The 144,179-nt window shown below is 39.1% G+C and overlaps 1 protein-coding gene across 4 annotated transcripts; it reads left to right on the plus strand.

Moving 5' to 3' along the window:
* The first annotated feature begins 19,159 nt into the window (after positions 1–19,159).
* LOC102546663 (tyrosine-protein phosphatase non-receptor type substrate 1-like) lies at positions 19,160–102,336 on the plus strand. 4 transcript variants are annotated; one of them, XM_087640135.1, is made up of 6 exons: positions 19,228–19,345; positions 79,243–79,350; positions 85,138–85,494; positions 86,850–87,206; positions 101,041–101,154; positions 102,172–102,336. In XM_087640135.1, coding segments are annotated over exons 3-6 (822 nt in total). In that variant the 5' UTR covers positions 19,228–19,345; positions 79,243–79,350; positions 85,138–85,145; the 3' UTR covers positions 102,174–102,336. The 4 variants fall into 4 exon arrangements, 3 of the variants coding, with proteins under 3 accessions (XP_087496252.1, XP_087496247.1, XP_087496261.1); XM_087640126.1 differs by lacking the exon at positions 79,243–79,350 and having other exon boundaries at positions 19,160–19,345; XM_087640121.1 differs by lacking the exon at positions 79,243–79,350 and having other exon boundaries at positions 19,201–19,345; positions 101,041–101,105.
* The last annotated feature ends 41,843 nt before the right edge of the window (positions 102,337–144,179 follow it).

Consider the following 144,179-nt stretch of genomic DNA (forward strand, 5'->3'; position numbering starts at 1 on the left):
AAGAACAGAACCACATGATCATTTCATTAGATGCTGAGAAAGCATTTGACAAAATTCAACACCCCTTCATGATAAAAGTCCTGGAAAGAATAGGAATTCAAGGCCCATACCTAAACATAGTAAAAGCCATATACAGCAAACCAGTGGCTAACATTAAACTAAATGGAGAGAAACTTGAAGCAATCCCACTAAAATCAGGGACTAGACAAGGCTGCCCACTCTCTCCCTACTTATTCAATATAGTTCTTGAAGTTCTAGCCAGAGCAATCAGACAACAAAAGGAGATCAAAGGGATACAGATCGGAAAAGAAGAGTTCAAAATATCACTATTTGCAGATGACAGGATAGTATATTTAAGTGATCCCAAAAGTTCCACCAGAGAACTACTAAAGCTGATAAACAACTTCAGCAAAGTGGCTGGGTATAAAATTAACTCAAATAAATCAGTTGCCTTCCTCTATACAAAAGAGAAACAAGCCGAGAAAGAAATTAGGGAAACGACACCCTTCATAATAGACCCAAATAATATAAAGTACCTCGGTGTGACTTTAACCAAGCAAGTAAAAGATCTGTACAATAAGAACTTCAAGACACTGAGGAAAGAAATTGAAGAAGACCTCAGAAGATGGAAAGATCTCCCATGCTCATGGATTGGCAGGATTAATATGGTAAAAATGGCCATTTTACCAAAAGCAATCTACAGATTCAATGCCATCCCCATCAAAATACCAATCCAATTCTTCAAAGAGTTAGACAGAACAATTTGCAAATTCATCTGGAATAACAAAAAACCCAGGATAGCTAAAGCTATCCTCAACAATAAAAGGACTTCAGGGGGAATCACTATCCCTGAACTCAAGCAGTATTACAGAGCAATAGTGATAAAAACTGCATGGTATTGGTACAGAGACAGACAGATAGACCAATGGAATAGAATTGAAGACCCAGAAATGAACCCACACACCTATGGTCACTTGATTTTTGACAAAGGAGCCAAAACCATCCAATGGAAAAAAGATAGTATTTTCAGCAAATGGTGCTGGTTCAACTGGAGGGCAACATGTAGAAGAATGCAGATCAATCCATCCTTATCACCCTGTACAAAGCTTAAGTCCAAGTGGATCAAGGACCTCCACATCAAACCAGACACACTCAAACTAATAGAAGAAAAACTAGGGAAGCAACTGGAACACATGGGCACTGGAAAAAATTTCCTGAACAAAACACCAATGGCTTATGCTCTAAGATCAAGAATCGACAAATGGGATCTCATAAAACTGCAAAGCTTCTGTAAGGCAAAGGACACTGTGGTTAGGACAAAACGGCAACCAACAGATTGGGAAAAGATCTTTACCAATCCTACAACAGATAGAGGCCTTATTTCCAAAATATACAAAGAACTCAAGAAGTTAGACCGCAGGGAAACAAATAACCCTATTAAAAAATGGGGTTCAGAGCTAAACAAAGAATTCACAGCTGAGGAATGCCGAATGGCTGAGAAACACCTAAAGAAATGTTCAACATCTTTAGTCATAAGGGAAATGCAAATCAAAACAACCCTGAGATTTCACCTCACACCAGTGCGATTGGCTAAGATCAAAAACTCAGGTGACAGCAGATGCTGGCGAGGATGTGGAGAAAGAGGAACACTCCTCCATTGTTGGTGGGATTGCAGACTGGTAAAACCATTCTGGAAATCAGTCTGGAGGTTCCTCAGAAAATTGGACATTGAACTGCCTGATGATCCAGCTATACCTCTCTTGGGCATATACCCAAAAGATGCCTCAACATATAAAAGAGACACGTGCTCCACTATGTTCATCGCAGCCTTATTTATAATAGCCAGAAGCTGGAAAGAACCCAGATGCCCTTCAACAGAGGAATGGATACAGAAAATGTGGTACATCTACACAATGGAATATTACTCAGCTATCAAAAACAACGAGTTTATGAAATTCGTAGGCAAATGGTTGGAACTGGAAAATATCATCCTGAGTGAGCTAACCCAATCACAGAAAGACATACATGGTATGCACTCATTGATAAGTGGCTATTAGCCCAAATGCTTGAATTACCCTAGATCCCTAGAACAAACGAAACTCAAGACGGATGATCAAAATGTGAATGCTTCACTCCTTCTTTAAATGAGGAAAAAGAATACCCTTGGCAGGGAAGGGAGAGGCAAAGATTAAAACAGAGACTGAAGGAACACCCATTCAGAGCCTGCCCCACATGTGGCCCATACATATACAGCCACCCAATTAGACAAGATGGATGAAGCAAAGAAGTGCAGACCGACAGGAGCCGGATGTAGATCGCTCCTGAGAGACACAACCAGAATACAGCAAATATAGAGGCGAATGCCAGCAGCAAACCACTGAACTGAGAATAGGTCCCCTATTGAAGGAATCAGAGAAAGAACTGGAAGAGCTTGAAGGGGCTCGAGACCCCAAAAGTACAACAATGCCAAGCAACCAGAGCTTCCAGGGACTAAGCCACTACCTAAAGACTATACATGGACTGACCCTGGACTCTGACCCCATAGGTAGCAATGAATATCCTAGTAAGAGCACCAGTGGAAGGGGAAGCCCTGGGTCCTGCTAAGACTGAACCCACAGTGAACTAGTCTATGGGGGGAGGGCGGCAATGGGGGGAGTGTTGGGAGGGGAACACCCATAAGGAAGGGGAGGGGGGAGGGGGATGTTTGCCCGGAAACCGGGAAAGGGAATAACACTCGAAATGTATATAAGAAATACTGAAGTTAATAAAAAAAAAAAAAGAATAAGAAAGGAAGAAATCAAAATATCACTATTTGCAGATGATATCATAGTATAGTTAAGTGACCCGAAAAATTCCACCAGAGAACTACTAAACCCAAAAAACACCTTCATCAAAGTGGCTGGATATAAAATTAACTCAAACAAATCAGTAGCCTTCCTGTACTCTAAGGATAAACAGTCTGAGACATAAATTATGGAAATAACACCATTCACAATAGTCACAAATAAAACAAAATACCTTGGTTTGACTCTAAACAAACAAGTGAAAAATCTGTATGACAAGAATTTCAAGTCTCTGAAGAAAGACATTGAAGATCTCAGAAGATGGAAAGATCTCCCATGCCCATGAACTGGCTGTATTTATATTGCAAAAAACAGCCATCTTCCTAAAAAAAAAAAACTATAGATTCAATGCAATCCCAATCGATATACCAACTCAATTCTTCAAAGAGTTAGAAAGAACAATTTGCAAATTCATTTGGAATAACAGAAAACCCAGAGTATTGGAACCTATCCTCAACAATAAAAGAACTTCTGGGGAATCACTATCCCTGACCTCAAGCTGTATCACAGAGTAATAATAATAAAAACTGTGCGGTATTGGGACAGAGACAGGCAGATAGATCAATGGAATAGAGTCGAAGAACCAGAATTGGACCCACCCACCTATCAATGGTGACTTCATCTTTGACAAAGCAGCTAAAACCCTTCATTGGAAATCATTTTCAGCAAATGGTACTCATTCAACTGGAGATCAGTATGTAGAAGAACGCACATAAAACCACTCTCATACCCTATTCAAAGCTCAATTCCAAGTGGAACAAGGACCTCCACATAAAACAAGATGCACTCAAAGTAATAGAGGGAAAAGTGGGAAGATCTTTGAACACATGTACACTTGGGAATATTTCCCAAACAGAATACCAATGGCTTATGCTCTATGATCTAGAATTGACAAATGGACCTCATAAAATAGCACAGCTGCTGTCAGGAAAAGAACGCTGTCATTAGCACCAAATGGCAGCCTACATATTTGGAGAAGATCTGTATCAATCCAACATTCAATAGAGGACTAATATCAAATATATAAAAAAAACTCAAGAAGGTAGATTCCAGAGAATCAAATAGCCCTATTAAAATGGGGTATATAGCTAAACAAAGAATTCTCAGCTGAGGAATATCAACTGGCTGAAAAGTACCTAAAAAAAGTTCAACATCCCTAGTCATCAGGGAAATGCAAATCAAAAGAACCCTGAGATTCCAGCCCCACTTCTGGGCATATACTCAAAAGATACTCCAACTCCAACATACTCCAGCAAGGGCATATGCTCCACTATCTTCACAGCAACCTTATTTATAATAGCCAAATGCTGGAAAGTACCTAGATATCCTTTAACAGAGGAATGCATACAGAAAATGTGGTATTTACTGTTTTACACAAAAGAGTACTACTAAGTAATTAAAAACAATTACTTCATGAAGTTCATATGCAAATGAATGGAACTAAATATATCATTCTTCCTGAGTTAACCCAATCAGAAAATACATACATGGTATATACTCACTGATACATGGACATTAGCCCAAGAGCTCGAATTACTCAAGACATAATCCACAACCCACATGAAGCTCAAGAAGATGGATGACCAAAGCATGAATGCTTCAGTCCTTCTTAGAAGGAGAAACAAAAGCATTCATGAGAGGAGATATGGAGACAAAATTTGGAGCAGAGACTGACAGAATGTGCCACAGACCACTCAAACAGAGGACACTATGGGAGAAGGAGGGCTCTGGTACTCAGGAAGGCAAAGGTTCGACAGAATGATAGACAGACACAACACACTCAGGGTGGTTTGAATCTGCTGCAATTTTACTGAACTCTGCTTTGTGGTTATATACAATGCTAAAACAGGAGCTAATTTTTTGCCCCTTGCCAGGGTACACTCAAACAATAAGCAAGAAAAAGTTTAACAGTTTACATGAAGTTTAGAACAGAAAACAAGACAGAAAATAAATTTTCCCAAGAATCAGATTAGTGCCAGATGGTGGTTGTAAACCTCATTTACCTCAATATCTTAATATCATCTCTCAGATAACAACAGGACAGCCAGCTGTAAGGAATCTTAAGTCTTTTACTCTCTCTTAGCCAAAATTTATGTAATTGTCTTTTTAAAGAAAGGATAATCCCTTTTGGTAATAGGCAAGCACGGGGATGTGATCTGGCCAAGCATTCTTTAAAAGTTAAAGAATATACAGTATTCGCTTCCCATCAATATTAACCCATCATCATATGTCCCTGTGTAGGGCAATGGCTCTGCAGTAGTCCTGTACATACTCATGCTGTTTTTTACCTAAGGGGGGGTCCACCACCCTCCTCTAATTAAATAATATTTTCTTCCATGCAACTACTTGATAGGAATTCCTAAATGTATGGATTTTTTATAATTGATGGGACTTTCCCTCTAATAGTTAGTGACTTTATTCTTTCACTATCTAGGAGGTCTGGATTTTCCACACTTAATTCTTCCTGTTGTAATTTATTGATCACATCTCTTACAGTTTCATCTTGATTCTACTTAATTTTTGCTAGTGCTTTCAAAAAAGGCATGGTCCATAAAGACCAAATCAGGTCACGATGTTCCTGTTAGTAGAAAAAGAAACAAAAGAGCCAGTATGTAATGCCCCATCATACCTATTCAAAACAGCTAGGCAGAAAGTTGAGGAAGAAGTGGCCGAGGATGAGACCAAGTTCCGAGGAACATATATCCCTAGCCTGATGACCACGATTGTCTCATGTCAGACAAGCTCCATTGGAGCTGGCACAGCAAGAATGGTCATACAGAGCCTGTCCCACCTGGGGATCCAGCGCACATACCTACAGCCACCAAACCCAGACAATATTGCCGATTCCAGAAGTGCATGTGGACAGGAGCCTGATATAACTGTATCTTGAGGGGCTCTGCCAGAGCATGAAATATACAGATGGGGGTGCTCACAGCTAACTATTGAACTGAGAATAGGGTCTCTGTTGGAGGAATTTGAGAAACTACTGAATGAGCTGAAGGGATTTGCAACCCCACAAGAACAACTATACCAACCAACCAGAGCTCTCAGTGACTAAACCATGTCCAAAGAGTACACATGGACAGACTCATGGTTCCAGATGCATATATAGCAGAGGATGACCTTGTTAGGCACTGATTAGAGGAGAAGCCCTTTGTCCTACCGAGGTTGGGCCCCCAGTGTAGGGGAATGTCAGAATGGGTGGTTGGTTGGATGGGGCAAACTCTCATTGAAGGAGGGGGATTGGATAAGTGGGGTTATGGATGGGAACCTGGGAAAGGGAATAGCATTTGAAATGTAAATTAAAAATCAAATAAAAATTAATGACAAGCCTATAAAATAAAATAAAAATTAATAAGAAACTTCTGGGGGAGTAGCATCCTTGACCTCAATCTATACTACAATAATGAGCAATAGTGATAATAACTGCATGGTATTTGTACAGAGACAGACCGATTGATCAATTGAATAAAATTGAAGATGCAGAAGTAAAACTACAAAATTACAGACACTTGATCTATGACAAAGAATCCAAAAATATACAATGGACAAAAATTAAGTACTTTAAATAAATCATGCTGCTCTAACTATCAATCAATGTGTAGAAAAATGAAAGAAGATCCATATTAGTCACCTTGTACAAAGCTCAAATCCAAGTAGATTGAATATTAGAAACAAAACCAGATACACTGAATCTAATAGAAAAGAAAGTGGGAAAAGAGCCTTAAAATCATTGGCATTGGGCATACGGGGAAGAATTTCCTGATTATGGCCTAATGATTCTGGGTCTAAGATCAGGAATAGATAAATGGAACCTTGTAAAACAGAAAGCTTCTTTAAGGCAAAGGCCATAGTAAATAAGACAAAACATCGACCTACAGATTAGGAAAAAATCCTCACTAAACCCATATCCAATAGAGGGCTAATAGCCAAATTTATTAAGAACTCCAGAAGGTAACCTCCAAAACCAAACAACCCAATCAAAATTGGGGTATATAACTAAAAAGAGAATTCACAACAGAGGAATCTTGAATGGCTGAGAAGCACTTAAATAAACGTCCAATGTCCTGAGTGATCAGGAAATATCAAAACAACCCTGAGATTCCAACTTATACCAATCAGAATGGCTAAGATCAATGTCTCAAGTGACAGCACCTGTAGGTGAGGATATGTAGAAAGAGGAACACTCCTCCCTTGTTGGTGGAATTTCAAACTAGTATAATAACTCTGGAAATCAATCTGGAGGTTCCTCAGATAATTGGAAATAGATCAACCTGAAGATCCAGCTGTACCACTCTTTGACATATACCCAAAAGAAGCCACACCATACCATAGGGGCAAATGTTCCACTGTGTGTATAGTGGCTTTATTTATGATAGCCAGAATCTGGAAACAACCCAGATGTCCCACGACATAAGAATGTATAGAGAAAATGTGGTTCATTTATACAATGGAATACTACTCAGCTATTAAGAACAAGGACATCCTGAGTTTTGTCGGCAAATGAGTGGAACTAGAAAATACCATCCTGAGTGAGGTAACTCAAACCGAAAAAAAATGCATGGTATGTACTCACTAATAAGTGGATATTAGCCAAAATTTTACAAAATTCAGGATAAAATCCTCACAAGTCAGGAAGTTTCACAAGCCAATGGGCTCAAGTGAGGATCCCTCAATCCTAATTGGGAAAGAGATGAAAGAAATCATGGATGTCAGAGGAAGTGGGGGACCAGGGTGGGAGAGGATACAAGGAGGAGAAATGGAGAACATGTTCAGATTTTGGGAGCAGGGGAAATAGGAATGAATCCATGAGGGTCAGCAGAAAGAATGGAAACAGGCAACCGCAGGGGGTAGGAGTTTGCGGGGCTCTTATAGAATTTACCAGAGAAGTGGGAGGTCAGAAACTCTCAGAACCTACAATGATGGACCTTAGTTGAAATTCCCTACAGTGGGAAGAGGGAACTTGTAGACTCAACTTCCAGGAGAAAGACAGGGAATTGAGTAGAAGGATGGAGATGCTACCACACAGTTATAAATTCTTACCCATAATTCTTCTTGTCTAAAAGGACTGAAGAGACAAAAGTGAAGAAGAGCCTGACAGAAATAATATCTAATCACAGGCCTAAATTGGTTCTGGGTGAAGGGGAAGCTCCAAGAACTGACACAATTAGTGACAGCATGATGTACTTTCTGACAGGAACCTAGTATAGCTGCTCTCTGGGTAGCCCAACAAGCAACTGAAAGTGTCAGATGTAGATACTTTACAGTCAATGGATAGAAGCTTAGGACCTCTGTGGTTGAATTAGGGAAAGCTGGAAGAAACTGAGGATGTGAACCCTATTAGAAAGCCAGCAGTCTCAACTCACCTGGACCCCTGGGATCTCTTAGACATAGAACCATCAATCAGTTTATATCAGCTAAAATGAGGCCGCAGACAGCAGAGGAAATTCTGAATTTGCCCCATGATAGAAGATGCCCATAAGCCTTGAGAGACTTGAGGTCCTAGGCAGTGGGGAGGTCTGATGGGGTGCAGGTGGTGGTTGGGTGGGGACATCTATTGAAGACAGGTAGGAGGTATGGAATGAGGAATGGTCAGTGGGCATAGCAGCAGAGAGATAATGACTAGACTGTAAAATAAATATTAAAATTAATAAAAATGAAGATATTGTTGAATGCTCATGATTAAAACTGTTGATTTTTAAACACCTGTATTGAAAATACAGTAAATAGTCCCGAGGGGGAGGGCCCAGGAGCGGCAGGATCCCTGCGCCTGAACACCGCCGGAACCAGAAGGAACAGACCGGATAAACAGTTCTCTGCACCCAAATCCCTTGGGAGGGAGAGGTAAACCTTCAGAGAGGCAGACACGGCTGGGAAACCAGAAGAGAATGCACTCTGCACACATTACTGATTCCAGAGGAAAACACCAAACGCCATCTGGAACCCTGGTGCACTGAAGCTCCCAGAAGCAGCAGCGCAGAGCTTCCTGGTTGCTGCTGCCACAGAGAGCTCGTGGGCAGCAACCCGCAAGCAAACTTGAGCCTCGGGACCACAGGTAAGAACAACTTTTCTGCTGCAAGTGACCTGCCTGGTGAACTCAAGACACAGGCCCACAGGAACAGCTGAAGACCTGTAGAGAGGAAAAACGACACGCCCGAAAGCAGAAAACTCTGTCGCCATAACTGGCTGAAAGAAAACAGGAAAACAGGTCTACAGCACTCCTGACACACAGGCTTATAGGACAGTCTAGCCACTGTCAGAAATAGCAGAACAAAGTAACACTAGAGATAATCTGATGGTGAGAGGCAAGCGCAGGAACCAAGCAACAGAAACCAAAGCTACATGGCACCATCAGAGCCCAATTCTCCCATCAAAACAAACATGGAATATCCAAACACACCAGAAAAGCAAGATCTAGTTTCAAAATCATATTTGATCATGATGCTGGAGGACTTCAAGAAAGACGTGAAGAACTCCCTTAGAGAAACACAGGAAAACATTAATAAACAAGTAGAAGCCTACAGAGAGCAATCACAAAAATGCCCGAAAGAATTCCAGGAAAACATAAATAAAAATGTAGAAGCCCATAGAGAGGAGACACAAAATTCCCTGAAAAGAATTCCAGGAAAACACAATCAAACAGTTGAAGGAATTAAAAATGGAAATAGAAGCAATCAAGAAAGAACACATAGAAACAACCCTGGATATAGAAAACCAAAAGAAGAGACAAGGAGCTGTAGATACAAGCTTCACCAACAGAATACAAGAGATGGAAGAGAGAATCTTAGGAGCAGAAGATTCCATAGAAATCATTGACTCAACTGTCAAAGATAATGTAAAGCGAAAAAAACTACTGTTCCAAAACATACAGGAAATCCAGGACTCAATGAGAAGATCAAACCTAAGGATAATAGGTATAGAAGAGAGTGAAGACTCCTAGCTCAAAGGACCAGTAAATATCTTCAACAAAATCATAGAAGAAAACTTCCCTAACCTAAAAAAAGGGATACCCATAGGCATACAAGAAGCCTACAGAACTCCAAATAGATTGGACCAGAAAAGAAACACCTCCCGTCACATAATAGTCAAAACACCAAACGCACAAAATAAAGAAAGAATATTAAAAGCAGTAAGGGAAAAAGGTCAAGTAACATATAAAGGCAGACCTATCAAAATCGCACCAGACTTTTCGCCAGGAACTATGAAAACCAGAAGATCCTGGACTGATGTCATACAGACCCTAAGAGAACACAAATGCCAGCCAAGGTTACAGTATCCTGCAAAACTCTCAATTAACATAGATGGAGAAACCAAGATATTCCATGACAAAACCAAATTTACACAATAACTTTCTACAAATCCAGCACTACAAAGGATAATAAATGGTAAAGCCCAACATAAGGAAGGAAGCTATACCCTAGAAGAAGCAAGAAACTAATTGTCTTGGCAACAAAACAAAGAGAAGAAAAGCACACAAACATAACCTCACTTCCAAATATAAATATAACAGGAAGCAATAATTACTATTCCTTAATATCTCTCAACATCAATGGCCTCAACTCCCCAATAAAGAGACATAGATTAACAAACTGGATACACAACGAGGACCCTGCATTCTGCTGCCTACAGGAAACACACCTCAAAGACAAAGACAGACACTACCTCAGAGTGAAAGGCTGGAAAACAACATTCCAAGCAAATGGTCGGAAGAAGCAAGCTGGAGTAGCAATTCTAATATCAAATAAAATCAATTTTTAAATAAAAGTCATCAAAAAAAGATAAGGAAGGACACTTCATATTCATGAAAGGAAAAATCCACCAAGATGAACTCTCAATCCTAAATATATATGCCCCAAATACAAGGGCACCTACATACGTAGAAGAAATCTTACTGAAGCTCAAAACACACATTGCACCTCACACAATAATAGTAGGGGATTTCAACACCCCACTCTCATCAATGGACAGATCATGGAAACAGAAATTAAACAGAGACGTAGACAGACTAAGAGAAGTCATGAGCCAAATGGACTTACCAGATATTTATAGAAAATTCTATCCTAAAGCAAAAGGATATACATTCTTCTCAGCTCCTCATGGTACTTTCTCCAAAATTGACCATATATTGGTCAAAAAAGGGGCCTCAACAGGTACAGAAAGGTAGAAATAATCCCATGCGTGCTATCGGACCACCATGGCCTAAAACTGGTCTTTAATAACAATAAGGGAAGAATGCCCACATATACGTGGAAATTGAACAATGCTCTACTCAATGATAACCTGGTCAAGGAAGAAATAAAGAAAGAAATTAAAAACTTTTTAGAGTTTAATGAAAATTAAGGTACAATATACCCAAACTTATGGGACACAATGAAAGCTGTGCTAAGAGGAAAACTCATAGCGCTGAGTGCCTGCAGAAAGAAACAGGAAAGAGCATATGTCAGCAGCTTGACAGCACACCTCAAAGCTCTAGAACAAAAAGAAGCAAATACACCTAGGAGGAGTAGAAGGCAGGAAATAATCAAACTCAGAGCTGAAATCAACCAAGTAGAAACAAAAAGGACCATAGAAAGAATCAACAGAACCAAAAGTTGGTTCTTTGAGAAAATCAACAAGATAGATGAACCCTTAGCCAGACTAACGAGAGGACACAGAGAGTTTGTCCAAATTAACAAAATCAGAAATGAAAAGGGAGACATAACTACAGATTCAGAGGAAATTCAAAAAATCATCAGATCTTACTATTAAAGCCTATATTCAACAAAACTTTAAAATCTGCAGGAAATGGACAATTTCCTAGACAGATACCAGGTATCGAAGTTACATCAGGAACAGATAAACCAGTTAAACAACCCCATAACTCCTAAGGAAATAGAAGCAGTCATTAAAGGTCTCCCAACCAAAAACAGCCCAGGTCCAGACGGGTTTAGTGCAGAATTCTATCAGTCCTTCATAGAAGACCTCATACTAATATTATCCAAATTATTCCACAAAATTGAAACAGATGGAGCACTACCGAATTCCTTCTATGAAGCCACAATTACTCTCATACCTAAACCACATAAAGACCCAACAAAGAAAGAGAACTTCAGACCAATTTCCCTTATGAATATCGACACAAAAATACTCAATAAAATTCTGGGAAACCGAATCCAAGAGCACATCAAAACAATCATCCACCATGATCAAGTAGGCTTCATTCCAGGCATGCAGGGATGGTTTAATATACGGAAAACCATCAACGTGATCCATTATATAAACAAACTGAAAGAACAAAACCACATGATCATTTCATTAGACGCTGAGAAAGCATTTGACAAAATTCAACACCCCTTCATGATAAAAGTCCTGTAAAGAATAGGAATTCAAGGCCCATACCTAAACATATTAAAAGCCATATACAGCAAACCAGTTGCTAACATTAAACTAAATGGAGAGAAACTTGAAGCAATCCCACTAAAATCAGGGACTAGATAAGGCTGTCCACTCTCCCTACTTATTCAATATAGGCCTTGAAGTTCTAGCCAGAGCAATCAGATAACAAAAGGAGGTCAAGGGGATATAGATCGGAAAAGAAGAGGTCAAAATATCCATATTTGCACATGATATGATAGTATATTTAAGTGATCCCAAAAGTTCCACCAGAGAACTACTAAAGCTGATAAACAACTTCAGCAAAGTGGCTGGGTATAAAATTAACTCAAATAAATCAGTAGCCTTCCCCTACACAAAAGAGAAAGAAGCTGAGAAAGAAATTAGGGAAACAACACCCTTCATAATAGACCCAAATAATATAAAGTACCTCGGTGTGACTTTAACCAAGCAAGTAAAAGATTTGTACAATAAGATCTTCAAGACACTGAAGAAAGAAATTGAAGAATACCTCAGAAGATGGAAAGATCTCCCATTCTCATGGATTGTCAGGAATAATATAGTAAAAATGGCCATTTTACAAAAGCGATCTACAGATTCATTGCAATCCCCATCAAAATACCAATCCAATTCTTCAAAGAGTTAGACAGAACAATTTGCAAGTTCATCTGGAATAACAAAAAACCCAGGATAGGTAAAACTATCCTCAACAATAAAAGTACTTCAGGGGGAATAACTATCCCTGAACTCAAGCAGTATTACAGAGCAATAGTGATAAAAACTGCATGGTATTCGTACAGAGACAGACAGACATACCAATGGAATAGAATTGAAGACCCAAAAATGAACCCAGACACCTGTGGTCACTTGATTTTTGACAAAGGAGCCAAAACCATCCAATGGAAAAAAGATAGCATTTTCAGCAAATGGTGCTGGTTCAACTGGAGGTCAACACTTAGAAGAATGCAGTTCGATCCATGCTTATCACCCTGTACAAAGCTTAAGTCCAAGTGGATCAAGGACCTCCACATCAAACCAGACACACTCAAACTAATAGAAGAAAAACTAGGGAAGCATCTGGAACACATGGTCACTGGAAAAAATTTCCTGAACAAAACACCAATGGCTTACGCTCTAAGATCAAGAATCAACAAATGGGATCTCATAAAACTGCAAAGCTTCTGGAAGGCAAAGGACACTGTGGTTAGGACAAAACGGCAACCAACAGATTGGGAAAAGATCTTTACCAATCCTACAACAGATAGCGGCCTTATATCCAAAATGTATAAAGAACTCCAGAAGTTAGACCGCAGGGAGATAAATAACCCTATTAAAAATGGGGTTCAGAACTAAACAAACAATTCACAGCTGAGGAATGCCGAATGGCTGAGAAACACCTAAAGAAATGTTCAACATCTTTAGTCTAAGGGAAATGCAAATCAAAACAACCCTGAGATTTCACCTCACACCAGTGAGAATGGCTAAGATCAAAAACTCAGGTGACAATAGATGCTGGAGAGGATGTGGAGAAAGAAGAACACTCCTCCATTGTTGGTGGGGTTGCAGACTGACACAACCATTCTGGAAATCAGTCTGGAGGATCCTCAGAAAATTGGACATTGAACTGCCTGAGGATCCAGCTATACCTCTCTTGGGAACATACCCAAAAGATGCCCCAACATATAAAAAAGACACGTGCTCCACTATGTTCATAGCAGCCTATAATAGCCAGAAGCTGGAAAGAACCCAGATGCCCTTCAACAGAGGAATGGATACAGAAAATGTGGTACATCTACACAATGGAATATTACTCAGCTATCAAAAACAATGACTTTATGAAATTCATAGGCAAATGGTTGGAACTGGAAAATATCATCCTGAGTGAGCTAACCCAATCACAGAAAGACATACATGGTATGCACTCATTGATAAGTGGCTATTAGCCCAAATGCTTGAATTACCCTAGATGCCTAGAACAAATGAAACTCAAGATGGTTGATCAAAATGTGAATGCTTCACTCCCTCTTTAAAAGGGGAACAAAAATACCCTTGGCAGGGAAGGGAGAGGCAAAGATTAAAACAGAGACTGAAGGAACACCCATTCAGAGCCTGCCCCACATGTGGCCCATACATATACAGCCACCCAATTAGACAAGATGGATGAAGGAAAGAAGTGCAGACCGACAGGAGCCGGAAGTAGATCGCTCCTGAGAGACACAGCCAGAATACAGCAAATACAGAGGCGAATGCCAGCAGCAAACCACTGAACTGAGAATAGGACCCCCGTTGAAGGAATCAGAGAAAGATCTGGAAGCGCTTGAAGGGGCTCGAGACCCCATATGTACAACAATGCCAGTCAACCAGAGATTCCAGGGACTAAGCCACTACCTAAAGACTATACATGGACTGACCCTGGACTCTGACCTCATAGGTAGCAATGAATATCCTAGTAAGAGCACCAGTGGAAGGGGAAGCCCTGGGTCCTGCTAAGACTGAACTCCCAGTGAACTAGACTGTTGGGGGGAGGGTGGCAATGGGGGGAGGGTGGGGAGGGGAACACCCATAAGGAAGGGGAGGGGGGAGAGGGAGCGGGATGTTTGCCCGGAAACCGGGAAAGGGAATAACACTCGAAATGTATATAAGAAATACTCAAGTTAATAAATAAAAAAAAAAGAAAATACATTAAATAAAGTGGAAAGATCCACAGATGTTATTGGATAAGAATTCTAAGAAATATATATCCACAGCACCTCTTCTCAATAACTCACCCACTTTTTATTGCATACTTCCTGAAATGGAGGAATCATTGCTTGCTTAAGTTGGTGTGCCTATTTTTGAGCTGTTATGCTATTATCCTTGATTTACCTAACCCAAAGATGGAAGATAAATAATATATAATTTTTTTATCAATTATCCATTAAAATGTTTGTTATCATGTCATTGGTATGGGACCCAATGTCTTCAGGAATTGTTTTTTATAAAAACCTATATCTTTAAATGTATATTTATAAATCATGAATTCTTTATAATTATGGTCTGGCCCTCTGGGTGTAAAAAAGGTCTACAACCTGCCTTAGTCAAAATATTATCATTTTAGTCACTGTGCTGACGGTACCATATGAAGATAGATGTATATTTAAAATAGAGTAAAATATGTGCTAAAATTACAATGTAATAATAACCTACAGGAGACTTAGTATACCTAAGGCACTAATTTTGATTCTGAATTTTACATGAAATTGAGTACATACAGACCTAATTTTTAAAATTTGTACATATATAATTTTTATGTATTAAGATTGATAATGTTACTATTCTAAATTTTATTTATACACATACTCAAAGAACAGAAATGTATGGGAAAGTAATTGTTAAATAGTGGATTGAAAACTGGTGCAAGCACTCTTGAAATCAGTCTGTAGGCTATTCTGGAAATTGGACATTCCACTACCTGAGGACTCAGCTATACCTTTCCTGGGCATGTATCCAAAAGATGCTCCAACATACAGCAAATACACATGCTCCACTATGTTCATAGCATCCTTATTTGTAATTGCCAGAAGCTGGAAAGAACGCAGATGCCCTTCAACAGAGGAATGGAATAAAAAATATGGTAAATCTACACAATGGATCAGCTATCAAAAACAATGACTTCATGAAATTCATAGGCAAATGGAATGAAGTAGAAAATATCATACTCAGTGAGGACACCCAATCAACGAAAAGAACACTTGGTATGCACTCATTGATAAGTGGATATTAGCCCAAAACCTGAATTACCCAAAATGCAGTCCACTGAACACAGGAAGCTCAAGAAGAAGGATGACCAAAATGTGGATGCTCCCAATCCTTCTTAAGAGGGGAAAAATATCCACAGGAGGGGATATGGAAGCAAAGTTTAGAGCAGTTTAGAATGGCCGTTCAGAGCCTACCCCCTTATGTGGCCCATACAGCCACCAAATCTATGTAAGATTGATGAAGCTAAGAAATGCATGCTGTAAGGGACCATATATAGATCTCTCCTTAGAGACACATCCAGAGCATGTGCAATACAGAGGTCAACACTAGCATAAATCCACTGAACTGAGAATAGGACCCCCTTGTAGGGAATTAGTGGAAGAATTGAAAGAATTGAAGGAGCTTGCAACCTCATAATTTCAACAATGCCAAGCAACCAGAGCTTCCAGGGACTAAGCCATTACCAAAAGACTATACATGGACTAACCCAGGGCTCCAACTGCATATGTAGCAGAGAATAGCCTTGTTGGGGCCCCAGTGGAAGGGGAAGCCCTTGGTCTTGTCAAGGTTGGACCCCCAGTACAGGGGAATATTGGAAGCAGTGAGGAGGATTGATGGGGGTAATACACGTATGGAGGATGGGACGGTGTTGGGGGTTTATGAACAGGAAACTGGGAAAGGGAACATTTATAATGTAAGTAAAGAAATAAATCTAATAATAAAAAAGGTTATATATCTGGCAAAAACTTCTGAATATGGTCTTATGAATAAATGATAATTCTCTTACTCATTAAAAATAAAAGAAGAAAGGTAAGATAGCTTATATATACTCTTTCTTGAAAAAATTCTGCATTATTTCAGGGAAACATATTTATATTTAAGTTTACTGTTTCACTGGGTAAATTCTCACCATCTCAGGGAACTAAGGGGAAAAGCATTGGCACTTTATTCACACCTGAATGACTTTTCATATTTCTATCTCAGATAATTTGTTGGCTAGAAACTAACCTCACAGTTACTAGTATTAATTTTAATTATTCATTTAACAGTATTACAATAGTTTACAACAATTGTTTGTTAGCAATTATTCCTACAAACCAAGCAATATCCAATACTCTAACTATACACCATAATGAACTCTGTTTTCCCTCTCACATAAAGAATGTTCATTAGTCTTTGCTTGAGTTACTATGAGCCATGATTGTCAGGGGTTATGTTACACATAACTACAAATGTAAACCTCTTACCATTTGGATGTATTTTTCTCTCAGTGTAAATACCAAAGGCACAGGAGTATCAAATTCAACCATGCAAGTACATTTCCATTCCTCATTTGCTTAGTTTATGACATTATGACATTGGACAAAGATTTATGGACAATTCCTAAGGTGTCTAATTAAATGTTTTTAAAGTTCTGACGTGTCTGTTAACTTTCATATGCTTCCAGCACAAAAACATTATACTCAACTAGAAGTATTTTACTTTAGGAAAAAATGAAACAAGAGTTCAGAAACTCAAGGCGAAAGAAATCACAATGGCCAAAAAAGCAGTTGGTTCAGCTTTGCTGGAATTTTTCAAACAGATGTGATGGCTTCATGGCTCTTGCCACATTTTACTAGTCATGGCTGTGTCACCTGTGAGGCAGCATAGAGTGAGAAATTGCTCAATTGAGGTTCCTGTTTTCAGCTGTTGATTTCAAAGCCAAGATTAACATTTACACACACTGAAACACCAAAGCAGAGTTTTTATTGATTTATTTATTTTTATTTGATTATTTTATTTATTTACATTTCAAATGTTATCCCCGTACTCAGTTTCCCCTCTGCAAAATCCCTATCCCCCTCCCTCCCCTGCCTCTATGAGGGGCTCCCCTACCCACCTACCCACCCTCTCCCACTTCAGTGCTCTACCATTCTCTTATGCTAGGTCATTGAATCACCACAGGATCAAGGGGTTCCCCTCTAATTGATGCATGATAAGCAAGGACTAAACCATCAACCTACAGGTACCATGGGGGAGGGGATAAAATGCTCCAGTTGGATATGTAGCAGAGGATGGCCTTATTTGACAAATAGTTCTTATAACTGGATTTTAGGAAAGAAATTGGAACTTGAGGCTTAGCTCTACTGCTCATTTTCCTACACAAATATATGATATTGATGAAGGTAATTTTACCTCTCTTTCCCTACATCTTGTCTGCATGTAGAAAGAATTGAAATCTTATTTCTATCTAAAATAGAATATAAATTCATTGTGTCAGTATGTCCTCCCTGTCTCAAAAAGCAGTCGATTCAATATCCATTGCAGTGTATACTTTCATGCTCCATTACGCATATACTTACTAAAGATTTCCCGTTTGCTCTCTAGAAGAAATCAAAATGGTAAGACTGAATACCCTGGCAAAGCAAAGCCAAGAGATCACAGGCTTATTGGGTTTACAATGCAAACTACAGTACATCATTGCAAAGATTTCAAAGTGGCAACATACTGAGGCAGGGTGTCACATTATGTCTATAGTCAATAGCTGAGACCAGTGAATTAATACAAGTTTGCAAGTATTCAACTGTCACTCTCCATTTTACACTTCAGTGTACTTTGAAGGACGATATTTTGCCCAAAATTAAGATGAGTTTTCCCAAAACTGTTAACTAAAGACAATCCCTCACAGTTGGGCTAAGATATAGTCACACTTCAACAATTTCTCACAGATGTCCCTTGTGACTTCTTTTATCTGTGGGACTTTCAAAATTAATACTAATTATAAAATATTTTACTTGCTTGTGTAGGCAAAAATACTCATGAGTTTCAACTGGACTACATTTACCCTGATATCATGAAACAATATATAAGGGATCATTTTAAGAGAACAGCTGGTTTATTTTAGTATTGAGCTGCTCTTATGAATATTTTATGGGAACAATGGACAACATTTATGTGGCACTTGAAAAGAATTTGACACAAATCAACAATATCTAGGATCTTAAGTGTTTGGGAAACATTCTTTTGTACTGGATTCTAACTGGTGTGTTAACAGGACAAGATACTTGAGACAGTATGGGTCCAGCTCCGAGTCAAGAGAAAGAGAAAGGATTAGTTATGCACATCTGAGTCCCTCTAAAAACAAATGATAAATATGAGCTCCTTCCTTGCAGCTGCTTGCAACATTGAATATCGATTTCAAAATATGCAGTATACTTCCTGTTTTCACAAAACACTGACATGACCCTTATGCATACTAAGTTACAGTACTTCCTTTCTCTATGTATAAGAAACTGGGATCTCATGAGAACTGATTCTGACCACAAGAGGTTTCTTAACCCCAACCATGCTTCTCCTAGATACCCACATTCTTCACACTACCCTGCTCTTGCTCCTGCTTCTGGAACTTAAAGGTAAGCATGCCCCAAGAATAGAATCATCCTGCTGTCTCTGAGCTACTCTTACCATTGAAAGTAAAGGAGTCCAATTAGTTACCTGAACTGTCACAGCACAGAAGGTCAGAATAGTTTCTCACATAATAGATCCGGAACTCTGAGCACCGCCTGAACTGGGATGTGAAGTTATAGCTTTGATAAATGAGTGTAAATGATTCATCCATAACAGTTTACCACACATCCCTGATCTTCTGGACCCCCTTCAGTGAGCTTTGGTTTCTTCTCTTTGTGCCAAATGGGGTTAGTAGTATTCTACATGGTTCCTCTATATTATCAGGTTTTTCTTTTCTTTTTTCTTTTTAAAAATTTATTTTATTCATTTCCATTTTAAATGTGATTCCCCTTCCCAGTTTCCCATCTGAAAAACCCTTATCCCATCTCATCCCTATTGTTCTTTGATGGTGCTCTCTCACCCGCCCACCCATTCACTCCCACCTCACCGCACTGTCATTCCCCTACACTGGGGCATCAAGCCTCTACAGGACCAAAGGGCTCCTGTGCATTAAATGTCAGATAAGGCAATCCTCTGCAAATGGCTGCTTAGCTGAAGCCATGGGACCTCCATGTGTATTCTTTGGATAGTGGTTAAGTCTTTGGGATCTCTGGGGGGATGGGGCATTTGTTTGTTGATACTGCTGCTCTTCCTATGGGGTTGCAAACCCTTTCAGCTTCTTTAGTCATTCCTCTAACTACTCCATTGTGGTCTCTGGAACAAATGGTTGGCTGTGAGCATCCACATCTGTATTGGTCTGGCCCTAACAGAGCCTCTACAGGGAAGGCTATATCATGTTCCTTTCAGCTTGCACTTCTTGGCATCAACAATAATGTCTAGGTTTGATGGTTGCAGATGGGATGGATCAGTAGGTGGGGCAGTCTCTGGATGGCCTTTCCTTCAGTCTCCTCCATTCTTTGTCCCTGAATTCCCATTAGACAGGAAAAATTCTGTGTTAATATTTTGAGATGGGTGGGTGGCTTCATCACTCAATCTTGGGTTATGCTGAACCCCTAAATCTGGACTCTACAGGTTCTCTCCTTTGTTGGGTATTTCAGTTTATGCTATCTCCATTGTGTCCTGGGAGCCTCTTGTTTTACTGGATTCTGGGGCTTTCCAGAGATTACCCAATAGTTCTTCATCCCCATGTCCTTTCAATTTCCTGAACCTCTGTATTTCTCTCCTCATCTCCTCCCACACCTGATCCTGTCCCACTTTTTCCTCTTCTTCCTGCTCCCAGGTCCCTTCCATCCTCTCTCTATCTCCCCAGATAATTTTCTTTTCCCTTCTAACTAGGACTGAAGAATCCACACTTGGGCATTCCTTTTTTGAGCTTCATATAATGTGTGAGTTGTATCATGGGTATTCCTAGCTTTTTGCCTAAAATTTACTTATCAGTGAGTACATACCATTTATGTTCTTCTGTAACTGGGTTACCTTTCTTAGAATGATATTTTCTAGTCCCATCCATTTGCCTGCGACTTTCATGAAGTCATTGTTTTAGTAGCCGAATAGTACTGTTTTGTAAATGTACCATATTTTCTCTTCCTCTGCTGAGGGACATCTGGGTTGTTTCCAGCTTCTGGCTATTAAAAATAAACTGATAATAACATAGTGGAACGTGTGTCCTTATATGTTTATTAACTTGAGTATATTTCGAGTGTTATTCCCTTTCCCGGTTTCCGGGCAAATATTTCCCTCCCCCCTCCCCTTCATTATGGGTGTTCCCCTCCCCACCCTCCCCCCATTGCCACCCTCCCCCCAACAGTCTAGGTCACTGGGGGTTCAGTCTTAGCAGGACCTAGGGCTTCCCCTTCCACTGGTGCTCTTACTAGGATATTCATTGCTACCTATGAGGTCAGAGTCCAGGGTCAGTCCATGTATAGTCTTAAGGTAGTGGCTTAGTCCCTGGAAGCTCTGGTTGCCTGGCATTGTTATACATATGGGGTCTTGAGCCCCTTCAAGCTCTTCCAGTTCTTTCTCTGATTCCTTCAACGGGGGTCCTATTCTCAGTTCAGTGGTTTGCTGCTGGCATTCGCCTCTGTATTTGCTGTATTCTGGCTGTGTCTCTCAGGAGCGATCTACTTCCGGCTCCTGTCGGTCTGCACTTCTGTGCTTCATCCATCTTGTCTAATTGGGTGGCTGTATATGTATGGGCCACATGTGGGGCAGGCTCTGAATGGGTGTTCCTTCAGTCTCTGTTTTAATCTTTGCCTCTCTATTCCCTGCCAAGGGTATTCTTGTTCCCCTTTTAAAGAAGGAGTGAGGCATTCACATTTTGATCATCTGTCTGGAGTTTCACTTGTTCTAGGCATGTAGGTTAATTCAAGCATTTGGGCTAATAGCCACTTATCAATGAGTGCATACCATGTGTGTCTTTCTGTGATTGGGTTAGCTCACTCAGGATGATATTTTCCAGTTCCAACCATTTGCCTACGAATTTCAGAAAGTCATTGTTTTTGATAGCTGAGTAATATTCCATTGTGTAGATGTACCACATTTTCTGTATCCATTCCTCTGTTGAAGGGCATCTGGGTTCTTTCCAGCTTCTGGCTATTATAGGCTGCTATGAACATAGTGGAGCACGTGTCTTTTTTATATGTTGGGGCATCTTTTGGGTATATGCCCAAGAGAGGTATAGCTGGATCCTCAGGCAGTTCAATGTCCAATTTTCTGAGGTACCTCCAGACTAATTTCCAGAATGGTTGTATCAGTCTGCAACCCCACCAACAATGGAGGAGTGTTCCTCTTTCTCCACATCCTCTCCAGCATCTGCTGTCACCTGAGTTTTTGATCTTAGCCATTCTCACTGGTGTGAGGTGAAATCTCAGGGTTGTTTTGATTTGCATTTCCCTTATGACTAAAGATGTTGAACATTTCTTTAGGCATTTCTCAGCCATTCAGCATTCCTCAGCTGTGAATTCTTTGTTTAGTGTTGCTATATTTTTAAATACAACCTGCTCAGTCTATATCTTACCTGAACGAGGACTATAACAAAGAAATGTGAAAAATGAGAAACAATATCTCAGTGAAGAAGATTGTGCGTTGCTGCTGTGTTCTTTTTTAAAAAAAATTTCTTATACTTATTTCTCTCCTTACATTTTAAATGGTATTCCCTTTCCCAGTTTCCCGTCCATAAGCCTGCATCCCGAACACCTCACCAATATGGGTGTCCCCCCATATACCTCCCTTACCAATCCCCCCTGACATTCCCCTGCACTGGGGGATCCAACATTGGCAGAACCAAGGACTTCCCCTTCCACTGGTGCCCCAACAAGGCTAGTCTTTGCTACATATGCAGTTGGAGCCCTGGGTCAGTCCATGTAAAGTCTTTTGGTAGTTGTTTTGCCCTGGAAGGTCTGATTGGTTGGCATTGTTGTTTTTATTGGCTTGCAAGCCCCATCAGCTCTTAAAATTCTTTCATTAATTCCCCTAAACTGGGTCCTGTTCTAAGTTCAGTAATTTGCTGCTATCATTGACCTCAGTAACAGACATGCTCTGGATGTGTCTCTCAGGACAGATATATATCCGGTCCTTTTCAGCATGCATTTTCTAGCTTCATCAAAATTACCTAGTTTAGGGAGCTGTATATTTATATGGGCCACATGAAGGGCAGGCTCTAAATGGCCATTCCTTCAGTCACTGCTCTGAACTTTGCTTCTGTTATCTCGTGGTATGGATAATTTTTTTTTCCATTTCAAGAAGGACGGGGAGCATCTGCATTTTGGTCATCCTTCTTCTTGAGCTTCCTGTGGTCTGTGTATTACATCTTGGGTAATTCGAGCTTTTGGGCTAATATCCACTTATCAATGAGTGCATATCAAATGTGTTTTTCTGTGATTGCATTACCTACCTCACTCAGGATGATATTTTCTACTTCATTCCATTTGCCAATGAATTTCATGAAGTCATTGCTTTTGATAGCTGAGTAGTAATCTATTGTGTGGATGTACCATATTTTTTGAATCCATTCCTCTGTTGAAGGGTATCTGGGTTCTTTCCAGCTCTGGCTATTATAAATAAGGCTGCTATGAACATAGTGGAGCATGTGTCTTTGCTGTATGTTGGAGCATCTTTTGGGTATCTGCCAAGGAGAGGTATAGCCGAGCTGTCAGGTAGAAGAATGACCATTTTCTGAGGAATCTCCAGACTGATTTCCAAAGCTGTTGTACCAGTTTGCAATCCCACCAACAGTGGAAGAGTGTTCCTCTTTCTCCACATCCTCACCAGTATTTGCTGTCACCTGAGTTTTTTCTCTTACCCATTCTGACTGCCATGAGGTGGAATCTCAGGGTTGTTTTGATTTGCATTTCCCTGATGACTAAGAATCTTGATAATTTCTTTAGGTGCTTTTCGTCCGTTCAATAATTCTCAGCTGAGAATGTTTTGTTTAGCTCTGTACCCCACTTTTAATAGGGTTATTTGGCTCTCTGGAGTATACCTTCTTGAGCTTTTTGTATATTTTAGATATTAGCCTTCTATCAGATTTAGGTTGGTAAACATCTATTCCCAATCTGTTGGTTGCCATTTTGTCCTAATGACAGTGTCTTTTATCTTACAGAAGCTTTGCAGTTTTATGATGTCCCATTTGTTGTTTCTTTTTTTTTTCTTTTTTTCGGAGCTGGGGACCGAACCCAGGGACTTGCGCTTGCTAGGCAAGCACTCTACCACTGAGCTAAATCCCCAAACCCCCATTTGTTGTTTCTTGATCTTAGCACATCAGCCATTTTTTTTCAGGAAATTTTCCTCAGTGCCCACGTGTTCAAAACTCTTTCCCACCTTTTCTTCTCTTAGTTTGAGTGTATCTGGTTTGATGTGTAGGTCCTTGATCCACTTGGACTTAATCTTTGTACAGGGCGATAAGAATGGATTGATTTACATTCTTCTCCATGCTATCCTCCAGTTCAACCAGCAGCATCTGTTGAGAATGCTACCTTTCTTCCAGTAAGTGGTTTTAGCTGCTTTGTTGAATATAAAGTGACCATAGGTGTGTGGGTTCATTTCTGGGTCTTCAATTCTGTTCCACTGATCTATCTACATGTCTCTGTACCAATACCACACAGTTTTTATAACTATTGCTCTGTAATACTGTTTGAGGTCAGGGATGATGATTCTCCCAGAAGTTCTCTTATTGTTGAGTACAGTTTTCACTATCTTAGGTTTTTTGTTATTCCAAAAGTATTTGCAGTTTGCTTTCTATCTCTATAAAGAATTGAGTAGGAATTTTGATGGAGATTGCATTAAATCTGTAGATTGATTTTCGCAAAATGGTCATTTTCAATATATTAATCCTGCCAGTCTATAAGCAGGGGAGATCTTTCCATCTTCTGATATCTTCCTCAATTTCTGTTTTCAGAGACTTGAAGTTCTTCTCACACATATCTTTCACTTGCATGGTTAAAGTCACCCCTGATATTTTACATTATTTGGGACTATTGTGAAGGGTGTCCTTTCCCTAATTTCTTTCTCAGTTTGTTTATCTTTGAGTAGAGGAAGGCTACTGATTTGTTTGAGTTAAGTTTATACCCTGACACTTGGCTGAAGTTGTTTATCAGGTTAAGTAGTTCTCTGATGCTACTTTTGGGGTCACTTATGTATGCTATCATATCTTCTGCAAGCAGTGATAATTTGATTTCTTCCCTTCCAATTTGTATCCCTTTGACCTCTTTTTGTTTTTGATTGCTCTTGCTAGGACTTAGTATTCTATATTAAATAAGTAGGGTGAGGGTAGGCATACTTATCTAGTCCCCGATTTTAGTGAGACTGCTTCAAATTTCTCTCCATTTAATTTGATGTTAGCTACTGGTTTGCTGTATATTGCTTTTACTATGTTTAGATAAGTGCCTTGAGTTCCTGATGTTTCCAGGTTTTTTCTCATGAATGGGTGTTGAATTGTGTCAAATGATTTCTCAGCATCTAAAGAAATGATCATGTGGTTCTTATCTTTGAATTTGTTTTTATAGTGGATTACGTTGATTGATTTCCCTATATTAAACCATACCTGCATCCCGGGGATCTGGGATGAAGCCTACTTGACCATGATGGATGATCATTTTTTTTTTTTTTTTGGTTTCTTATTTTTTTTTATTTTTTATTTTTTATTTTTTTATTTTTTTTTATTATCTTGAGTATTTCTTATATACATTTCAAGTGTTATTCCCTTTCCCGGTTTCCGGACAGACATCACCCTCCCCCCTCCCCTTCCTTGTGGGTGTTCCCCTCCCAAACCTCCCCCCATTGCCACCCTCCCCGCATAGTCTAGTTCACTGGGGGTTCAGTCTTAGCAGGACCCAGGGCTTCCCCTTCCACTGGTGCTCTTACTAGGATATTCATTGCTACCTATGGGGACAGAGTCCAGGGTCAGTCCATGTATAGTCTTTAGGTAGTGGCTTAGTCCCTGGAAGCTCTAGTTGCTTGACATTGTTGTACTTTTGGGGTCTCGAGCACCTTCAAGCTCTTCCAGTTCTTTCTCTGATTCCTTCAACGGGGGACTATTCTCAGTTCAGTGGTTTGCTGCTGGCATTCGCCTCTGTATTTGCTGTATTCTGGCTGTGTATCTCAGGAGCGATCTACATCCGGCTCCTGTCGGTCTGCACTTCTTTGCTTCATCCATCTTGTCTAATTGGGTGGCTGTATATGTATGGGCCACCTGTGGGGCAGGCTCTGAATGGGTGTTCCTTCAGTCTCTGTTTTAATCTTTGCCTCTCCCTTCCCTGCCAAGGGAATTCTTTTTCCTCATTTAAAGAAGGAGTGAAGCATTCACATTTTGATCATCCGTCTTGAGTTTCCTTTGTTCTAGGGATCTAGGGTAATTCAAGCATTTGGGCTAATAGCCACTTATCAATGAGTGCATACCATGTATGTCTTTCTGTGAGTGGGTTAGCTCACTCAGGATGATATTTTCCAGTTCCAACCATTTGCCTATGAATTTCATAAACTCGTTGTTTTTGATAGCTGAGTAATATTCCATTGTGTAGATGTACCACATTTTCTGTATCCATTCCTCTGTTGAAGGGCATCTGGGTTCTTTCCAGTTTCTGGCTATTATAAATAAGGCTGCGATGAACATAGTGGAGCACGTGTCTCTTTTATATGTTGAGGCATCTTTTGGGTATATGCCCAAGAGAGGTATGGCTGGATCCTCAGGCAGTTCAATGTCCAATTTTCTGAGGAACCTCCAGACTGATTTCCAGAATGGTTTTACCAGTCTGCAATCCCACCAACAATGGAGGAGTGTTCCTCTTTCTCCACATCCTCGCCAGCATCTGCTGTCACCTGAGTTTTTGATCTTAGCCATTCTCACTGGTGTGAGGTGAAATCTCAGGGTTGTTTTGATTTGCATTTCCCTTATGACTAAAGATGTTGAACATTTCTTTAGGTGTTTCTCAGCCATTCGGCATTCCTCAGCTGTGAATTCTTTGTTCAGCTCTGAACCCCATTTTTTAATAGGGTTATTTGTTTCCCTGCGGTCTAACTTCTTGAGTTCTTTGTATATTTTGGATATAAGGCCTCTATCTGTTATAGGATTGGTAAAGATCTTTTCCCAATCTGTTGGTTGTCGTTTTGTCCTAACCACAGTGTCCTTTGCCTTACAGAAGCTTTGCAGTTTTATGAGATCCCATTTGTCGATTCTTGATCTTAGAGCATAAGCCATTGGTGTTTTGTTCAGGAAATTTTTTCCAGTGCCCATGTGTTCCAGATGCTTCCCTAGTTTTTCTTCTATTAGTTTGAGTGTGTCTGGTTTGATGTGGAGGTCCTCGATCCACTTGGACTTAAGCTTTGTACAGGGTGATAAGCATGGATCGATCTGCATTCTTCTACATGTTGCCCTCCAGTTGAACCAGCACCATTTGCTGAAAATGCTATCTTTTTTCCATTGGATGGTTTTGGCTCCTTTGTCAAAAATCAAGTGACCATAGGTGTGTGGGTTCATTTCTGGGTCTTCAATTCTATTCCATTGGTCTATCTGTCTGTCTCTGTACCAATACCATGCAGTTTTTATAACTATTGCTCTGTAATACTGCTTGAGTTCAGGGATAGTGATTCCCCCTGAAGTCCTCTTATTGTTGAGGATAGCTTTAGCTATCCTGGGTTTTTTGTTATTCCAGATGAATTTGCAAATTGTTCTGTCTAACTCTTTGAAGAATTGGATTGGTATTTTGATGGGGATTGCATTGAATCTGTAGATTGCTTTTGGTAAAATGGCCATTTTTACTATATTAATCCTGCCAATCCATGAGCATGGGAGATCTTTCCATCTTCTGAGGTCTTCTTCAATTTCTTTCCTCAGTGTCTTGAAGTTCTTATTGTACAGATCTTTTACTTGCTTGGTTAAAGTCACACCGAGGTACTTTATATTATTTGGGTCTATTATGAAGGGTGTCGTTTCCCTAATTTCTTTCTCGGCTTGTTTCTCTTTTGTATAGAGGAAGGCAACTGATTTATTTGAGTTAATTTTATACCCAGCCACTTTGCTGAAGTTGTTTATCAGCTTTAGTAGTTCTCTGGTGGAACTTTTGGGATCACTTAAATATACTATCATGTCGTCTGCAAATAGTGATATTTTGACCTCTTCTTTTCCGATCTGTATCCCCTTGATCTCCTTTTGTTGTCTGATTGCTCTGGCTAGAACTTCAAGAACTATATTGAATAAGTAGGGAGAGAGTGGGCAGCCTTGTCTAGTCCCTGATTTTAGTGGGATTGCTTCAAGTTTCTCTCCATTTAGTTTAATGTTAGCAACTGGTTTGCTGTATATGGCTTTTACTATGTTTAGGTATGGGCCTTGAATACCTATTCTTTCCAGGACTTTTATCATGAAGGGGTGTTGAATTTTGTCAAATGCTTTCTCAGCATCTAATGAAATGATCATGTGGTTCTGTTCTTTCAGTTTGTTTATATGATGGATCACGTTGATGGTTTTCCTTATATTAAACCATCCCTGCATGCCTGGGATGAAGCCTACTTGATCATGGTGGATGATTGTTTTGATGTGCTCTTGAATTCGGTTTGCCAGAATTTTATTGAGTATTTTTGCGTCGATATTCATAAGGGAAATTGGTCTGAAGTTCTCTTTCTTTGTTGGGTCTTTGTGTGGTTTAGGTATAAGAGTAATTGTGGCTTCATAGAAGGAATTCGGTAGGGCTCCATCTGTTTCAATTTTGTGGAATAGTTTGGATAATATTGGTATAAGGTCTTCTATGAAGGTTTGATAGAATTCTGCACTAAACCCGTCTGGACCTGGGCTCTTTTTGGTTGGGAGACCTTTAATGACTGCTTCTATTTCCTTAGGAGTTATGGGGTTGTTTAACTGGTTTATCTGTTCCTGATTTAACTTCGATACCTGGTATCTGTCTAGGAAATTGTCCATTTCCTGAAGATTTTCAAGTTTTGTTGAATATAGGTTTTTATAGTAAGATCTGATGATTTTTTTAATTTCCTCTGAATCTGTAGTTATGTCTCCCTTTTCATTTCTGATTTTGTTAATTTGGACGCACTCTCTGTGTCCTCTCGTTAGTCTGGCTAAGGGTTTATCTATCTTGTTGATTTTCTCAAAGAACCAACTTTTGGTTCTGTTGATTCTTTCTATGGTCCTTTTTGTTTCTACTTGGTTGATTTCAGCTCTGAGTTTGATTATTTCTTGCCTTCTACTCCTCCTGGGTGTATTTGCTTCTTTTTGTTCTAGAGCTTTTAGGTGTGCTGTCAAGCTCCTGACATATGCTCTTTCCTGTTTCTTTCTGCAGGCACTCAGCGCTATGAGTTTTCCTCTTAGCACAGCTTTCATTGTGTCCCATAAGTTTGGGTATGTTGTACCTTCATTTTCATTAAATTCTAAAAAGTTTTTAATTTCTTTCTTTATTTCTTCCTTGAGTAGGTTATCATTGAGTAGAGCATTGTTCAATTTCCACGTATATGTGGGCATTCTTCCCTTATTGTTATTGAAGACCAGTTTTAGGCCGTGGTGGTCCGATAGCACGCATGGGATTATTTATATCTTTCTGTACCTGTTGAGGCCCGTTTTTTGACCAATTATATGGTCAATTTTGGAGAAAGTACCATGAGGAGCTGAGAAGAAGGTATATCCTTTTGCTTTAGGATAGAATGTTCTATAAATATCCGTTAAGTCCATTTGGCTCATGACTTCTCTTAGTCTGTCTACATCTCTGTTTAATTTCTGTTTCCATGATCTGTCCATTGATGAGAGTGGGGTGTTGAAATCTCCCACTATTATTGTGTGAGGTGCAATGTGTGTTTTGAGCTTTAGTAAGGTTTCTTTTACATATGTAGGTGCCCTTTTATTTGGGGCATAGATATTTAGGATTGAGAGTTCATCTTGGTGGACTTTTCCTTTGATGAATATGACGTGTCCTTCCTTATCTTTTTTGATGACTTTTAGTTGAAAATTGATTTTATTTGATATTAGAATGGCTACTCCAGCTTGCTTCTTCTGACCATTTGCTTGGAAAATTGTTTTCCAGCCTTTCACTCTGAGGTAATGTCTGTCTTTGTCTCTGAGGTGTGTTTCCTGTAGGCAGCAGAATGCAGGGTCCTCGTTGCGTATCCAGTTTGTTAATCTATGTCTTTTTATTGGGGAGTTGAGGCCATTGATATTGATAGATATTAAGGAATAGTGATTATTGCTTCCCGTTATATTCATATTTGGAAGTGAGGTTATGTTTGTGTGCTTTCATTCTCTTTGTTTTGTTGCCAAGATGATTAGTTTCTTGCTTCTAGGGTATAGCTTGCCTCCTTATGTTGGGCTTTACCCTTTATTATCCTTTGTAGTGCTGGACTTGTAGAAAGATATTGTGTAAATTTGGTTTTGTCATGGAATATCTTGGTTTCTCCATCAATGTTAATTGAGAGTTTTGCAGGATACAGTAACCTGGGCTGGCATTTGTGTTCTCTTAGGGTCTGTATGACATCTGTCCAGGATCTTCTGGCCTTCATAGTTTCTGGCGAAAAGTCTGGTGTGATTCTGATAGGTCTGCCTTTATATGTTACTTGACCTTTTTCCCTTACTGCTTTTAATATTCTTTCTTTATTTTGTGCGTTTGGTGTTTTGACAATTATGTGACGGGAGGTGTTTCTTTTCTGGTCCAATCTATTTGGAGTTCTGTAGGCTTCTTGTATGCCTATGGGTATCTCTTTTTTTAGGTTAGGGAAGTTTTCTTCTATGATTTTGTTGAAGATATTTACTGGTCCTTTGAGCTGGGAGTCTTCACTCTCTTCTATACCTATTATCCTTCGGTTTGATCTTCTCATTGAGTCCTGGATTTCCTGTATGTTTTGGACCAGTAGCTTTTTCTGCTTTACATTATCTTTGACAGTTGAGTCAATGATTCCTATGGAATCTTCTGCTCCTGAGATTCTCTCTTCCATCTCTTGTATTCTGTTGGTGAAGCTTGTATCTACAGCTCCTTGTCTTTTCTTTTGATTTTCTATGTCCAGGGTTGTTTCCATGTGTTCTTTCTTGATTGCTTCTATTTCCATTTTTAATTCCTTTAACTGTTTGATTGTGTTTTCCTGGAATTCTTTCAGGGATTTTTGTGTCTCCTCTCTATGGGCTTCTACTTGTTTATTTATGTTTTCCTGGAATTCTTTCAGGGATTTTTGCGATTCCTCTCTGTAGGCTTCTACTTGTTCTCTAAGGGAGTTCTTTATGTCTTTCTTGAAGTCCTCCAGCATCATGATCAAATATGATTTTGAAACTAGGTCTTGCTTTTCTGGTGTGTTTGGATATTCCGTGTTTGCTTTGGTGGGAGAATTGGGCTCCGATGATGCCATGTAGTCTTGGTTTCTGTTGCTTGGGTTCCTGCGCTTGCCTCTCGCCATCAGATTATCTCTAGTGTTACTTTGTTCTGCTATTTCTGACAGTGGCTAGACTGTCCTATAACCTGTGTGTCAGGAGTGCTCTAGACCTGTTTTCCTGTTTTCTCTCAGCCAGTTATGGGGACAGAGTGTTCTGCTTTCGGGCGTGTAGTTTTTCCTCTCTACAGGTCTTCAGCTGTTCCTGTGGGCCTGTGTCTTGAGTTCACCAGGCAGGTCTCTTGCAGGGGAAAAGCTGGTCCTACCTGTGGCTCCAAGGCTCAAGTTTGCTCGTGGGGCACTGCCCAAGTCCTCTCCGCTGTGGCAGCAACCGGGAAAATCCGCGCCGCTCCTTCCGGGAGCCTCCGTGCACCAGGGTTTCAGATGACGTCTGGTGTTTTCCTCTGGCGCCTGGATGTGCACAGAGTGCAGTCTCCTCTGGTTTCCCAGGCGTGTCCGCCTGTCTGAAGGTTCAGCTCTCCCTCCCACGGGATTTGGGTGCAGAGAACTGTTTATCTGGTCTGTTTCCTTCAGGTTCCGGCAGTGTCTCAGACGCAGGGGTCCTGCCGCTCCCGGGCCCTCCCCTATGGGAACCCAGAGGCCTTATACAGTTGCCTCTTGGGCCAGGGATGTGGGCAGGGGTGGGCAGTGTTGGTGGTCTCCTCCGCTCTGCAGCCTCAGGAGTGCCCACTTGATCAGGCGGTGAGGTCTCTCTCCCACGGGGTTTGGGAGCAGAGAGCTGCTGCGGTCCGGGATCCGCTGGTGTGGGACTTCCGGTAAACACAGGAAGTGCCCGGCCTTAGAGGAATTTTGCCTCTGTGTGTCCTGAGTTCACCAGGCAGGTTTCTTGCAGGGGAAAAGTTGGTCCTACCTGCAGTTCCAAGGCTCAAGTTTGCTCGTGGGGTACTGCCTAAGTCCTCCTCGCTGTGGCAGCAACCGGGAAGATCTGCGCCGCTCTTTCCAGGAGCCTCCGTGCACCAGGGTTCCAGATGGCGTTTGGTGTTTTCCTCTGGCGCCTGGATGTGCACAGAGTGCAGTCTCTTCTGGTTTCCCAAGCGTGTCCGCCTCTCTGAAGGTTCAGCTCTCCCTCCCACGGGATTTGGGTGCAGAGAACTCTTTATCTGGTCTGTTTCCTTCAGGTTCCGGCAGTGTCTCAGGCGCAGGGGTCCTGCCGCTCCCGGGCCCTCCCCTACGGGAACCCAGAGGCCTTATACAGTTGCCTCTTGGGCCAGGGATGTGGGCAGGGGTGGGCAGTGTTGGTGGTCTCCTCCGCTCTGCAGCCTCAGGAGTGCCCACTTGATCAGGCGGTGAGGTCTCTCTCCCACGGGGTTTGGGAGCAGAGAGCTGCTGCGGTCCGGGATCCGCTGGTGTGGGACTTCCGGTAAACACAGGAAGTGCCCGGCCTTAGAGGAATTTTGCCTCTGTGTGTCCTGAGTTCACCAGGCAGGTTTCTTGCAGGGGAAAAGTTGGTCCTACCTGCAGTTCCAAGGCTCAAGTTTGCTCGTGGGGTACTGCCTAAGTCCTCTCCGCTGTGGCAGCAACCGGGAAGATCTGCGCCGCTCTTTCCGGGAGCCTCCGTGCACCAGGGTTCCAGATGGCGTTTGGTGTTTTCCTCTGGCGCCTGGATGTGCACAGAGTGCAGTCTCTTCTGGTTTCCCAGGCGTGTCTGCCTCTCTGAAGGTTCAGCTCTCCCTCCCACGGGATTTGGGTGCAGAGAACTGTTTATCCGGTCTGTTTCCTTCAGGTTCCGGCAGTGTCTCAGGCGCAGGGGTCCTGCCGCTTTCGGGCCCTCCCCTACGGAAACCCAGAGGCCTTATACAGTTGCCTCTTGGGCCAGGGATGTGGGCAGGGGTGGGCAGTGTTGGTGGTCTCCTCCGCTCTGCAGCCTCAGGAGTGCCCACTTGATCAGGCGGTGAGGTCTCTCTCCCACGGGGTTTGGGAGCAGAGAGCTGCTGCGGTCCGGGATCCGCCCGGATGATCATTTTTATATCTTGGATTCAGTTTGCAATAATTTTCTTGAGTAGTTTGGGTCAATATTCATAAGGGAGATTGGTCTCAAGTTCTCTTTCTTTGTTGGGTGTTTGTCTCTTTCGGTATAAGATTAATTGTAGCTTCCTAGAAGAAATTTGGAAGTGCTCTGTCTGTTTCTATTTTGTGGAATAATTTGGACATTATTGGTATGAGGTCTTCTATGAAGGTATGATAGAATTCTGCATTAAACCTATCTGGTCCTGAGTTCTTTTTTTTTGTTGGGAGATTTTAATAACAGCTTCTATATCTTTAGGAGTTATGGAGTTGTTTAGATGGTTTATTTGTTCCTGCTTTAACTGTGGTACCTGGTATTTGTCTTGAAAATTGTCCATTTCTTTCAGACTGTTCAATTTTGTTGAATATAGATTTTATAGTAGGATCTGATGATTTTTTGATGTCCTCAGATTCTGTTGTTATGTCTCCATTTTCAATTCTCATTTTGTTAATTTGGATACACTCTCTGTAATCTTTGGTTAGTGTGGCTAAGTGTTTATCTATCTTGTTGATTTACTCACATAACCAGCTCCTGATTTTGTTGATTCTTTGTATAGTCCTTTTTGTTTCTACTTGGTTGTCTTCAGTCCTGAGGTTCATTATTTTCTGAATTCTACTCCTCTTGGGTTTATTTCTTTTTAGCTTTTAGTTGCACTGTCAAGCTGCTGACATATGCTCTCTTCTTTTTGTTTTTGCAGACACTCAGAGCTATGAGTTTTTTTCTTACCACCACTTTCATTGTGTCCCATAATTTTTGGTATGTTCTATCTTCATTTCCATTAAGTTCTGAGAGGTCTTTAATTTCTTTCTTTATTTCTTCCTTGACCAAGTTGTCATTCAGTAGAGCGTTGGTTGCCTTCCATGTATGTACATGTGGACTTTCTTCTCATTATTGTTTTTATTGAAGAGCAGTCATAGTCTGTGGTGATCTGATAGGATGCATGGGAATATTTCTATCTACTGTATTTGTTGAAGCCTGTTTTGTGTCTGATAACATGTTCAATATTGTAGAAGGTACTATGAGGTGCTGAGAAGAAGATATATCCTTTCATTTTAGTATGGATTGTTCTATAAATATCTGTTAAATCCATTTGGTTCATAACTTCCATTAGGATCTTCATGTCTCTGTTTAATTTCTGCTTCCATGATCTGTCCATTGGTCAGAGTTGGGTGTTGAAATCTCCTACTATTGTTGTTTGAGTTGCAATGTGTGCTTTGAGTTTTAGTAAGATTTCTTTTATAAATGCAGGTGCCCTTGCATTTGGAGCATAGATATTTAGGATTGAGAGTTCTTCCTGTTGAATTTTTCCTTTCATGATTATGAAGTTTTCTTCCTTATTTTTTAATGAATTTTGATTAGAAGTCTATTTTATTAGATATTAGAATGGTGACTCAAGCTTGTTTCTTCAGGCCATGTGCTTGAAAAGTTGATTTCAAGCCATTTACTCCGAGGCAGTTACTGTCTTTGTCTCTGAGGTGTGTTTCCTTAATTCAGCAAACTGCTGGGTCCTCTTTAAATAGCCAGTCTGTTAATCTATGTCGTTTTATTGAGGAATTGTGTCCATTGATGTTGAGAGATAGTAAGGAATAGTGATTGTAGCTTCATGTTATTTTAGTTGTTAAAGGTGGAATTATATTTGTGTCTCTCTTTTGGTTTCATTGCAAAAAGATTATACTATTGCTTTCTTTAGTTTCTCTCCTTGCGTTGGAATTTTCCATCGATTATACTTGGTATGGCTGGATTTGTAGAAAAATATTGTGTAAATTTGGTTTTGTGATGGCATATCTTGGTTTCTCAATCTAAGTTAATTGAGAGTTTTCCCGGATACAGTAGTTTGGGCTGGCAATCTGTAATCTCTTAGGGTCTGTATGACATCTCTCCAGGACCTTCTGGCTTTCATAGTCTCTGTGAGAAGTCTGGTGTAATTCTTATAGGTCTACCTTTATTTGTCACTTGACCTTTTCCCCTTATTGCTTTTAATATTCTTTATTTTTTATGCAAATAACTATTATGTGAAGGGACGAATTTCTCTTCTGGTCCAATCTATTTGAAGTTCTGTAGGCTTCTTGTATGTTTATGGGCATCTCTTTCTTTAGGTTAGGGAAGTTTTCTTCTATTATTTTGTTGAATATATTTACTGGCCCTTTAAGTTGGGAGTCTTCACTTTCTTCTATACCTGTTATCCTTAGGTTTGATATTCTAATTGTGTACTGGATATCCTGGATATGTTGGGCTATGAGCTTTTTGCATTTTACATTATTTTTGACAGTTGTGTCAGTGTTTTCTATGGTATCTTCTGCCCCTGACATTCTCTCTCCTGTCTCTTGTATTCTGTTTGTGATGCTTGTGTCTATGACTCCTTGTCTTTTCCTTAGCTTTTCTATATCCAGGGTTGTCTCCCTTTGTGCTTTCTTTGTTGTTTCTATTTATATTTTTATATCTTGAACGGTTTTGTTCAATTCATTCACCTGTTTTGTTGTGTTTTCGTGTAGTTCTTTCAGAGAGTTTTCTGTTTCCTCTTTAAGGGCTTCTACTTGTTTACTTTTGTTTTCCTGCATTTCTTTAAGGGGATTCTTTATGTCTTTCTTAAAGTCCTCCATTATAATCATAAAATGTGAATTTTAGATCTAGATTTTGTTTTTCTGGTTTGTTTGGATATCCTGTAGTTTCTTTGGTGGGAGAACTGGTCTCTGATGATGCCAAGTATTCTTGGTTTCTGTTGTTTAGGTTCCTGTATTTGCCTGTAGCCATTGGCTTGCCTCTCCTGTTTGCTTGTCTTTCCTTTTTCTGAGAGTCACTTGACCCTCCTGTAGGCCTCTGTGTCAGCACTCCTGTAGAATTGTTTTCCTGTTTTCTTTCAGATTTCCTGACAGGTGCTCTGATTTCAGTTTTGTAGGTGTACCTGCTGACTGTCTTCCAACTCTAGGCGTGGGAAAGAACCAAAAAGTTCCTGCATCTGATTACTCCTAGGTCCTTGCACCCAGAGGGCACAGTTGGCCCTAGGCGATTCCCTCTTGGGTCTGGAATGTGGGCAGATGGTAGTGTCCTCTGACTTCTCAAGAGTGTCCACACTCTGAGGGTCCATCTCTCTCCCCTAGGGGATCTGTGCTCAGGCAGCTGTTTAGCTGGTTTAGTTCTGTCCTGAGCACAGACCAGAACCACAGGTACTATTAGCTTTCTGTTCCTTTATTCCTGTATCCAGAGGCACTGTGCGGTTTCCCCTTGGAGCAGGGATGTAGGTAAAGGTGTGCAGAAGTGGCAGTCTGTCCTGCGGTCTCAGGATGTGTGCACTTCTGGGTGCTGTGTTCTTTTTATGGAGCATTTTCCAGTCACACTTGCTTGACTAACGTCTCTCTCCCACAAATATGTGTCTTCCTCCAGGCCCCAGTGCAAACAGGACTGATAGCAAATTAAAAATTCTAAACTGTGATATGTACCATAACTTCTGCCTTTATAGGTTGAATTATTTTATAAAATTGCTTCAGTCTTAGGAAGGGGTTTAGCACAATATCATGCTTTGAGTCTCAAATATGTCAAAATCTTTTTGTGTTGAAACCTTTTAAACTGATACAACAATTGAGTTTTAGAATGTAAGGTTTAAGAGGATAGAAGGTAAAAATGACGTTCGTGAATGCAAGATGTAACCCACATCCATTCTTCTCACTAAGCATTTTCTGCCAGTATGAGATAAGTAACTCTGCTTAACTCTGAAACAATGAGCCAGAGGAAATATTAATTCACTTGAATTTCTATTTCCAGTTATTTTTCAATTGAATTAAAAGCTAATTCAGCAAGCAGTTATTATATCCAGATTCCCGTCTGTATCTAGAGCTAGACATAGTTTAATAAACAGTACCTAACTCTATGTCTCTGTGCAGATCATACAATGTCAGTTGAAGGTGTCATGAGTCAGCAAACCAACTGAGAAATTACAATTTAATGTTACGATATATGCATGTGATATTGTGGAAGTAATCCTCTATCATGAAGAACAATGATTCAAGTTAATGTTCTTCCACACAGACACAAATACAGAAAAAAAGAATCAGACACACAAATAACACTAATTGCAGTGTTTAGAACTGTATTTTGAAATGAATCTGCCTGACAGAGGTCATGAGTTTAGCAATCATTCTTCCCAGAAACTTTGGTCAATCCCATGAGGTTTTGTGAGAAGTGAGAAGAGACTAGATGATTTTCTTTAGATGAACTTTTCATCATCATATGCAAACAGCTTTCTTTGAAAATGTTATTCTCATTGGGAATTTGGTTTATTTTCTTTTATTTTTAATAATTTTATTTTTCTTCGATATTTTATGTATTTACATGCCAAATATTATTCCCTTTCCCCCTCTCCCATCTTCCATTCCCCCTCCCCCTGATTCTATGAGGATGCTCCCATTCCCACCCACACACTCTAACCTCAACCCCCTGAAATTACTCTACACTGGGGAAATGAGCCTTCACAGGACCAAGGGCATTTCCTCCCATTGATACTGGGTTCTATTCCACAGATTACCTAATTAAAATGATTTTCAATGACATAGAAAGATATTACACTGCATGAATCATACACAGGGAAGATATTTGTTGGATAGTCATAAAGAGCTAGAGGCTGTTTTGTGAACATATGTGGCACTGGAGAATAAAAGTAGGGAGAGAGTTACACAGGCGTATCTTAAATTCCTTTAGGGAAAATAATTAAGAAAAAATATGAAATGCATAATATTTTAAAATATATGTGAAAAATGTCCTGTTGTCTATAGATAAGGAGGCTCTGTTGGTGACTTCAATATTAAAAACAGGGTAGAGTGGGTAGCATTATGAAGAAGAGGAAATTTGATAAAAACTTATATTGATAAAATGATTAAAAATATGTGAGAGTGAATAATGTAGCCCAGCATTATGGAAGGACTTCACTGAAGGCCTCAGCATATGTGAAGGAAATAACCTTTGCCAAAGAGCTTCCTCCCATTTTCCTGGACAGAGTTTTTCAATCCAGTAGAATGGGAGCCACTTCAGGCTTGGAACAGAGAAACACCATAGCCTGATCTGGGCTTCAAACTGATTATTTTCTATCTGATGATTGAACAAAGATTCTTCCAGGCTTGATATGAGGAGTGCAGTGGTGGATATTCCAAGACCTCCGGTTCTTGGTCCTAGTAACTACAAAATGCTCACATAGAGAGCCGCATAACCTTTGGTAGAACAGATAAAGCATATTTGATTCTTCTTTTTATGAAATATGCTCTACTTTCCTCTGAGGTGAAACACTTTTCTCCTGAATCACGGGGTATTCCAGGGCCTTGCGTGTTCTTGTCAATGTTCTTCTGACAAGATTGGACAGTGACCCTGAAACCCCTGTGCTAGAATTTTGAGATTACTGTGCATTCAGAACGGAGGACCTGAAGAATTGTCTGACCTTCAATAATGCAACCAGTATCAAGTCAGAAGCAATTCACTAGTTTAGATAGTACAAGGGCACTGCAGCCTGGGCTTTGGGCATGGAAGAATGAAGGTGAAGGGGCATTGTACCAAGCATAATTGTTGTAAAGATTCCAGTTAGTCCCCTTATAACAAACAGGTAAACTGAAATAACTGGATAGTTCCACTACCTATGATCATGCACATCCATGCAAACAAAATCATTTGAGGTTCTCAAATCCCCTTTGTAAATGAAATTGCACAGATATATTAATACTTAGTTTAGTTTTCAGTACCTTCATCCCAGATTGGAAATGTTATAGGCCTTCCCTTGATGATTTCTTTAATTTCAATAACTGGTTGCCTGAATGTGCTGCTGGTCAGTGCTTTATAAAGTTCTTTGTGGCAGATCAGGTGGGTCCTGGGCACAAGTCATTGATATTTAGAATTTCCCATATTTACCACTGTATCCTTATAGAATTAAATTTACCATCTAATTTAAAGGTGCTAAAACCATTATTGTATTTTTGGTTATTCATTATGATAGTGAATCTATGCTAATACAAATATTGCAGAGGCATCGATATCAATCATGCATAATTTCTAGATCTACTGGAAAAGCAAGCTATAATACGGTCTTTCTACTCTGTGTTCCACATTATACGTTAGAGTGCTAAATAAAATTTTAAGTTGCAACTTTGTTTTTCATTATTATAAGTTGATAAAATTTTAAAATTTGCTTCCTTCTACAGTTTCTTGTTTTATGTTATCTTAGTCCAGAAGCTAATGAGACTTTTTTGATGTCTATGCTATTTTGACACAAATATTTTAGGCTATAAATTTGGTATATTGTTTTGGTATTTCCAGTTGGAAAAAATTATAGAACTTTGACAATATTAGTTTTTGTGTAAATACTTATGGCAAAATAAAAATTGCTGCATAGGCTTACACAATACTTTAGTTTCTCATCAGTTACCATCCTAATAGTATGCCCATGTTTACTAGAACTGGCATTAGTTCATTAGATAAAGTTTTAGCATCTCGAAATTCCTCTTGCTTTTGGCTTCAGTTATGTAGGGAAGCTGAGTTTCACCATCAGATATAACAATTTCAGGCATAATAGTGACTTACAGGCTGAGGTTATCCCTCATACTGCTCATTAGCTACTGATGTAGAGCCTGATCTAAGACTTTGGATGCCACCAATGTGAAAGATTAGAGCCATAATTACCCAAAAACAAAGTGGAAACTCTGGACTCAGCATACTTTATCAAAATTTAGAAACCATTATACAGCCAAAAGTTATATTGTCCTTCTATGAATCTTTTATTTTGGACTAAGAAGCTCATTATCATTTCCTGCAAAACAGGTATCAGCAAAATGAGCTGAGAGTGATTCCTTAGTGTTGTATTTAGAATCCATATTTTTATTTAAATTCTGGATGCATTTCCTCTATTAAATGAGCACACAATTTCACTACTTACTGAATGCCATCATTTCTGAATGAGCTGTGTTTATATTACCTTGCAGGATCCTGAAAGAGGTGAATTATGCTTGTTTCTGCTTTCATCCTTTGATTAGTAGTCTGCTGTTTTACAGTTGTATTATAATGTGTGCTAGAGTGATTCTCTCTGAGTTCATATCAAATGAATTAGTTTACAATGTTAGATTTATACTTCTATTTTATCAAAATAGAAAGATTTGAGATAATATTTTATGAATAATATGCCCACAATACAAATTATTTTTCCCTATTTTTGACTATTGTCCCTCAACTTCTAAGTAATGTTATTGTACCCATTTCTATATTTGTATTTTTTCATAAAAGATCAAATCCTTCTCTATACTTTGTAAATTGAATATTTAACTTACCACACATCTTGACTTTCCAACAGTGTTTTGTTCCTGCTTACAGGTTCTCTCTGTTTTGTTTTCTTATTTTGCTATTCAGACACCACTTTCTTTACTGCTTTTCCATACTTTCCCTTTGCTCTTTCCATATTTTACTGAAGATTGTATCATTTTGGTCAGGTAGTACAGTACAGTGAATGCAGTACAGTACAGTCTTTCCAGATCATCAAAATCCAGTCAAGAAGGGGTAAGGACTGTCAGAGTTATGGGAGTCAGAGTTACTGAGAAAATGGTTTAGTGATGGGAAGACAAAGACAGGAAACCACATGAATAGAGTCTGAGCTTCCTGGACATTGGGGATATGTGACCCCATGTTCATTGCCTTGACTCAATGAATTTGATCTTCTGAACCACACAGGATAAAATAATAAATACTTGTTGTGTAAAGCCACCATCTTTATAGGAAGCTACTATATCAAAGTTAATATTAATATCATTAAGGGACCAGAAAGTTCCAGAGGGCATATTATATTATATATAAAATGATATGAAAATATATTATATTTGATAGGTTAATTTAAATTAAGTTCATATTTCCATTTTGGATAACATTATTCAATCATAAAACCTTAATTATATCATATATGTGATGGCCAGTTTAGTATCTATATCCTCCTTCCTACTAATCTTGGCTAAGTTCCCCCTTCCTGATTCATGGGCATTTCCATTCATATGTTTCTAACTCATCCCTCAAATGCCTCCCCCAATTCCAGTCTTTCTCCCAATACCCCTTTTTCTTCAGCCGCCAGATCCCTCCTGTTCCCATACTCATGCCACCAACCCCCACTTCCATTTCTCTCAAATTTATTCTGATTACCCACCCTTGGAGATTCAGGTGTCACCCCTTGAGCCCTTGTTTCTACTTAGTCTAGCTGGGTCTTTGGATTGTAGCATGATTATAAGTTATTTTACAGCTAATATCAACTTGTAAGAGAGTGCATATTATGTTTGTCTTTCTACATCTGGGTTACCAAAATAATATTTTTTTATAATTTTGATAAAGTTGATTGTATGATCATTTTCTATTTTTTGAGAGTTGAATTTGCTCAATATGCCACATTGCCTTTGGGTATTGCATACAAAAAGGAGTCTGCTGATAATCAAATAATCTCAGATCAAATATATGGCTCTTTTTTACACACGTATTTTACTTTTTACTTATTTACTTTACATCCAGCTCACTGCTCCCTCCTCTCCACCCCTCCCACAATATTTAACTTATCCCCATTCTATTCATCTCTCTCAGCAGCTGTGTTCCCCCTGGGTAGGCCCTCTACCCTGATTCTTCAGTCTCTGGGAGGCTAGATGCTGCCTCTTCCACTGATGTCAGAAAAGGTATTCCATGTAGTAGAACTTATATGAACAGGCAACAGCTTTTGGAATAGCTCCCACTCCAGTGTTCAGGACTTACATAAAGACCAAACTGCACATCAGCTTGCTACATATGTGAAAGAAGACCTAGGTCCAGACTATGCTTGTACGTTATTTGGTGAATCAGAATCTGAAAGCACCAAGTGTTCAGGTTAGTTGACTCTGTTGGTCTTCCTGTGGAGTTTCTATTTCCTCTATGGCACACAATTCTTCTTCCTGTTCTTCCATAAGAGTCCCCAACCTCCATCCAATGTTTGGCTCTATCTATCTGAGTCAAATGCATGATGGGGTCTTTTAGAGGAAATTGCCTGTCTACAAGCATAACAGAGTATCATTAAAAGTGTTATTTAATGGTGCTTGCCAATGTGATGTTTCTTAAGTCATCATGAATTTGGGAAATATTGTTGAATGCATTGGAGACAATTTTCTGAATGGGATACCTGCAAAATTCATGATGTCTTTATTTTTCATAGCTGTACACAATTCCGTTGTGTGGATTCATCATATTTTCTTTATTCATTCTTTATTTTAGTTTCATCTAACTTGTTTCCAGTTTCTGGCTTTAATGAAAGCAGCTACTAGGAACATAGCAACTATCTTTGTGCGATGGTGGAGCATCTTTTGGGAATATGCGCAGGACCAGTATAGCTGGGTTTTGAGGTAGAAATATTTCCATTTTTCTGAGAAGCCACCAAATTTATTTCAATAATGGTTGTACAAATCTTCTCTCCCACTAGCAGTGAAGAAGTGTTCCTCTTGCTAGACATCCTCAACAGTTTGTGCTATCTCCTGAGGTATTTTTTTAAGGTTTTGTTCTGTATTTCCCTGATGCCTAAGAACTTTGAAAATTTTGTTAAGTACTTCTGATCAATTCGAGATTTCTCTGTTGAGAATTAACTGTTTAGTTCTTCACCCAATTTTTTAAGTTGGGTTATTTGGGTTGTTGTTGCCCACCTTCTTGAGTTTTTTTTTGGACCTGTGTCAGATGAAGGGTTAGTTAGTATTCTTTCCCAATCTGTAGGTTGATGTTTCGTCTTATTGACAGTGTTTTCTGTCTTACAGAACTTGGAAGTTTCATGAGGACCCAATTATCAATTATTGGTATTAGAGCTGAGTCATTAATCTTCCATTCAGAAAATTGTCTCCTATACCAATGCATTCATGTTTTTTTCCCAATTTCTCATCTATGCATTTAAGGTATCTGGTTTTAAGTTGATGTCCTTTACCCACTTCAGTTTCGTGCAGGGTGATAAAAATAGATTACCATTTGTCTCAATGCAGACACCCAGATAGTCTAGCACATTGGTTTAAGATGCTTTAGTTTTCCATTGATTTTAGCTTCTGTATACAAAATCAAATGTCTGTGTCCAGTTCCTGCCTGATAATGTAGCTGACCCTGTGCCATAACCCTCTGTACCCGATCCCACTGGGAGAAAGCTAGTTTCTCAGAAGTGCTGACACACCCAAGAACACAAATGAGACCAGCATTTCTTCTCATATTCCTGACCCAAGAGGAATGTATCTGGAGCACACAGGAAACAGGATTCAAGGAGAAATCTGAGGCAGGATGCTTCCAGTTTCTGCCAGCACCCTGAGCTGACCCTGAACTACAGTTCTTTGTACCCAGATCTCATGGGGAGAGAGCTGGTCTCTCAGTTGTATGGGCAAACAGGCTTATAGGAGGGAAAAGCCAATGTGAGAGACAGCAAGAACAGTTAACACCAGAGATAAGTAGATGGTAAGAGGCAAGGGCAAGTAACTAAGTCACAGAAACCAAAGACACATGGCATCATCCAAACCTTGTTCCCCCACCACAACAAGCCCTGGATACTTCTACACACCAGAGAAACATGATTTTGATTTAAAATAACAGTTCATAATGAAGTTAAAGGACATTAAGAAAGACATAAATAACTACTTTAAAGAAATACAGGACAAAACAGGTAAACAGGTAGAAACCCTTAAAGAGAAAACACAAAAATCAATCAAAATGGTGAAGGAATTGAACAAAAATACCCAGGATCTAAAAATGGAAATAGAAACAGTAAAGAATCACAAAGGGAGACAAAACTGAAGATAGAAAATGTATAAAAGAGATCAGGTGTCATAAACACAAGCATTACCAACAGAACACAAGAGATGGAAGACAGACTCTTAAGGGCAGAAGATACCATAGAAAACATTGACACAGCTGTCAAAGAAAATGAAAAATGCAAAAAGCTCCTAACCAAAAGCATGTAGGAAATCCAGTACACAATGAGAAGACCAAACCTAAGGATGATAGGTATAAAAGAAAGCAAAGATACTTAGCTGTGATGGTTTGCATATACTTGGCCTAGGGAGTGGCACTATTAGAAGCTCTGGCCTTGTTGGAGGAAGTGTATCACTGTAGGGGTAGGCTTGGAGACCATCCTCCTGGCCCCTCCTAGGATGCTGAGTCTGTTCCTGGCTTCCTTTTGGGTGAAGATGTAGAACTAACCTCCTCCTGCACCATGCCTTCCAGGATGCTGCCGTGCTACCATGCCCCCACCTTAATGATAATGGAGTGAACCTCTGAACTGTAAACCACTCCAATCAAATGTCGTCTTTATACAACTTATATTGGACATGGTGTCTGTTCACAGCAATAAGATCCTAATTAAGCACCAACAGGTTGCTTCAAAAAATTATTGAAAAAACTTCCCTACCTAAAGAACAAGATGCTTGTAAACATACAAGAAGCTTACAGAACTCCAAATAGACTTGACCAGAAAAGCAATTCCTCCATTCACATAACATTCACAACCCCAAATGCACAAAACCAAGAAAGAATACTAAAAGCAGAAAGGGAAAACATCAAGTGTAACATGTAAAGGCAGACCTATCAGAATTACACCAGACTTCTCAACAGAAACTATGAAAGCTAAAAGATCCTGGATATATATCATACAGACCCTAAGAGAACAGAAGTGCCAGCCTAGGCTTCTATAACCAGCAAAATTCTCCATGAACGTAGATGAAGAAACAAAGATACTTCATGACAAAACCAAATTTACACAATCTCTTTCCACAAATCCAGCACTACAAAGGATAACAGATGGAAATATCCAACACAAGGAGGGAAACTATACCCTAGAAAAAGCAAAAAAGTAATCTTCTTTCAACTAACCCAAAAGAAAATAACCACAGAAACATAAATTCACTTCCAACACAAATGACAACAGAACAAAATGATACAACAGGAAACAACAAATATTGGTCCTTAATATCTCTCAACATCAATGGATTCAATTACCCAATAAAATTAAAACGTAGACTAAGAGACTGGATACAAACAGGACCCAATATTTTGCTGCACAGAGGAAACACACCTCAGTGACAAAGACAGACACTACTTCAGAGTAAGAGGCTGGAGAACAATTTTCCAAGATAATAACGATAAAATGACAGAAATCCCACACACACATGGAAGCTGAACAATGCTCTCCATAATGATAACTTGAAATAGGAAAAAAGTAAAGAAAGAAATTAAAGACTTATAATAATTCAATAAAAATGAAGCACAATCAACCCAAATTTATGGGACAAAACATAAACTGTACTAAGAGGAAAACTCATACCTCTGAGTGCCATCAAAAAGTAACTGGAGAGAGCATACATAAGTGTCATGAAAGCACACCTAAAAGTAATGCAACAATAAGAAACAAATACACTCAAGAGTAATAGATAGCAGGAAAGAATCAAACTCAGTGCTGATATCAACCAAGGAGAAACAAAAAGATCTATACAAAGAATGAAAAACAAAAAAAGAAGCTTGTTCCTTGTGAAAATCAGTAAGATAGATAAACTCTTACCCAGACTAAACCAGAGGTGACATAGAGAGTATCCAAGTTAACAAAATCAGAAATGAAAAGGGAGACCTAACAGAAAACAAGAAAATACAAAAAATCATGAGATTCTACTATGTCAACATCTAGTACATTGGGGGCCCTGGGTACCTTTGCAAATAACTGGAATACAAGGGATGCAGAGCAAAGGCAGAAGCAACTGCAAACTGTTGCAAGTTATATTTATCCTTATATGATATAAATATGCATTACCTCAATTTCTGTTTTGCCAAGATAGTATAAGATCATTGTCCAACGATACCACGAACAACTGAGGCAAGACTAAACAAGGAAATAAGACTAAGCAAAGGCAGTTCCTGGGGGCCCCGGGAAAAGGCAGCACAGGCACTCCTGGTTGCTCCCTTCAGGGAGAGCTGAAAAGCAGCCCCCAAAAAGACACTTCAGTCGCAGTAGCACAGGTAAGACCAAGTTTTCTGCTCCAAGTGACCTGCCTAGTAGACTCAGGACAAACAGAGGCAAAATTCCTCTGGGACTGGACATTTCCGGTCTTAAGCTGGAGCCCCAACCTCTCTGATCCCTGCCCACAGTCCCCTGTTCCCAAACACCTGGGGAGAGGGAGCTCACTGCCCCAACATTTGGGCAATCCTGAGACTGCAAAGTGGGAGAAACCACCAATACTGCCCACCCCTGCCCACATCCCTGGCCTAAGAGGAAACTGTGTAGGGCCTCTGGGATCCGGAAGATAGTGACACTCAAGCAGCAGTTCCCCTGTGGTCCAGACATTGCCCGGATCTGAAGAGACCCGATCAAAAGCTCCCTGAACCCAAATACTGTGGGAGGAAGAGTTAAGCCTCCAGAAGGGCTGACACACCTGGGAGGCCAGAAGAGACTACACTCTGCCCACATTTCTGACTCCAGAAGAAAATACCTAACGCCATCTGGGACTCAGGTGCATGGAGGCCCCAGTAAAAGCTAGCACAAGCCCCCCTGGTTGCCTCCATCACAGGGAGCTCAAAAGCATCCTCCGAGGAGCCACTTCAACCACAGGACCACAGCTAAGACCTACTTTTCTCCTCCAAGCAACCTGCCTGGTGGACTCAGTACACAGGCCCACAGGAACAGCTGAAGACCAGTAGACAAGAAAGACTACATGCCCGAAAGCAGAACACTCTGTTCCCATAACTGGTTGAAAGAAAACAAGAAAACAGGTCTACTACACTCATGATACACAGGCCTATAGGACAGTCTAGCCAATGTCAGAATTAGCAGAACAAGGTAAAACCAGAGACAATCTGATGACAAGAGGTAGGTACAGGAAACCAAGCAACAGAAACCAAGACTACATGGCATCATTGGAGCCCAATTCTCCCACCAAAGCAAACACTGAATATCCAAACACACCAGAAAAGCAAGATCCTAGATTTAAAATTATATTTGATCATGATGCTGGAGGACTTCAAGAAAGATAAAAAGAACTCCGTTAGAGAAATGGAGGAAAACAAAAATAAACAAGTAGAAGCCTGTAGAGAAGAATCAAAAAAATCCCTGAAAGAATTCCAGGAAAACACAATCAAACAGGTGAAGGAGTTAAAAATGGAAATAGAAGCAATAAAGAAAGCACAAAGGGAGAGCCCAGGATAGAGAAAAACAAACGAACAGACAAGGAGCTGCAGATATAAGCATCACCAACAGAATATAAGAGATAGAAGAGAGAATCTCAGGAGCAGAAGTTTCCATAGAAATCATCGACATAACTGTCAAAGATAATGTATAATGGAAAAAGCTACTTGTCCAAAATATACAGGAAATCCAGGATTGAAAGAGAAGATCAAACCTAAGGATAATAGGTATAGAAGAGTGAAGACTCCCAGCTCAAAGGACCAGTAAATATCTTCAACAAAATCATAGAAGAAAACCTCCCTAAAGAAAGAGGTGCTCATAAACATACAAGAAGCCTACAGAACTCCAAATAGATTGGGCCAGAAAAGAAGCTCCTCCTGTCACATAGTAGTCAAAGCACCAAATGCACAAAACAAAGAAAGAATATTAAAAGCAGTACGGGAAACAGGTCAAGTAACATATAAAGGCAGACCTATCAGAATTACACCCGACTTCTCATCAGGGACTATGAAAGCCAGAAGGTCCTGAAAAGATATCAGACAGACCCTAAGAGAACACAAATGTCACCCCAGGTTACTGTATCCAGCAAAACTCTCTATTAATGTAGACGGAGAAACCAAGATATTCCATGGCAAAGCAAAATTTACACAATGTATTTCTACAAATCCAAGCCTTCAAAGGATAATAAATGGTAAAACCCAACATAAGGAGGCAAGCTACACCCTAGAAAAAGCAAGAAACTAATCGTCTTGGCACCAAAACAAAGAGAAGAAAAGCACACAAACATAATCTCATATCCAAATATGAATATAACAGGAAGCAACAATCACTATTCCTAAATATCACTCAACATCAATGGACTCAACTCCCCAATAAAAAGACATAGATTAACAAACTGGATATGCAATGAGGACCCTGCATTCTGCTGCCTACAAGAAACACACCTCAGAGACAAAGACAGACACTACCTCAGAGTGAAAGGCTGGAAAACAACATTCCAAGAAAATGGTCTGAAGAAGCAAGCTGGAATAGCCATCCTAATATCGAATAAAATCTGTTTTCAGCTAAAAGTCATAAACAAAGATAAGGAAGGACATTTCATATTCACCAAAGGGAAAATCCACCAAGATGAACTCTCAATCCTAAATATCTATGCTCCAAATACAAGGGCACCTACATACATAAAAGGAACCTTACTAAAGCACAAAGCACACATTGCACCTCACAAAATAATATTAGGAGATTTCAACACCCCATTCTCATCAATGGACCGATAATGGAAACAGAAATTAAACAAAGACATAGACAGATTCAGGGAAGTCATGAACCAAATAGACTTAACAGATATTTACAGAACATTCTATCCTAAAACAGAAGGATATACCTTCTTCTCACTACCTGATATTACTCTCTCCAAAATTGACCATATAATCGGTTATAAAACAGGCATCAACAGATACAGAAAGATTGAAATAATCCCATGCGTCCAATCAGACCACCATGGGCTAAAGCAGGTCTTCAGCAACAATAAGGGAAGAATGCCCACATATACATGGAAGTTGAACAATGCTCTACTCAATGATAACCTGGTGAAAGAATAAATAAAAAGACATTAAAGACTTCTTAGAATTTAATGAAAGTGAAGGTACAACATACCCAAACTTACGGGAAACAATGAAAGCTGTGCTAAGAGGAAATCCCATAGCTCTGAGTGCCTGCAGAAAGAAACAGGAGAGGAGATATATCAGCAGCTTGACAGCACACCTAAAAGCTCTAGAACAAAAAAAAGCAAAATAAATAAATAAATAAATAAATAAATAAATAAATAAAAAACAAACCCAGGAGAAGTATAAGGCAGGAAATAATCGAACTCAGAACTGAAAAAAAAAAAACAAGTAGAAACAAAAAGGACCATAGAAACAATCAACAGAACCAAAAGCTGTTTTTTTTTGGAAAAATCAACAAGATAGATAAACACTTAGCCACATTAACGAGAGGATATAGAGAGTGTGTCCAAATTAACAAAATCAGAAATGACAAGGGAGACATAACTACAGAATCAGAGGAAGATCAAAAAAACATCAGATCCTATTACCAATGCCTATATTAAAAAAAAACTTGAAAATCTGCAGTTAATAGACAATTTCCTAGAGAGATACCAGGTACCGAAGATAAATCAGGAACAGATGGAACAGTGTTGAGGACCCAGAAATGAACGCACACACCTATGGTCCCTTGATTTTTGACAAAGGAGCCAAAACCATCCAATGGAAAAAAGATAGCATTTTCAGCATATGGTGCTGGTTCAACTGGAGGTCAACATGTAGAAGAATGCAGATTGATCCATGCTTATCACCCTGTACAAAGCTTAAGTCCAAATGGATAAAGGACCTCCACATCAAACGAGATACAATCAAAGTAAAAGAAGAAAAAGTGGGAAAGCTTCTCGAACACATGGGCACTGGAGAAAATTTCCTGAACAAGATACCAATGGCTTATGCTCTAAGATCAAGAATTGACAAATGGGATCTCATAAAACTGTAAAACTTCTGTAAGGCAAAGGACACTGTTGTTAGGACAAAACGACAACCAACAGATTGGGAGAAGATCTTTACCAATCCTACAACTGATAAAGGGCTTATATCCAAAATATACAAAGAACTCAAGCAGTTAGACCCCAGGGAGACAAATAACCCTATTAAAAATGGGGTGCAGAACTAAACAAAGAATTCACAGCTGAGGAATGCCAAATGGCTGAGAAACACCTAAAGAAATGTTCAACATCTTTAGTCATAAGGGAAATGCAAATCAAAACATCCCTGAGATTTCACCTCACACCAGTGAGAATGGCTAAGATCAAAAACTCAGGGGACAACAGATGCTGGCGAGGATGTGGAAGTAGAGGAACACTCCTCCATTGTTGGTGGGATTGCATACTGGTAAAACCATTCTGGAAATCAGTCTGGAGGTTCCTCAGAAAATTGGACATTGAACTACCTGTGGATCCAGCTATACATCTCTTGGGCATATACCCACAAGATTCCCCAACATATAAAAAAGACATGTGTTCCACTATGTTCATCGCAGCCTTATTTATAATAGCCAGAAGCTGGAAAGAACCCAGATGCCCTTCAACAGAGGAATGGATACAGAAAATGTGGTACATCTACCCAATGGAATATTACTCAGCTCTCAAAAAGAATGCCTTTATGAAATTCATAGACAAATGGTTGGAACTGGAAAATATCATCCTGTGTGAGGTAACCCAATCACAGAAAAGCACACATGGATGCACTCATTGATAAGTGGCTATTAGCCCAAAGGCTTGAATTACCCTAGATGCATAGAACACATGAAACTCAAGACGGATGATCAAAACGTGAATGCTTCACTTCTTCTTTAAAATGGGAACAAGAATACCCTTGGCAGGGAAGAGAGGCAAAGATTAAAACAGAGACTGAAGGAACACCCATTCAGAGCCTGCCCCACATGTGGCCCATACATATACAGCCACCCAATTAGACAAGATGGATGAAGCAAAGAAGTACAGGCAGACAGGAGCCAGATGTAGATCTCTCCTGAGAGACATAGCCAGAATACAGCAAATACAGTGGTGAATGCCTGCAGCAAACCACTGAACTGAGAATAGGACCCCTGTTGAAGGAATCAGAGAAAGAACTGGAAGAGCTTGAAGTGGCTCGATACCCCTTATGAACAACAATGCCAAGCAACTAGAGCTTCCAGGGACTAAGCCACTACCTAAAGACTATAAATGGACTGACCCTGGACTCTGACCTCATAGGTAGCAATGAATATCCTAGTAAGATCAGCAGTGGAAGGGGAAACCTTTGGTCGTGCTAAGACTGAACCCCCTGTGAACCTGATTGTTGGGGGGAGGGCGGCAATGGGGGGAGGGAGGGGAGGAGAACACCCATAAAGAAGGGGAGGGGGAGGGATTAGGGGGATGTTTGCCTGGAAACCAGGAAAGGGAATAACATTCTAAATGTAAATAAGAAATACTCAAGTTAATAAAAAAATAAAAAAGAATAATTAATTTGAAAGATAATATAAAAAAAAAACCCTCAGGTGACAGCAAATGCTGGCCAGGATGTGCAGAAAGTTGAAAACTCCTCCATTGGTGGTGGGATTACAGACTGGTACAACCCCTCTGGAAATCAGTCTGGAGGTTCCTCAGAAAATTGGACACTGAACTACCTGAGGACCCTGCTATACCTCCTGGACATATACCCAAAAGATGCTCCAACATACAACAAAGACACATGCTGCACTATGTTCCTAACAGCCTTATTTATAATAGCCAGAAGCTGGAAAGAACCCAGATGCCCATCAACAGAGGAATAGATACAGAAATGTGGTATATCTACACAATGGAATATTACTCAGCTATCAAAAATAATGACTTCATGAAATTCATAGGTAAAGGGATGGAAATGGAAAACATCACCCTGAGTGAGGTAACCCAATCACAGAAAAACACACATTGTACGTACTCATTGATAAGTGGATATTAGCCCGAAAGTTTGAATTACCTTAGATGCACAGAACACATGAAACTCAAGAAGCATGACCAAAATGCGAATGCTTCAGTCCTTCTTTAAAAGGGGAACAAGAATAGCCTTGGCAGGGAATAGGGAGGCAACATTTAGAAAACAGGCATTAGGAACACCCATTCAGAGCCTGCCCCACATGTGGCCCATACATATACAGCCACCAAGCTAGATAAGATGGTTGAAGAAAAGAAATGCAGGCCAAAAGGTTCCAGATGTATATCTCTCCTGAGAGACACAGCCAGAATACAGCAAATACATAGGCGAATACCATTATTAAACCAATGAACTGAGAAGGGGACCCCCTTTGAAGGAATCTTAGAAAGAACTGAAAGAGTTTAAAGGGACTTGAGACCCCATATGAACAACAATGCCAAGCAACCAGGGCTTCCAGGGACTAAGCCACTACCCAAAGAGTATACTTAGACTGACCTAGGACTCCAACTGCATACGTAGAAATGAATAGCCTAGTAACAGTACCAGTGGAAGGGGATGCCCTTGGTCCTGCCAAGACTGATTCCACAGTGAACAGGATTGTTGGGGGGAGGGCGGATAATGCAGGAAGTAGTGGGAGGGGAACACCCATAGAGAATGGGAGGGTGAGGGGTTAGGGTTCTGTTGGCCAGGAAACCAGGAAAGGGAATAACAAACGAAATGTAAATAAGAAATAATCAAGTGAATAAAGATGAAAAAAAAGTCATAAACAAATCAAAAAAAAAAAAAAAAAGACTAAGCCAAGGCTTCTTCTTAAAATATTTATATAACAAGTCAGCCCTCTTCCTATTATCAAAATATACTTGCTATAACCAAGAGAGCATGAGAGCTGCTTTCACAGAGACAGGACACAGCAGAACATAGTTTAAGACCAAGTGAGAAAAAACATTTTCTTCTTAATGACAGCATGCCATTCTCTACTTGCACCTGTCATCAGTCCTTACTTGATCCTGCCTGGGAACTGCATCTCTATATCTCCACAATTCTTTCTTTTTTCTTTTGTTTTAAAAGTAACACTTTCCATAACATAGGTAAATGTTCTTGTAGGGGTTTAATCATGCAAAAAGAAAGCAACATAATGCATAAAGCATACAATATTATGGCAAAACTAGCTCCTCCCATGCTATGAAATATACTTTGAAGCCAAACTTTGGGGTCTAATCCTGTCAGCTGATCAGCCAATAATTTAGCTATTTCCTTCTAGCTATTTACCGAAACACATTCGAACAGGATATTTCAAGACATTAATTACGTTTGTGTCACTATCATTACCTTCTAAATAGGCTTGAATTAACTTCTAATCATGTTCTGAAACATTATACATTTATTCAGTAACATTAAAAGTAGTAGAATTTCAATCACACCTTGAATCCACATATTTTCCAATAGATAACATCATTTGATATAACCATTCTACTGTTTGTTTTAAAACATCTACTTGATGTTGAAGTCTAGTATCAATTTGAGTTTGTTCTATCCTGACATGTGAATATTTATGTTAATCTTTAACAAAATGTTTTGTCTGAATAGATGTTTTTAATACAATGCTGGAAACTTTTGCCAGGGTACCAACAGTAATAAGGCTTAAAAATAACAGCTACAATAAATTTAATCATTCTTTTACCTCCCTTCAGGAGATTATTAAAAAATTCAATAATCACATTATGAAGAGGATCTTGAGACAAATGACATCCCAAATTAACAGGCATCCATACATATATTTTTGGGTGAATAATCATAATAGAATCTTGATTCATATTAAACTGAATGGAGGAATTAATACATGAATATAAATGACAGTTAATATAACCAAAACCATTAGTACAATTAAATCTACCTATTAAAACAAATAAGACTGAGGAATACAATTAGTAACTTTTTCTTTCTTTTTTTTTTTATTAACTTGAGTATTTCTTATATACATTTCGAGTGTTATTCCCTTTCCCGGTTTCCGGGCAAACATCCCCCTCCCCCCTCCCCTTCCTTATGGGTGTTCCCCTCCCAACCCTCCCTCCATTGCCACCCTCCCCCCACCTGTCTAGTTCACTGGGGGTTCAGTCTTAGCAGGACCCAGGGCTTCCCCTTCCACTGGTGCTCTTACTAGGATATTCATTGCTACCTATGAGGTCAGAGTCCAGGGTCAGTCCATGTATAGTCTTTAGTTAGTGGCTTAGTCCCTGGAAGCTCTGGTTGCTTGGCATTGTTGTACATATGGGGTCTTGAGCCCCTTCAAGCTCTTCCAGTTCTTTCTCTGATTCCTTCAACGGGGGTTCTATTCTCAGTTCAGTGGTTTGCTGCTGGTATTCGCCTCTGTATTTGCTGTATTCTGGCTGTGTCTCTCAGGAGCGATCTACATCCGGCTCCTGTCGGTCTGCACTTCTTTGTTTCATCCATCTTGTCTAATTGGGTGGCTGTATATGTATGGGCCACATGTGGGGCAGGCTCTGAATGGGTGTTCCTTCAGTCTCTGTTTTAATCTTTGCCTCTCTCTTCCCTGCCAAGGGTATTCTTGTTCCCCTTTTAAAGAAGGAGTGAAGCATTCACGTTTTGATCATCCGTCTTGAGTTTCATTTGATCTAGGCATCTAGGGTAATTCAAGCATTTGGGCTAATAGCCACTTATCAATGAGTGCAAACCATGTATGTCTTTCTGTGATTAGGTTAGCTCACTCAGGATGATATTTTCCAGTTCCAACCATTTGCCTACGAATTTCATAAAGTCGTTGTATTTGATAGCTGAGTAATATTCCATTGTGTAGATGTACCACATTTTCTGTATCCATTCCTCTGTTGAAGGGCATCTGGGTTCTTTCCAGCTTCTGGCTATTATAAATAAGGCTGCGATGAACATAGTGTCTTTTTTATATGTTGGGGCATCTTTTGGGTATATGCCCAAGAGAGGTGTAGCTGGATCCTCAGGCAGTTCAATGTCCAATTTTCTGAGGATCCTCCAGACTGATTTCCAGAATGGTTGTACTAGTTTGCAATCCCACCAACAATGGAAGAGTGTTCCTCTTTCTCCACATCCTCGCCAGCATCTGCTGTCCCCTGAGTTTTTGATCTTAGCCATTCTCACTGGTGTTAGGTGAAATCTCAGAGTTGTTTTGATTTGCATTTCCCTTATGACTAAAGATGTTGAACATTTCTTTAGGTGTTTCTCAGCCATTTGGCATTCCTCAGCTGTGAATTCTTTGTTTAGCTCTGAGCCCCATTTTTTAATAGGGTTATTTGTTTCCCTGCGGTCTAACTTCTTGAGTTCTTTGTATATTTTGGATATAAGGCCTCTATCTGTTGTAGGATTGGTAAAGATCTTTTCCCAATCTGTTGGTTGCCGTTTTGTCCTAACCACAGTGTACTTTGCCTTACAGAAGCTTTGCAGTTTTATGAGATCCCATTTGTCGATTCTTGATCTTAGAGCGTAAGCCATTGGTGTTTTGTTCAGGAAATTTTTTCCAGTGACCATGTGTTCCAGATGCTTCCCTAGTTTTTCTTCTATTAGTTTGAGTGTGTCTGCTTTGATGTGGAGGTCCTTGATCCACTTGGACTTAAGCTTTGTACAGGGTGATAAGCATGGATCAATCTGCATTCTTCTACATGTTGCCCTCCAGTTGAACCAGCACCATTTGCTGAAAATGCTATCTTTTTTCCATTGGATGGTTTTGGCTCCTTTGTCAAAAATCAAGTGGCCATAGGTGTGTGGGTTCATTTCTGGGTCTTCAATTCTATTCCATTGGTCTATCTGTTTGTCTCTGTACCAATACCATGCAGTTTTTATCACTATTGCTCTGTAATACTGCTTGAGTTCAGGGATAGTGATTCCCCCTGAAATCCTTTTATTGTTGAGGATAGCTTTAACTATCCTGGGTTTTGTGTTATTGCAGATGAATTTGCAAATTGTTCTGTCTAACTCTTTGAAGAATTGGATTGGTATTTTGATGGGGATTGCATTGAATCTGTAGATCGCTTTTGGTAAAATGGTCATTTTTACTATATTAGTCCTGCCAATCCATGAGCATGGGAGATCTTTCCATCTTTCGAGGTCTTCTTCAATTCCCTTCTTCAGTGTCTTGAAGTTCTTATTGTAGAGATCTTTTACTTGCTTTGTTCAAGTTACACCGAGGTACTTTATATTATTTGGGTCTATTATGAAGGGTGTCGTTTCCCTAATTTCTTTCTCGGCTTGTTTCTCTTTTGTATAGAGGAAGGCAACTTATTTATTTGAGTTAATTTCATACCCAGTCACTTTGCTGAAGTTGTTTATCAGCTTTAGTAGTTCTCTGGTGGAACTTTTGGGATCACTTAAATATACTATCATGTCATCTGCAAATAGTGATATTTTGACTTCTTCTTTTCCGATCTGTATCCCCTTGACCTCCTTTTGTTGTCTGATTGCTCTGGCTAGAACTTCAAGAACTATATTGAATAAGTAGGGAGAGAGTGGGCAGCCCTGTCTAGTCCCTGATTTTAGTGGGATTGCTTCAAGTTTCTCTCCATTTAGTTTAATGTTAGCAACTGGTTTGCTGTATATGGCTTTTACTATGTTCAGGTATGGGCCTTGAATTCCTATTCTTTCCAGGACTTTTATCATGAAGGGTTGTTGAATTTTGTCAAATGCTTTCTCAGCGTCTAATGAAATGATCATGTGGTTTTGTTCTTACAGATTGTTTATATAATGGATCACGTTGATGGATTTCCGTATATTAAACCATCCCTGCATGCCTGGGATGAAGCCTACTTGGTCATGGTGGATGATTGTTTTGATGTGCTCTTGGATTCGGTTTGCCAGAATTTTGTTGAGTATTTTTGCGTCGATATTCATAAGGGAAATTGGTCTGAAGTTCTCTTTCTTTGTTGTGTCTTTGTTTGGTTTAGGTATAAGAGTAATTGTAGCTTTGTAGAAGGTATTCGGTAGTGATCCATCTGTTTCAATTTTGTGTAATAGTTTGGATAATATTGGTATGAGGTCTTCTATGAAAGTTTGATAGAATTCTGCACTAAACTTGTCTGGACCTGGGCTCTTTTTGGTTGGTAGACCTTTAATGACTGCTTCTATTTCCTTAGGAGTTATGGGGTTGTTTAACTGGTTTATCTGTTCCTGATTTAATTTCAGTACCTGGTATCTGTCTAGGAAATTGTCCATTTCCTGAAGATTTTCAAGTTTTGTTGAATAAAGGTTTTATAGTAAGATCTGATGATTTTTTGAATTTTCTCTGAATCTGTTGTTATGTCTCCCTTTTCATTTCTGATTTTGTTAATTTGGATTCACTCTCTGTGTCCTCTAGTTAGTCTTGCTAAGGGTTTATCTATCTTGTTGATTTTCTCAAAGAACCAACTTTTGGTTCTGTTGATTCTTTCTTTGGTCCTTTTTGTTTCTACTTGGTTGATTTCAGCTCTGAGTTTGATTATTTCCTGCCTTCTATTCCTCCTGGGTGTGTTTGCTTCTTTTTGTTCTAGAGCTTTTAGGTGTGCTGTCAAGCTGCTGACATATGCTCTTTCCTGTTTCTTTCTGCAGGCACTCAGCGCTATGAGTTTTCCTCTTAGCACAGCTTTCATTGTGTCCCATAAGTTTGGGTGTGTTGTACCTTCATTTTCATTAAATTCTAAAAAGTTTTTAATTTCTTTCTTTATTTCTTCCTTGACCAGGTAATCATTGAGTAGAGCACTGTTCAATTTCCAAGTATATGTGGGCATTCTTCCTTGATTGTTATTGAAGTCCAGTTTTAGGCCGTGGTGGTCCGATAGCACGCATGGGATTATTTATATCTTTCTGTACCTGTTGAGGCCCGTTTTTTGACCAATTATATGGTCAATTTTGGAGAAACTACCAAGAGGAGCTGAGAGGAAGGTATATCCTTTTGCTTTAGGATAGAATGTTCTATGAATATCCGTTAAGTCCATTTGGCTCATGACTTCTCTTAGTCTGTCTACATCTCTGTTTAATTTCTGTTTCCATGATCTGTCCATTGATGAGATTGGGGTGTTGAAATCTCCCACTATTATTGTATGAGGTGCAAAGTGTGTTTTGAGCTTTAGTAAGGTTTCTTTTACATATGTAGGTGCCCTTGTATTTGGGGCATAGATATTTAGGATTGAGAGTTCATCTTGGTGGATTTTTCCTTTGATGAATATGACGTGTCCTTCCTTATCTTTTTTGATGACTTTTAGTTGAAAATTGATTTTATTTGATATTAGAATGGCTACTCCAGCTTGCTTCTTCTGACCATTTGCTTGGAAAATTGTTTTCCAGCCTTTCACTCTGAGGTAATGTCTGTCTTTGTCTCTGAGGTGTGTTTCCTGTAGGCAGCAGAATGCAGGGTCCTCGTTGCGTATCCAGTTTGTTAATCTATGTCTTTTTATTGGGGAGTTGAGGCCATTGATATTGAGAGATATTAAGGAATAGTGATTATTGCTTCCTGTTATATTCATATTTGGATGTGAGGTTATGTTTGTGTGCTTTCATTCTCTTTGTTTTGTTGCCAAGACGATTAGTTTCTTGCTTCTTCTAGGGTATAGCTTGCCTCCTTATGTTGGGCTTTACCATTTATTATCCTTTGTAGTGCTGGATTTGTAGAAAGATATTGTGTAAATTTGGTTTTGTCACGGAATATCTTGTTTTCTCCATCTATGTTAATTGAGAGTTTTGCAGGATACAGTAACCTGGGCTGGCATTTGTGTTCTCTTAGGGTCTGTATGACATCAGTCCAGGATCTTCTGGCCTTCATAGTTTCTGGCGAGAAGTCTGGTGTGATTCTGATAGGTCTGCCTTTATATGTTACTTGACCTTTTTCCCTTACTGCTTTTAATATTCTTTCTTTATTTTGTGCGTTTGGTGTTTTTACTATTGTGTGACGGGAGGTGTTTCTTTTCTGGTCCAATCTATTTGGAGTTCTGTAGGCTTCTTGTATGCCTATGGGTATCTCTTTTTTTAGGTTAGGGAAGTTTTCTTCTATGATTTTGTTGAAGATATTTACTGGTCCTTTGAGCTGGGAGTCTTCACTCTCTTCTATACCTATTATCCTTAGGTTTGATCTTCTCATTGAGTCCTGGATTTCCTGTATGTTTTGGACCAGTAGCTTTTTCCGCTTTACATTATCTTTGATAGTTGAGTCAATGATTTCTATGGAATCTTCTGCTCCTGAGATTCTCTCTTCCATCTCTTGTATTCTGTTGGTGAGGCTTGTGTCTACAGCTCCTTGTCTCTTCTTTTGTTTTTCTATATCCAGGGTTGTTTCCATGTGTTCTTTCTTGATTGCTTCTATTTCCATTTTTAATTCCTTCAACTGTTTGATTGTGTTTTCCTGGAATTCTTTCAGGGATTTTTGCGATTCTTTCAGGGATTTTTGCGATTCCTCTCTGTAGGCTTCTACTTGTTTATTAATGTTTTCCTGTGTTTCCCTAAGGGAGTTCTTCATGTCTTTCTTGAAGTCCTCCAGCATCATGATCAAATATGATTTTGAAACTAGATCTTGCTTTTCTGGTGTGTTTGGATATTCCATTGGGCTCCGATGATGCCATGTAGTCTTGGTTTCTGTTGCTTGTGTTCCTGCGCTTGCCTCTCGCCATCAGATTATCTCTAGTGTTACTTTGTTCTGCTATTTCTGACAGTGGCTAGACTCTCCTATAAGCCTATGTGTCAGGAGTGTTGTAGACCTCTTTTCCTCTCTTTCAGTCAGTTATGGGGACAGAGTGTTCTGCTTTCGGGCGTGTAGTTTTTCCTCTCTACAGGTCTTCAGCTGTTCCCATGGGCCTGTGTCTTGAGTTCACCAGGCAGCTTTCTTGCATCAGAAAGGTTGGTCTTACCTGTGGTCCCGAGGCTCAAGGTCGCTCGTGGGGTGCTGCCCACGGGCTCTCTGCAGCGGCAGCAACCAGGAAGGTATGCGCAGCCCCTTCCGGGAGCTTCAGTGCACCAGGGTTCCAGATGGCCTTTGGTGTTTTCCTCTGGCGTCTTAAATGTGTATGCAGAGTGTAGTCTCTTCTGGTTTCCCAGGCATGTCTGCCTCTCTGAGGGTTTAGCTCTCCCTACCACGAGATTTGGGTGCAGAGAACTGTTTATCCGGTCTGTTTCTTTCAGGTTTCCGGTGGTGTCTCAGGCAGGGGTCCTGCCGCTCCTGGGCCCTCCCCCACGGGAGCCCAGAGGCCTTATACAGTTTCCTCTTGGGCCAGGGATGTGGGCAGGGGTGAGCAATGTTGGTGGTCTCTTCCGCTCTGCAGCCTTAGGAGTGCCCACCTGACCAGGCGGTGAGGTCTCTTTCCCACGGGGTCTGGGAGCAGAGAGCTGCTGCGGGCCGGGATCCGCGGGTCCTTTTTTTTCTTTATTAACTTGAATATTTCTTATCTACATTTTGATTGTTATTTCCTTTCCTGGTTTCTGGGCCAACATCACCTTAAGCACTCCCACTACCATTCTATATGAGTGTTCCCCTCACCATCATTCCACTATTACTGCCCTCCCCGCAACAAACACGATGACTGGAAGTTCAGTCTTAGCAGGACCAAGGGCTTCCCCTTCCACTGGTGCTCTTACTAGGCTATTCATTGCTACCTATGAGGTTGGAACCCAGGGTCAGTCCATGTATAGTCTTTGGGTAGTGGTTTAGTCCCTGGAAGCTCTTGTTGGTTGGCATTGTTCATATGGGGTCTAGAGCCCCATCAAGCTCTTCTAGGCCTTTCTCTGATCCCTTCAACGGGGGTCCCATTCTCAGTTCAGTGTTTGGTGCTGGCATTCACCTCTGTATTTGCTGTATTCTGGCTGTGTCTCTCAGGAGAGATCTACATCCGGCTCCTGTCCACCTGCACTTCTTTGCTTCATCCATCTTGTGTAATTGGGTGGCTGTATATGTATGGGCCACATGTGGGGCAGACTCTGAATGGGTGTTCCTTCTGTCTCTGTTTTAATCTTTCCCTCCCTAATCCCTGCCAAGGGTACTCTTGCTCCCCTTTTAAAGAAGGAGTGAAGCATTCACATTTTGATCATCCGTCTTGAGTTTCATGTGTTCTAGGCATCTAGGGTAATTCAAGCATTTGGGCTAATAGCCACTTATCAATGAGTGCATACCATGTATGTCTTTCTGTGATTGGGTTAGCTCACTCAGGATGATATTTTCCAGTTCCCTACATTTGCCTATGAATTTCATAAAGTCATTGTTTTTTACAGCTGAGTAATATTCCATTGTGTAGATGTACCACATTTTCTGTATCCATTCCTCTGTTGAAGGGCATCTAGGTTCTTTCCAGCTTCTGACTATTATAAATAAGGCTGTTAGGAACATAGTGGAGCACGTGTCTTTTTTATATGCCCAGGAGTGGTATAGATGGGTCCTCAAGTAGTTCAATGTCCAATTTTCTGAGGAATCTCCAGACTGATTTCCAGAATGGTTTTACCAGTCTGCAATCCCACCAACAATGGAGGAGTGTTCCTCTTTCTCCACATGCTGGCCAGCATTTGCTGTCACCTATGTTTTTGACCTGAGCCATTCTCACTGCTCTAAGGTGGTATCTCAGAGTTGTTTTGATTTGCATTTCCCTTATGACTAAAGATGATGAACATTTCGTTAGCTCTTTATCAGCGATTCGGCACTCTTCAGCTGTGAATTCTTTGTTCAGCTTTGAAACCCATGCTTTAATAGGGTTGTTTGTCTCTGTGCAGTCTAACTTCTTGAGTTCTTTGTATATTTTGGTTATAAGCCCTCTATCAGTTGTAGGATTGGTAAAGTTCTTCTCCCAATCTGTTGGTTGCTGTTTTGCCTTAACCACAGTGTCCTTTGCCTTACAGAAGCTTTACAGTTTTATGAGATCCCATTTGTCGATTCTTGGTCTTAGAGCATAAGCCACTGGTGTTTTGTTCAGGAAATTTTCTCCAGTGCCCATGTGTTCGAGAGGCTTCCCCACTTTTTCTTCAATTAGTTGGAGTGTATCTGGTTTGATGTGGAGGTCCTTTATCCACTTGGACTTAAGCTTTGTACAGGGTGGTAAGCATGGATCGATCTGCAGTCTTCTATATGTTGCCCTCCAGTTGAAGCAGCACCATATGCTGAAAATGCTATCTTTTTTCCATTGGATGGTATTGGCTCCTCTGTCAAAAATCAAATGACCATAGATGTGTGGGTTCATTTCTGGGTATTCAATTATATTTCATTGGTCTATCTGTCTGTCTCTGTATTAATACCATGCAGTTTTTATCACGATTGCTCTGTAATACTGCCTGAGTTCACGGATAGTGATTTCCACTGATGTCCTTTCATTGTTGAGGTTAGTTTTAGCTAACTTGGGTTTTTTGTTATTCCAGATGAATTTGCAAATTGTTATGTTTATCTCTTTGAAGAATTGGATTGGTATTTTGATGGGGATTGCATTGAATCATTGAATCTGTAGTTCGCTTTTGGTAAAATGGCCATTTTTACTATATTAATCCTGCCAATCCAGGAGCATGGGAGATCTTTCCATCTTCTGAGTTCTTCAATTTCTTTCTGCGGAGGCTTGAAGTTCTTATTGTACAGATCTTTTACTTGTTTGGTTAACGTCACACCGAGGTAGTTTATCTTTTTTGAGACTATTATGCAGGGTGTCGTTTCCCTAATTTCTTTCTCGGCTTGTTTCTTTTTTGTGTAGAGGAAGGCTACAGATTTATTTGAGTTAATTTTATACCCAGCCACTTTGCTGAAGTTGTTTATCAGCTTTAGTAGTTCTCTGGTGGGACTTTTGGGATCACTTAAATATACTATCATATCATCTGCAAATGGTGATATTTTGACTTCTTTTTTCCAATCTGTATCCCTTCGATCTCCTTTTGTTGTCTGATTGCTGTCTAGAACTTCAAGAACTATATTAAATAAGTAGGGAGAGAGTGGGCAGCCTTGTCTAGTCCCTGATTTTAGTGGGATTATTTCAAGTTTCTCTCCATTTAGTTTAATGTTAGCTATGAGTTTGCTGTATATGACTTTTACTGTGTTTAGGTATGGGCCTTGAATTCCTATTCCTTCCAGGACTTTTATCATGAAGGGGTGTTGAATTTTGTCAAATGCTTTCTCAGCATCTAATGAAATGATAATGTGTTTTTCTTCTTTCAGTTTGTTTATATAATGGATCACGTTGACGGTTTTCCATATATTAAACCATCCCTGCATGCCTGGGATGAAGCCTGTTTGATCATGGTGGATGATTGTTTTGATGTGCTGTTGGATTTGTTTTGCCAGAATTTTCTTGAGTATTTTTGCGTCTATATTCATGAGGGAAATTGGTCTGAAGTTCTCTTTCTTTGTGGGGTCTTTGTGTGGTTTAGGTATAAGAGTAATTGTGGCTTCATAGAAGGAATTCGGGTAGCATTCCATCTGTTTCAATTTTGTGGAATAGTTTGGATAGTATTGGTATGAGGTCTTCCGTGGATATCTGATAGAATTCTGTGTTAAACCCATCTGGACCTGGCTCTTTTTGTTTGGGAGACCTTTAATGACCGCTTTTATTTTGTTAGGAGTTATGGGGTTGTTTAAATGGTTTATCTGTTCCTTATTTAACTTTGGTACCTGGTATCTGTCTAGGAAATTGGCCATTTCCTGCAGATTTTCAAGTGTTGTTGAATATAGGCTTTTGTAGTAGGATCTTATGAATTTTCAATTTCCTCTGATTCTGTAGTTATGTCTCCCTTTCCATTTCTGATTTTGTTAATTTGTACAAAATCTCTGTGTCCTCTCGTTAGTCTGGCTAAGTGTTTATCTATCTTGTTGATTTTCTTAATGAACCATCTTTTGGTTCTGTTGATTCTTTCTATGGTCCTTTTTGTTTCTACTTGGTTGATTTCAGCTCTGCGTTTTAACATTACCTGCCTTCTACTCCTCCTGGGTGTATTTCCTTTTTTTTTTCTCTAGAGCTTTTAGGTATGCTGTCAAGCTGCTGACATATGCTGTCTCCTGTTTCTTTCTGCAGGCACTCAAAGCTATGACTTTTCCTCTTAGCACAGCTTTCATTTTGTCCCATGAGTTTGGGTGTGTTGTACCTTCATTTTCATTAAATTATAAGAAGACTTTAATTTTTTTCTTTATTTCTTCCTTGATCAGGTTATCATTAAGTAGAGCATTGTTCAAGTTCAATTTAGATGTTTTCGATCTTCCCTTATTGTTATTGAAGACCAGCTTTAGCCCTTGGTGGTCTGATGGGATGCATGGTATTATTTCTATTTTTCTGTATCTGTTGAGGCCTTTTTATGACCAATTATATGGTCGATTTTGGAGAAAATACCATGAGGTGGTGAGAAGAATATATCCTTTTGCTTTAGGATAGAATGTTCTATAAATATCTGTTAAATCCATTTGATTCATGACTTCTCCTAGTCTGTCTATGTCTCTGTTTAATTTCTGTTTCCATGACCTATCCATTGATGAGAGTGGGGTGTTGAAATCTCCTACTATTATTTTGTGAGGAGCAATGTGTGTTTTGAGCTTTAGTAAGGTTTATTTCATGTACGGAGGTGCCCTTGTATTTGGAGCATAGATATTTAGGATTGAGAGTTCATCTTGGTGGATTTTCCATTTCATGTATATGATGTGTCCTTCCTTATCTTTTTTTGATGACTTTTAGTTGAAAATTGATTTTATTTGATATTAGAATGGCTACTCCAGCTTGCTTCTTCTGACCATTTGCTTGGAAAGTTGTTTTCCAGCCTTTCACTCTGAGGTAGTGTCTGTCTTTGTCTCTGAGGTGTGTTTCCTGTAGGCAGCAGAATGCAGGGTCCTCATTGCATATCCAGTTTGTTAATCTATGTCTTTTTATTGGGGAGTTGAGACCATTGATGTTGAGAGATATTAAGAAATAGTGATTATTGCTTCCTGTTATATTCATATTTGGATGTGAGGTCATGTTTGTGTGCTTTTCTTCTCTTTGTTTTGTTGCCAAGACGATTAGTTTCTTGCTTTTTTTAGGGTATAGCTTGCCTCCTTATGTTGGGCTTTACCATTTATTATCCTTTGTAGTGCTGAATTTGTAGAAAGATATTGTGTAAATTTGGTTTTGTCATGGAATATCTTGTTTTCTCCATCTATGTTAATTGAGAGTTTTGCAGGATACAGTAACCTGGGCTGGCATTTGTGTTCTCTTAGGGTCTGTATGACATCTGTCGAGGATTGTCTGGCTTCATAGTTTCTGGTGAGAAGTCTGGAGTGATTCCGTTAGGTCTACCTTTTTATGTTACTTGACATTCTTCCCTTACTGCTTTTACTATTCTTTCTTTATTTTGTGCATTTGGTGTTTTGACTATTATGTGATGGGAGGAGTTTCTTTTCTGGTCCAATCTATTTGGAGTTCTGTAGGCCTCTTGTATTGGCATCTCTTTCTTTAGGTTAGGGAAGTTTTCTTCTATGATTTTTTTGAAGATGTTTACTCTTTCTTTGAGCTGGGAATCTTTACTCTGTTCTGTACCTATTATTCTTAGGTTTGATATTCTCACTGAGTCCTGGATTTCTCTCTTCTATCTTTTGTATTCTGTTGGTGATGCTTGTATGTGCGGCTCCTTGTCTCTTCCTTTGCTTTTTTATATCCAGGGTTGTTTCCCTGTGTTCTTTCTTCATTCGTACTATTTCCATTTTTAATTCCTTCAACTGTTTGATTGTGTTTTCCTGGAATTCTTTCAGGGATTTTTGTGATTCTCTCTATAGGCTTCTTCTTGTTTATTTATGTTTTCCTGCATTTCTCTAAGGGAGTTCTTCATGTCTTTCTTGAAGTCCTCCAGCATCATGATCAAATATGATTTTAAATTTAGATCTTGCTTTTCTGATGTGTTTGTTTATTCAGTGTTTGCTTTGGTGGAAGAATTGGGCTCCAATGATCCTGTGTAGTCTTGGTTTCTGTTGCCTGGGTTCCTGCACTTGACTCTCACCATCAGATTGTCTCTGGTGTTACTTTGCTTTGCTATTTATCACAGTGGCTAGACTGTCCTATAGGCTTGTGTGTCAGGAGTGATGTAGACCTGTTTTCCGGTTTTCTTTCAGCCAGTTATGGGAACAGAGTGTTCTGCTTTCGGGTGTGTAGTTTTTCCTGTCTACTGGTCTTCAACTGTTCCTGTGGGCCTGTGTCCTGTTCACAAGGCAGGTCGCTTAGAGCAGAGAAGTTGTTCTTGCCTGTGGTCCCGTGGCTCAAATTTGCTCGTGGGGTGTTGCTGTTGAGCTCACCGTTAGTGCGGCAACCAGGAGGGCCTGCACTACCTTTTCCGGGAGCCCCCATGCACCGGGGTCCCAGAAGATGTTAGGTGTTTTCCTTTGGAGTCAGAAATGTGGGCAGAGTGTAGTCTCTTCTGGCTTCCCAGGCGTGTCTGCCTCTCTGAAGGTTTAGCTCTCCCTCCCACGGGATTTGGGTGCAGAGAACTGTTGATCTGGTCTCTTCAGTTCCTGGCATTTTCTGGAGCCCAGGGGACCTGCAGCTCCAATGACCCTATCTTCCATTTCCCAGAGGCCGTATACAGTTTCCTCTTGGGCCAGGGTTGTGAGAAGGTGTAGGCAGTATTGGTGGTCTCTTCTGCTCTGCAGTCTCAGGTGTGCCCACCTGTCCAGGCGGTGAGCTCTCTTTCCCAAGGGTTTTGGGAGCAGTGAGCTGAGGGTGGGGATCCAACTTTTTCTTTCATGGTAAAATTATACTAAGAAACAGATTGATTAGTCCCAGAAAAGTTCTCATTAGCAAGCACAACTTCTTTTAATGTAGCGGCATTTTTCCACAAATGAGTTTGAAATGCAGTAGAATCTTCCACAGAGGCCAGTCGATTATCAGCAATGCCACAATCTCCCCATTCCATCAGCAAGGATCCATTTAGGATCCCTACTCCTTGCTTTGCATCCTGGTAATACTGTACAAATCACAAGTGGAAACATTCCATTCTGAACATGTATTAATAAATAGGCCATACGAATTCCAATTTATCCATTTGTCTTGAATATTTTTTCCAAATGTTCCAAGGAAATATTTTCCAAATGAATGGGCGATATTTTAAGCCTATATGAGTAAATTGAGCACAAATGGGATATGCTGGCTCACTGACAAATGTAATCTTACTCTAATTTTGGTTTATAGACCAACCAGTCAATTGCTGCAAATGAGTCCTGGAAACTAATATTTACTCCTGGTAATAGCCAATTTTGATAACCCATTTGAGGCATGGTCTCTGTCCTAAACATAAAGACATCTTTGTGTCAGCATAAGTAAATTAATAGAAATCTCCATAATGCCTATTCAAATAAGTCAAATCATCCTAAGGAGATGATAAAATGTTTGGAGTGGTGTATGATACCACATTCTGTTTCCTCCTCAAGTATCAGACTCAAATAAAGGTGAATTTGGAATATAAACCCAATAATTCACATTAACCTTAGTAGAAAATACTGAAAGTTAAGAACACATTGCAAAAAATAAATGCTCAGCAGTAAAGGACTTTCCAGTATGAGACATTTTTTTGTTTTTCAGTGGTTAATCGCTTCACCTGACCCATGTAGGTAATGGGATTGTCACTGCAGTATCCTTCTCCATTGACATTTATCAACCTTAGGAGAAGCCATGACCTCAGTAATGGAGGACACCTCCTTCATCTCTGAAGGACATCCATCAGGAGAAAATGTAGCTGCTTTAATTGGATTGCTGCAGGAGTGGGGAGCAGTTCTTATCAGTCCATGCTTGAATCCATCTCCCGGGTAACCAGAATTGTCTCCTATCCTGTAATGAGACAAAACCCTATCCCCTACCTAAATACAGTAATGTCCTTTCCTGCCATTCAGCATCTGGGGCAAGTTTTATCTACACTGACTATTCCATTTCTTCAGGAGAAGTTCAAAAAAGTGTCTATCTGCTCTTGATAAAACTTCACCTTGTGGTAAATTAAGAAAATTAATAACAATGCTTGTGCCAATATAGTTCTGGGATTAGTCTGCAAACTCCAAACATTCAGGCTATTTAAGTCATCTCTTTTCCTCCTTTTTAATTTTATAATCTATTGTTTCATGTTATGGTGTAACCTTTCAACCAAAGCTTGTCCTTGTGGATTGTATTCTATAGCAGGAATATGTACAGTATGATATTGTTGACAAAATTGTTTAAATTTATAAGAAATATATGCTGGTCCATTATCAGTTTTAATTTTAGAGGGTAGTCCCACAACAGCAAAAGTTTCCAGCAGATGTTGTATAACATGGGCAGTGCATTGTCCAGGCAATGGCGTAGACCATACAAATTTTGAAAAAGTATCTATGCTTACACGTATGTATGAAAGGCAACCAAACTGAGAAATATGGGTTACATCTATCTGCCACAATTTATTAGGTTGCATTCCTCTTGATTCCAGATCGAATACATCTTATATGTAAAGGCTTGCAAATAGAAAAATTAGCAATAATTTGTTTGGCTTGAGAATAGCAAATCTTATATTTAATATGTAAATATCATGCATTGGCATGATTATGACTATGTTCTTCAGAGGAAGCAAATGTTACTAATTTATCTACCATGTGATTGCCAAATGTTAAAGGTCCTGGCAATTTTGAATGTGATCTAATAAATGTAATAAATATTCTAGAGTTTCATAATAACAATAGTTCTTTAATATGTGAAAATAACATATTTAATACAGGCTTAGATGTAGAAATAAGAGCAGTAATACTATTTGTCTCATATTCTGTACTATTCCTACAACACAAGCTGAATCAGCTATAACATTTACATCATGAGTAAAATCCTGCAATACATTAATTACTGCTAATAATTCATTTTGTTGTACTGACCCAAAAGTAGATTCTTGTACCCAAAATTTATCTTTGGTCCAATAAGCACTCTTGGTCTTTGAACCATCAGTAAACACATTAAATGGCATATGGTAATGGATCAACAGAAATTTGTGTATTTATCACAAATTTCTGATTTCTAAAGTAATCCCACAATTTATTATGGAGAAAATGAAATTCAATATTTCCAATGTAAGAAATCATGGCTAATTGAAAAACTTCTCCAATAATATTCAACTTTATCTTGGCTTAATGGGAAAACAATAGCGAAACAGTCATATTCCAACAATGTAATAGCTCTTTGTCTGCCTTGTTGGATAATTAAATAAATTTGTACCTCATGAGTTGATAATGTTTTATTAAGTCCATATTTGACATATATCCATTCTAAAGACAACTTGTCTTGAGCTAAAATGCCTGTAGAATATTCAAAAGTATAAAATATGTAATTTAATAACTCTATCTGGAGGGGCTGGGGATTTAGCTCAGTGGTAGAGCGCTTACCTAGGAAGCGCAAGGCCCTGGGTTCGGTCCCCAGCTCCGAAAAAAAGAACCAAAAAAAAAAACTCTATCTGGATCAATACATGCCAAAAATGTATCTTTCCACTTTCAGAAAAGATATCCTTGCATGACTTCATATAAGCATTAAAATCTCCAGTTTTCTTTATAGGTAATAATTCTCTCTTATAGTCTTCATTAGCATTATTAAAAGCAAGTATTCTCAGCAGTTGTCCTCTAGCTTCCTCTTCTATCACTGTTCTTTCCATTGTTAAATTTAGTATAGGTAAAAACTTAATATATAGTTTATGTAAAGTTACTGCCTTTTTCTGCCAACCGATATAATCATTTATAGTAAGTCTGTTGGGCCACACGCTGAACCAGTGCTGGCATAATTATAGGAAAAGAAAAAGAAGGTAATTCATCATCATCATTACTTGAATCTATCGTTAACATGTCATCCTCAGGAAGTGATGAAGAAAAAAACTGTTTCAGGCAGTAGTGCAGACGGCTAAACTTTTACTCTCACTTTCTTTGTAATGAAACCTTAGATTCTTGTTCTATATTCGTTATTACCCTGTCTTCATTAATGGCCTGGAACCCAGTAAAAATAACAGCCCAAATAAATCAGAAATGAATTGGAAGATTTTTGCCCTGCCTGATAGCCTTTTCTATAGCTTTCACTTTGACCTAGATATCAGAATCTATGAAACCCTTGTCAGGAATCCAAGGATCATACTCTCTTGCTGTGTCTAAACACATTTCTAAACCAGAATAAGAGATATGAATCCCCTGCATTTTAAAAAGATGTTTAAGCATAGCGAGATGAAGAGAAGATTTATCTTGCCCCATTTCCCTGTAATAAAATATGCTTACGTTATCCAACCATCCTAACTTACCTTCAGGTCCCTGTTCAGGCACCAATTGTCAATGTCTAGTGTATTGGGGGCCCTGGGAATGGCCACAAATAATCAGGACACAGGAGATGAAGAACAAAGGCAGAAGCAACTGCACCCAGTTGCAAACTTTATTAATCCTTATATAGATATGAATATGGATTACCTCAATTTCCATTTTGACAAGATACCATAAAATCATTATTCCTATGATACCAGGAACCATTGAGGCAAGACTAAGCAAGGAAATAAGACTAAACAAAAGCTTCTTCTTAAAATATTTATATAACAAATAACCCCTCTTCCTATTATCAAAATATACTTGCTATAACCAAGAGAGCATGATAGCTGCTTCCATAGGAAGAGGACACAGCAGAACATAGTTTAAGGCCAAGTGAGAAACACATTTTCTTCTCAAGGACAGCATTCCAGCCCTTACTTGCACCTGTCCCCAACCCTTACTTGATCCTGCCTGGGAACAGCATCTCTATATCTCTGTACTACTGCAAAAGCCTATACTCAAGAGAACTAGAAAATCTGAATGAAATTGAAATTTACTAGACAGATACCAGGTACCAAAGTTAATCAGGATCAGATAAACAGTCCCATAACTTCTAAAGAAACAGAAGCAGTCATTAAAAGTGTACCAAGCAAAAAAGCCTAGGAACAGATGGGTGTAGTGGAGAATTCTACCAGATCTTTCTAGAAGACCTCACACCAATCCTGTACAAACTATTTCGCAAATTGACACAGACAGAACAACACCCAATTTCTTCTCTGAAGCCACAATTACACTTACACCTAAAGGACAAAAAGACCTAACAAAGAAAAAAATCTTCAAACCAATTTCTTTTACGTATATTGTTGCAAAAGTATTCAATAAAATTATCACAAACTGAATCCAAGAACACATCAAAATACTCATCCATCATGATCAAGTAGTCTTCATTCCAGGGATGAAGGGATGATTCTATTTGCGGAAGTCCATTAATTCAATCCACTGTATAAAAAAACTCAAAGAAAAAAAAACATGATCATTTCAATAGATTCTGAGAAAGCATTTGACAAAATTCAACACCCCTTCATGATCAAAGTCTTGGATAGATCAGAAATTCAAAGTCCATCCCTAAATATAGTAAAAGCAGTGTACAGAAAACTAGTAGCCAACATCAAACTAAATAGCAAGAAACTTGAAGCAATCCCACTAAAATCAGGGACAAGACAAGGTTGCCCACTCTCTCCCTACTTATTCAATATAATGCTTCAATTCCTAGTCAGAGAAATCAGACAACAGAAGGAGGTCAAAGGAATGCAAATTGAAAAGGAAAAAGTTGAAATATCACCATTTGTAGATGATATGATAGTATAATTTAGAAGTTCTACCAGAGAACTTCCAAGCCTTATAAACAACTTCAGCAAAGTGGCTGGATATAAAATTAACTCAAATGAACCAGCAGCATTTCTCCACTCAAAGGATAAACAGTCTGAGGAAGAAATTAGGGAAATGATACCAATCACATAATCAGAAATAATATAAAATACTTCAGTGGGACTCTAATCAGGCAAGTTAATATCTATATGATAATTCAAGCCTCTGAAAAAAGAAATTGAAGATATCAGAAGATGGAAATGTATGCCATATTCATGGACTTGGACTGGCAGGATTAATATAGTAAAAATGGTCATCTTACCAAAAGCAATCTACAGATTCCATACAATCCCCATCCAATTACCAACTCAATTCTTCATATAGATAGAAAGAGCAATTTACCAATTTATTTGGAATAATAAAAAACTCAGAATATTAAAACCATCCTTAGGAATAAAAGAACTGAGGGAATCACCATCCCTGACCTCAAGCTGTATTACACAGGAGTAGTGATAAAAACTGTATGGTATTAGTGCAGTGACAGACAGATAGAACAGTGGAATAGAATTGAAGACCCAGAAATGATCCAACACATCTATGGTCAAAATTCAAATATCCATAAGTGTGTATGTTTATTTCTGGGCCTTGATTCTATTTCATTGATCAAAATATTTCTTTCTTTATCAGTACTATGCAGGCTTTTTAATCACTAATGCTATGTAGTACAGCTTGAGTTCAGGCATGCTGATTTCTACAAAATTTTTATTTTTTTAATTTTTAGTCTTGTTTTTGCTATCATAGTTTTGTTTGTTTGTTTTGTTTTAATATATGAAAGTGAGAGTTGCTGTTTCAAAGATTATTTTTTCAAAAATTGTATTTGAATTTTGATGAGGTATGCAATGAATCTGTAGATTGTTTTCATTAAAATGGACATTCTCACTATATTAACCTACCTAGACATGAGTATGACAGGTCCTTCCATCTTCTAATATATTATTCACTTACTTTATTCAGAGACTTAAAGTTCAGGTCTTACAGATTTTTCACTTCCTAAATAGAATTACTTAAGGATATTTTATATTATTCATGGTTGTTGTAAAGGGTGTTGTTTTTGTAATTTCATTCTTAGCCCATTTATCAGTTGTGTAAACGAGGGTTAGTGACTTATTTGAGTTTATTTTTTTATCCTGCCTGTTTATCAGCTGTAAGATTTCCTAGTAGTAAGTTTGGGGTTCATATCATCTGCAAATAGTGATACTATAACTTCTTCCTTTTCAATTTATATCTCCCTCATCTCCTTTAGTTGTTGTATTGCTTTAGCTAGAACCTCAAGTCCTAGAGTGTACATATAGGGAGAGAGTAGGCAGCCTTGTGCTATCCCTTGATTTAGTAGAATTACTTTAAGTGTCTCTACATTTAGTTTGATTTGACTATTGACTTGCTTCATATTCCTTTGATTATGTTTAGGTATGTGTCCTGAATGCCTGCTTTCTCTAATACCTTTAGCATGAAGGGGCGTTTCCTTTTATCAAAGGCTTTTTCAGCCCCTAATGAGACTATCATTTGACTTTTTTCTTTCTGATTTTTTATATGGTGGATTAAGATGATGAATTTTCATATCTTAAACCATCCCTGAATCGTATCTCTGGGATGAAGCCTACTTGACCTTGATGGATGATGTCTTTGATATATTCCTGGTCTTGGTTGGCAAGTATTTTATTGAATATTTTTTAATCAATAGTCATGAAAGAAATCAGCCTGAAGTTCTCTTTGTTAAGTCTGTGTGTGGTTTAGGTATCAGGGTAACTCTGGCCTCAAGGAATGAGCTTTGCAGGTATTCTGCTGTTTCTATTTTGTGGAATATTTTGAAGAGTATTGGTATTAGGTCTTCTTTCAAATTCTGGTTAAATTCTGCGGTAAATCACATGGCCCTGGCCTTTTTTGGGAGGGGAGTGGAAGACATTCGATGAATTTTTATATCTCTTTAGGGGCTATATCGTTGTTTAAAAAGTTTGCCTCATCTTGATTTATATTTGTTGAGTAATATCTGTCTAGGAAAACCATCGTTTTCATTAAGATTTTCCAATTTTTTGGAGTATAGGCTTTTGAAGTGAAACCTAATAATTCTTAGCATTCTCTACTGACTGATAATATATATTATATATGTATATAATATATATGTATCAGTCATATATATATAAATATAAAACCATATATATACATATATGGTTTTATATATGTTTATTTGGATACTGGATTTGTGGATAGATATTGTTTGAATTTTGATTTACCTTGATATATCTTGTTTGCACTATCTTTGATGATTGAGAGTTCTGCTGGATATTGTAGTCTAGTTTGGTATATGTAGTTTTTTTAGCAGTTGCAAAATATCTGTCTAGACCCTTCTAGCTTTTAGAGTTTTTGTTGAGAAGTCAAGTGTAATTCTGATAGGCCTTCCTTTTTATATTACCTGGCCTTTTTCCCTTGCTGCTTTAATATTCTTTCTTTGTTCTACAGATTATGTGCTTTGATTATTATGTGTCAGGGGCATTTGATTTTCTGATCCAGTCTAATTGGTCTTCTATAACGTTCTGATATGTTTATTAGCATCTCTTTCTTTAGGTTAGGGAAAAGTTTTCTTCTATGATTTTGTCGAGAATATTTTTTGGGCCTTGGATTTGGGACTCTTCATCTTCTTCTAATCTAATTATTCTTTAATTAGCTTTTTCATGGTATTCGAGATTTGCTGGATGTTTTCTCTCAGGAAATTTATTTTTAAATCAGCAGATGCTTGTGAGCCGCCATGTGGTTGCTGGGAATTGAACTCAGGACCTCTGGAAGAGCACTCAGTGCTCTTAACCTTTGAGCCATCTCTCCAGCCCCTCTCATTTAACATTTAACATTTTCTATGACAGATGTATTAATACATTGTACATTTTACCTCTGAGGTTCTCTCTTCCATCATTTTTATTCTCTTGATTATGAAATCCTGTTGTTCGTGTTCCCTTCCCTCGGTTCCAGTTTTCCCTTGGTTTTTATTTTCTTTATTTCTTCTATTTCCACTTTCAGGTCTTGCACAGCTTTTTCAATTTTTTCTTCACCTGTTAATTGTATTTTGTGTATGTTTTTAAGGAACTTATTTGCTCTTTCTTTAAAGAGCTCTATCTATTTGATTATATTTTCTGTATTTCTGTCCTGTATCTGTCCATTTCCTCTTTTAAGGCCTTGGTCATCTTTATTTATTTTTTTTTTCTGTTAATAGAAGTAATTCTTTTTTTTTTTTTATTAACTTGAGTATTTCTTATATACATTTCGAGTGTTATTCCCTTTCCCGGTTTCCGGGCAAACATCCCCCTCCCCCCTCCCCTTCCTTATGGGTGTTCCCCTCCCAACCCTCCCCCCATTGCCGCCCTCCCCCCATAGACTAGTTCACTGGGGGTTCAGTCTTAGCAGGACCCAGGGCTTCCCCTTCCACTGGTGCTCTTACTAGGATATTCATTGCTACCTATGGGGTCAGAGTCCAGGGTCAGTCCATGTATAGTCTTTAGGTAGTGGCTTAGTCCCTGGAAGCTCTGGTTGCTTGGCATTGTTGTACTTTTGGGGTCTCGAGCCCCTTCAAGCTCTTCCAGTTCTTTCTCTGATTCCTTCAATAGGGGACCTATTCTCAGTTCAGTGGTTTGCTGCTGGCATTCGCCTCTATATTTGCTGTATTCTGGCTGTGTCTCTCAGGAGCGATCTACATCCGGCTCCTGTCGGTCTGCACTTCTTTGCTTCATCCATCTTGTCTAATTGGGTGGCTGTATATGTATGGGCCACATGTGGGGCAGGCTCTGAATGGGTGTTCCTTCAGTCTCTGTTTTAATCTTTGCCTCTCCCTTCCCTGCCAAGGGTATTCTTTTTCCTCATTTAAAGAAGGAGTGAAGCATTCACATTTTGATCATCCGTCTTGAGTTTCGTTTGTTCTAGGGATCTAGGGTAATTCAAGCATTTGGGCTAATAGCCACTTATCAATGAGTGCATACCATGTATGTCTTTCTGTGATTGGGTTAGCTCACTCAGGATGATATTTTCCAGTTCCAACCATTTGCCTACGAATTTCATAAACTCGTTGTTTTTGATAGCTGAGTAATATTCCATTGTGTAGATGTACCACATTTTCTGTATCCATTCCTCTGTTGAAGGGCATCTGGGTTCTTTCCATTTTCTGGCTATTATAAATAAGGCTGCGATGAACATAGTGGAGCACGTGTCTCTTTTATATGTTGAGGCATCTTTTGGGTATATGCCCAAGAGAGGTATAGCTGGATCCTCAGGCAGTTCAATGTCCAATTTTCTGAGGAACCTCCAGACTGATTTCCAGAATGGTTTTACCAGTCTGCAATCCCACCAACAATGGAGGAGTGTTCCTCTTTCTCCACATCCTCGCCAGCATCTGCTGTCACCTGAGTTTTTGATCTTAGCCAATCGCACTGTTGTGAGGTGAAATCTCAGGGTTGTTTTGATTTGCATTTCCCTTATGACTAAAGATGTTGAACATTTCTTTAGGTGTTTCTCAGCCATTCGGCATTCCTCAGCTGTGAATTCTTTGTTCAGCTCTGAACCCCATTTTTTAATAGGGTTATTTGTTTCCCTGCGGTCTAACTTCTTGAGTTCTTTGTATATTTTGGATATAAGGCCTCTATCTGTTATAGGATTGGTAAAGATCTTTTCCCAATCTGCACTTTGGTTGTCTTTCTTCTTGAGCTTCATGTAGATTTTTTATTGTATCTTCTTGGGTAATTTCACTTTTGTGGCTAGTATCCACTTATAAGTGAGTGCATACCACATGTGTTTTTCTGTGATTGGGTTACCTCACTAAGCATGATATTTCACAGTTCCATACATTTTTTCTATGATTTGCATGAAGTCATTGTTTTTGATAGCAGATTAGTGCTCCATTGTGTAGATGTACCACATTTTCTGTATCCATTCCTCTATTGAAGGACATCTGGGTTCTTTCCAGCTTCTGGCTATTATATATAAGGCTGCTATGAACCTACTGGAGCATTGTCATTGTTATATTTTGGAACATCATTTGGGTATGTACCCAAAAGTAGTACCCCCTGGGTCCTCAGGTAGTACTATATTCAATTTTGTGAGGAACTTCCAGACTGATTTTCAGAGTGGTTATATGAGATTGCTATCCCACAAACAATGGAGGAGTGTTCCTCTTTCTCCACATTCTTGCTAGCATCTATTGTTACATGAGTTTTTGATCTTCTTCACATCTTTATGAGATCCCATTTGTCGATTCTTGATCTTAGAACATAAGCCATTGGTGTTCTGTTCAGGAAATTTTCTCCAATGCCCATGTGTTCGAGACTCTTCCCCACTTTTTCTTCTATTAGTTTAGATGTGTCTGGTTTGATGTGGAGGTCTTGATCCACTTGGACTCAAGCTTTGCACAGGGCAATAATTATGAATCTATTTTCATTCTTCTAGCACAGATGGTGCTAGTCGTTTTCCTCTTGAGTTGGGAATGTGAGCAGAGAGTAGTCTTATCTCAGTTGTCAGGGACGTCTGCACCTCAGAGGGTCTAGCTCTCCCCATCACGGGATTTGGGTGCAGGGAGCTATTTAACTGGTTCAGTTCAGATCTGGGAACAGATCAGGATTGCGGGACTCCTGCATCTGGCTGCTCCAATTTTCCTGTGTTCAGAAGGAACTATGCAGTTTCCTCTTGTACCAGGGATTTGGGCAAAGATGGGCAGAAGTGATAGTCTGTCCTGCCCTGCAGTTTCAGTATTGCCTGAACTTCTCAGTCTAGACTTTCTCTTTTAATAATATATAGTATTATTTTTGGAACACTTCATTTTTCTTGTTTGCATCATTTTTATTAGATATATTTCTTTATTTACATTTCAAATGTTATTCCCTTCCTAGTTTCCAACCCATAAGCCCCCATCCTTTCCCTGTCCCCCATATTGGTGTTCCCCTCGATCTACATCCTTTGGCACCCCCCATCTATCCCCTGCACTGGGGGCCAACCTTGGCAGGACTAAGGGCTTCCCCTTCTACTGGTGCCCCAACAAGGCTATTCTCTGCTACATATGCAGTTGGAGTCCTGGGTCAGTCCGTGTATAGTCTTTGTGTAGTGGTTTAATTCCTGGAAGCTCTGGTTGCTTGGCATTGTTGTTCTTATATTTGCCCCAAAACTCGATTACCCACAGACCACAGGAAGCACAAGAAGAAGGATTACCAAAATGTGGATGCTCCCATTCCTTCTTAAAAGGGGGAACAAAAATATCCATAGGTGGGAATATGGAAGCAAAGTCTAGAGCAGAGACCAAAGGAATGGCCATTCAGAGTCTGCTCCACAGGTGGCCCTTTTGTATATTGTCACTAAAACTAGATAAGATTGATGAAGCTAAAAAGTGCATGTTCAAAGGGATCAGATATAGATCTCTCTTGAGAGACACATCTAGAGCATGTCAAATATAGATGTCAATGCTAGCAGCAAACTACTGAACTGAGAACAGGACCCTCTTTGGGGGAATTACTGGAAGGATTGAAAGAGCGGAAGAGGTTTGCAATCCATGAGTACAACAATCTATTCCACTTTTTAATAGGGTTATTTGACTCTCTGGAGTCTAACTTCTTGAGTTCTTGTATATATTAGATATTAACCCTCTATCAGATCTAGGATTGTTAAAGATCTTTTACTACTTTGTTGGTTGCCCTTTTGTCCTGATGACAGTGTCTTTTTCCTTAATGAGGCTTTGCAATTTTATGAGGTCCATTTGTTGATTCTCGATCATGGAGCATAAGGCACTGGTGTTCTTTTCAGGAAATTTCCCCAGGTACCCAGGTGTTCAAAGATCTTCTGCAAGTTCCTTCTGTTATTTTGAATGTATCTGGTTTTAGGATGTGGTCCTTGATCCATTTGGACTTGAGCTTTGTATAAGGTGATGAGAATGGATTGATATGCATTCTTCTACATGATGATCTCCAGTTGAACCAGCACTATTTGCTGAAAATGATAAACTTTTTCCAATGGATGGTTTTAGCTTCTTTGTCAAAGATCAAGTGACTATAGGTGTGTGGGCTCATTTATGAGTCTTCGATTTTATTCCATTTATCTACCTGTGAGTCTGTATACCAAAGCCATTCCAATTTTTATTATTATTGCTTTGTGATATAGCTTCAGGTCAGGGATGATGATTTTCTCCAGAAGCTCTTTTTTGTTGAGGGTAGTTTTCAATTCCCTCTTTATTTTTTTGTTATTCCAAATGAATTTACAAATTAATCTTTCTTTTTTTTATATCATATTGTTTTTAAGAATGAGATTTTAAATAACACAATCAGAAAAAATCGAAAATAACAAGAAAATATCAAAATAAATTTTGTTAGGGATTACCACATCTTCTCTAGGTTGTCTAAGCTAGTGTTGTAGAGACTGTCTCACATCATTACTTAATATGAAAGTCAGACAGAAGTTGTTTAGCTGTGTATGTTCTTCAAAGAAAAGAGAGAGCAAGGAATCAAGTGCAACTTTCAGGCCCCAGCCAGAGAATCTGGGGATCTGAAAAACAGGAAGGGCATATCAAAGGCATATCTTATGGAATCATTACTGCAGAGGTGTATCAGAAATCATGATATAAATATGGCCATGATCTTAGTTTTTACAGGCTATTTATTTTGATTTTTTTTAATAATTTAATCTGCTTAAAATGAAATGTCTAGAAATTGTTCAAGACCCAGTGCATTCTAGAGCAGAATTTTCTTTTGCATAAAATGCCCTTCTTGTCTTATTGTCTTTGCCCTTTGGTCTAGGGCATCATTCTACAGGGAATTGAGCTTATGAAAGAGGTGACATCCTGTTGTACTAATATACATATGTCTTTTCTTCGTGCAGAAGACACCAGAATAAATTAGAATCAGGTAAAGTACCTTGTTAATCAGAAGCAGATTAAGCATCCCCAGAGTCTTCCTGTCAAAACCTGTTTTCCTGAAAAGGTTTTAGACACATTTTCCTCATAAATATTAGAGTGAATCATTATTATTCTGGTTTTTCTCCTTTTCTTTTCTTTCTTTTTTTTTTATTAACTTGAGTATTTCTTATATACATTTCAAGTGTTATTCCCTTTCCCGGTTTCCGGGCAAACATCCCCCTCCCCCCTCCCCTTCTTTATGGGTGTTCCCCTCCCAACCCTCCCCCCATTGCCGCCCTCTCCCCATAGTCTAGTTCACTGGGGGTTCAGACTTAGCAAGACCCAGGGCTTCCCCTTCCACTGGTGCTCTTACTAGGATATTCATTGCTACCTATGAGGTCAGAGTCCAGGGTCAGTCCCAAATTAATCTTTCTAACTCTATGTAAAATGCATTGGAATTTTGATGAAGATTGCATTGATTCTGTAGATTGCTATGGGAAAATGGCCATTTTTACTATTGTAATCCTGCCAATCCATGAGCATGGAAGATCATTCTGTCTTCTGAGATCTTCTTCAAAGTCTTTCTACAGAGACTTGAAGTCATTGTTATACAGAAATTTCACTTGCTTGGCTTAAGTCATACTGAGGTATTTTATGTTCTTCGTGACTATTGTGAAGGGTGTCACTTTCCCAATTTCTGTCTTAGCCTGTTTATCCTCTAAGTAGAGTAAGGTTACTGTTTTGTTTTAGTTAGTTTTTAATCTAGCCACTTTGTTGAACTTGTTTAACAGGCTTAGAAATTCCCTCATGAAATTTATGGGGCCACTTAATTGTATTATTATATCATCTGCAAATAGTGATATTTTGACTTTTTCTTTTTCAATTTGTTTCCCTTTGACCTCCTTTTGTTCTCTAATTGCTCTGGAGGGTACTTCAAGTACTATATTGAATAAGTACAAAGCGACTGGGCAGCCTTGTCTAGTCTCTGATTTTAGTGGGATTGCTTCAAGTTTATCACCATTTAGTTTGATGTTGGCTACTGGTACTGCTTTTACTGTGTTTAGGTATTGTCCTTGAATTCCTAATCCTTCCAAGACTTTTAACATGAAGTGGTGTTGATTTTTGTCAAATGCTTTCTGACATCTAATGAGATGATCATTTTTTTCCTGTGTGTTTTTTTATACAGTGGATTACATTCACAGGTTTCTGTATGTTAAACCATCCCTGTATCCCAGGGATGTAGTCTCAGTAATCATGTTGGATGATCATTTTGATGAGGTCTTGGATTCAGTTGGTGATCATTTTGTTGTGTATTTTTGCATCGATATTCTTAAGGGAAATTTGTCTGAAGTTCTCTTTCTTGTTGAGTCTTTGTGTGGTTTAGGTATAAGCAAAATTGTGGTTTCACAGAAAGAATGTGATACTATTCCCTGGGTTTCTAATTTGTGGAATAGTTTGGACAGTATTGGTATTATGTCTTCTATGAAGATCTGATAGCAATCTCTACTAAGCCCATCTGGTCCTGAACTGTTTTTGGTTGGGAGAATTTTAATAAATGCTTCTATTATTAGAAGCTCTGGGACTGTTTAGGTGCTTTATCTGATCCTGATTTAAATTTGTTATCTGGTATCTGTCTAGAAATTTGTTCATTACATTCAAAATTTCCAGTTTTGTTAAATATAATCAGACATAATTTTTTTTAGTTTCCTCAGATTCTGTTATTATAGCTCCCATTTCATTTTTAACTTTTTAAAATTTGCATACACTCTCTTACCATCTGGTGATTCTGGATAAGGGTTTATCTATGTTATTGTTTTTCTCAAAGAACCAGCTCATGATTTTGTTGATTCTTTGTATAATTCTATTTGTTTCATGTTGGTTGACTTCAGCTAAGTTTGATTATTTCCTGTTGTCTAATCCTCTTGGGGGTATTTTTTTTATTCTGGAGCTTTTAGGTGTGCCATCATGCTGTTAGTGTCAAGCTGCAAGCTCTCCAATTTTTTTTGGAGGCAATCAGAGCTATGAGATTTCCTCTTAGCAGTGTTTTCATTGTTTCCCATAAATTTGGTTTTGTTGTTCCTCATTTTCATAAAATTCTAAAACACTTTTAATTTCTTTTTTTTTATTTCTTCCTAGACCAAGTCATCATTGACTAGAATCATTGTTCAACTTCTGTGTGTATTTGGGCTTACTCTTGTTTGTGTTGTTATTGAAGATCAGGCTTACTCTGTGGTCATCTGATAGGATGCAATTGATTACTTCAATCTTCTTGTATCTGTTGAGGTCTGTTTTGTGACTGATTGTATGGTCAATTTTGGAAAAGGTACCACATGTTACTGATCAGAAGGCACAATATTTTTAGGACGAAATGTTCCTCTCTCTCTCTCTCTCTCTCTCTCTCTCTCTCTCTCTCTCTCTCTCTCTGTGTGTGTGTGTGTGTGTGTGTGTGTGTGTGTGTGTGTGTGTGTGTGTGAAATCCATTTGGTTCATAACTTCTTTTAGTTTCAGTGTGTCTCTGTTTAGTTTCTGTTTCTGTGGTCTGTTCATTGATGAGAGTGGGTGTTGAAATCTCCCACTATTACCTGTGAGATACAGTGTGTGCTTTGAACTTTAATATGGTTTCTTGTATGAATATAGCTACCCATGCATTTGGAGCACAGATATCCCGGATTAAGAATTCATCTTAGTGGATTTTTTGCTTTGATGAATATGAAGTGTCCTTCCTCATCTTTTTGGAAAATTTGTGGTTAAAGTCTATTTTATTCAATGATAGAATGGCTACTCCAGCTTGTTTTTGTGACCATTTGCTCAGAAATTTGTTTGTCAGAATTTGAATCAGAGGTACTGTCTGTCTTTGTCACTGATGTATGTTTCTTGTATGCAGCAAATTGCTGGGTCCTCTTTTTGTATCCATTCTTTTAGTATATATCCTTATGTTAGGAAATTGGGCCCACTTATGTTAAGAGATATTAAGGAATAGTGATTGTTGTTTCCTGCTATTTTTGCTGTTAGAGATGAAATTATGTTTGTGTGGCTCTCTTCTCTTGGTTCTGTTGCAAGGAGAGTACTTTCTTGCTTTCTGTCAGGTGTATTTTCCCTCCTTATGTTAGAGTGTTTTTATGTATTATCCTTTGTAGGGCTGGATTGTTGGAAAGATATTGTGTAAACTTCATTTTGTTCTTGAATGTCTTGGTTTTTCCATCTATGTTGATTGAGAGTTTTGCTGGATATTAGAGCCTCGGCTGGAATTTTTTTCTTTTAGTGTCTGTATGACATCTGTCAAGGATTTTTTGACTTACACAGTCTCTGGTGAGAAAGCTGGTATAATTCTGATAGGTCTGCCTTTACATGTTACTTGACCTTTTTCCCTTACTGCTTTTAAAATTCTTTTTGTTTTGTTTTGTTTTGCTTTGTTTTTTGCATTTGATGTTTTGACTATTTTGTGATGGGAGGAATTTCTTTTCTGGTCCAATCTATTTGGAGTTCTGTAGGATTCTTTTATGTTTATGGGCATCTCTTTCTTTAGATTAGTGGAGTTTACATTATCAATCTATGAATAGGTGGGGTATGGTAACAGGCAGGAGGTAGTAGAGGATGTATCAGAAACTTGGGTCTCTTTACCCTGAATGGAATTTGTTGGTTTGTTCAGAGAGCTGGTGGGGATCATATCTTGTCTTCAATCTGTGGCCTGCACTTAGACAATCATTGTCTGTCCTATTAGGGAAAGGTGTATAGAAAGGGCCAATGGACAGCAGGAAGTATCAGTTGCTTGTGTCATGACCTCAAACTGAGGATGTAGGAGGTTTAATACAGCAGGTATAGATCTCTTCTGGCTTTCATGATCTTCAACTGAGTAATGGATATCTACACGAATAACAGCATTTTGCAACTATTTGGTGGTTTGGATGTGTAGGTATGTGTTCTTTCCAGGAGCCAGCACACTTTGGAAAGATTTGAAGTGAGACACATCATTGGATGTAGAGGTATCTTTGAATACTTATGGTCTCTGGCCTTCTATTTCTCTAACTATACTGAATTGTTGCTTATAACTTCTAAAGAATTTCTAAAAACATTTCTTGATCATTCTGTGTTTAAAAATTACTAACTTGGGAGACTATTACCTGATGTATAGCTGCATGGAATTGAGTGAAGATGTTACTGCTATTGTTCTCTATTCTGTCATGGCAGCCAGAAGCCTCTATGGCGAGACTTGTTAACACCTTGTGAGCCACATAGGAAGGAAAGAAAATAAATTAAAATGCTTTATACAAGCACAATCATCACTACAAGCATTCCCAAATGTTTACATGCATAAATATACCTTCACATGTGCATATAGACAAATAGATATAAACATTTGAAAGAATGGATGAATAGACAGGGCACAAATTCTTCAATGCCCACCATCCAAGAACATATTAGAAGTTTCAGTCATTTAATTCTTAAAAGAGGGAATAGAAGGGTTTCAATTACAGATGGGAATCTTACCTGTTTGAGATTGTGTGCTCTGCACATGAACAATGAATCTCTGCCCAAATAGGGGGAAACGTTGAATTAGGTAGGGGCAGTGTGTAGTGGAAGGTATCAGGGGCTTGGCGTTATGACTTATAAAGCAATGAAATAGGGAGTTCAGACTGTAGGTAGGGCTCCTGCCATTTTTAATGGTATGGCCAGAACCTGAATAGTGAATGTTCACCTGAGTAGTGGAACTGGGAGGAAAGTAAAGTGGGAAGAAAGATAGAGATTTGCGTTCAGTGTGAGGAGATTGTTTCTTTGGGCTCTATATCAAAGGAAATGAGTATAGAAGGGTTCAGACAATAGATGAGGTCCTTACCTTTTCTGGCTGGAAAATTTCTTAATTAGAATTCATAGACCTTTTTATGGCATGATCACTTTACCTGATAAAACTAGTACCATCATAAAATTTTGTAATCAAATATATACCTCATTATAGTTAAGCACTTATATACATGTATCATTGGTGTAAAAGAGTTACATAATCACAACAAACCCTATTATGACAGAATTTCCTTAGGCTACTTGAAGAGAAAATGAAACAGAGGCAGATATTGGATGAAGCATGATAATACCATACAAAGTTAGGGGTTCAATCAGAATATTGCCAAGTTCCAGCCATCGTTGTTATTCAATTTTCTTTTCTGTATTATATTCTTGTATTAAAAAGCTCATGTTAGAAGACCTATGCTAATGCTCATGCTGAGATCTTGTGCCAGCCTGCAGGACAGTCAACAGGGTACAGAGGGTACCTAGAAGAGAATGGAGGATAAGAGACCCAAAGAAGGATGCCAAGAAAAGAGTCTTATCAAGGCTACAATCTTATTTTTTCCCAAGGCTGAATTTATACCATAGCAGGGGTAAAAGAGGGGGGGTAGAAAGTGGGAAACATTCACACAGGTTAAGGACACAGTACTCTTATGGTCACCTGATGTCAACAGGATGTTGGTCTCTTAGAAAGGTCACAAATTTGTCATATCACTGGGCATCCTGACATCAGATGTATTTTTGAGAGAGGTCACAAGTTTGTCATATCACTAGTCATCCTGACCACCAGATTTGTATTAGTCTTCTGCAGCTGGCTGGGAATTTCCCATAAACCCAGTCATACTTAACTCTAACTATAATATTGATATCAATAATGGAGGGTTTTAAGGGCATCGCTCCCAACAAGTTCTAGTGAGTAAGTTTTTTTTTTATTATTTATTTTTTACTTTCTCATATACTTGAGGAGCCTGTGGCTTTTAATCAGGATGACCACTAACTGATTTTTTTTTTGCAGGAGCAGATATGAAAGAGCTTAAGGTGATCCAGCCTCAGAAATTAGTTTCTGTTCATGATGGAGGGTCAGTTATTCTGAATTGCACAGTGACATCTCTCACCCCTGTGGGGCCCATGAAATGGTTCAAGGGTGAAGGACAAAATAGAAAACTAGTGTTTAGTTTCATGGGAGAATATTTCCCCAGAATAACAAATATTGCAGATGTTACAAAGAGAAACATCATGGACTTTTCCATCCGCATCAGTAATATTACACTTGCTGATGCGGGTACCTACTACTGTGTGAAGTTCCAGAAAGGAATGATAGAGCCTGACATTGAGATTCGGTCTGGAAGTGGCACTGAGTTGTTTGTGCATGGTAAGTACCACATTTTCCTTTTCATCCTTGATTTCTCCTACAGATTGAAACTGTGTTCAGGCAGCCAGAAGCCCCTGTGGTGAAGCGTATTAACTCTTTGTGAGCAAGAGAGGAAGAAAAAATGAATCAAAATATTTTATACATGCAAATGTGGACACACATACACACACACACACACACACACACACACACCACATAAAACCACACATACATACACCCATACTCTGGCTGGACCCCAATGTCAGCCACAATCAGTTCCACAAGCATTTATACAAGCTTACATACATAAATATACTTACACACATACATATAGATGAACAGACATCCACATTTTAATGAATGGATAGGGCAGAGCTCCTCAAGGCAAATCATCCAACACGTTAGAAGTTTCAGTCATTTAGTTCTGAAAGGAGGGAGTAAAAGGTTTTAGATTGCATATGGGGAACTTATCTGTTCGGGGTTGTGTGATTGCACATAAGCAGTAGATCTCTGCCCAAATAGGGAAATGTATATGGAATGAGGCAGGGGCAGTGTGTAGGGGAATGTGTGAGGGGCTTGGGTAATGGTTTCCAAACCAAGAAAGTGAGAAGGGCAGACTCTAGGTAGGGCTCTTGCCATTTGTGAATGGTATAGCCAGCACTTGAACAGTGAATGTTCACCTGAGTAGTGAAACTGGGGTTGGGGGGAGGGACAGTGAAGTGGGTTGGGAATTGTTGATTTGTGTTGGACGTGATAAGCTTGTGCCTTTGGGTTCTAAATCAAGGAAGTGGGAATGTAAGGGTTAATAGAGCAGATGAGGCTCTTATCTCTTCTGGCTGCAGGTTTTAATTCTTAATTAGGATACATGTTTTAGGACCTCTCTATGACATGGTCTCTCTATCAGATAACATATATATCATCATAGGAATCTTGTAATCAAGATTCCTATTTATACCTATTCCTATATTTATTCCTATACCTCATTATACTTAAGCCCTTATACTCATTTCTAACTGGTGTAAAAGGGTGACACAATCACATCCAACAGCATTAAAGCAGAATTTCCCTAGGCCATTTTCACAGAAAATGAATCAGAATTAGAATCAGATTTTGATGAAGCATAATAATTCCAAACAAAATTAGGACTTCAATCAAAATCCTATGAAGTTTTAAGTTTCTATTCCTCTATTTCCTCTTCTATACTATATTCTTATATTAAAAAACCTATATAAGAAGAACTATGCTAATGTTCATGCAGAGTCCTAGTGACTAAGGTTTAATTTTCTCATACACTTGAGTAGCCTGTAGCTTTCCACCAGGATGAGCACTAACTGATGTTTGTTGTTGGGTGTTTGTTTGTTTGTTTGTTTCGGTAGGAGCAAATATGAAAGAGCTGAAGGTGATCCAGCCTGACAAATCAGTTTCTGTTGATGCTGGAAGATCAGTCACTCTGAATTGTACGGTGACATCTCTCATCCCTGTGGGGCCCATTAGGTGGTTCAGGAGTGTAGCACACAGCAGACACCTGATATATGATTTTGTTGGAGATCATTTCCCCAGAGTAACAAATGCTTCAGATGCTACAAAGAGAAACAACCTGGACTTTTCCATCCACATCAATAATGTCACACCTGCTGACGCAGGTACCTACTACTGTGTGAAGTTCCAGAAAGGAATAGTAGAGCCTGACATTGAGATTCAGTCTGGAGGTGGCACTGAGTTGTTAGTATTTGGTAAGTACCACATTTTCTTTTTTATCCTTGATTTCTCATATAGGTTGAAATAATGTTCAATACTCTATGAACAGCAAAATACACATTTAGAAGGGACCCCAATATACATAGGTTCAAATTGCTCCATCTCTGGACCAAGAAAGCTGAGGGGAAGAGAGGATATGCTATGTATTAGAGGTTTTCCCTTCTGGGAAATGGATGTAAATTGATATATTTGTCTGCCTGCCCCACCAAACATATTTCTCAGACTATCTCATATTAGTGGCTGTAAAAAGTCCATGAAATTCATGACTGTCCTACATGACTCCAGCCTTCTTTTTCTCTAACTATAATGGATTGTTGCTTATAACTTCTAAAACATCCTCAAACCTTTCTTGCTTATCCTGTGTTTAAAAATCAACACACCTGTTGCATAGCAGCAAGGAATTGAATAAAAAAATCTATTGCTATTGTTTTTTTATTTTTGGCTGCTTAAACAGTAGTTAGTCATTAGCAGTTAGCAGCTACATAGGACCAAAGTGGACCTATTTTATGTTCCCCAACCCTGGACATAAAGAAACATGTCTTCTTTATTTGCGGGCTGTGGGATTTTAAAGTGAATTAGTTGTAAAGGATGTTACCATTTCCCCACTTGAGTGTGGTGTAGCAAATATTCTCACAACCCTGCAGTGATGATAGTCAAGGACAATGGGCTCACCATGAATTCACACATATTCAACCTTGAACCAGGACACTGAAATTTTTAGAAATGTAATGATTAGGAAAGCCCAATCAGCAAGTGACTGAGGTAAGATTAAGTCCATAGCATTCCAGTGATGCTAGCTTTTTCTCTGTTATTTCATTTGTTATAAGGATATCCTTAATGTTAGAAGATGGAGGGGTAACAAATAGCAATTGCTATATGCTCTACCCCTGTGATGTCATTTTCTCTAAAAAATTCCATAAAAGTGAGGCCAATTCTTCTCTTGAGAGAAGACCCTGAAGTTGACAGAAGGACCTGACATGTGAACAGGTAGCAAAGAAGCAAATGTTGACTACAACCACTCCCATAGTGTAACATGACACAGATGCTTTTCTTCCTACATAACTTATTCTCTGAGCTGGAACTACAGAACAAATTTGCCAATTGTTTCTAGTATTGGAAATGTGAATAAGAAATAAATTGGGATGTACAGGAATCTGGGCCCCTTGAAGCAAAGGCATTTTTTCTGTCCATTGCTACCTGGAACAGGGATGTAGCATAGAATTCCTCCTCACATTGGATTCTTAGAGTAGAAAGAGAGCAATGTAAGTGAGTTGGCTTCAGTGGAGTACAGCACCTTTCTTTTCAGAAATGAATGTGAAGTCACAGAAAATGACCCCTGTGATACAGTAAAGGAAGAAAGACCGTTTTTGTTTCAGCCTTGGTATCATCATCTGTAATGTGGTGGTGATCACAGATTCTTCAGAATGAAATCCTGGGTCTCTGTATATCACCCAACACAACAGCATGCCAAGACAGAGGTGGTATGTATATCATAGTTGTAAACCTCGAAGAACTCATTGAACTGACCCTTAGTTTTCTTTCTGTAGAATGAGAATACTTAGACCCATTTTGAGAGAGTTATGACTACCCAGAGAAACAATGAGTGTCTGGCATCAGAAGGCCATGGGGTGAGAAATCTTACTTTCTGCACAGTTTTCTCTTTGGTGATGATTACAGCCATGGTCAATGGTAGGTGTTCCTTAAGAAAAGAAGAAAAGGGGTTGGGGATTTAGCTCAGTGGTAGAGCACTTGCCTAGCAAGTGCAAGGCCTTAGGTTTGGTACCCAGCTCCGAAAAAGAAAAAAAAAAGAAAAGAAAAAAAAAGAAAAGAAGAAAAACCACTCACATATTCTTGGATGGTAGAGTCAAGATCATTAGGAGCATCAGGATTACAGTGATCGTTACAAAAGAAGATTGAATCTAAATAGAGTATGCAAATCCAGCACTGCTACTCTTTGGCATGTATCCAGGAAAAAATGTTCAAAATAGGGTACTTTCTCCCAGCAAAACCAAATTATAGACTTGCTCCAATGAAGGAGTCATACAACATACTTAAAGAAACTTCTGACTGCTAGAAAATATTTCACCACTGTAATTATGCTACTAATGTGTCATGTGATCTTAGACATTCCATTTTCCCTCTGTTGGCTTTTGGTTTATTGACCTGAACTTAGGATATGGTTGGCAGCTCTTGATCTGGCTACTTTTGGAATTTCCTTGGAAACAGAGAGATCCCAGATCCATTTTCCTTTAGGTGTTCTAATATGGGTCTTGGCACTGAAATATCATACACATGATTTGAGGCAACAGGAGATATTTGGGATTATTTTCTTGATAGAGCTGTGAGAATACCTTGTTGAGATATGACAACCCCTCATGTTTCAGAAAATCAAGGACAATCCTGATGTACAAAACACCCTAAAACCTATGTAATATGGTAGAGACATCTTTCAGTGAATAAAATTATGTTCCCTAAGGTTGAAACAATACAGCCTTATTAAACTAATCTCAGACATGGTAGGTTCCTGTCTGTTAGCACACCACAGCATTAATAATATTGTCAGGCCTTGGAGCCTCCTTGAGCTGAAATGTAATTTGGGTTTGTCACTAGATCTCCTTTCCCTCAGTCTCTTCTCCATTTTTGTCCCTTTTAAAAAGGAACATTTCAGGGTCAGAATTTTAGACTATGGGATGGCAATCCAATCTGTCACTTGATGCCCAGTCTTTCTGCTGACAGTGGACTCTAGGAGTTCCCTCTCCGCAGTGTAGGATATTTCATCGAAGGTTCCTCCCTTTGAGTCCAGAGAGTCTCCCATTTCCCAGGTCTTGGGTACATTCTGAAAAGTCCCCCCACCTCCTGCCTCCTGAGATTGCCTGTTTCCATTCTTTCTGCTGGCCATGTGGCTTCAATACTGTTTCCTGCACCCAATACCTTATCATGCACCCCTCTTTCCCTCCCTGTCCCCTCTCCCGCACAGGTCTCTCCCTCCTTGCTTTCTTTTCACTCCCAAGTGGGATTGAGGCACTTCAGCTTGTTAATCTTGAGGTCTGTGAACTGTATCCTGGGTATTCTATACTACTTTGGGTAATATCTACTTATTAGTGAGTACATATCTACATGTCCTTTTGTGTCTGAGTTACCTCACTCAGGATAATATTTTCTACTTCCATCCATTTTTCTGCAAAACTCCAGATGCCCTTGTCTTTAATAGCTGAGAAGGATTCCATTGTATAAATGAACCACATTTTCAGTATTCATTCTTCTGTTGTGGACCGTCTGTGTTGTTTCCAGCTTCTGGCCATCACAAACAAGGCTGCTATGAACATAGTGGAACACATTCCTCTGTGCCATGTTGGGGATCCTTTAGGTATATGCCCACGAGTGATATATCTGGTTCTTCAGGTAGATATATTTCCAATTTTCTAAGGAATCTCCAGGTTGATTTCCAGAGAGGTTGTAGAAGTTTGCAGTCCCACCAACAATGGAAGAGTGCTTCTCTTCTCCACATCCTTGTCAACACGTGCTGTGACCTGAGGGTTTGATCTTAGGTATTTTGATTGGTGAAAGGTGAAATCTCAGGTTCATTTTGATTTACATTTTTCTGATGACTGAAGACTTTGAACATTAAGTGTGCCTCAGCCATTCAATATTCCTCTGTTGTAAACTCTCTGTTTAATTCTATGCCCCAGTTTTTTTTTATTGGGTCGTTTGTTTTTAGTGTTTAGCTTCTTGAGTTCTTTATATAATATGGACATTAGCCCTCTATCAGATGTAGGATTTGTGAAGATATTTCCCAATCTGTAGGTTGCTGTTTTGACCTGTCTTGTAAGGTCTTTGCCTTTCAGAAGCTTCTCAGTTCCACGAGGTCCCATTTATCAATTCTTGATCTTAGAGCAAGAGCCATTGCAGTGCTGCTTAGGAAATTTCCCTTTGGGCCAATGATTTCAAGGCTCTTTCCCACTTTCTCTTCAGTTAGATTCTATATGTCTGGTTTTATGCTTACATAATTGTTGTGCTTGAAATTGAGCTATTTGTCAAGGTGACAAATATGGATCTCTTTTCATTTTTCTACATACAGAGTGCCAGTTAAACCACCACCATTCAGTGAAAATGATTTCATTTTTCTATTGTATATTTTTGGCAATTTGGTCAAAGATTATGTGTCCATAAGTGTGTGCTTTTACTTCTAGATCTTCAATTTTATTCCCTTGATCAACATGTCTGTCTTTGCACCAATATCATACTGTTTTTAATCACCATTACTCTGTAATATGAACTGTTATATATAAAATTTTCATACATTTCTTACATGTATTCCTGCAAGTGTTCCCCTCAGGATGATTTATACTTCACCAGAGTTCTTTCGTTCATATATATATATATATATATATATATATATATATATATATATATATATATATAATTTTCCAAGATGCTTATATCTATACAAGGCAGCCTTTTAACCCTCTTTCTTTCTATTTACCATCTCTTTCATGTGTACATCCAGTTCACAGCTCTTCCTGAGTACTTGAAAGACTTAAACCATCTTGGGGCAAGGATCATGCAAAGTACTACCAATTAGGAGCATATCTGGATCACACTAACTCTGTAATCTTCCCTAGGGACCAGTTCTCCCAGAATTTGAAAACTGAACTCCCTGACCCACAGGATTCTAAAAAGAAGCATTTAACAGTTGAGATAGAACTATAATTTTCTCCTCAAAGATGACAATAAATATTTCATTCTGAATCCAACTATCAATTACCAAGTCACAGGAACACAGGTTTCAGTGACCTGGCAGCCACCTGTGGAAGTAGTTTGTAACATTTTTGTAGAAATAGAAGAAGGTTATAAAACAAGACTCTTTTTAAAAATTAATTGGTGAAAGCATGGAAGGGGTGGGTTACAAATAGCAGAGAAACCTGGTTGAGACTTCAGGTACTAACTGATGAAACCCTAAATATTTAGGTTGGTTGAAACTAATAATCTGTTAAGTTAATACATTGCACAGAAAAACTAGTAGTCTGCTTGTACACTGCAGATGATTCACCTAAATTGTGACAAAGCTGTTTGGTCAGGAGCAAAGGAAGCCAATATATGGCTATTAGGAGGGGCAAATATGATCCAGAAAAATTTCCTTTGGAATTGCAGTGTTCCAGAACTCATTCATGTCCTAAAGATGTAATCACTCTTGTAAAAGGTTCAGTTTAAAGTTTCATCTACTTTCTGTAAAATTTTGTTAATAAAATATAGTGCTATAAGTGGGAGACCTGATGTTGGGACAATGGAGAAATATATACCTATATTTTCTTTCTTTTACTTTTTTCTTGTTTACTTATTCACTTTACATCCCACTTGCCACCCCCGTCTTAGTCACCTCCTCTGACAATCCTTCCCCCACAACCCTCCTCTTCTCCTCTAAGCAAGTGGGGTCCTTCTGGTAATTCTCCACCAATGAGACACATTGCGTTCATGTGATGCTATGCAGTTCCTCTCCCACTGTATCCAGACAAGGCAGCAGAGCTAGAACATATCCCACATTCAGGCAAAAGCTTTTGGTATAGTTCCTGTTTCAGTAGTGAGGGACCCACATGAAAGCCAAGCTGCACAACTGCTATTTATGTACAGGGAGGCCTAAATCCATCACAGTATGTCCTTTGGTTGTTGGTTCAGAGTCTGAGAACCCAAAAGTTCCAGGTTAGTTGACTTTGTTGTTTTCCTTTGGCATTCCCAACACCTTCAAGTCCACAATCTTCCCTAATATTCTTTTATAAGAATCCTCATACTCCATCAACTCTTCAACTGTGGGTGTTTGTATCTGTCTCAGTCGGTGGCTGAGTGGAGCCACTCAGAAGACTACATGCTTCTTTCTGTAAACATAACAGTATCATTATTGGGGTTAAGGATTGGTGCTTATTCATGGGATGTGTCTCAACCTGGAACACTTATTGAATGGCCATTTCCTCAGTATCTGTTCCATTCTCCCATTCCTGTATCTCTTATAGACTTGAAGTGTTTAAGATTGGAAAATTTGTGTGTGGGTTGGTGGCTCTATTGCTCCCCTGGGGTTACTGTTTGGCTCTGTCTGGCTACAGATGATGGCCTCTTCAGGTTCCACATCTCCAATGTAGTAAGTGCCAAGTAAAATTAACCCTACTGATTCTTGACTGCCTCCCTTATTCCAGGTCTCTGTCTCATCATACAGACCTTTTTATGTGCTCACCACTATCAATTTCAGATTTCCAATAATTTTCATGGCCAACTAGCCATCTTTCTAATCCTTTCCATATCTGACTCTGAAGCCCTTAGACCTTTCCCCAAATCCCACATTCCCAAATCCCTCCCCTCATTTGTCTCTTATGCCTATTTTATTCACCCTTCTAAGTGAAATTCTCACTTCCTTGATAGTGCCTTCCTTCTTCTTTAGCATCTTTGTGACTGTGGAATATAGCATTGTGCTTGTACTTTATAAGTGAGTACATACCACATCTGTCTTTTTTTGTACTAGGTTTCCTCACTCAGGATGACATCCTCATGTTCCATCCATTTGCCTACAAAATTCATGATGTCATTCTTTTCATAGCATAATAGTAATCCGTTGTTTATATTTACCTTGATTTTTAATCCATTCTACAGTTAAGAGATATCTACATGTTACTAGTTTTGGGCTATAATGAATAAAGCTGCTATGAACATAGTTAATCAGATGTCTTTGTGATATGTTGGAGCATGTTTTGGGTATTTGCACAGAGTGCTATAGCTGGGTCTTAAGATAGAATTATTTCCCAATTTTGGAAAAAAATACCAAATGGATATTGAAAGTGGTTATACAAATTTTCACTCACACTAGCAATTGAAAAGTGTTCTTGTTGCTCCCCATTATTGCCAGCATGTGCTACCTCTTCCTTATGGGTGTTCCCCTCCCAACCCTCCCCCCATTGCCGCCCTCCCCCCAACGGTCTAGTTCACTGGGGGTTCAGTCTTAGCAGGACCCAGGGCTTCCCCTTCCACTGGTGCTCTTACTATGATATTCATTGCTACCTATGCGGTCAGAGTCCAGGGTCAGTCCATGTATAGTCTTTAGGTAGTGGCTTAGTCCCTGGAAGCTCTGGTTGCTTGACATTGTTGTACATATGGGGTCTCGAGCCCCTTCAAGCTCTTCCAGTTCTTTCTCTGATTCCTTCAACGGGGGTCCTATTCTCAGTTCAGTGTTTTGCTGCTGGCATTCGCCTCTGGATTTGCTGTATTCTGGCTGTGTCTCTCAGGAGCGATCTACATCCGGCTCCTGTCGGTCTGCACTTCTTTGCTTCATCCATTTGTCTAATTGGGTGGCTGTATATTTATGGTCCACATGTGGGGCAGGCTCTGAATGGGAGTTCCTTCAGTATCTGTTTTAATCTTTGCCTCTCTCTTCCCTGCCAAGGGTATTCTTGTTCCCCTTTTAGAGAAGGAATGAAGCATTCACATTTTGACCATCCGTCTTGAGTTTCATTTGTTCTAGGCATCTAGGGTAATTCAAGCATTTGGGCTAATAGCCACTTATCAGTGAGTGCATACCATGTATGTCTTTCTGTGATTGGGTTAGCTCACTCAGGATGATATTTTCCAGTTCCAACCATTTGCCTACGAATTTCATAAAGCCGTTGTTTTTGATAGCTGAGTAATATTCCATTGCGTAGATGTACCACATTTTCTGTATCCATTCCTCTGTTGGAGGGCATCTGGGTTCTTTCCAGCTTCTGGCTATTATAAATAAGGCTGCGATGAACATAGTGGAGCATGTGTCTTATTTATATGTTGGGGCATCTTTTGGGTATATGCCCAAGAGAGGTATAGCTGTATCCTCAGGCAGTTCAATGTCCAATTTTCTGAGGAACCTCCAGACTGATTTCCAGAATGGTTGTAACAGTCTGCAATCCCACCAACAATGGAGGAGTGTTCCTCTTTCTCTGCATCCTCGCCAGCATCTGCTGTCACCTAAGTTTTTGATGTTAGCCATTCTCACTGTTGTGAGGTGAAATCTCAGGGTTGTTTTGATTTGCATTTCCCTTATGACTAAAGATGTTGAACATTTCTTTAGGTGTTTCTCAGCCAATCGGCATTCCTCAGCTGTGAATTTTTTGTTTAGCTCTGAACACCATTTTTAATAGGGTTATTTGTTTCCCTGCGGTCTAACTTCTTGAGTTATTTGCATATTTTGGATATAAGGCCTCTATCTGTTGTAGGATTGGTAAAGATCTTTTCCCAATCTGTTGGATGCCGTTTTGTCCTAACCACAGTGAAGCTTTGCAGTTTTATGAGATCCCATTTGTCGATTCTTGATCTTAGAGCATAAGCCATTGGTGTTTTGTTCAGGAAATTTTTTCCTCTGCCCCTGTGTTCCAGATGCTTCCTTAATTTTTCTTCTATTAGTTTGAGTGTATCAGGTTTGATGTGGAGGTCCTTGATCTACTTGGACTTAAGCTTTGTACAGGGTGATAAGAATGGATCAATCTGCATTCTTCTACATGTTGACCTCCAGTTGAACCAGCACCATTTGCTGAAAATGCTATCTTTTTTCCATTGGATGGTTTTGGCTCCTTTGTCAAAAATCAAGTGACCATAGGTATGTGGGTTCATTTCTGGGTCTTCACTTCTATTGTATTGGTGTATCTGTCTGTCTCTGTACCAATACCATGCAGTTTTTATCACTATTGCTCTGTAATACTGCTTGAGTTCAGGGATAGTGATTCCCCCTGAAGTCCTTTTATTGTTGAGGATAGTTTTAGCTATCCTGGGTTTTTTGTTATTCCAGATGAATTTGCAAATTGTTCTGTCTAACTCTTTGAAGAATTGGATTGGTATTTTTATGGGGATTGCATTGAATCTGTAGATCGCTTTTGGTAAAATGGCCATTTTTACTATATTAATCCTGCCAATCCATGAGCATGGGAGATCTTTCCATCTTCTGAGGTCTTCTTCAATTTCTTTCCTCAGTGTCTTGAAGTTCTTATTGTCCAAATCTTTTACTTGCTTGGTTAAAGTCACACCGAGGTACTTTATATAATTTGGGTCTTTTATGAAGGGTGTCGTTTCCCTAATTTCTTTCTCGGCTTGATTCTCTTTTGTGTAGAGGAAGGCTACTGATTTATTTGAGTTAATTTTATACCCAGCCACTTTGCTGAAGTTGTTTATCAGCTTTAGTAGTTCTCTGGTGGAACTTTTGGGATCACTTAAATAAACTATCATATCATCTGCAAATAGTGATATTTTGACTTCTTCTTTTCCGATCTGTATCCCCTTGACCTCCTACTGTTGTCTGAGTGCTCTGGCTAGAACTTCAAGAACTATATTGAATAAGTAGGGAGAGAGTGGGCAGCCTTGTCTACTCCCTGATTTTAGTGGGATTGCTTCAAGTTTCTCTCCATTTAGTTTAATGTTAGCAACTGGTTTGCTGTATATGGCTTTTACTATGTTTAGGTATGAGCCTTGAATTCCCATTCTTTCCAGGACTTTTATCATGAAGGGGTGTTGAATTTTGTCAAATGCTTTCTCAGCATCTAATGAAATGATCATGTGGTTTTGTTCTTTCAGTTTGTTTATATAATGGATCACATTGGTGGTTTTCCGTATATTAAACCATCCCTGCATGCCTGGGATGAAGCCTACTTGATCATGGTGGATGATTGATTTGATGTGCTCTTGAATTCGGTTTGCCAGAATTTTATTGAGTATTTTTGCGTCAATATTCATAAGGGAAATTGGTCTGAAGTTCTCTTTCTTTGTTGGGTCTTTGTGTGGTTTAGGTATAAGAGTAATTGTGGCTTCATAGAAGGAATTCGGTAGTGCTCCATCTGTTTCAATTTTGTGGAATAGTTTGGATAATATTGGTATGAGGTCTTCTATGAAGGTTTGATAGAATTCTGCACTAAACCCGTCTGGACCTGGGCTCTTTTTGGTTGGGAGACCTTTAATGACTGCTTCTATTTCCTTAGGAGTTATGGGGTTGTTTAACTGGTTTATCTGTTCCTGATTTAACTTCGATACCTGGTATCTGTCTAGGAAATTGTCCATTTCCTGTAGATTTTCAAGTTTTGCTGAATATAGGTTTTTATAGTAAGATCTGATGATTTTTTGAATTTCCTCTGAATCTGTAGTTATGTCTCCCTTTTCAATTCTGATTTTGTTAATTTGGACACACTCTCTGGGTCCTCTCGTTAGTGTGGCTAAGGGTTTATCTATCTTGTTGATTTTCTCAAAGAACCAACTTTTGGTTCTGTTGATTCTTTCTATGGTCCTTTTTGTTACTACTTGGTTGATTTCAGCTCTGAGTTTGATTATTTCCTGCCTTCTACTCCTCCTGGGTGTATTTGCTTCTTTTTGCTCTAGAGCTTTTAGGTGTGCTATCAAGCTGCTGACATATGCTCTTTCCTGTTTCTTTCTGCAGGAACACAGCGCTATGAGTTTTCCTCTTAGCAGAGCTTTCATTGTGTGCCATAAGTTTGGGTATGTTGTACCTTCATTTTCATTAAATTCTAAAAAGTTTTTTATTTCTTTCTTTATTTCTTCCTTGAGTAGGTTATCATTGAGTAGAGCATTGTTCAATTTCCACGTATATGTGGGAATTCTTCCCTTATTGTTATTGAAGACCAGTTTTAAGCCGTGGTGGTCTGATAGCACGCATGGGATTATTTCTATCTTTCTGTACCTGTTGAGGCCCGTTTTTTGACGAACTATATGGTCAATTTTGGAGAAAGTACCATGAGGAGCTGAGAGGAAGGTATATCCTTTTGCTTTAGGATAGAAAGTTCTATAAATATCCGTTAAGTCCATTTGGCTCATGACTTCTCTTAGTCTGTCTACGTCTCTGTTTAATTTCTATTCCCATGATCTGTCCATTGATGAGAGTGGTGTGTTGAAATCTCCCACTATTATTGTGTGAGGTGCAATGTGTGTTTTGAGCTTTAGTAAGGTTTCTTTTACGTATGTAGGTGCCCTTGTATTTGTGGCATAGATATTTAGGATTGAGAGTTCATCTTGGTGGATTTTTCCTTTGATGAATATGAAGTGTCCTTCCTTATCTTTTTTGATGACTTTTAATTGAAAATTGATTTTATTTGATATTAGAATGGCTACTCCAGCTTGCTTCTTCTGACCATTTGCTTGGAAAGTTGTTTTCCAGCCTTTCACTCTGAGGTAGTGTCTGTCTTTGTCTCTGAGGTGTGTTTCCTGTAGGCAGCAGAATGCAGGGTCCTCGTTGCATATCCAGTTTGTTAATCTATGTCTTTTTATTGGGGAGTTGAGGCCATTGATGTTGAGAGATATTAAGGAATAGTGATTATTGCTTCCTGTTATATTCATATTTAGATGTGAGGTTATGTTTGTGTGCTTTTCTTCTCTTTGTTTTGTTGCCAAGACAATTAGTTTCTTGCTTCTTCTAGGGTATAGCTTGCCTCCTTATGTTGGGCTTTACCATTTATTAACCTTTGTAGTGCTGGATTTGTAGAAAGATATGGTGTAAATTTGGTTTTGTCATGGAATATCTTGGTTTCTCCATCTATGTTAATTGAGAGTTTTGCAGGATACAGTAACCTGGGCTGGCATTTGTGTTCTCTTAGGGTCTGTATGACATCTGTCCAGGATCTTCTGGCCTTCATAGTTTCTGGCGAAAAGTCTTGTGAGATTCCGATAAGTCTGCCTTTATATGTTACTTGACCTTTTTCCCTTACTGCTTTTAATATTCTTTCTTTATTTTGTCTGTTTGGTGTTTTGACTATTATGTGACAGGAGGTGTTTCTTTTCTGGTCCAATCTATTTGGAGTTCTGTAGGCTTCTTGTATGCCTATGGGTATCTCTTTTTTTAGGCTAGGGAAGTTTTCTTCTATGATTTTGTTGAAGATATTTACTGGTCCTTTGAGCTGGGAGTCTTCACTCTCTTCTATACCTATTATCCTTAGGTTTGATCTTCTCATTGAGTCCTGGATTTCCTGTATGTTTTGGACCAGTAGCTTTTTCCGCTTTACATTATCTTTGACAGTTGAGTCAATGATTTCTATGGAATCTTCTGTTCCTGTGATTCTCTCTTCCATCTCTTGTATTCTGTTGGTGAAACTTGTATCTACAGCTCCTTGTCTCTTCTTTTGGTTTTCTATATCCAGGGTTGTTTCCATGTGTTCTTTCTTGACTGCATCTATTTCCATTTTTAATTCCTTCAACTGTTTAATTGTATTTTCCTGGAATTCTTTCAGGGATTTTTGTGTCTCCTCTCTATGGGCTTCTACTTGTTTATTTATGTTTTCCTGGAATTCTTTCAGGCATTTTTGCGATTCCTCTCTGTAGGCTTCTACTTGTTCTCTAAGGGAGTTCTTCACGTCTTTCTTGAAGTCCTCCAGCATCATGATCAAAAATGATTTTGAAACTAGGTCTTGCTTTTCTGGTGTGTTTGGATATTCCATGTTTGTTTTGATGGGAGAATTGGGCTCTGATGGTGCCATGTAGTCTTGGTTTTTGTTGCTTGGGTTCCTGCGCTTGCCTCTTGCCATCATATTATCTCTAGTGTTACTTTGTTCTGCTATTTCTGACAGTGGCTAGACTGTCCTATGAGCCTGTGTGTCAGGAGTGCTGTAGACCTGTTTTCCTCTCTTTCAGTCAGTTATGGGGACAGAGTGTTCTGCTTTTGGGCGTGTAGTTTTTCTTCTCTACAGGTCTTCAGCTGTTCCTATGGGCCTGTGTCTTGAGTTTACCAGGCAGCTTTTTTGCAGCAGAAAAGTTGTTCTTCCCTGTGGTCCCGAGGCTCAAGTTCGCTCGTGGGGTGCTGCCCACGGGCTCTCTGCAGCGGCAGCAACCAGGAAGACCTGTGCCGCCCCTTCCGGGAGCTTCAGTGCACCAGGGTTCCAGATGGTCTTTGGCTTTTCCTTTGGCGTCCGAGATGTGTGTGCAGAGAGCAGTCTCTTCTGGTTTCCCAGGCTTGTCTGCCTCTCTAAAGGTTTATCTCTCCCTCCCAGGGGATTTGGGTGCAGAGAACTGTTTATCTGGTTTCCTTCAGGTTCCTGTGGTGTCTCAGGCAGGGGTCCTGCCGCTCCTGGGCCCTCCCCCACGGGAGCCCCGAGGCCTTATACTGTTTCCTCTTGGGCCAGGGATGTGGGCAAGGGTGAGCAGTGTTGGTGGTCTCTTCCGCTCTGCAGCCTCAGGAGTGCCCACCTGACCAGGCGGTTGCGTCTCTCTCTCACGGGGTCTGGGAGCAGAGAGCTGCTGCGGGCCGGGATCCGTGGGTGTGGGACTTCCGGTTATTTGGTTTCTTGTTGACTACCTCATTGAGTAATTCGTAAATTTTGAATATTACCTCTCTGATAGACATAGGTTTGTAGAAGATCCATTCTCAGTATTTAGGCTGCTGTTTTGTCCTATTGACAGTGTCATTTTCCTTACAGAAGTTCATAGTTTCATGAAGTCTTATTTATCAATTGTTGGTCTTAGAGCCTGAGCCATTGATATTCTGTTTAGTGAATTATTTTCAGTACCTATGTGTAAGGTATTTCCCAATTTCTTTTCTATGAGATATTGGATCCAGTCTTATTTTTTGATTTTTGTTCCACTTGGACTTGGCGTTTGTGCAGGTTGATAAATATACATGAATTTTCATTCTTCTACATGTAGACACCCTCTTCATGTTTTCTAACTTAAATTTCACAGGGAAAGTGAATTTCACAGGGAAAGAAAACAGACTCAAAGTTCTTAGAGCTTTGTTAGGCTTAGAAGTTAACCAGTGGCCCAAGAAGAGACAACTAATGTGATTTTTTTTATTGGTTTCTCCTACTCCTTAATTTTCAGAACTGAAGACATCAGCCATTGTTAAAATCCTTGCAGCTGCACTCCTTGGATACAAACTATTGCTGGTAATTGCTGTCACTCTCATTTCCAGTCACAGATGCAAAATTCCTGAATGTAAGTTAGGGGGGGAATAAAGATATATTAGTTAAATTTCTGTTAATATGACAAAACTCCATGACTAAAATAGTTTATAGATGAAAAGGTTTATTTGGCCACCTGCTATTTTAATATCTTATGAGTACATCATGCTGGAGAGTGGTGGCAACCAAGAGAGACAGTGGGGTGCTCATATTCTTAAGCAAAAAGCATGGCCAGATTGAACAAATTGGAAGTGTAAAAAAACATTTACTTTCAAAGTTCAGTGTCTGTGATGTACCTCCTCTAGCAATAGTGTACCATCTAAATCTTCCAAAGAGCCATGTCAACTGAGAATAAGAATCAATATCCCTACCTAGTATATCTGGAACATTTTGTATTTGAAACACCAGATAGATGTTAGTCTGTGGACTCCATAGGAGGGATAAAATCAGTATGATTGCCATGCCATTCATCACAAAATATTAAGACATAGAGTCTCCTCAAGAATCTCATGATACCTTTGAGACATCCTAATGTCTCAGAAATTCTGTTCCTATTATAGAATTGTTCAGTTCAGGATCTAAAGAGATGACCAATGTATCCTAGAAGATGTGATGATACATTGTCCAGGAGTAGGATCTTGTGTATTGGACTCAAAATTCCTATTTCAGGTGATTTCAGTGAAAAACAATGAGTGCGTGGGAAATATCAAATCTAGATTATGTACTAAAATTTAGACATTAGAGATGGCAGGTAAAAATGACTATTTCTGCTTTGACCTGACTGTTATCATGCAGAATAGACCCAGAAGACTGAGTGATTTAGGAGCTAGACTGAAACGCTACATGTCACTTTGCTGACATGGGCATCTGTTTGCTGACATGAGTGATCAGGGCAGGGGTGCTAGGATAAAAGCTGAATCTCAGACACTATAGCAGTAAGATAAGTTGTAAATATTGAAAGAAGTATCCAGCCAGAATTGATTCTCCATAGTTTTCTCTTTTATCCTCTACCACACTGGAGCCTAAATATTTGCCATCACTTTTCTTGTAGAGATTCGGCATGGAGATAGATGTTGATGAGAAGCCACTGAAGACTGTTCATAAATACACAATTAGGACAACTTGAATTCAAAATTTCTGGTTTTTCCTCTGTATATGTATCATTGTCCCAGAGTTTTAATGCTGTGCATTTTGAATTAAATTCTAGATATCTTTATGTTCATTATTACATTAATTTAAATATGTACATGGTAATGTCGATCCTTGGTTGTCAATTTGACTATATCTGGAATGAACTACAATCCAGAATTGGAGGGCCTACCTATTGAAAAGGAGTTAGAGATATTTGATATTCCTTGGCTTAATGTTGATGAGGGGTATTTTAAGGGTCTGGTGAATTGTAAAGCTAGAGTGGGTATGTTATGTAAAATCTAAACCTCCACAATTATAAGGACCAGAAGAATCTTCATGAATATTATAAGAAACAAACTGGGGAGTGGGACATGAGGACATTTGAAGAATTTGTTCTTATGCTTTTCCTTGTGCCAGACCTTACAGTGTAGATACTGTTGCATTGGATGAATTAAGTTCAATGGGTTTAAGTAGACCACAGGGAAGTAAGGGACATGTGACAGCAATGAATCACCAGAGACAAGGTGATCATAGTTATTATAATGGACAGTTTAGACCAAACAATGTTTATAATAATGACCTAGCCCAAAATTGGCAGCATAAGAAAGGTAAAATTTATAATGGCACAACTCAAACGCACCTTTGGTACTGGTTAATTAATCATGATATTTACAGGCATGAGAATGATAGGAAACCTACTGCATATTTGTTTGATCTGTATACACAAAAAACTCAAATAAATGAAAGAAAGTCTTCATTGGATCATGGCAGAAGGTAATCTTGTGCAGTGCATCAATTTTTGGGTTTGAGTCAGTTTGCAGACTGAGAACCTTTTCAATTTATGTGTGTCCAGGTTTCCTTGAGGAGGGATCATGATGAGACACCTAAAAGGTTTACTGTTAGCCATTCTCCTGTTCTTCACAAGAGAGACTCATGGAGTTTACAAGGGTAACTGTACACTAGGCAAAAGGAAATAATCAGATGTCCTAGGGTCTATTGGATACTCACTCTGAATTTACCCCAGTCCTAGGAGATCCCAAGAAACATTGATGCCTTCCAGGTAAAATAGGGTGTTTGGAGGCATGATAATTAATGGAGTTTTGGCTGATGTCTGACTCACAGTAGGTCCAATAAATCTTTAAACATATCCCGTGGTCATTTCCCCAGTTACAGAATGGTTAATTGGGATAGATATACTTAGAATTTGGCAGAATCCTCATATTTGTTTCCTGAGCTGTGGAGTGTGGGCTACAATGGTTGTAAAGGTTAAGTGGGAACCTTTATTTATTTTATTAGTGAGCCTGTGCCAAATAAAATTTGTGAATCAAAAACAATACCTTATGCATATGGGAATTTCAGAAGTTACTCCCACCACCAAGGACTTAAAAGAAGTAGGGGTGGTGGTTCCCATCACATTTCCTTTTAACTCTCCTATCTGGTCAATTCAGAAGACATGGAGATGATAGAGAATGACAGTTGAATTTTGAAACCGAAATCAGGTAGTAACACTGACTGCAGCTGATGTGCCAAATGTAGTTTTGTTACTTAAGCAAATTAACATATCTCCTGATATCGGGTATGTAGTTATTGATCTACTGTAGGGCAGTGAGCTGTGAGAGGAAGCCTGGTAAAGTTGAGCTAGGTTTGAAGCCTCAGAGACTCCGAAGGGTCACCTGCCTTGCCTGCTTCTGAAACCAGGGCCCTATCATGTAGTTACAGACCAACACATATCCTGTAAAGAGGTTTGTGGCCATCAGTCATGTAGGGGCAGCACCTGAAGCCCTTCTGTATGTAAATAAGGTATCCCAAATCTCTCAGACCAAGCCAATATGAAACAAGTACTGTGAGACCCTGATCCACCACAAAATTGTATATAAGGATTATATCCACAAGGCATAAAGTGTGAGAGAATTACTCTGCCATCATCTGAGAGCTTCTGTCATAAGTTCTATAACACTGCTGCTTGGTAAAGAGAACTGCTCTCCTGAAAATGTTGCCAGAAGCTCAGTCTGTACCAACTCAGTGCAGAGTGACCTACGCCGCATCTTGCATCAACAGAAGCATCAGCAGAAGAGGTGGTTGTGGAGACACCTTCAGCAGTGGAGTCAGTGAGGAAGCAATTCCACCACCCTGCTCATGTTCTCTCCAATTCACCTGAACCCTAGCACCTGGCCAGGCCAGAGATCTTCTTGGAAAGCCTCCAAAATACAAGCCCCAAATCTATCAAATGGTTTATCTCAGTGCCTGTCTATAAGGTATCCAAGCAGCAATTTGCTTTCATTTGGGAATGCCAGCAGAATACCTTTATATTTTTCCCTCAAGGATATATTAACTTTCCTGCCCCTGTGTTATAACGTAGTTAGAAGGGATCTTGATTCTCTCTTTCACAAAACTTCACATTGGTAAACTATATTGATGACATAATATGGATTGGACCAAGTAAGATGGAGGTAGCAACCATTTTGGACTCACTGGAACACATATGTTAGAGGCTGGGAAATAAATCCAAGCAAAATTTAAGGACTGTTTACCTAAGTGAAATTCTTAGGAGTCCAGAGGTGTGGAATATGCAGAGTTATTGCTTCTAAGGTGAAAGATGAGCTATTTCACCTGGTCCCTCCAACCACTAAGAATGAAGCACAATGTGGGTCTATTTGGATTCTGTAGACAGCACACTCCTCATTTGAGTATGTTACTCAGGCTCTTAAGTGACTCAGAAAGTTGTGATCTTTGTGCCGGCCAGGAACAGGAGAAAGCACAGCAATAGATACACAGTGCTCTACAACTTAGACCATATGATAAAGCACACTCGATGGATCTTGAGGTATCAGTGGTGGAGAGAGCTGCTCTTTGGAGCCTCTGGCAAGCTCCTGTAGGTGAATCACAGAAGACACCTTAGGGATTTTGGAACAAAGTTCTACCATCATCTACACACAATTATTTTTCCTTTGGAAAACAGCTCTTAGTCTGCTATTGGGCCTTAGTGGAAACTGAACATTTGACAATAGGCACCAATTTACCATGTGACATGTTCTGTCCTGAACTGGGTATTATCAGTTCTTTAAGGTAATAAAGTAGGAGGTGAACACTAGTCTATTATCTAATGGAAGTGGTATATATGCGACCAGGCCAAGCAGGTCCTGATGGCAAAGCAAGTTACATGAAGATGTTCTACAAATGTCTATAGTTTATACTGCCGTTATAATGTCATCTGCTGTCAGGTATGCACCTATAGTGTCATGAGGTGTTCCCTATAATTAGCTGACTCTAGATGAGAATCCTATGACCTGGTTTATTGACTGTCTGCACATTATGCAGGTACCACTCAGAAGTGGACAGTACTAGCATTATAATCCAGTTATGGGACAACCCTGAAAGATATGGTTGAAGAGAAATCTCCACAGTTGGCAGAGCTCCAGGCAATACAAATGGCATTAAACTCTGTTTGGAGTAAGAAATGTCCAGATGTACAATTGGTCAATGACTCATGGGTTGTAGCCAATGGATTGGCTAGAAGGCCAGGGTCTTAGAAAGATCTTGATAGGAAAATTGGTGAGAAAGATGTTTGCAAATGGGCAAAGGATGTGAAGATCTTTGTGTTCCATATAAATATTAACCAAAATGTGACTTTAGCTGAGGACTTCAATAATCAAGTGGATACAATATTCACTGACTCCAAATAAAGAGTTATGATAAAAGTCTGTGACACCAGGCAGAGTAAATGCAGACATATACTATAGAAGTTACTAGTACAGAAGCATCTGAGGCTCCAAGTAGAGAAATTAGCATATCAATATATTTTGGGTATTAAGAATAAATAAAAATCTGATGCTCTAGATAGAAAGCTTGACAGATCGATATATAATGGGCTAGATTAAAGAGAATCTAACAAAAGAAAAGCACACAAATATAATCTGACATCTAAATACGAATATAACAGGAATCAACAATTACCATTCCTTAATCTCACAACACCAATGGACTCAATTCCCCAATAAAAAGACATACCTTAACAAACTGGATACGCAATGAGGACCCTGCATACTGCTGCTTACAGGAAACACACCTCAGAGACAAGGACAGAAACTACCTCAGAGTGAAATGCTGTAAAAAAACTTTCCAAGCAAATGGTCTGAAGAAGCAAGCTGGAGTAGCCATTCTAAAATCGAATAAAATCAATTTTCAAGCAAAAGTCATCAAAAAAGATAAGGAAGAACACTTCATATTCATCAAAGGAAAAATCCACCAAGATGAACTCTCCTAAATCCTAAATATCTATGCTCCAAATACAAGGACACCTACATACATAAAGGACACCTTACTAAACCTCAAAGCACACATTTCACCTCACACAATAATAGTAGGAGGTTTCAACACCCTACTCTGGTCAATGGACAGATCATGGAAACAGAAATTAAACAGAGACATGGACAGATTAAGAGAAGTCATGAACCAAATTGATTTAACAGACATTTATAGAACATTCTATCCTAAAACAAAAGGATACACTTTCTTCTCAACACCTCATACTACTTTCTCCATAATTGACCATATATTTGGTTATAAAACAGGCCTCACAGATACAGAAAGATAGAAATAATCCTATGCATTCTATCAGACCACCACGGGCTAGAACTGGTCTTCAATGACAATAAGGGAAGAATGCCCACATATACATGGAAGTTGAGCAATGCTCTACTCAGTGATAACCTGGTCAAGAAAGAAATTAAGAAAGAAATTAAAGACTTCTTAGAATTTAATGAAAATGAAGGTACAACATACCCAGACTTATGGGACACAATGAAAGCTGTGCTAAGAGGAAAACTCATAGCTCTGAGTGCCTGCAGAAAGAAACAGGAGAGAACATATATAAGCAGCTTGAAAGCACACGTAAAAGCTCTAGAAAAAAAAGAAGCAAATACACCCAGGAAAAGTAGAAGCAGGAAATAATCAAACTCAGAGCTGAAATCAACAAGTAGAAAGATACAAATCAACAAAGCAAGGAGCTGGTTCTTTGAGAAAATCAACAAGATAGATAAACCCTTAGCTGGACTAACCAGAGGGCACAGAGAATGTATCCAAATTAACAAAATCAGAAATGAAAAAGCCGACATAACAACAGATTCTCAGGAAATTCAAAAAATCATCAGATCCTGCTACAAAAGCCTATATTCAACAAAACTGGAAAATTTAGAGGAAATGGACAATTCTCTAGACAAATTTCATGTACCAAATTTAAATCAGGAACATATATACTATCTAAACAAGCCCATAACTTCTAAAGACATAGAAGTAGTTATTAAAAGTCTCCCAATTAAAAGAGCCCAGGAACAGATTGGTTTAGGGCAGAATTCTCAGACCTTCATACATGACCTCCTATGAATACTGTCCAAACTATTCCACAAAATAGAAACAGACAGAACACTACCAAAGTCCTTCTATGAAGCCATAGTCACTCTTATACTTAAACCACAAAAAGAGACAACAATGAAAGACAACTTCAGACCAATTGGCCTCATGAATATTGGCACAAAACTAGTCAATAAAATTCTTGCAAACTGAATCCAAAAACACATCAAAATGATAATCTATCATCATCAATTAGGCTTTATCCCAGGGATGCAGCACTGGTTCTATATACAGAAATCCATCAACATGATCCACTATATAAACAAACTCAATGGTAAAAACCACATGATCACTTCATTAAAGGATGAGAAAGCATTTGACAAAATTCAACACCCCTTTATGCTAAAAATCATGGAAAGATCAGGAATTCAAGGCCCAGACATAAACAGAGTAAAAGCAATATACAACAAACCAGTAGCTCACATCAACCTAATTGGAGAGAAATTTGACGAAATCCCACTTAAAATCAGGGAGTAGACAAAGTTGCCCACTTTCCCACTACTTCTTCAGTGTGACTTTAACCAAGTTAGTTAAAAATCTTCAAGTCTCTGAAGAAGGACATTCAAGATCTAAGAAGATGGAAAGATCTCCCATGCTTGTGAATTGGCAGGATTAATATAGTAAAAATGGTCACTTTGCCAAAAGGAATCTACAGATTCAATGTAATCCCCATTAAAATTCCAACTTAATTCTTCATAGAGGTGGAGAGAGCAATTTGCATATTCATTTGGAATAAAAAAAAAAACCCAGACAAAAGCACAGCCATCATCGCCACAAGAGCTGGTCCTTTATAAAATTTACATCTGTTCTCTGCACCCAAATCCCGTGAGAGGGAGAGCTAAACCTTCATAGAGGCAGACACGCCTGGGAAACCAGAAGAGACTGCACTCTGCACACATTACTGATTCCAGAGGGAAACACCAAACACCATCTAAAAACCTGGTGCACTGAAGCTCCCGGAAACGGAGGCGCAGATCTTCCTGGTTGCTGCCGCCGCAGAGAGCTCGTGGGCAGCACCCCGCGAGCAAACTTGACTCTTGGGACCACAGGTAAGACCAACTTTTCTGCTGCAAGTGACCTGCCTGGTGAACTCAAGACACAGGCCCACAGGAACAGCTGAAGACCTGTAGAGAGGAAAAACTACACGCCCGAAAGCAGAACGCTCTGTCACCATAACAGGCTGAAAGAAAACAGGAAAACAGGTCTACAGCACTCCTGACACACAGGCTTATAGGACAGTCTAGCCACTGTCAGAAATAGCAGAACAAAGTAACACTAGAGATAATCTGATGGCGAGAGGCAAGTGCAGGAACCCAAGCAACAGAAACCAAGACTACATGGCACCATCGGAGCCCAATTCTCCCATCAAAACAAACATGGATATCCAAACACACCAGAAAAGCAAGATCTAGTTTCAAAATCATATTTGATCATGATGCTGGAGGACTTCAAGAAAGACGTGAAGAACTCCCTTAGAGAACAAGTAGAAGCCTACAGAGAGGAATCACAAAAATCCCTGAAAGAATTCCAGGAAATCATAAATAAATAAGTAGAAGCCCATAGAGAGGAGACACAAAAATCCCTGAAAGAATTCCAGGAAAATACAATTAAACAGTTGAAGGAATTAAAAATGGAAATAGATGCAGTCAAGAAAGAACACATGGAAACAACCCTGGATATAGAAAACCAAAAGAAGAGACAAGGAGCTGTAGATACAAGCTTCACCGACAGAATACAAGAGATGGAATAGAGAATCTCAGGAGCAGAAGATTCCATAGAAATCATTGACTCAACTGTCAAAGATAATGTAAAGTGGAAAAAGCTACATACAGGAAATCCAGGACTCAAGAGAAGATCAAACCTAAGGATAATAGGTATAGAAGAGAGTGAAGACTCCCAGCTCAAAGGACCAGTAAATATCTTCAACAAAATCATAGAAGAAAACTTCCCTAACCTAAAAAAAGAGATAGCCATAGGCATACAAGAAGCCTACAGAACTCCAAATAGATTGGACCAGAAAAGAAACACCTCCCGTCACATAATAGGCAAAACACCAAACGCACAAAATAAAGAAAGAATATTAAAAGCAGTAAGGGAAAAAGGTCAAGTAACATATAAAGGCAGACCTATCAGAATCACACCAGACTTTTCGCCAGAAACTATGAAGGCCAGAAGATCCTGGACTGATGTCATACAGACCCTAAGAGAACACAAATGCCAGCCCAGGTTACTGTATCCTGCAAAACTCTCAATTAACATAGATGGAAAAACCAAGATATTCCATGACAAAACCAAATTTACACAATATCTTTCTACAATACAGCACTACAGAGGATAATAAATGGTAAAGCCCAACATAAGGAGGCAAGCTAAACCCTAGAAGAAGCAAGAAACTAATCGTCTTGGCAACAAAACAGTGAGAAGAAAAGCACACAAACATAACCTCACATCCAAATATGAATATAACAGGAAGCAATAATCACTATTCCTTAATATCTCTCAATATCAATGGCCTCAACTCCCCAATAAAAAGACATAGATTAACAAACTGGATACGCAACGAGGACCCTGCATTCTGCTGCCTACAGGAAACACACCTCAGAGACAAAGACAGACACTACCTCAGAGTGAAAGGCTGGAAAACAATTTTCCAAGCAAATGGTCAGAAGAAGCAAGCTGGAGTAGCCATTCTAATATCAAATAAAATCAATTTTCAACTAAAAGTCATCAAAAAAGATAAGGAAGGATACTTCATATTCATCAAAAGAAAAATCCAACAAGATGAACTCTCAATCCTAAATATCTATGCCCCAAATACAAGGGCACCTACATACGTAAAAGAAACCTTACTAAAGCTCAAAACGCACATTGCACCTCACACAATAATAGTAGGAGATTTCAACACCCCACTCTCATCAATGGACAGATCATGGAAACAGAAATTAAACAGTGATGTCGACAGACTAAGGGAAGTCATGAGCCAAATGGACTTAACGGATATCTATAGAACATTCTATCCTAAAGCAAAAGGATATACCTTCTTCTCAGCTCCTCATGGTACTTTCTCCAAAATTGACCATATAATTGGTCAAAAAACGGGCCTCAACAGGTACAGAAAGATAGAAATAATCCCATGCGTGCTATCGGACCACCACGGCCTAAAACTGGTCTTCAATAACAATAAGGGAAGAATGCCCACATATACGTGGAAATTGAACAATGCTCTACTCAATGATAACCTGGTCAAGGAAGAAATAAAGAAAGAAATTAAAAACTTTTTAGAATTTAATGAAAATGAAGATACAACATACCCAAACTTATGGCACACAATGAAAGCTGTGCTAAGAGGAAAACTCAAAGCGCTGAGTGCCTACAGAAAGAAACAGGAAAGAGCATATGTCAGCAGCTTGACAGCACACCTAAAAGCTCTAGAACAAAAAGAAGCAAATACACCCAGGAGGAGTAGAAGGCAGGAAATAATCAAACTCAGAGCCGAAATCAACCAAGTAGAAACAAAAAGGACCATAGAAAGAATCAACAGAACCAAAAGATGGTTCTTTGAGAAAATCAACAAGATAGATAAACCCTTAGCCAGAGTAACGAGAGGACACAGAGAGTGTGTCCAAATTAACAAAATCAGAAATGAAAAGGGAGACATAACTACAGATTCAGAGGAAATTCAAAAAATCATCAGCTCTTACTATAAAAACCTATATTCAACAAAACTTGAAAATCTTCAGGAAATGGACAATTTCCTAGACAGATACCAGGTATCGAAGTTAAATCAGGAACAGATAAACCAGTTAAACAACCCCATAACTCCTAAGGAAATAGAAGCAGTCATTAAAGGTCTCCCAACCAAAAAGAGCCCAGGTCCAGACGGGTTTAGTGCAGAATTCTATCAAACCTTCATAGAAGACCTCATACCAATATTATCCAAACTATTCCACAAAATTGAAACAGATGGAGCACTACCGAATTCCTTCTACGAAGCCACAATTACTCTTATACCTAAACCACACAAAGACACAAGAAAGAAAGAGAACTTCAGACCAATTTCCCTTATGAATATCGACGCAAAAATACTCAATAAAATTCTGGCAAACCGAATTCAAGAGCACATCAAAACAATCATCCACCATGATCAAGTAGGCTTCATCCCAGGCATGCAGGGATGGTTTAATATACGGAAAACCATCAACGTGATCCATCATATAAACAAACTGAAAGAACAGAACCACATGATCATTTCATTAGATGCTGAGAAAGCATTTGACAAAATTCAACACCCCTTCATGATAAAAGTCCTGGAAAGAATAGGAATTCAAGGCCCATACCTAAACATAGTAAAAGCCATATACAGCAAACCAGTTGCTAACATTAAACTAAATGGAGAGAAACTTGAAGCAATCCCTCTAAAATCAGGGACTAGACAAGGCTGCACACTCTCTCCCTACTTATTCAATATAGTTCTTGAAGTTCTAGCCAGAGCAATCAGACAACAAAAGGAGATCAAGGGGATACAGATCGGAAAAGAAGAAGTCAAAATATCACTATTTGCAGATGATATGGTAGTATATTTAAGTGATCACAAAAGTTCCACCAGAGAACTACTAAAGCTGATAAACAACTTCAGCAAAGTGGCTGGGTATAAAATTAACTCAAATAAATCAGTTGCCTTCCTCTATACAAAAGAGAAACAAGCCGAGAAAGAAATTAGGGAAACGACACCCTTCATAATAGACCCAAATAATATAAAGTACCTCGGTGTGACTTTAACCAAGCAAGTAAAAGATCTGTACAATAAGAACTTCAAGACACTGAGGAAAGAAATTGAAGAAGACCTCAGAAGATGGAAAGATCTCCCATGCTCATGGATTGGCAGAATTAATATAGTAAAAATGGCCATTTTACCAAAAGCAATCTACAGATTCAATGCAATCCCCATCAAAATACCAATCCAATTCTTCAAAGAGTTAGACAGAACAATTTGCAAATTCATCTGGAATAACAAAAAACCCAGGATAGCTAAAGCTATCCTCAACAATAAAAGGACTTCAGGGGGAATCACTATCCCTGAACTCAAGCAGTATTACAGAGCAATAGTGATAAAAACTGCATGGTATTGGTACAGAGACAGACAGATAGACCAATGGAATAGAATTGAAGACCCAGAAATGAACCCACACACCTATGGTCACTTGATTTTTGACAAAGGAGCCAAAACCATCCAATGGGAAAAAAGATAGCATTTTCAGCAAATGGTGCTGGTTCAACTGGAGGGCAACATGTAGAAGAATGCAGATCGATCCATCCTTATCACCCTGTACAAAGCTTAAGTCCAAGTGGATCAAGGACCTCCACATCAAACCGGACACACTCAAACTAATAGAAGAAAAACTAGGGAAGCATCTGGAACACATGGGCACTGGAAAAAATTTCCTGAACAAAACACCAATGGCTTATGCTCTAAGATCAAGAATCGACAAATGGGATCTCATAAAACTGCAAAGCTTCTGTAAGGCAAAGGACACGGTGGTTAGGACAAAACGGCAACCAACAGATTGGGAAAAGATCTTTACCAATCCTACAACAGATAGAGGCCTTATATCCAAAATATACAAAGAACTCAAGAAGTTAGACCGCAGGGAAGCAAATAACCCTATTAAAAAATGGGGTTCAGAGCTAAACAAAGAATTCACAGCTGAGGAATGCCGAATGGCTGAGAAACACCTAAAGAAATGTTCAACATCTTTAGTCATAAGGGAAATGCAAATCAAAACAACCCTGAGATTTCACCTCACACCAGTGAGAATGGCTAAGATCAAAGACTCAGGTGACAGCAGATGCTGGCGAGGATGTGGAGAAAGAGGAACACTCCTCCATTGTTGGTGGGATTGCAGACTGGTAAAACCATTCTGGAAATCAGTCTGGAGGTTCCTCAGAAAATTGGACATTGAACTGCCTGAGGATCCAGCTATACCTCTCTTGGGCATATACCCAAAAGATGCCTCAACATATAAAAGAGACACGTGCTCCACTATGTTCATCGCAGCCTTATTTATAATAGCCAGAAAATGGAAAGAACCCAGATGCCCTTCAACAGAGTAATGGATACAGAAAATGTGGTACATTTACACAATGGAATATTACTCAGCTATCAAAAACAACGAGCTTATGAAATTCGTAGGCAAATGGTTGGAACTGGAAAATATCATCCTGAGTGAGCTAACTCAATCACAGAAAGACATACATGGTATGCACTCATTGATAAGTGGCTTTTAGCCCAAATGTTTGAATTACCCTAGATCCCTAGAACAAACGAAACTCAAGACGGATGATCAAAATGTGAATGCTTCACTCCTTCTTTAAATGAGGAAAAAGAATACCCTTGGCAGGGAAGGGAGAGGCAAAGGTTAAAACAGAGACTGAAGGAACCCCCATTCAGAGCCTGCCCCACATGTGGCCCATACATATACAGCCACCCAATTAGACAAGATGGATGAAGCAAAGAAGTGCAGACCGACAGGAGCTGGATGTAGATCGCTCCTGAGAGACACAACCAGAATACAGCAAATACAGAGGCGAATGCCAGCAGCAAACCACTGAACTGCGAATAAGTCCCCTGTTGAAGGAATCAGAGAAAGAACTGGAAGAGCTTGAAGGGGCTCGAGACCCCAAAAGTACAACAATGTCAAGCAACCAGAGCTTCCAGGGACTAAGCCACTACCTAAACACTATACATGGACTTACCCTGGACTCTGACCCCATAGGTAGCAATGAATATCCTAGTAAGAGCACCAGTGGAAGGGGAAGCCCTGGGTCCTGCTAAGTCTGTACCCCCAGTGAACTAGACTATGGGGGGAGGGCGGCAATGGGGGGAGGGTTGGGAGGGGAACACCCATAAGGAAGGGGAGGGGGGAGGGGGATGTTTGCCCGGAAACCGGGAAAGGGAATAACACTTGAAATGTATATAAGAAATACTCAAGTTAATAAAAAAAAAAAAGCTCTCACAGTTATTCTAGTAAATCTACTCATCTACTCTAGGGACCGAGCTATTAAAACTCATGGCACACTAGAAAAGTTACCCAAACCGTTGCATTTGCATTCTCCATCCATAAACTCATTTTTCTCATCATTGAAAGGGGAATTCCAAGAAAGTAATTTAGAGAAGTTCAGACGTGAGAAAGATATTTTACCAAGATGAAAGTTTGCTTACTATAAGCATTTAGGGAAGTTCCAAGAATAAGGAGAGGAGAAGTGGGTGGAAAACATTACAGAGTGAAACTGAACCTGAAACTATGGCCTAATGTCAATATTATGGAATTAAACTATTAATGTAAGAAACAAGAAATATTTCTTTCATCTTTATTAACTTGGGTATTTCTTATTAACATTTCGATTGTTATTCCCTTTACCGGTTTCCCGAACACCATCCCCCTATCCCCTCCGCCTCCCCTTGTCTATGGGTGTTCCCCTCCCCATGCTTCCCCCATTACCTCCCTCCCCCCAAAAATCACTTTCTCTAGGTGTTGAGTCTTGGCAGGACTAAGGACTTCCCCTTCCACTGGTGCTCTTCCTAGGCTATTAATTGCTACCTATGCGGTTGGAGTCCAGAGTCAGTCCATGTATAGACTTTGGGTAGTGGCTTAGTCCCTGGAAGCTCTGGGTGGTTGGCATTTTCGATCATATGGGGTCTCAAGTCCCTTCAAGATCTTTCAGTCCTTTTTCTGATTCCTTCAACAAGGATACCATTCTCAGTTCAGTGGTTTGCTGCTGGCATTCCCCTATGTATTTGCTCTATTCTGGCTGTGTCTCTAAGGAGAGATCCACATCCGGTTCCTGTGTTGTTTTGATTTGCATTTCCCTTATGACTAAAGATACTGAACATTTCTTTAGGTGCTTCTCAGCCATTCAGCCTTCATCAACTGTGAATGTTTTGTTTAGCTCTGAACCCCATTTTATATTAGGGTTATTTGTCTCCCTGCAGTCTAACTTCTTTAGTTCTTTGTATATTTTGGATTTAAGCCCTCTATGAGTTGTAGGATGGTAAAGATCTTTTCCCAATCTGTTGTTTGCCATTTTGTCCTAACAACAGTGTCCTTTACCTTACAGAAGCTTTGCAGTTTTATGAGATGCCATTTGTCCTTTCTTGATCTTAGAGCATAAGCCATTGGTGTTTTGTTCAGGAAATTTTCTCCAGTGCCCATGTGTTTGAGATGCTTCCCCACTTTTTCTTCTATTATTTTGAGTGTATCTGGTTTGTTGTGGAGGTCCTTGATCCACTTGGGCTTAACTTTGTACAGGGTGATAAGCATAGATCGATCTGCATTCTTATGCGTGCTGACCTCCATTTGAACCAGCACCATTTGCTGAAAATGCTATTTTTTTTCCATTGCATGGTTTTGGCTCCTTTGTCAAAATTCAAGCGACCATGGGAGTGTGGGTTCATTTCTGGGTCTTCAATTCTATTCCACTGGTCTCTCTGTCTGTCTCTGTACCAATACCAGGCAGTTTTTATCACTATTGCTCTGTAATACTGCTTGAGTTCAGGGATAGTGATTCCCCCAGTAGTCCTTTTATTCTTGAGGATAGTTTTAGCAATACTGGGTTTTTTGTTATTCCAGATGTATTTGCAAATTGTTCTGTCTAACTCTCTGAAGAATTGGATTGGAATTTTGATGGGGTTGCATTGAATCTGTAGATTGCTTTTGGTAAAATGGCCATTTTTACTATATTACTCCTGCCAATCCATGAGCATGGGAGATCTTTCCATCTTCTGAGATCTTCTTCAATTTCTTTCTTCGGAGGCTTGAAGTTCTTATCATACAGATCTTTCACTGACTTAGTTAAAGTCACACCGTGGTATTTTATATTATTTGGGACTTTTATGAAGGGTGTTGTTTCCCTAATTTCTTCCTCGGCTTGTTTCTATTTTGTTTAGAGGAAGGGTACAGATATATTTGAGTTAATTTTATTCCCAGCAACTTTCCTAAAGGTTTTTTATCAGGTTTAATAATTCTCTGGTAGAACTTTTGGGATCACTTAAGTATACTATCATATCATCTACAAATAGTTATATTTTGACTTCTTCTTTTCCGATCTGTATCCCTTTGATCTCCTTTTGTTGTCTGATTGCTCTGGCTAGAACTTCAAGAACTATATTTAATAAGTAGGGAGAAAGTGGGGAACCTTGTCTAGTCCCTGATTTTAGTGGGATTGCTTCAAGTTTCTCTCCCTTTAGTTTAATGTTAGCAACTGGTTTGCTGTATATGGATTTTACTATGTTTATGTATGGGCCTTGAATTCCTATTCTTTCCAGGACTTTTATCATGAAGGGGTGTTGAATTTTGTCAAGTGCTTTCTCAGCATCTAATGAAATGATCATGTGGTTTTATCTTTCAGTTTGTTTGTATAGTGGATTACGTTGATGGTTTTCCATATATTAAACCATGCCTGTATGCCTGGGATGAAGCCTACTTGATCATGATGGATGATTGTTTTGAAGTGCTCTTGGATTCAGTTTGTGAGAATTTTATTGAGTATTTTTGTGTCGATATTCATAAGGGAAATTGGTCTGTAGTTCTCTTTCTTTGTTGGGTCTTTGTTTGGTTTAGGTATAAGAGTAATTTTGGCTTGATAAAAGAAATTCGGTGGGGTTGGGGATTTGGCTCAGTGGTAGAGCACTTGCCTAGCAAGCGCAAGTCCCTGGGTTCGGTCCCCAGCTCTGAAAAAAAGAAAAAGGAAAAAAAAAAGAAATTCGGTATCACTCTGTTTTAATTTTGTGGAATAGTTTGGATAGTATTGTTATGAGGTCTTCTATGAAGGTCTGATAGAATTTTACACTGAATCTATCTGGACCTGGGCTCTTTTTGGTTGGGAGACTTTTAGTGAGTGCTTCTATTTCTTTAGGAGTTATGGGGATGTTTAAATGGTTTATCTGTTCCTGATTTAACTTTTTTACCTAGTATCTATCTAGGAAACTGTCCATTTCCTGCAGATTTTCAAGTTTTGTTGAATATAGTCCTTTGTATTAGGATCTGATGATTTTTTGATATTCCTCTGATTCTCTAGTTCTGTCTCCATTTTCATTTCTGATTTTGTTAATTTGGAAACACTCTCTGTGCCCTCTCGTTAGTCTGGCTAAGGCTTTATGTGTCTTGTTGATTTTCTCAAAGAACCAACTTTTGGTTCTGTTGATTCTTGGTATAGTCCTTTTTTTTCTACTTGGTTTATTTCAGCTCTGAGTTTGATTATTTCCTGTCTTCAACTCCTCCTGGGTTTATTTGATTCTTTTTGTATTAGAGCTTTCATGTGTGCTGTCAAGCTGCTGATATGTTCTCTCTCCTGTTTCTTTCTTCAGGCACTCAGAGTTATGAGTTTTCCTCTTAGCACAGCTTTCCTTGTGTCCCATAAGTTTGGTCTCCCTGTGAGTACATTTATGCACACACATATAAAAACACTATAGCTTTCATATAAGGTATGTAATCTGTGCCCTTACATGCTATTCCATAAGGTCTTTTTAAGAACATGAAATTTTAACAGTGTAAATATAGGCAAAGAATATCCAGCAAGAGAAATCAAGACGTTTTTATGAGAATATGAATATAAGCAATGAGTTTTGACTGTTATCACCTAATGCTTATTTCCAGTTTTCAACTTGATTTTAATAAAAATAATACTCTTTGGAAATAATTAAACTACACATCTGACTATGACTTTTTCTCATGAAGTAATAAATCATGTCAGAGAGCTAGAAGAATCTAAGAAAGGAGTTTTTCCCTTTTAAAGATAGGAACATTAAAATTCATCATATAAATGCAAAGGAGTAGTTATTTCTATCTGATTTGATGTACTTTTATTCTTTCTCCAATTATTAATAAAAAACCTAATATCTTGTTGTAGTTAAAATGAAGACTCAATAATGGAGCTGGTTCTGAGTAAGAAAATTATTAAATATGAGGAAATGATTTTAATCCTCCCACCCAAAACAGATGTAAGGAAAGAAAAAAGGAAGGGAAGCATAAGAGAATAATTCTTAAAATGGCTATCCTAAATCCAAGTCTGAGATTCTTTTCTGCATAAGATAGGTTACAGTAGACTCTTCCTCTATGTGACTCATGCTCTACCCAACTAAGTGAACAGAAAAATAAAATAGGGGAGGAGCTAACCTAGCATCACAACTTTCTGTACCCAGATCACATGGGAGAGAGCTGAACTCTCAGAAGTATGGGCAACCCAGAGACCTCAAAGGAGATGACTACTTCTTCTCACAATCCTGGATCAAGAGGAACCTGCCTGGAACCTTCCTGACACAGTAACCTAGAAGTAGTTAGGTATAGGATCCGTCTGTTGTCTGCCTTTCCCCTGAGCTGAAAGCCAGTTTCTGGGAGTGCTGACACACCTGAAAGCAGAGGTCAGACCATGACTTGTGCTCCAAAGGACTCTCCTGGAGCCCTCAGGACACAAGAACCCAGGATCAGTCTGGGGCAAAATCCAACCTGTTTCTGCAGGTGCCAAGAACTGACCTGGTCCCACAGTTCTCTGTACCAAGAAACCCTGGAGAAAAATCTGGACTCTCAGAAGTGTAGAAAATCCTGAAAGCACAAGAGAAACCAAAACTTCTGCTCATATTCCTGGCCCAAGAGGAACATGCCTGGAGTACTCTGGAAAGAGGAAGCCATGAGCAGTCTGGGATAAGATCCTTACCTTTTCTGACTACACCCAGAGCTGACCCTGTGACTCAGCTCTCTGTACTTAGATGCCACTGGGAGAAAGCCAGTCTCCAGGAGAGCTTACAAACAGGCTTACAGAAGGGTCAAGCCACTGTCATAGAAGGGAAGACAGGCTAACACAAAAAATAGCAAGAGGGCAAGAGGCAAGTGCAAGAAACTAGCAATAGAAGCAAAGACTTCTTGGAATTGTCACACTCCTATTCTCCCACAAAAGGAAACACTGGATACCCCAACACACCAGAAAAAGCAAGATTTGGATTTAAAATCACCAATCAATGATGATATTAGAGGACTTTAAGAAGGAAAATAAGTTTCCCTTGAAGAAATACAGGACAACACAGGTAAACAGGTAGAAACCCTTAAAGAGAAATCATAAAAATCCCTTAGAGAATTGAATGAAAACACAACCAAACAGGTGAAGGAATTGAACAAAAGCATCCAGGAACTAAAATTGAAACAGAAGCAATGAAAATATGACAGAGGAAAAAAATCCTACAGATAGAAAAACTAGGGAAGAGATCAGGAGTCATAGACACAAGCATTGCCAAGAGAATACAAGGGATACAAGAGAGAATCTCAGGGGCAAAAGATACCATAGAAAACATTAAAAAATTGTCAAAGAAAATACAAAAGGCAAAAAGTTCCTAACTCTAAACATCCAAGAAATCCAGGACACAATCAAATGATCAAACCTAAGGATAATAGGTATAGAAAAGAGAGGTGGATGCTGCCATTGCAGAGAGCTGAAAGCCAGCCATTAGGAGCAACTACACACCTGTGAGCAGAGGTAAGGCAACTTTTCTGCTCGAAGTGAACTGCCTGGTGGTCTCAGAGCATAGAAAGGTAGAAGTCTTCTGGGACCAGGCACTTCCAGTATCTGGCTGTGGCCCAAACTTCTTTGATCCTGGCCCACAGCTCCCTTCTCCCAAATTCCATGTGCGAGAGAGCTGAACACCCAGATGTGTGGGTAATCCTGAGACTGCAGGGCAGGAAAGACTGCCACATCTCTCTACCTTTGACCACACCACTGGCCCAAGAGAAAACTGCATAGTGCCTCTGGACACAGGAATATAGGAGAAGTCAGCTGCAGGAGCCCAGTGGTCCAGACCTGTGCCCGGATCTGAAATGAATCAGTCCAAACAGTTCCATGTACGTAAATCCAGTTGGGGAGGAGAGCTAGACCCTCAGACATGCAGACACTCCTGAGAACTCAGAGGAGACTACTCTCTGCCTATTCACAACTGAAGAGGAAATTGCCTAAAGACATCTATGTCCCATGCACTCACGGACTTAAGAGCATTAGGGGCAGGACCCTTCTGGTTGCTGCCCTCTCAGAGAGCTGAAAACCAGCCACCAGGAGCGACTAAATGCCTGAGAGCAGAACACTCTGTTCGCATAACTGGATGAAATAAAAGAGGAAAACAAGTCTACAGGAGTGCTGACTCACAGTCCCACAGGAAGGTCAAGCTACCATCAGAAACAGCAAGAGAAGCTACCACCAGAGATAACCTGAAGGGGAAAGGGAAGCTCAGGTACCCAAGAAACAAAAACAAACACCACTAATTGGAATCATCAGAGCCCAGTTCTCCAACAAAGCACTGGATATCCAAGCACACCAGAAAAGTAAGAACTAGATTTAAAATAATATTTTGTCATGATGATGGAGGATTTTACAGTCGTAAAAACTCCCTTAAGAAAAGACAGGACAACACAAGTAAATAAGTAGAAGTGCTTAAGAGGAAACAAAAATCCCTTGAAGAACTAGAGGAAAACAACCAAACAGGAGATGGAAATGAACAAAATCATAAGGAGTTAAAAATGGAAATAGAAACAATAAAGAAAGCAAAAAGGGAGACAACCCTGGAAATAAAAAACCTAGGGAAGAGATCAGGAGTCATAGATGCTAGCATTACCAACAGAAACCAGAGATAGAAGAATCTGAGGAGCAGAAGATACCATCGAAAACATCGACACAAGTATCAATGATAATGTAAAATGGAAAAAGCTCCTAGCCTGAAACATACAGGAAATCCAGGGAACAATTAGAAGATCAAGTCTAAGAATAATAGGTATAGAAGAGAATGAAGGTTACCAACTTAAAGTGCAAGTAAATATCTTCAGCAAAATCATTGAAGAAAACTTCCCTAACCTAAAGAAAGAGATGCCCATAAACATACAAGGAGCCTCCAAACCTCCAAATAAATTGGATCAGAAACAAAATTCCTCATGTCTCATTATACTCAAAATACCAAAGGCACAAAGCAAAGAAAGAATATTAAAGCAGTAAGGGAAAAAGTCAAGTAACATACAAAGGCAAACCTAGCAGAATTACACCAGACTTCCCACCAGAAACTATGAAATCCAAAAGATCCTGAATAGATGGCATACTGACCCTAAGAGAAAACAAATGACAGCCCAGACTACTATATCCAGCAAAACTCTCAATTAACGTTAAGGGAGAAACCAAGATATTACATCATAAAACCAAACTTACACAATATCTTTCACAAATCCAGTCCTACAAAGGACAATAAATGGCAAAGCCCAACACAAGGAGAAAACTTCACCCTAGGAAAAGCAAGAAAGTAATCTCCTTGGAACAAAACCAAAAGAAGAGAAGCACACAAACATAATCCCACCTCTAAATATGAAAAAGAAAAAACCAGGAAGCAACATTCACTATTCCTTAATATCTCTCAACATCAATGGACACAATTCCCCAATAAAAAGACACAGATTAACAGACAGGATATTTAAAGAGGACCCAACTCTTTTCTGCCTATCCGAAACACAGCTCAGAGACAAAGACAAACACTACCCCAGACTAAAATGCTGGAAAACCACTTTCTAATCAAATGCTCTGAAGAAGCAAACTAGACTAGCCATTCTAATATCAAATAAAATCAACATTCAACCAAAAGTCATCAAAAAAGATAAGGAAGGACACTTTATATTTGTCAAAGAAAATAATCCAACAGAATGAACTCTCAACCCAAACATCTGTGCTCCAAATACAAGGGCACCTACATTCATTAAAGTAGTCTTACTAAAGCTCAAAGTACACATTGTACCCCACACAACAATAGTAGGAGATTTCAACACCACACTCTTATCAATGGTCAGATTGTGGAAACAGAAATTAAACAGAGATATAGAGAGATTAAAAGAAGTTATGAACCAAATGGACTTAACATTTATTGATAGAACATTCCATACTAAAGTAAAAGGATATACCTCTGGGGAGATGACTACTTCTGCTAACAATTCTGGATCAAGAGGAACCTGCCTGGAACTGTTTGGACACAGGAACCTAGAAGCAATCAGACCCCCAAATAGATTGGAGCAGAAACAAAAATCTACCCATAGTCAAAACAACAAATGCACAAAACAAAGACAGAATATTAAAAGCAGTAAAGGAAAAAGTCATGTAACATGTAAAGTCAGACCTATCAGAATAACACCAGACTTCTCACCAGAGACTATGAAAGACAGAAGATCCTGGGCAGATATACAGAGGCTAAAAGAACAAAATTACCAGCCTGGGCTATTATATCCAACAAAACTCTCAATTAACATAGATAGAAAAAACAAGATATTCTATAACAAAAACAAATTAAATTTACACAATATCTTTCCACAAACCCACTCACGGAAAGGATAATAGATGAAAAATTCCAACACAAGGAAGGAAACTACACCACACAAAAAGCAATAAAGTAATCTTACAAACCAAAAAGAAGATAGCCACACAAGCAAAATTACAATTCTAATAACAAAGACAATAAGAAACAACAGTCACTATTCCTTAATATCTATTAATATCAATGGAATCAATTTTCCAATAAAAAATCATAGACTAACAGACTGGATACATAAAGAGGACCCAGCATCATTTTGCTGCATGCAGTAAACACACCTCAAAGAAAAAGACAGACATTACCTCAGAAAAAATGCTAGAAAAAAATTTTCCAGGAAAATAATCCAAAGAAAACAAGCTAGAATAGCCATTCTAATAAACAATGAAATTGACTTTCAATCAAGGTTATCAAAAATAGTTATGGAATGATATTGCATATCCATTAAAGAAAAATCCACCTATATGAACACTCAATTCTGAATATATATGGTCCAAATGCAAGGGTACCTACATTCATAAAAGGAACCTTACTAAAGCTCAAAGCACACATTGCACCTCACACAATAAGAGTGGGAGAATTCAACACCCCACTCTTGGCAACAGATTGATCATGGAAACAAAAATTGAACAGAGACACAGAGAAACTAACAGAAGTAATGAACCAAATGGCTTAACCAGTATCTATAGAACATTTCATCCTTGGAACTGGAAAATATCATCCTGAGTGAGCTAACTCAATCACAGAAAGACATACATGGTATGCACTCATTGATAAGTGGCTTTTAGCCCAAATGCTTGAATTACCCTAGATCCCTAGAACAAACGAAACTCAAGACGGATGATCAAAATGTGAATGCTTCACTCCTTCTTTAAATGAGGAAAAAGAATACCCTTGGCAGGGAAGGGAGAGGCAAAGATTAAAACAGAGACTGAAGGAACCCCCATTCAGAGCCTGCCCCACATGTGGCCCATACATATACAGCCACCCAATTAGACAAGATGGATGAAGCAAAGAAGTGCAGACCGACAGGAGCTGGATGTAGATCGCTCCTGAGAGACACAGGCAGAATACAGCAAATACAGAGGCGAATGCCAGCAGCAAACCACTGAACTGAGAATAGGACCCCCGTTGAAGGAATCAGAGAAAGAACTGGAAGAGCTTGAAGGGGCTCAAGACCCCATATGTACAACAATGCCAAGCAACCAGAGCTTCCAGGGACTAAGCCACTACCTAAAGACTATACATGGACTGACCCTGGACTCTGACCTCATAGGTAGCAATGAATATCCTAGTAAGAGCACCAGTGGAAGGGGAAGCCCTGGGTCCTGTTAAGACTGAACCCCCAGTGAACTAGACTGTTGGGGGGAGGGTGGCAATGGGGGGAGGGTTGGGAGGGAAACACCCATAAGGAAGGGGAGGGGGGAGGGGGATGTTTGCCCGGAAACCGGGAAAGGGAATAACACTCGAAATGTATATAAGAAATACTCAAGTTAATAAGAACATTTCATCCTAAAACAAAATAATATACCTTCCCATGCTACCTTCTCCAAAAGTGACCATATTATTTTCCTCAATACCAATAAAGACAGAAAGCTCACACGTAAATGGAAGTTGGATAATGCTCTACTCAATGATAATTTGGTTAAGGAAGGAATAAAGAAATTAAAAACTTTATAGAATTTAATGAAAATGAAGGCAAACATACTAAAACTTATGGAAAACAATGAAAACAGTGCGAAGAAAGAAACTCAAAGCTCTAAGTGCCTCCAAAAAGAAACTGGAGAGGGCATAGACTAACACTGTGACAGTACACCTAAAAGCCTATAAGAAAATGACGCAGACATAATCAAACTTAGGGCTGTAACATATCAAGTAAACACTTAAAGAACTATACAAAGCATCCACAAAAACAAGAGCTGCTTCTTTGAAAAAAATGAACAAGATAGGTAAACCCTTACCCAGACTAACCAGAAGACACAGAAAGAGTGTCCAGTATCCACATAAACAAAATCAGAAATCAAAGGGAGACATAACTGCAGAATATGAGGAAATTAAAAATTCATGAGATACTACTACAAAAGCCAATACTTAACAAGATTGGAAAACCTGGATGAAATGGACAATTTTCTAGACAGAAACTCTGTGCTGGTACAGAGACCAGCAGGTAGATCAAAGAATAGAATTAAAGAACCAGAAATGAACCCACATTCATATGGTCACTTGATCTTAGACAAAGGAGATAAAACCATCCAATGGAAAAAAGATAGCATTTTCAACAAATGATTCTGGTTCATTTGGAAGTCAGTGTGAAGAGTAATGCAAATTGATCCATTCTTTTCACCCTGTACAAAACTCAAGTCCAACTCGGTCAAGGACCTCCACATAAAACCTGATACATTAAAATTAATAGAAGAAAAAGTAAGGAAGAGCCTCGAACACATGAGCACTGTAGAAAATTTTCTGCAACATAACACTAATGGCTTATGGTCTAAGATCTAGAATTGGCAAATATGACCTCATAAAACTGCAAAGTTTCTGTAAGGCAAAGGACACTGTCATTAGAAGAAAACAGCAACCAACAAATTGTGAAAGTGTCTTTACCAATCCTGAATCTAATAAAGATTTCCACTTCTGGAAATCAGTTGGGAGGTTTCTCAGAAAATTGCACATAGTACCACCTGAGGATGCAGCTATAACACTCCTGGCATATACCCAAATGTTTCTCCAAAATAAAACAAGGACACATGCTCAACTATATTCATAGCAGCCCTATTTATAATAGCCAGAAGCTGGAAATAACCCAGATACCCTTTAACAGAGGAAGGAATACAGAAAATGTGGTTCATTTACACAATGGATTAACACTCAGCTATTTAAAAAATGACTTTATGAAAGTCATAGGCAAATGAATGGAACTAGAAAATATCCTCACACACACCACACACACACACACACACACACACACACACACCACCACCACCACCACCACCACCACCACCACCACCACCACCACACATAGTAAATACTCACTGATAAGTGAATACCAGCCCCAAAACAAATACAATCCACAGACCATAGGAAGCTCAAGAAGGACAAAGCGTGGATGCTTTAGTCCTTAGAAAGGGAACACACATGCTATGCACTCATTGATAAGTGGATATTAGCCCAAATGCTCGAATTACCCTAAATGCACAGAACACATGAAACTCAAGAAGGATGACCAAAATGCGAATGCTTCACTCCTTCTTTAAAAGGGGAACAAGAATACCCTTGGGAGGGAATAGGGAGGAAAAGTTTAGAACATAGGCAGAAGGAACACCCATTCAGAGCCTGCCCCACATGTGGCCCATACATATACAGCCACCAAACTAGATAAGATGGAGGAAGCAAAGAAGTGCAGGTTGTCAGGAACCGCATATAGATCTATCCTGAGAGACACAGCCAGAATATGGCAAATACATAGGTGAATGACAGCAGCAAACCACAGAACTGAGAATGGGACCCCATTGAAGGATTCAGAGAAAGGACTGAAAGAGCTTGAAGGGGCTGGAGACTCGTATGAACAATAATGCCATCCCACCAGAGCTCCCAGGGACTAAGCCACTACCCAAAGACTACACATAGACTGACCCTGGGCTCCAACCTCATAGGTAGCAATGAATAGCCTAGTAAGGGCACCAGTGGAAGGGGAAGTCCCGGGGTTGGGGATTTGGCTCAGTGGTAGAGCGCTTACCTAGGAAGCGCAAGGTCCTGGGTTCGGTCCCCAGCCCCATTAAAAAAGAAAAAAAAAAACCTAAAAACAGTATTCTTTTTTGGGGTTGGGGATTTAGCTCAGTGGTAGAGCGCTTGCCTAGCAAGCGCAAGGCCCTGGGTTCGGTCCCCAGCTCCGAAAAAAAAAAAAAAAAAAGGAAGGGGAAGTCCTTGGTCCTGCCAAGACTGAACTCCCAGTAAACGGGATTTTTGGGGAGAGGGAGGTAAATGGGGGCAGAAGGGGAAGGGAACACCCATCTAGAAGGGAGAGGGAGTGGTTAGAGGGATGTTTCCTGGAAACTGGGAAAGGGAATAACAATTGATATGTAAATAAGAAATACACAATTTAATAAAGATGGAGAAAAAATTAATAAGAGATCTCTTAACCCCTAAAAAAGGGGGGGGGGACAAAAATATGGAGGCAAAGTGTAGAGCAGAGACTGAAAGGATGGCCATTCAGAGCCTATCCCACTTGAGGACCCAGCCCATATACATACAGCCACCAAACCCACACAATAATGCTACAGTCAAGAAGTTCATGTTGACAGGAGCCTGATAGAGCTATCTCCTGAGAGGATCTGCCAGAGCATCATAATTACTGAGGCTAATGCTATCAGTCAACCACTGAACTGAGAATGGAGTCCCCATTGTAGGAGTTAGGGAAAGGATTGAAGAAGCTGAAGGGGCTTGCAACCACATGAGAACAACAATACCAACGAACCAGAACTCCCAGGGACTAAACTAGCACCCAAAGACACATGGACACACATGGACAGACCCTAGGCTCCAGTTGCATATGCACATATGGACATTAATTGGAATAGAAGCCCTCTGTTCTGCCAAGGCTGGACTCTCAGGTATAGGGGAATGTGAGAGCAGGGAGGCAGAAAGGGACAGGTGGATGTGTGGAAACACCCTCATGGAAGAAGGAAGAGGGGGTTGGATAGGGGTTTTATGGACAGAAAACTGTGAAAGGGAATAACATTTGAAATGTAAATAAAAGAAATCCAATAAAAATTTTGGAAAAATAGGGAAAATGGAATCAAAAAAAAAAGAAAGAAAGAAAAGAAAAGAAAGGAATATCCACAAGCATGAACTTCTTGGCTGTAGCATTATTGGTCTGTAATATTACCAAATATTATAGGAAGGATGATCTTGGAATATGTTTTTCTTATGCTTTCCCCTCTTTATACTGAGCCTTTTCACAGTGCTGTTTGTAACACATACTTTTGGAACAAATGGTAATATGTTGCTTTGATCTCAATAATTTAAAACAAAGGAAAGTCTGATTTTCGTAGATTAAAAAGGAAGAAAGAAAACAAAAAGTGTCATTGTAGAAATCTTGAATCTTTGGAGTAAGAATGTAAAAGTAATTGGAAATTTTTACCCCTCAGTTGCACCTGGCCAAGTGTTCTGTTATTCTACTTTTTCTCTTAGTAAATTTTCTTACCATTTCACTGAGCATGTAGTGTTTTAATTACAAGCAAGTATTGTTCTTATTATTATAGTTTTAATTATTTAAAACAATTTTTAAATAGAAGTTTCTCTGGTCATAATTTTCACTCCCACAAGTCATTCCAAATTATCTGCACAGTAGTAGAATCCTCAATAAAATCCCCTGTCCCTTGGCTTTTTAGATTTCAAGACTTTTAATGACATTTCTATTTCACTTGGTGCGTGGAAGTGTTTAAATTGCTTATCTGATCTTGATTTAAGTTTTGTAAGTAGTACTTACTAAAATAATGTTTTTCAATTTTCTGGAATATATGGTTTTAAAATATTCTCCAGATTTTCTGCATGTCTCTTATGTGCCACTTTTCATTTCTCATCTTGTCCATCTAGATCTTCTCTCACCACACTTTAGTGAATTTGGAGAGAACTTTCTCAATCTAATTGATGTTTTCAGTGAACCAAATATTTGTTTTGTTGACTCTTTGTATTGTTTCTTCTTTGTTTCTATTTTATTGATTTCAGCCTCATTGTATTGTTGCTAGCAGTATAATTCTATTGGGTGTGATTTCTTTTTAGTCTAGATTCTTCAGGTATACTGTTAATTTACTGGAATGAAACATATCCATTTTTAAAATATATACATTTAATGCTATAAGTTAACATCTTCAAATAACCTCCATTTGTTACATAACTTTGGGTATGCTGTGTAGTCATTTTCATTCAGTTCTAACAAGTTGTTTATTTCTCTGTTAATTTCTACCTTGACCCACTTTATGAGGGAGTGAGAACTCAGTTTCCATGAGTTCTTAAGCATTTTATTTCTGTTGCTGTAGTTGTTGATCTGTAGTTTTATTCCTTTGTCTTCCCTTAGGACTCAGAGTATTATCTCAATTATCTTGTATCCGTTGAACTTTGCTTTCTGTCCAAGCATGTGGTCAATTTTGGAGAAAATTCCATGAGATGTTACAAAGAATGTATATTCTTTCTACTTGAGTATAATATTAAGTAAACATCTGTTAGGTCCCTTTGGTTTTATAAGAACAGATAGCCCAAACATTTCCTTGTTTAGTTCTTGTCTTGATTACCTCTCTGTTGGTGAAAGTAGAGTATTAACGTCTCCCGTGATCAGTCTGTGAGGGTCTATACATAAGTTAAACTAGGGAAATGTTTCATTTAAAAGTTTTGGTGTTCTGCTGCTGGGGCATAGATAATGAAAAGTGAAATGTCATCCTTCTGGATTTTTTGCTGAATGTATAATAACCTTCACTACCTGTTCTGATTGTTTTTTATTTAAAGTCTATTTTGTTACATATTGAAATAGCTCTGTCAGGTTCATTCTTAGGGTTATTTGCTTAGAATATGGTTTACAATCTATTACCCTGAGAGAATATCTATCCTTAATGTTAAGGTATATATTTCTGGAATGCAGTAGAAAATTGACTTTTCTTTTACATCCATTCTGATGACTGTTCATGTTGAGACATATCAGTGACCAGTGTCTGTTGATTTCTGTCGTTTTTTGGTTGATGGTGTTCTTGGTATTGGTAGTAGTGATGCTGTGTTTCTGAATGTGTGTGTGTGTGTGTGTGTGTGTGTGTGTGTGTGTGTGTGTCTGTCTGTCTGTCTGTCTGTCTGTCCCTCTATCTGTCCATCTCTTTCTTTAGAGTTTGCCGGTCTGTAATTGTTTATTTCATCTGATTTTTTTTGGATGTACTAACCTACTAAAGCTAACACCTATATGCCTGAATTTGTATGTGGATATTGCCTAAATTTAGGTTTATCTTTGAGTATCTTATTTTCTCCATCTATCATGCCTCAAGGAGTTGCTAGGTACAGTAGTCTGGATTAACACTTACAGTCTACTAGAGTATACAGCACATTTGTCTAGTCAATTTGTAGTTTTAGACTCAGTTGAGAAATGAGAGCTATTTCTTTTTTTTTTACTTTTTTTTTATTAACTTGAGTATTTCTTATATACATTTCGAGTGTTATTCCCTTTCCCGGTATCCGGGCAAACATCCCCCTCCCCCCTCCCCTTCCTTATGGGTGTTCCCCTCCCAAACCTCCCCCCATTGCCGCCCTCCCCCCATAGTCTAGTTCACTGGGGGTTCAGTCTTAGCAGGACCCAGGGCTTCCCCTTCCACTGGTGCTCTTACTAGGATATTCATTGCTACCTATGAGGTCAGAGTCCAGGGTCAGTCCATGTATAGTCTTTAGGTAGTGGCTTAGTCCCTGGAAGCTCTGGTTGCTTGGCATTGTTGTACATATGGGGTCTCGAGCCCCATCAAGCTCTTCCAGTTCTTTCTCTGATTCCTTCAACGGGGATCCTATTCTCAGTTCAGTGGTTTGCTGCTGGCATTCGCCTCTGTAATTGCTGTATTCTAGCTGTGTCTCTCAGGAGCGATCTACATCCGGCTCCTGTCAGTCTGCACTTCTTTGCTTCATCCATCTTGTCTAATTGGGTGGCTGTATATGTATGGGCCACATGTGGGGCAGGCTCTGAATGGGTGTTCCTTCAGTCTCTGTTTTAATCTTTGCCTCTCTCTTCCCTGCCAAGGGTATTCTTGTTCCCCTTTCAAAGAAGGAGTGAAGCATTCACATTTTGATCATCCGTCTTGAGTTTCGTTTGTTCTAGGCATCTAGGGTAATTCAAGCATTTGGGCTAATAGCCACTTATCAATGAGTGCATACTATGTATGTCTTTCTGTGATTGGGTTAGCTCACTCAGGATGATATTTTCCAGTTCCAACCATTTGCCTACGAATTTCATAAAGTCGTTGTTTTTGATAGCTGAGTAATATTCCATTGTGTAGATGTACCACATTTTCTGTATCCATTCCTCTGTTGAAGGGCATCTGGGTTCTTTCCATTTTCTGGCTATTATAAATAAGGCTGCGATGAACATAGTGGAGCACGTGTCTCTTTTATATGTTGAGGCATCTTTTGGGTATATGCCCAAGAGAGGTATAGCTGGATCCTCAGGCAGTTCAATGTCCAATTTTCTGAGGAACCTCCAGACTGATTTCCAGAATGGTTTTACCAGTCTGCAACCCCACCAACAATGGAGGAGTATTCCTCTTTCTCCACATCCTCGCCAGCATCTGCTGTCACCTGAGTTTTTGATCTTAGCCATTCTCACTGGTGTGAGGTGAAATCTCAGGGTTGTTTTGATTTGCATTTCCCTTATGACTAAAGATGTTGAACATTTCTTTAGGTGTTTCTCAGCCATTCGGCATTCCTCAGCTGTGAATTCTTTGTTTAGCTCTGAACCCCATTTTTTAATAGGGTTATTTGTTTCCCTGCGGTCTAACTTCTTGAGTTCTTTGTATATTTTGGATATAAGGCCTCTATCTGTTGTAGGATGGGTAAAGATCTTTTCCCAATCTGTTGGTTGCCATTTTGTCCTAACCACAGTATCCTTTGCCTTACAGAAGCTTTGCAGTTTTATGAGATCCCATTTGTCCATTCTTGATCTTAGAGCGTAAGCCATTGGTGTTTTGTTCAGGAAATTTTTTCCAGTGCCCATGTGTTCCAGATGCTTCCCTAGTTTTTCTTCTATTAGTTTGAGTGTGTCTGGTTTGATGTGGAGGTCCTTGATCCACTTGGACTTAAGCTTTGTACAGGGTGATAAGCATGGATCGATCTGCATTCTTCTACATGTTGACCTCCAGTTGAACCAGCACCATTTGCTGAAAATGCTATCTTTTTACCATTTGATGGTTTTGGCTCCTTTGTCAAAAATCAAGTGACCATAGGTGTGTGGGTTCATTTCTGGGTCTTCAATTCTATTCCATTGGTCTATCTGTCTGTCTCTGTACCAATACCATGCAGTTTTTATCACTATTGCTCTGTAATACTGCTTGAGTTCAGGGATAGTGATTCCCCCTGAAGTCCTTTTATTGTTGAGGATAGCTTTAGCTATCCTGGGTTTTTTGTTATTCCAGAAGAATTTGCAAATTGTTCTGTCTAACTCTTTGAAGAATTGGATTGGTATTTTTATGGGGATTGCATTGAATCTGTAGATTGCTTTTGGTAAAACGGCCATTTTTACTATATTAATCCTGCCGATCCATGAGCATGGGAGATCTTTCCATCTTCTGACGTCTTCTTCAATTTCCTTCTTCAGTGTCTTGTAGTTCTTATTGTACAGATCTTTTACTTGCTTTGTTAAAGTCTCACCGAGGTACTTTATATTATTTGGGTCTATTATGAAGGGTGTTGTTTCCCTAATTTCTTTCTCGGCTTGTTTCTCTTTTGTATAGAGGAAGGCAACTGATTTATTTGAGTTAATTTTATACCCAGCCACTTTGCTGAAGTTGTTTATCAGCTTTAGTAGTTCTCTGGTGGAACTTTTGGGATCACTTAAATATACTATCATATCATCTGCAAATAGTGATATTTTGACTTCTTCTTTTCCGATCTGTATCCCCTTGACCTCCTTTTGTTGTCTGATTGCTCTGGCTAGAACTTCAAAAACTATATTGAATAAGTAGGGAGAGAGTGGGCAGCCTTGTCTAGTCCCTGATTTTAGTGGGATTGCTTCAGGTTTCTCTCCATTTAGTTTAATGTTAGCAACTGGTTTGCTGTATATGGCTTTTACTATGTTCAGGTATGGGCCTTGAATTCCTATTCTTTCCAGGACTTTTATCATGAAGGGGTGTTGAATTTTGTCAAATGCTTTCTCAGCATCTAATGAAATGATCATGTGGTTTTGTTCTTTCAGTTTGTTTATATAATGGATCACGTTGATGGTTTTCCGTATATTAAACCATCCTTGCATGCCTGGGATGAAGTCTACTTGGTTATGGTGGATGATTGTTTTCATGTGCTCTTGGATTCGGTTTGCCAGAATTTTGTTGAGTATTTTTGCGTCGATATTCATAAGGGAAATTGGTCTGAAGTTCTCTTTCTTTGTTGTGTCTTTGTGTGGTTTAGGTATAAGAGTAATTGTGGCTTCGTAGAAGGTATTCGGTAGTGATCCATCTGTTTCAATTTTGTGGAATAGTTTGGATAATATTGGTATGAGGTCTTCTATGAAGGTTTGATAGAATTCTGCACTAAACCTGTCTGGACCTGGGCTCTTTTTGGTTGGGAGACCTTTAATGACTGCTTCTATTTCCTTAGGAGTTATGGGGTTGTTTAACTGGTTTATCTGTTCCTGATTTAATTTCGGTACCTGGTATCTGCCTAGGGAATTGTCCATTTCCTGAAGATTTTCAAGTTTTGTTGAATATAGGTTTTTATAGTAAGATCTGATGATTTTTTGAATTTCCTCTGAATCTATAGTTATGTCTCCCTTTTCATTTCTGATTTTGTTAATTTGGATGCACTCTCTGTGTCCTCTCGTTAGTCTGGCTAAGTGTTTATCTATTTGTTGATTTTCTCAAAGAACCATCTTTTGGTTCTGTTGATTCTTTCTATGGTCCTTTTTGTTTCTACTTGGTTGATTTCAGCTCTGAGTTTGATTATTTCCTGCCTTCTACTCCTCCTGGGTGTATTTGCTTCTTTTTGTTCTAGAGCTTTTAGGTGTGCTGTCAAGCTGCTGACATATGCTCTTTCCTGTTTCTTTCTGCAGGCACTCAGCGCTATGAGTTTTCCTCTTAGCACAGCTTTCATTGTGTCCCATAAGTTTGGGTATGTTGTACCTTCATTTTCATTAAATTCTAAAAAGTTTTTAATTTCTTTCTTTATTTCTTCCTTGACCAGGGTATCATTGAGTAGAGCATTGTTCAATTTCCAAGTATATGTGGGCATTCTTCCTTGATTGTTATTGAAGACCAGTTTTAGGCCGTGGTGGTCCGCTAGCACGCATGAGATTATTTCTATCTTTCTGTACCTGTTGAGGCCCGTTTTTTGACCAATTATATGGTCAATTTTGGAGAAAGTACCATGAGGAGCTGAGAAGAAGGTATATCCTTTTGCTTTAGGATAGAATGTTCTATAAATATCCGTTAAGTCCATTTGGCTCATGACTTCTCTTAGTCTGTCTACATCTCTGTTTAATTTCTGTTTCCATGATCTGTCCATTTATGAGAGTGGGGTGTTGAAATCTCCCACTATTATTGTGTGAGGTGCAATGTGTGTTTTGGGCTTTAGTAAGGTTTCTTTTACATATGTAGGTGCCCTTTTATTTGGGGCATAGATATTTAGGATTGAGAGTTCATCTTGGTGGATTTTTCCTTTGATGAATATGAAGTGTCCTTCCTTATCTTTTTTGATGACTTTTAATTGAAAATTGATTTTATTTGATATTAGAATGGCTACTCCAGCTTGCTTCTTCTGACCATTTGCTTGGAAAATTGTTTTCCAGCCTTTCACTCTGAGGTAATGTCTGTCTTTGTCTCTGAGGTGTGTTTCCTGTAGGCAGCAGAATGCAGGGTCCTCGTTGCGTATCCAGTTTGTTAATCTATGTCTTTTTATTGGGGAGTTGAGGCCATTGTTGTTGAGAGATATTAAGGAATAGTGATTATTGCTTCCCGTTATATTCATATTTGGATGTGAGGTCATGTTTGTGTGCCTTTCTTCTCTTTGTTTTGTTGCCAAGACGATTAGTTTCTTGCTTTTTTTAGGGTATAGCTTGCCTCCTTATGTTGGGCTTTACCCTTTATTATCCTTTGTAGTGCTGGATTTGTAGAAAGATATTGTGTAAATTTGGTTTTGTCGTGGAATATCTTGGTTTTTCCATCTATGTTAATTGAGAGTTTTGCAGGATACAGTAACCTGGGCTGGCATTTGTGTTCTCTTAGAGTCTGTATGACATCAGTCCAGGATCTTCTGGCCTTCATAGTTTCTGGTGAAAAGTCTGGTGTGATTCTGATAGGTCTGCCTTTATATGTTACTTGACCTTTTTCCCTCACTGCTTTTAATATTCTTTCTTTATTTTGTCCGTTTGGTGTTTTGACTATTATGTGATGGGAGGTGTTTCTTTTCTGGTCCAATCTTTTTGGAGTTCTGTAGGCTTCTTGTATGCCTATGGGTATCTCTTTTTTTAGGTTAGGAAAGTTTGCTTCTATGATTTTGTTGAAGATATTTACTGGTCTTTTGAGCTGGGAGTCTTCACTCTCTTCTATACCTATTATCCTTAGGTTTGATCTTCTCATTGAGTCCTGGATTTCCTGTATGTTTTGGACCAGTAGCTTTTTCCGCTTTACATTATCTTTGACAGTTGAGTCAATGATTTTTATGGAATCTTCTGCTCCTAAGATTCTCTCTTCCATCTCTTGTATTCTGTTGGTGAAGCTTGTATCTACAGCTCCTTGTCTCTTCTTTTGGTTTTCTATATCCCGGGTTGTTTCCATGTGTTCTTTCTTGATTGCTTCTATTTCCATTTTAAATTCCTTCAACTGTTTGATTGTGTTTTCCTGGAATCTTTCAGGGATTTTTGTGACTCCTCTCTGTGGACTTCTATTTGTTTATTTATGATTTCCTGATATTCTTTCAGGGATTTTTGTGTCTCCTTTATGGGCTTCTACTTGTTTATTTATGTTTTCCTGGAATTCTTTCAGGCATTTTTGCGATTCCTCTCTGTAGGCCTCTACTTGTTTATTAATGTTTTCCTGTGTTTCTCTAAGGGAGTTCTTCACGTCTTTCTTGAAATCCTCCAGCATCATGATCAAATATGATTTTGAAACTAGATCTTGCTTTTCTGGTGTGTTTGGACATTCCATGTTTGTTTTGGTGGGAGAATTGGGCTCCGATGATTCCATGTAGTCTTCGTTTCTGTTGCTTGTGTTCCTGCGCTTGGCTCTCGCCATCAGATTATCTCTAGTGTTACTTTGTTCTGCTATTTCTGACAGTGGCTTGACTGTCCCTATAAGCCTGTGTGTCAGGAGTGCTGTAGACCTGTTTTACTGTTTTCTTTCAGCCAGTTATGGGGACCGAGTGTTCTGCTTTCGGGCGTGTAGTTTTTCCTCTGTACAGGTCTTCAGCTGTTCCTGTGGGACTGTGTCTTGAGTTCACCAGGCAGGTCACTTGCAGCATACAAGTTGTGTTACCTGTGGTCCTGAGGCTCATGTTCGCTCGCGGGGTGTTGCCCACGGGCTCTTTGCGGCGGCAGCAACCAGGAAGACCTGTGCCGGCCCTTCTGGGAGCTTCAGTGCACCAGGGTTCCAGATGGCCTTTGGTGTTTTCCTCTGGCGTCCGAGATGTGTGTGCAGAGAGCAGTCTCTTCTGGTTTCCCAGGCTTGTCTGCCTCTCTGAAGGTTTAGCTGTCCCTCCCACAGGATTTGGGTGCAGAGAACTGTTTATCTGGTCTGTTTCCTTCAGGTTCCTGCGGTGTCTCAGGCAGGGGTCCTGCCGCTCCTGGGTCCTCCCCCACGGGAGCCCAGAGGCCTTATACAGTTTCCTCTTGGACCAGGGATGTGGGCAGGGGTGGGCAGTGTTGGTGGTCTCTTCTGCTCTGCAGCCTCAGGAGTGCCCACCTGACCAGGCGGTGAAGTCTCTTTCCCACGGGGTCTGAGAGCCGAGAGCTGCTGCGGGCCGGGATCCGCGGGTGTGAGAGCTATTTCAAGTATATCTCCCTTTAAATATTACTTGATATCTTCCCCTTGAAACTTTTAATATTTTTCTTTGTTCTGTATATTTAGTTCATTGAGTGTTATGTGCCAAGGGAATTTTTGTTGAAATCCCATATTTTTGATGTTCTGTATAGGCAACTTCTCTCTTAGGGTAAGCAAAATTTTTTTCTTTGATTTTGTTAAAAATATTTTCTATGCCTTCTTTTTTTTAATCTTTATTAACTTGAGTATTTCGTATTTACATTTTGATGTTATTCCCCTTCCCGGTTTCCCAGGCAACATCGCCCAAAGCCCTCCCCGCTCCTCTTCTATATGGATTTCCCCTCCCCATCCTACCATCATTACCACTCTCCCCCACAATCATGTTCACAGGGGGTTCAGTCTTGACAGGATCAAGGGCTTCCCCTTTCACTGGTGCTCTTATTGGCTATTCATTGATACCTATGAGGTTGGAGCCCAGGGTCAGTCCATGTATAGTCTTTGGGTAGTGGCTTAGTCCCTGGAAGCTCTGGTTGGCTGGCATGGTTGTTCATATGGGGTCTCGAGCCCCTTCAAGCTCTTTCAGTCCTTTCTCTGATTCCTTCAACAGGGTCCCGTTCTCAGTTCAGTAGATTGCTGCTGGCATTCGCCTATATATTTGGTGTATTCTGGGTGTGTCTCTCAGGAGAGTTCTGCATCTGGTTCCTGTCGGCCTGCACTTCTTTGCTTCATCCATCTTATCTAGTTGGGTGGCTGTATATGTATGGGCCACATGTGGGGCAGGCTGTGAATGGGTGGTTCTTCTGCCTCTGTTCCAAAATTGCTTCCCTATTCCCTGCCAAGGGTATTCTTGTTCCCCTTTAAAGAAGGAGTGAAGCGTTCACATTTTGGTCATCCTTCTCAGGTTTATGTGTTCTGTGCATCTAGGGTAATTCAAGCATTTGGGCTAATAGCCACTTATCAACGAGTTCATACCATGTGTGTTTTTTTGTGATTGGGTTACCTCACTCAGCATGATATTTTCCAGTTCCATCCATTTGCCTATTAGTTTCATAAAATCATTGTTTTTGATAGCAGAGTAATATACCACTGTGTAGATATAACACATTTTCTGTATCCATTCCTCTGTTGAAGGGCATCTGGGTTCTCTCCAGCTTCTGGCTATTATGAATAAGGCTGCTATGAACAGAGTACAGCACATGTCTTTGTTATATGTTGGAGCTTCTTTTGGGTATATGCCCAAGAGATGTATAGCTGGGTCTTTAAGTAGTGCATGTCCGTTTATCTGAGGAACCTCCAGACTTATTTCCAGAATGGTTCTACCAGTCTGTAATCCCACCAACAATGGAGGAGTGTTCCTCTTTCTCCACATCCTCGCCAGCATTTGTTGTCACCTGAGTTTTTTTACCTTAGCCATTCTCACTGATGTGACGTGAAATCTCAGGGTTGTTTTGATTTGCATTTCCCTTATGACTAAAGATGTTGAACATTTCTTTAGGTGTTTCTCAGCCATTCGGCATTCCTCAGCTGTGAATTCCTTATTTACCTCTGAACCCCATTTTTAATAGGGTTATTTGTCTCCCTGCAGTCTAACTTCTTGAGTTCTCTGTATATTTTGGATATAAACCCTCTATATCTTCTAGGATTGGTAAAGACCTTTTCCCAATCCCTTGGTTGTAGTTTTGTCCTACGAACAGTGTCCTTTGCCTTACAGAATCTTTGCAGTTTTATGAGATCCCATTTGTCAATTCTTGATCTTAGAGCATAAGCCATTGGTGTTTTGTTCAGGAAATTTTCTCCAGTGCCCATGTGTGTGAGATTCTTCTCCACTTTTTCTTCTATTTGTTTGAGTGTATCTGGTTTGATGCCGAGGTCCTTGATCCACTTGGACTTAAGCTTTGTACATGGTAAAAAGCATGGATCGATATGCATTCTTCTACATACTGACCTCCAGTTTAACCAGCACCATTTGCTGAAAATGCTATCCTTTTTTCCATTGGATGGTTTTGGCTCCTTTGTCAAAAATCAAGTGATCATAGGAATGATGGTTCATTTCTGGGTCTTGAATTCTATTCCACTGGTCTCTCTGTCTGTCTCTGTGCCAATACCAGACAGTTTTTATCACTATTGCTCTGTAATACTGCTTGAGTTCAGTGATAGTGATTCCCCTAGAAGTCCTTTTTATTGTTGAGGATTGTTTTAGCTATCCTGGGTTTTTTGTTATTCCAGATGAATATGCAAATTTTTCTGTCTAACTCTCTGAAGAATTGGATTGATATTTTGATGGGGATTGTATTGAATCTGTAGATCGTTTCTTCTCCATCTATTCCTTTTTTAACTTATTGGATTTTTTTCACATTTAAAATTTTATTCCCTTTCCTGGTTTCCTAGACATAAACCCCTATCTCATCCCACTCCCCCTCTTCTGTAAGGGGGTTTCTTCACCATTCACCTCCCTTCCCCCCAGATGTTTTCCTACAATGGGGATCCATCGTCAGCACGACCAAATGCTTCTCCTTCCATTGGTGCCTAGTACGGCAATTCTTTGCAACATAGGCAACTAGAACCATGGTTCACTCCAGGTATAGCCTTTGGGTAGTGATCTAGTCCCTGGGAGCTCTGTTAGTTAGCATTGCTTTTCCTATGGGGTTGCAATTTATTTCAGCTCTTTCAATCATTTCTGTAATACAATGGAGATCATATTCTCAGTTAAGTGGTTTGCTTCTATCATTAACCTCTATATTTGACATGCTCTGACTGTGCCACTCAGGAGACAGCTGTATCCAGTTCCTGTCAGCTTGCACTTCTTAGCTTCATAAAACTTTCTAGTTTTGGTGACTGTATATATATTGGCTGTATACCCATGTGGGCCAGGATCTGAAAGGCCATTCCTTCAGTCTCTGCTTGAAACTTTGTCTTAATATCCCCTCCTATAAATATTTGTGTTCCCCTTTTAAGGAGGATTGAAGTATCTGCACTTTGGTCATCCTTCTTCTTGACCTTCATGTAGTCTGTGGATTGTATCTTCGGTAATTGGAGCTTTAGGGCTAATATCCACTTATCAGTAAGTGCATACAATGTGTGGTTTTCTGTGATTGTGTTTGCTCACTCAGGATGATATTTTTTAGTTTTGTCCATTTGCCTATGAATTTCATGAAGTCATTGGTTTTTGATAGCTAAGTAATACTCCATTGTGTAGATGTACAACATTTTCCGTATCCATTCCACTGGTGAAGGGCATCTTGGTTCTTCCAAGCTTCTGGGTATTATAAATAAAGCTGATATGAACATAGTGGAGCACACATCTTTGTTATATGTTGGAGCATCATTTGGGTATATGCCCATTAGAGGTATAGCTGTGTTCTGAGGTAGTACAGTGTCCAGTTTTCTGAGGAACCTCCAGACTGACCACTAAAGTAATTGTACAAGTTTGCAATCCCACCATCAATGAGGAGTGTTCTTTCTCCACATCCTTGCCAGCATCTGTTGGCACCAGAAATTTTTATCTTAGCCTTTCTGACTGGTGTGAGGTCAGAAGGTTGGTACAATTTGCATTTCCTTGATGACTAAGGATATTGAGCATTTCTTTAGGTACTTCTCAGTCATTTGATATTCCTCAGCTTAGAATTATTTGTTTAGCTCTGTACCCCATTTTAATAGGGGTTTTTTTGATTTTCTGGAGACTAACGTCTTGAGTTCTTTGTATATTTTGGATATTAGCCTGCTATTCGATATAGGATTGGTAAAGGTCTTTTCCCAATCCGTTGTTTGGCGTATTGTTGAGATGACAGTGTACTTTTCCTTACAGAAGCTTTGCAGTTTTATGAGGTTCCATTTCAAAATTCTTGATATTAGAGTATAAGCCATTTGTATTTTGTTCAGGAAATTGTCCCTAGTGCCCATGTGATCGAGAATCTTCCCCACTTTTTCTTCTATTAGTTTCAATGTATCTGGTTTTATGTGGAGGTCCTTGATCCACTTGGACTTAAGTTTTGTACAGGAAAATAAGATTGGATCAATTTGCATTCTTCTACTTGCTGACCTCCAGTTGAACCAGCACCATTTGGTGATATGTTACCTTTCTTTGGTTACCTTTGGATGGTATTAGCTCCTTTTTCAAAGATTAAGTGATGACCATAGGTGTGTGAGTTCATTTATGAGACTTCAATTCTTTTCCACTGATCTACCTGCCTGTCTCTGTACCAATACCACACAGTTTTTATCACTATTGCTCTGTAATGTCAGGGATGGGGATTCCCCCAGAAGTTCTTTTATTGCTGAGGATATTTTTCACTATCCTGCATTTTTTGTTATTCCAAATGAATTTGCAAATTGCTCTTTCTAACTCTATGAAGAATTGAGTTGGAATTTTAATGGAGATTGCATTAAATCTTTCGATTGCTTTGGGCAAAATTGCCATTTTTTTATATATTAATCCTGCCAATCCATGAGCATAGGAGGTCTTTCCATCTTCTGAGATCTTCAGTTTCTTTCTTCAGAGACTTTAAATTCAAAGTCTTCTTTCATTTCATTTGAGATCTTTCATTTGATTGGTTAGAGTCATACTGAGGCATTTTATGTTCTTTGGGACTAATGTGAAGGGTTTTATTTACCTAATTTTTTTCTCAGCCTATTTATCTCTTGATTAGAGGAAGGATACTGATTTGTTTGACTTAATTTTATACTCAGCAACTTTCCTGAAGTTGTTTAAAAGCCCAAGTAATTCTCTTTTGGAACTTTTTGGGTCATTTAAGTACACTTTTATATCTTCTACATATAGTGATATTTTGACTTCTTCCTTTCCAATTTGTTACCATATATTCTTCTTATTGTATATACTTTCTCTACATAGTGTTCAAGAATTTCTGAATGTTTTATACTAGGAATTTCTGAGATTTCTATTTTCTTTGACCAATGTATTCATTTCTTCTATTAAACTTTCAATGTCTGATATTATGTCTTCTGTCTCTTCTATTTACTTAGTAATGCATGCCTCTGTGATTTTTGTTTCAGTTCCTAAAATCTTCATTTCAATTTTCCTTCAGTTTGGAAATTATTTGTTGATGATATTTCCCCTTTCAAATGGAAATAATTTTATTCATTTTCTTCCACTATGTGTTTTCATATATTTATCTATGTAATTTATTCATTTCTTCTTTAAGTTCTTCTCTCATTCCTATAGACTTTTAAAAGTTCTTTTATCTGTAATTCACTAATCTTAGTCTTCAGTAGTATGGTTTCTTGGCTCTAGTGATTTTTATTGAGTTTTTAAGCCAGACTGTAAGTATGTGAGATTATGAATGTTGTAACTTTGCTTATATTCTGACCTTGTCTTGTTGCATGGGTGTTTTGTTTTCTCTTACTCTTAGGGGAGTGTTTTGCTATGTAATGCCTCTATGAAAATATTCTGGTATCCTCACGAGTGTGGGAACTAAGCGTGTCAAGTAAAATATATTTTGCGGCATAGATACCTCTCAATTAGGAATGAGAAAGAGACTGGGAGCAATTTAAGAGCTTGACAAGAGAGAGAGAGAGAGAGAGAGAGAGAGAGAGAGAGAGAGAGAGAGAGCGATATTTCTATTTTTGCTTTAGTCTCCTGGGTATTGAGTCAGAGAATGGGGAAAGAACACAGAAGAATGTTTGTTGAAGACATCGGGACTGGAAGACTTTGAGAAATGAAGGGAGAGTTTATGATCTGTAATTAGCGAACCTTCATCCTTGACAGGAATTACCTGTTTCCAGAGAGTGCTTCCTGGCAGAGGGGCTTGGAATAAAGCAAGGAGAATGGAGGACATTAAAGAAGTTTCGTGGTATCAATTGGAGTTAGGGTCAGGCAGAGGGTTGTGGCAACAGACGTTATCTTATTTTAGCCTGGAGATGAGCTGGTATTTGGAGGAACAAAGGTGAGATGAAAATCTGGAGTTAGCCTATCTGATTTTCTGGTATAAATCAATTTTCAGTGTTCCTTTGAGTATCCTTCTTAACCTTTCATTGTGTTTCAAAAAATCTACACTATTAAATTCTCAATTGACAAATACAAAACTCATTTGAAATCTATATATAATCACATATATAAAATTTGTTTAATTTTATGAGTGTATACCATCATACTAGTCACACACAGAAAATTATTATTCTTTAAAATGGTGGGGTGGTTTTGTCTCAGTCAGTAGTTTTGAAATTTGACTATGGTTAATCTTTCAACTTTTTCCTTCCCTTCCTCTTCCTTTTATTTGTTGCTTCCATGTCTTCCCTTCACTGCTTCTCATTCTTATTTTTTCTTCCTTCTTTCTCAGACTATGTCTAATGGTGACTGTCAGAATGGCCTTGAACTTCTGGGCTGAGATGATTCTCCTCTATCAACTCCCAAGAACTTGGACTAAAATTACATCCATCCAAGCAGTTTGCATGGGTAATGTTACAAACCCAACTGGATAGGTCATAACACTCAAATATTTTAGAATTCATTAACCTAGAAGTTCTTTAATTTTTTTCATTGTGTAGATGTGATTAGGTTAAAAACATTGACTTTTATTAACCAATTCTACATTTTGTTTAGTGATTCTCATCCTATTAGTGAATTATTTTGCCTCAGTTATACAAATAAGGGTTTCCTACATGGTTCCTATGAACTAGAGGAAACATGAGCAGATAACTTTGAACCTACTCCTAGATCTTTATCCAGCCCTCACTAGCTGAAATTCTAGCCTCCAAAATTATGTTTGTTTTTGTTTGTTTGTTTGTTTGTTTTAAAGCAATTTCTCATTCTCTTTGTATAAATGTATAAATGTATAAATGACTGCAATACTGAAGAACATTGTCAAAATTCTAGAGAATATGGAAGGTAAGTTTCATGTGCAATCAGATACAAAATCGCCTCTGGTGAAATTTTCATGGATGTTTTCAATAAAGGTAATGGCTTAAATTAGCACAGTTTTAAATGCATTGATGATTATTAAATTATCAAAATACCATATATCCAAGCTTCAGGGAGCTGATCCAATTTCAAAAGCATTTCTCTCATAATAAGACAAGGAAGCAATTCCGTAGAAGCTATGACCATTTTAATCATAGCCCAATGAGAGTTACTTTGTAGGACTGTCAATTCATTTAGTTTGATACCACTCACAAATCACAAAAGCACATAGTTTATAGGGAAATTCTTGTTACTTTTATACCAGTAGTGATTTACCAATGTTTATTGAGAGGTAAACTTTTTGAGAATGAAGTAGTTCATCATGGAGAAATTACTAGTTCAGCTAGAGATATGAGTCTGTCCATGTGTTTGTACTCTTTGGGTAGTAGTCTAAACCCTGGGAGCTCTAGTTGGTTGGTATTGTTCTTATGTGGGTTTTATTTCTCTGAGTTTGTTTATAAAGTGCATTTCATTGATGGAATTCATTGACTGAACCATCCCTGAATCCATGGGATGAAGCCTACTTGATAATG

Source organism: Rattus norvegicus, chromosome 2 (genome assembly GCF_021556685.1).
Source record: "Rattus norvegicus strain SHRSP/BbbUtx chromosome 2, alternate assembly SHRSP_T2T, whole genome shotgun sequence".
Classification (NCBI taxonomy): Eukaryota; Metazoa; Chordata; class Mammalia; order Rodentia; family Muridae; genus Rattus; species Rattus norvegicus.

Bases quoted from the DNA above. Each gene is read 5' to 3' on its own strand.
- LOC102546663 (XM_087640121.1), top strand. From the start codon at position 19,279: ATGCTTCTCCTAGATACCCACATTCTTCACACTACCCTGCTCTTGCTC. The intron at 19,346-85,137 runs GTAAGCATGCCC...TTTTTTTTGCAG, and splicing joins CCTGCTTCTGGAACTTAAAG to GAGCAGATATGAAAGAGCTT. The intron at 87,207-101,040 runs GTAAGTACCACA...CTTAATTTTCAG, and splicing joins CACTGAGTTGTTAGTATTTG to AACTGAAGACATCAGCCATT.